The following is a 130,044-nucleotide window of genomic DNA, read 5'->3' on the forward strand; positions in this document are numbered from 1 at the left end:
GAATGCTACAGATTCCCTGACCTGATAAGAGCTCAGCCAACCCTTGTCCCAAGGAACAAGGTCAGAAACACTCAGCCTGGCCAATCAGCACATATCCAATTTGATTCCTCAAACATCTGAAAAGTACCTGGTCCCAGGCCAGACACTGCGAATACAAAGAACTCCTAGAGTGAAATCGAAGTGCTGACTCAGAAAAGAAATGTTCTCAAAACATGGCACCTGAGAGACGATCTGGGACTTTGGGGGCTGGGACAGAATAAAGCCAGAGTCAAGCGACAGCCCAGAGCATGGTTCAGCAGTGGGCAGTCTCAGGAAAGCAACAGTCCAGAAAGTACTTCAAGCCAGAGCTCTGATTTTTGGAAACTGCAACACATGTGCTACAGGTGTGTTGTGACACCTCACAGTGTGGAGAAAATTAATTTTAAATGGCTGAGAACGATACACTGTTTTACATTACTTCCAAGTGCTTTTAGCTCAACAAATGAAAATGAGAGACATTTTAAACAGCTCCGTACCATCCTCCTTCAGGGAACCACAAAATGATCCCGAAGGCTGAGTCCAGATATGATTCCCTTTTAAAAGTTAACCTTTGAGTCAGAGAGACAGTTTCAGATGCCAAGATCTCTGCAGCTTTTCTGTAACTCATGTAACATGTGGTAAAATGAAACCTGAAGTGTGTTTACCTAAGAATGTGCGCATGCCCCCAGAGGCCGTGCCAGGCCCTGCCCGGTGAGCCGCCTTCTCAGAAAGTGCCCCTGAAAGCCATGGCTACAGACAGCCAAGAATCTGTGCGGCCTGGGCTAGTTTCCCTAACAACGGTGTCCAGTAAGGAATATGGCAACAGGATGGGGTGGTAAGAATCTGTCTGTGTTTCTCCAGTGGCCCCCGAGAGAAAGTGTGCACTGTCTAAAACTGGCACCATGAGCCCTGTGCACGGGACAGCCTGTCCCTACAGAGCAGGTGGCTATTCGGGGCCACCCGGATTGCTGACACTCTCCTTAGGGAGTACAGGTATGGGAGGAAGGGTATGCCCCAAACTGAGGGCACTGATACCTATGGGGAGGGATGTGGGATGGGGTGAGCTCTATCAGGGGCGCTGGTACTTATTCGTATCACTTGGATTTTTTGTAACAAGAATATACTTAAATATTACTTGTGTAATTAAAACAAAATTTTTCAAAAGCATGAAAAAAATCGAAACAATTCCAAAGCTCCTTTTGCATTTATCCCATATTCATCAAATAAACCTGACTTCTGTTTCCCAAGACGACCTTCCAGCAGAAAGAGAACACACTGAGCATTCTAGTCCATTTGGATGTTTCTTGGCAAAAATTAATAAAGCACGTGGTGGGGCATCATCTCTAGTGAGTTTGGTCCCTCTGACCCCAATCTCTCTTCCTCTGTCTACTGACTCTCTATACCCTTGCCACCACAGGGGTCTTTCAGAAATGCACCCTGGACATCACCAATGCCCTCCCCAACCCACAGATAAAATCCACACATCTTAGCAGGACATGCCCAGCCCTGCTTGCTCCGGCTGTCCTCATCTCTTCCTGTTCCCCACGAAAGCCACCCTAAAGTATAGACTTGTCCTTCTCAGTGAGCTCCTGGTTTTCTGACTATCCTGCCATCCTCCTGAAATACCCGTTTCCTATTCTCTGCTCCTTGAAATCCTCCATGTTCCTAGGGACTCAGCATGGCATTATAACTACCCCTGGTCAGTGCTCCCCGATTCCAGCCCACCGCCAAGGGCTGGGGTCCCTGCTCTGGGCTTCCATGTTGTAGATAAAGGGCTTACTCCCTACTATAGCTGAGCAGACTGTTAACCTCCCCTTGAGTCTTTCATTCTGTATCCTTAGCACCTGGTCCAGAGCAGGCGCTCCATAAATATCCATTGACAAAACTGGAGGAAGTTACATCCCCAATGCTCTGATACCACAAACTCACAAAATTGAGTATCTAAACCTGCAGAACAAACCACAGGGGAAGTCAGTCTGTTTCCCTCTTTCTCCGACCTCCTACTCCCTGTCCCTGAAACCCCTGCGCACTGTGGTCAAGGCCTCAGATGCTCTCGACACATCCCTTGCTTAAGCTGCAATGGACCAGGTAGGGGCCAGGAGGCTGGGCCATTGTCCCTTGACCTTCTGAGTGATAGCAAAGAGGGAACCCAACACTGCCCACCTCATCAGAGATAATTCTAAACATGTTAATTCTAAACACGATTAACATTCTGTTAGTGTGGTTCATAACATTAAGACATTTTCTAATGTTGAACTAATTTTGCATTCCTGGGATAAACCCAACCTATTAATAAGAAGTATTCTTTTCATATACTGCTAGATTCAGGATCCTAATTTTTTATGGAGAATTTCCATATTCATACTCTTGAGTGACACTGGCCTATAATTTTCTTTTCTTCTATCATCCTTATGAGATTTAGTATCAGATTACACTAACCTATTTTTCAACACTGGAAGAATTTGTATAAAACTGAAATTACTTACTCCCTCAGTGATCGGTAGAACTCACCAATGAAACCAAGTAGGCCTGGAGTTTTCTCTGAAAGTCATTGAGTACTAATTCTGACTTTAATGACTATAATGATTACAGGCTTTCAATTTTGTATTTCTTACAGAATCAACTTTTAAGTTACATTTTTCTAGGTAATTCCATTTAGATTACAAAGTTAACTGATATCTGGAATGTTGACCCTGATGTGAACTCTGCAAGAAATTAAGTGCGTCCTGAATCATCAGAGAAATAACAGCTCACTTGTGTACTGTCCGTATGTTATAATTTATAGCAGTACTGCCCACATGTTACCTCATCTGAAGATAGAGGTCCAGCTGGCTTTGGGGATTTCTGGTGTCGAATTATTTGCAAAGGGATAGATAACTTCCTATTTAGCAGAATAAGTTGATTCTTATCAACATCCTCTTGTTGGCCACACTAGAAAACGTTGTGGAGGCCTGTGCAACTGTTGAATTTCTCACTTCACCCCTGGGAGTCACTTGTATTAACAAGAGGCAGCCATCAAGTCCCTTGGGAGGGTCAACATTAGGGTGCCGGGAGTGTTCTTAGCTCCTGGAAACCTTCCCCAAGGCCAGGCTGGGAATGTCAAGTCTAGGCGCTGGCACGTTCACTAACGCGAATTCCACAGGCAACATGGCCTGGGACAGAACGTGGCCGTGGACAGCGCCGGGGGACAGCACACTCACCAGGGCCTCAAAGTCCTTGCAGTCGTGGCGGGCATAGGACGCGGGGAAGGGCCGCAGCACGGAGTCGCGCTTGTAGCTCTGCAGGGCCGAGGCGAAGAAGCTGCAGCGGAGGTCGGCGGCCAGCACGTCACGGCCCGCCGCCTCCCTGACCGCCGCCCAGCTCGCGGGCTGCATCCCGGGTCGCGGCGCGTTGCCGCGGGAGACGCGTCGGACAGGGGATGGGGCTGAGCCTGCGGTCAGCGCGGGGCTGGGCCCGGGGACAATGGGCCAGAGGGGGCCGGGGTTCCCAGGCGTGGGGCGGGCTAGGCAGAGGGACGAGATGACAGGGGTGAGAACGTGCTGGGGGGTGTCTTCGGCGGGCGCCGGGCCGCTCCCTGCCCAGGGAGACGCGCCGGTTGAGGAGAGGGACCCGGCCCGGATCCCGGGTCAGCGCGGAGGGTTGGGCCTGGGGATAATAGGCCGGGCGGACCGGGGAATCCCAGGCCTGGGGGAGGGGCTGTGACACGGGATGAGACGACAACGTACTGACACGTGTCCTCTGTAGGTGCCTGGGTGGGGGCACCCCTCCAGCGAGGACGGCGGGCCAAGCTCCCTCCCCGCTCCGGGCGAGGCTGCGGCGCGGCGCCGGCCTTCCTGCCCCACCTCTGGCCCGCGCCGCCGAAGCCCCGGCGCTCGCGCGGCTGCCCTCGGCGCTGCCTGCGTCCTGCCAGCCGTGCGCGTCCGCTGGCCGTGCGCTCCCCGCCGGAGGAACTCCCGCGCCCCGCCGCGCGCCGGGGCCTACCAGCCCTCCCCGCCGCCGCGCGCCCGGCGCGGCCTCGCACTCCGCCCAGCGCGGCGAGGGCCCGCCCCTTCCCGCGCCCGCCCCCGCCCCCGCCCCCGCCCCCGCCCCATCCCGGGCGCAGGGTGTGTCCGCCCGTCCCCACCCAAGTGGTCCCCCGCTGCAAGGTGAGCGGCCCCCGCGGAATCTGCCACGCCGCGGCGGACCGTCCTCACGGAAGCGGCGAGTAGACGCTGACCCAGGCGCCCTTTCGACCCGCTCTTGGACTTGCCTTTGTCACAGCTCCGCGGGCTGAGCCTACTTGGCTCTCCTGGGGAATTGCTCCTACCTACTGCCTCCCTCTTGACTCGCTTCCCTCCAAAATAGGCTGTGCGGAAGAAGCTATTTAACACACAAGGAAACTAAGAGCTGCCATGATTGCCCAAAGTCCCACAGCCAGATGGTGTGAATCTGAGATTTTGAAAACCAAAAGACCTTTCCTCAGCCGTTCAGCCTCAGCATTCTCTGCATTGCTTAAGTCTCTGGCGTCTCAGATAATACGTGCCAAGATCCTCCTTTGGGGCCCTGGAGGGAGGCTGGAGATACAAGTAATGGGGGAGGGCAGAGGGGAGACTGACCTAACTTTGCTGGAGGGAAGGGACTAGAATCCCATCCCCTCTTCCAACTCACAACCTCATTAAAGAAAACCCCACATTTTGGCCTCATGGTCACATAGAAACCTAAGCATAGGCCATTGCTAATTCCCACACCAAGAAGCCCCTCAGTACCCTGCCCACACCTCCACACTCCAGCATCCTCGGAGAGTGGAACTTCCCTACCGTCTGCATCCAAGCTGAGCAGGACCCTAGCCTCAGAGGAGAAGTGGTCCCTGCTGTTGGATTGTACGTATGACTTTTGGAAGAAGCCCAGCGCCCACAAAGGTTCCCAGGCCAGACAATGAGGGCTGGCTGCTTCCGGGAGTCCCCATCATCCTCTCATTGCTGTGAGTCCTGGACTGGTCCAGAAGCATCAAAGAGTGTCTGAGAGCCTTTTGGCCTCAGACAAGGCCCCTAATGCCCCCAAAGTCCTGGGGGCCTCATGGGACCCAGGAACCCTAACACAGCTGCGAAGCTCAGGCCCAGAAAGGCAGAGCTCACAGCAGCAGGTGCAAATGACCTGGGAACCATCCCTCATTCCACCTCTTCTTCACTGTGGGCCCTTGGATCAGGCCAGCTCCTTGGCCTCGAAATTTGCTTCACTTAGTATGTTTTCTCACACATGAAATGAGAATCGTAGTGATAAAACCCATGTTCCAGGGGTACAACTCTCAGAGTCTGAGAACATTTGAAAGCAAACTGGGTTATCTAGAATCTTGTCACTGTGTTGTTTTTTTTTAAGCAACTTTATTGAGATATAATCCACAGCCCATACGATTCACATTTGAAATGTAAAACTTAGTAATTTTGAGTATATTCACATATACATGCAATCATCACTGCAGTCAACTTCAAACATTTTCATCACATCAAATAGAAACCCTATATACTTAGGCTATCACCACCCTATACTCTCATCTACCCTAGCCCTAAATAACCATTACACTGCTTTCGGTCTTTAGGTTTGCCTATTCTGGACATTTCATACAAATGCAATCATACAATATATGGTGTTTTGTGACTTGTTCTTTTCACTTAGTATAATGCTTTCAAGGTTCATCTATGTTGCAGCACGTATCAGCACTTTATTCTTTTTTATGGCTGAATAGTATGCCATGGGTATGCCACCTCATTCATCAGTGAATGGTCATTTGGGCTATTATGAGTAAGTGATGAGTTGTTATACTCTTGCTGCTTCCAAGATTCCCTCTTTGTCTTTGTCTTTTGTAATTTTAAGGATGATGTATTTGTGGCGCTCCTTGAATGTATTCTATTTGGAATTCATTGGACTTCCTGTATGTGTAAATGATTGTTTTTCTATAATTTGGGAAGTTTTCCAATGTTATTTCTTCAAATATTTTTTCTGTTACTTTTTCTCTTCTCTCCTTCTGGTACTCTCGTTACACATATGTTGATGTGTTTAATGGTGTCCCATATTTCTCTGACGCTCCGTTAATTCCTCATTGTTTTCCTCTTTGTTCATTGGATCACATAATCTCTATCAAGCTATCTTCAAGTTTGCTGGCTCTCTCTTCTGTCAGTTTACATTTACTGCTGAGCCCTCTAGTGAATTTTTCACTTCAATTATTGTACTTTTTAACTCCAGCATTTTGATTTTTCTTTTTTTTAATAATTTCTATCTCATTTCTATCAATAAAATATTCTCAATGTGATGTGACATTGTCCTCATTCCTTCCTTTACTTCTTTAATCATGGGTTCCTTTAGTTCCTTGAACATATTTATAGTGGCTACTTTGAAGGCTTTGCCTATTAAAACTAACATCTGGTTGCTTTCACAGGAAATTTTTTATTGACTGCTTTTTTCCCAGTGTATGGGTAATACTTTCCTGATTCTTTGCATGTCTCATAATTTTTTGTTGCAATCACAAGTCCAGTTGTCATGCATGCTTCTGACCAACTGGTTATAAAATGGAGGTTCCCATGTCCCCCACCTTGGATTTGATTAATTTGCTAGAGTGGCTCACAGAATTCAGAAAAACTTTACTTACTAGAGTATAAAAGGACATAACTCAGGAACGGCCAGATGAAAGAGATGATTAGAGCAAGTATGTGGGAAAAGGCACAGAGCTTCCATGCTCTTTCTGGACACATCATTCTCCCTCCATCCCCATGTGTTCACCAACCTCAAAGCTCTCTGAACCCCATCCTTTTGGGGTTTTTTCTTATGGAGGCTTCATTACTTAGGTATGGTTGATCAAATCATTGGTCATTGGTGACTGGTTCAAACTCTACCCTATCTGCCTTCTCTGGAGGTGATTAATGTCATCATTTCAACAGTGATAAATCATGTTGATTGTATGTATCTTTGAAATGAGATGATGAAAACGGCCTTCCTCTGAAAAACACACTACTCTAGTCTGATCATGAGAAAAACATCACACAAATCACAATAGAGAGAAATTCTATAAAATATCAGTATGCCTCAAAACTGTCAGAATTATCAAGACCAGGAAACTCTAAGAAACTTAGAGCGCAGAGGAACCTAAGGAGACAGGATAACTAAATATAGTGTACTATCATGGGTAGGATCCTTGAACAGAAAAAAGGACAGTAGATAAAAACTAAGGAAATCTGAATAAGCAATGATCTATTCATTCATTAACTATAACAAATATACCATATTAATAACACCACGCTAATGACTGGGGTAACTGGGTGTGGGGTACACACGAACTCTCTGCATTATCTTCACAATTCTTCTGTATGTTTAAAACTTTTCTAAAAAAGAAAGTCTATTTAAAAATACATAATGGGGGGATAAGGTATAGCTCAGTTGTAGAGGGCATGCTTAGCATGCATGAGGTCCTGGGTTCAATCCCCAGAACCCCCATTAAAAAAATAAGTAAATAAATCGAATTACCTGTCCCCTACAAAAAAATTAAAAATAAAATTTTAAAAATACATTATTGCTAAATTGAGTTTAGGATATAAATGCAGAGATAATTTATGATAGAGAACCGATGAGTTTAATTTTCCACATTAATATATTAAAAGGGAAAACATGATTATCTCAATGTCCACCTATACTGCAAGAAAAAAAATGCAGTATACTAGGAATAGAATGCAACTGGCTTAATCAAAACAGTGACCTAAGAGATAATTTTTGAAGCCCAGTACAAAATGAACACGCAGGATCTTTGTTCAAAAATTAAGAACTTCATGAAGGCAACAGCAGAGCCAGGGCCTTAAGGGCACAGGGCCCAATGTAGCTGCACAGATGCCTGACCACGAAGCCCTGCCCGTCTAGAATAAACTTTGCACTTACCAGTGGTCCAGAGAAAGCAATGGCTAGAACAAGAAAAAGATAGCCACTATGGTCTCAAGTTCAATGTCTCTATCGGAGTTCCCAGCCAGATAAGTAAAACAAGAGAAAGAAATAGTGAAAAGTACAAGACGTATAAGGAAAAAAACAAAGTTGTCATTTTCAGGTAATATGTTTGTGTACCTACAACATCCAGCAGAATCTATAAACTGTTAGAACTGGAGTTTAAGACTGCTGAATCCAAGAGCAATAAATAAAACTCAACTCCATCACTATATATCAGCAATACTCAATTATAAATTGTAATTTAAAAAATCTACAGGAGCCACAAAAAGTACAGAATATTTAAGAGATATCCTGGATTTTATATTAACAATTACTTTGGTATCCTCATGGCCTGCCCCCGGCCCCAACTATCAGAGAAATTCCTTTATTTAAAAGAAATCATAGTCAAAGTCCCAATATACGAATAGGTAAAATCAGAATGTCTTTAGTTGACCAGGACAGAGTTTAGATCCCTGGCAGCCAAGCTGCTCCTTCGCCACTGAAAGGTGGCCCCAGGGCACTGTTTGAATACTAACCAAGGTATTTCCGGAGTCCAAAGGCCGATTATTCGGGTCTCATTTGCATACCCACAATACACTGCAAGTAGCATAATTGTTTTCCAGTTTTTAAAAAAAAAAAATCTCTTTCTTATTTGACTTTTATAAGGATGATAATATTATTTTCAGAATTCCTTGAATAAATTTCTTCAGGCAGTAACTCTTGGGCTAAATAGCCACCATCAGTGCAGTAGGAGTTGTAGTTACTAGAATAAGGAGCTAAGGAACTAACGAAGTATACTCTGGTTTCTCTTCAGATCGCATAAATCTTTCGCCTTTTACTAAAGATTTCCGTGGAGAGGAACAATTCTGAGTTTTATACCAATTTTTTGAGGCCTTGTTTTGACAAGGCTACATATGTTGTGTTAAAGAAAGACATAAAGTTTAAGTAGTTATTACCGGTGTATTGTAATACGGTTAGCAGTTTGGCTTTGTTAATTTTTGAGCTCTTTTGTTAGCGTACTCTACCCAACGTTAAAAGCTGTTATGTTGAGATTTCATCTGCTTTTTAAACGGTTGGTTCTTCTTCTGTTTTTGAGCTTGAGAATAAGTATCGCAATATATGGTACAAAATTTTTGTTTTAGAAACGCCATTAAATAAGAACAGCTGACTTTGATTTCAATGCTATGGTCTATTTAACCCAACAGATTTTTCCAGAATGTTAGAATTTCTAGAAGTGAGAGTGTAATTATTGAGATGTTTTACATTATTTTCCCCATATACTTTATTTTAGGCTTTGCTTCAGGGAAAGTAATCTTACTTAAAATTGAGGATTTTATGCTCCCTTTTTTTGAGCCACTAATTTGTTGGAGTTGCTGATTGTTTAGCATTTGATCCTATTTATTTTGGGAAGAGTTTGTAAGAAGTTTGTAACTTTTCTGCACATAAAGGCTACTCTCCTTCCTCCCTCAGAGAATTTAACAGGAGGGCCACTGTCTTAGGGCTCTCCAGAGAAACAGAACCAATGGGCTGTATAGAAAGAGATTTACTATAAGGGATTGGCTCCTGCAGTTATGGAGGCGTAAGAGGTCCCATGATCTGCTGTCCTCAAATTAGAGGCCCAGAAACCAGTGGGGTCCAATTCAAACCTTAAGACCTGAGAACCTGGGGAGCCAGTGGTATAAGTCGGTCTGGGTCCAAGGCCCAAGGCTCACAACCAGGAGTGCCACAGTCCAAGGACGGGAGAAGATGGATGTCCCAGCTCCAGCGGAGTGAGTTAATTTGCCTTCCAGCACCATTTTTGTTCTGTTTGGGCCCTCCATGGATTGTATGATGCCCACAGCATTGGCACTCTAATCATTCAGTGCTAATCTCGTCCAGAAACACCCTCACAGACACACCCAGAAATAATGTTTTATCAGCTATCTGGGCATCCTTTAGCTGGTCAAGTTGATATATAAAATTAACCACTACATTCACCTTCACCACCGAGTTTCACCCTCATAATCACTCCATGTAGGAAGCCACAAAATGTGCTCTCCTGACCATTTACAGACCCAGAGCACTTTGGACTGCTTTTGTCCTGACCTGCAGGCTCAGTTGCCTTGTCTCTCCTTGGACGATAGCTCCTGCCCACTTTCTCCTTCTTGGGTTGTTTCCCTCCAAGGCTGACAGCCAGGACAAAACAATTCATATAACCCCAGAAGAAATGGATGCTCAGAGTGGTGCAGGGCACAAGGTCAGAGGAGTGGATCTGGGATCACCATCCATGTTGCCGTTCAGCCCCAATAATTCTTCACATTGCTTTAAGATTTTGCTTTCAAATGTCTCAAGATTTGCCTTTGGGGTCCTCCATACTGGAGTATGGAGCAGGGGGAGGTCATGCAGGTGGGGGCTATAGATTAGGGATGCTTTGACCTAACTGCAGATTCCTTGATTCCTGTCTCCTCGTCCCTGTGAGAGAAAAACCCAACAATCCAGTCCTTTGGTCAAGTGAAAAACCAAGCCCAGGACACTGCTGCATCCCTAGCTCTGCACTGTCCAATATACGGTAGTCTCTAGCCTTGTTGGCTATTTACATTTAATAAATTAAAACTAAATAATATAAAACATTCAGTTCTCAGAGGCACTAGCCACATTTCAAGCCCTCAACAGTCGCATGTGAGTCGTGGCTGCCATTTTGGACAGCACAGAACACAGTCATTCCCATCACTGCTCCCTTAGGCAAGAAGCCACACCCCAAGGCAGGAATCACCGAACCACCTCACTTCCGCAGGGAGACTGGGCTGAGCCCGGGGCATAAGGAGCAGTGGCCAGGGTGAATGTTTGATTTCGGGAGAGCCACAGAGGACTCCTTTCCTGCCTCCCTTTTACTGGCTGTCTTTCTACTTTGCAAAATAAAGGTTTTCCTGTCATCCATCCTAAAGCTTACCCAGGTGCACCCTAAAGAAATCCAGATTGGAGGATATAAAAACTTTCTGGGCTCCCCAAAAATGTCAGTTTTAAATATTTGCATCTATTGTGAAGAAGAGGATGAGTCTGGACAACAAATTCCTTTGTAAAGTTAAAGAATTCCAAATCTGTTCTTACAACAGAATTTAAAGAGGACTTAGACCACTAACATCTAATAGTTCATTATATGGTTGTATAACCCAGTAGGACCCTACGGGGCCTTCCCAGGACAGACACCGTCATGTCCTCTGCCTGCCTCTTGTTTGTAGAAAAACTTTAGCCTTCTAGGCCTTCCCTGAGTTCCAAAGAATAAACTTAATCAGAGAAGTGAGAGAATGCAGGAACAAAGGAAAACAGTCAAGCAAAACAAAAGAATAGTTTAGCCATTAAATAAAGTCAAGGACCTTTAGTTCCTCCCCAAGAGCTGCAAATAATATTCTGAGCCATAGTCTTTGAACTCTTTTGCAGATACTGACAGCCCCAGCACGTGGAAGAAGTTAACTGCATGCTGCCCACAAGCAAGTAGGAAAGTTGGAACCAGGTTCATGATGTTGACTCCCAATACCTCACCACCAGCCAGTCAGAAGAATGTCCATGAGCTGATCACATACTCGGCAACCCTCTCCCTCACCCTGTCTTTTAAAACCTTTCCCTGAAAGCCTTGGGGAGTTCAGGTCTTTTGAGCCTTAGCCTCCTGGACTCCTTGTTTGGCGCCCTGCAATAAGCACTGCACTCTTTCTTCACCACAACCACGTGTCAGTGGACTGGCTTTACTACGCATGGATGAGTGGACCCAAGTTCATTTTGGTAACAGTAGTGCAGTAGTGAGTGACGCTGTTGAAACCCTTTCCATCTATTGATTTATGGGAAAATGTTTCTTAGGTCACAGCTATAAAAATGGGAATAAAAAGCATTGAAACTAAACCTTGTCTTCTCTAGCAATAAGTAATATGCATCCATCTAATCAAGAGATGCAGTTCCAGTAAAATGACACTTGTAGGTTTAATAATTATCAATATTTGCAATATATTTATGTTGTATTGACCAAGCATGTGCTAATAATTGTAATGTCAATCCACAAGAAAAACATTAGTGCATAAAATTTAAGTTCAAAAGATGTGAAAAAAGTTTTAAAATTCAATTGATGTACTTATTTTGTCATAGAAAAATACGATTGGATGATCAATAAAATACTTTCAGGTATAAAAATACAATTCTATTAACTTCTTGGGGAAATGAAAGTGGAAAAACAAGGTCAAGAAGCAAAAGGAATTATGTAAAAACTTTTTAAAAATTATGATGGTTGGTATCAAATTCCTTGGGTATTTATCTTCCGCTGGTTACAATTTAAAGTGATGTAACAATTTAGACTATCAATATTTACAATGCACAATATTCATCCTTTACATCTATTTAAACGTATCGTATCGCTAGTTATCTTACGAAAGCTGTAATGATCTTTAAAATGTGCAAAAGGAATAGATTTTCAAAATTCTTTCGCTGAGGTCTGAGAGCAAGACGTTAGAATCCCTGACCTTAAAAGATGTGAGCCTTGTAGCAGGAGTTGAGCACTAAAGGGAAGCAGTCCCCCCCCCCCCCCCCCCCGCCTTGTGGCCAACATAGAGGCTGCAGGAAAAACGAGCAAGAAACAAGAGCCTCGAGCAGCTCCCTCCACTGCAGAATATGGAAGGGTCAGGTGTTCGTACGCTCAGACCTGCCACTCCTAGCTGTGGCCTCTGGGATCCGGCCACACGACAAATAGGAACCAGAGAGCAATCCGTAAGAACGGGTAAGACTGATTTAACATTAATCTCTTAACGTAGACCTCCACTGGAAGAGACTAGAGCAAAAAAGACCCAAAAAACAAAAACAAAAAACCCATTCGATAATAATCCCATGAATGCAGAAAAAAATTTAATAAACTCAAATATCCATTCATTAGATATAGATACAGATACATAGATATATATAAACTTTAACATCTGCCTAACAATGAAAAATACCAACCAAAACCCTGGAACAAGCACCACGTGCACCATAAAGTGTAGTAAACTTTCCCTTTAGTCAGGAAGAAGACAAGAATAAATCACAATTTCAATCAAAAAATTCCAATAAAGGTTTTTATGTCTTATATTTTTTAGGTATGTCTTATATTACATAATAGTATGAATTATTGCCAGAAGTGGAAGTAGCAGACACAGTAAACAATGAAATTATACCGGCCCCTCAAACCCCATATTTACAATCAGAAGTGAGTCCAGGCTTTGGATTGAGAAGACCTGGAAACTCCATGATGTTCTATGGAGTCTGGAATGGCTAAAAGCCAAAGTTAACCTTCCTTGTGGTTCTCCAATCAGTGAAAGCTGCCCAGGACCCTTCCAGAATGAAGCTGACCAAAGGTTCCCTACCCTAGGAGCACGGAAACACTCTTTAAGGTGTTCAGAGAGTTGCTCCTTTCACGTCCCCTCAGTGCCTTAGCCTCTGGCCAAGCCCTGTGAGGTCAAGCTATCATCATAGGGCAGGAACGCCACATCTCCGTGGGTCTCTTAACTGCCGATTACATGGTGAAATACAGCAAGAATTCAATAGTATTAAAACAAATGTATGTGTGAATGAATCCTGCAACCATTATGCTCATTGAAGGAAGCCGGACACAAAAACCCACAGGTTGTTTGCTTCCATTTATATGAAATGTCCAGAATAGGCGCTTTAGAGACAGAAAGTAGGTTAGAGTTTGGCAGAGGCTGGGGGATGGGGGATGGGTAAGAAATGCTATCGGGTACAGAGATTACTCTAGGGGTGATGAAAATATTCTAAAATTAGACTGTGGTGGTGATGACTGCTAAAACTATGACTACGCTAAAAACGATTGAATTGTACACTTTAAATAGGTGAGTTGTATGGTAAGTGGATTATATCCCCAAAAGCTGTTTTAAATATATATTAGGCAAGTTTAACTCAAGTATATGTCAAACATGATCGACTTGTTCGCAAAAGAACGAGCAAAATGAAAAACAAACGTGTCAGTTCAGAGACGGTGTCAAGGTTGGAAGTGGAATATTTACACAAGCCGCCAGAAAAAAAAAAAAAAAAAGCCGCAGTTTCCTTTCTTGGTTCTGTTCCCACAATCCTTAAGGAGGAGGCTGCGTAGGCTGGTCAGAGCCGGTATCTGAGCGTCTCAGAGACTACACAGCTCATTTTAAAAACATAGGATGAGACCCGAAGTCTGAAACTGGAATACAGGATTTCATCGCCAAAAGTAGCATCAGGTGAAGCAGGAAACCTGAGACCGAGCGCGCAAGCTCCAGTTTTAAACAGGACACTGCTACAAAATTTTCTCCAACGGCAGAATATCCTAGAGTGTACATTCTGGCCGTGCACCGTACAAAACAGACAGAACAGCCGCGCGCCCAACACGCAGCTTAAGAAAAAGGAAATTGTCAAACTTTTAAAAACCCCCTGAACGCCCTCACTCCACCGAAGAGAGGAACCAACGTCTTCAATTTTGTGTCAATCACTTACTTGCTTGTTTTTTTTTTTTCAATTTAATAACACAGTCTTTAACAGAAATCAAACTCAGACGTACAAATGCACAAAACAAAAAGCCTTAGTCGCTGCTCAGTCCGGCGTTTAGATCCCAGGCAGCCAATCCTCCGCTTCGCCCCTTAATGGTGACGCAGAGGCACTGCACGAATATCAAGTTCTTTACTTGAGGACGCGTACTCTCTGTATTTGCATACCCACAGTGCACTGCACACAGTACAAGTTTAAAATGGCAAAATTAAAATTTTTCTTCTAACTTAAGTTTTCTCAAGTTAGATCCTTTATTTACAGAGTAATCAAGAAATTTTTGTTCAGGCACCGGATGTTGGTGTTAACTAGCCACTATCAGTGTTCTAGGAGTTTCTGTTACCCGAGGTTTGTGTTACAAAGGCGTCTGCTATGCTCTGGTTTCTCTTCAGATCGTATAAATCTTTCGCCTTTTACTAAAGATTTCCGTGGAGAGGAACAACTCTGAGTCTTAAACCAATTTTTTGAGGCCTTGCTTCGGTAAGGCTACTTAAAAGCGTTCAAAATTAAGACATAATATGTTATAGCTAGTAGTGCAATTTTACAACTTAAAGCTTTGCTTTTTTTCAGAAAAGAAAGTTCCAAGTAATTTTGTTTTAACTTGTTAACATAAAGCTAACCAATTATTTTAGTGTTGTAGTACACCTACAGGTGAGCGTTTACAAATCTTGTTCTTTCATGAATATAGAAATTTTTTTTTTTTCTTCTGAGCTTAAGGCAAGTGTGGAATAAAATTGCAGATACCTAGGGTAGCCGGGTGTAATTTCCCCTAAAAAGGGTGTATCTATTTCCATTTCCACCAATGGCCTGTGTGCATGTTTCCATTGCTTCTCGCCCTTATTGGCCCTGGGTATGCTCAGACTTTAGTTTTCGCCCATCTAGTAATCATAAAATGATATCTTACAGTAGTTTTATTGTATATTCCTGATTGCTAATGAGGTTGAACATTTTTTTTTTTGAGTTTTTTTTTTTTTTTTTATCATTCATGGTTTCTCTTCTATGAAATGCCTGTACTTGTATTTTGCCCCGTTGCCATTTTCTACGTAATTATAATTTTTTTACACATGCCAGACTCTGAAGACTTTAGTAATTCTGTTAGTTATATGGTTGCACTCACCTCCCAGATTATGGCTTCCCTGTCCATTTTTACAGGGTCTCCTGGTGAACTGGTTGGTCTTACTTCCAAGGTTGTCAGATTGATCTCTATTCTGATTTGTACTTTTTGTGTGTTTTATTTAATAAATTCACTATCTCACGTTATTAAAGGAATTCTTTATTTTTTAAAGTTACGCCTTTCATATTTAAATCCTTGATTTATCCGGAACTGAATTTTTGTAAACAGGGTGAAGTATGGATCATTATGTAACTGCCGCCCCCTCCCCAATGATTGACAATCATCCAGCGCTATTTATTGACTGGTATTTAATGAGCGCAGCTTGATGAGTTTGGAGTTAAGTACAGACTTGTGAAACCATCACCACAATCAATGCCATAAACATTTTGTGCTTTCTGTTCTGTTCCATGGCTCTAATTTATCTATCCCTGAGCTAATATCACACATTCTAATAACTTTGGGTTTGTAATAAGACTTGAAATCTTGTAGGATTAGTCCCTCTCATTGGTTTTCTTTTCAGGAGTAAGTGGTATCCTTTGTTCTTCCGAAAATGTTTAGACTTGCCTTGTTGATTTCCATGAAAATCCCTATTGGATCTGAATTTAATCTGTATATAATTAGAATTGAATTTCATCTTACTCATGGACATGATTTGTCTCTCCATATGTTTAGGTCTTCTTTATTATTCAATAACATGTTAAAATATTCTACTAAAGATCTTGCACCTTTTGTTAATTTTTAAAATTTCATTTCCTAACTGTGCACTCCTGTTACATAGAAATGCAGTTGACTCTTGTATAGGATCTCATATCTGGCAACCTTACTTGACTCTCTCATTAACTCTAATAATTTGTATGTAGGTTATTTTGAACTTTCTGTCTACACAATTTTTTCACCTCTACATTTCTGACATTCATACATTTTTCTTTTATTTTTTTGAGCAGTTAGCAAATACAGTGTTGGTATTAAATACAATGCGAACTAGAACCTCTTTATCTTATGCCTGACTTTAGACTGCTTCTTGTTGGGGGAGATAGTTAGTGTTATTCATTAATTTTTTTTAATGGAGGTACTGGGGATTGAACCCAGGACCTCATGTGCACTGAGCACATGCTCTACCACTGAGCTATACCCTCCCCTGCTAAAGGGACTGCTTTTAAATGCTCCTCCATTGAGTATTTTTCTCGTGGTGTTTTTTTATCAGATGTTTGCTTATACTCTCAGTTTACTAAGTTTTTACTGCATCTATTAGGATGATTATATATACCTTTTCTCTTTTAAATAGTTAATGTGGTGAATGGCATTGATTGATTTACAAATGTTAAGCCAATCTTGCTTTCCTAGGATAAGCTCAGGCTGCTGTGACAAAATAGCATAAGCGGGGTGACTCAAAACAACAGAAATTTATTTCTCACAGTGCTGGAGGCTCTAAGTCTGAGATCAGGGTGCCAACGTGATTCTGGTTCTGGTAAGGGCCCTCCCTCCCAGGTTTCAAAGAGCTAGCTGACTTGTGTCCTTACAGCACCGTGGCCTCCTCTCGCAAGGGCACTAATCCGATCCATGAGGGCTTCACCCTCACAGTTTAATTACTCCCAGAGACCCCATCTCTTAAACCATCACATCGGAATTAGGGTTTCAATATAGGAAACTGGTGGGAGGAACACAAATATTCAGTCCACTGCAAAGCCGAACTCGGTCATATCATTTTCTTTAATTAAGATAGTTGATTTACAATATTATATTAGTTTCAGGTGTACTTAGTGACTCAACATTTTTGTAGATTATACTGCATTTAAAGTTATTAATAAAATGTTGGCTATATTCCCCATGCTGTCCAGTGTATCCTTGTTGCTTATTTATTCTATACATACTAGCTTGTATCTCTTAATTCCCTGCTCCTACATCGCCCCTCCCCGCTTCCCTCGCCCCACTGGTAACCACTAGTTTGTATGTGAGTCTGTTTCTGTTTTGTTATATTAATTGTTTGCTTTATTTTTTAGATTCCACATATAAGTGATAACACACAGTATTTGTCTCTCTCTGACTGACTTATTTCACTAAGCATAACCCCCTCCAAGTCTATCCATGTTGTTGCAAATGGTAAAATTTCACTCTAGGCCTGACCCTTTGCTAGGGATTTATGTCTTTATTAGTTATAGACATTCAGGTTTTCTATTTTTTTTTCTTGAGTCAGTCTTTCTAAGAGAAATACGGGTACATAGATAATATATTTTCTGCAGTTTTAAAATTTATTGGCACACAGTTGGGCATCATAGTCTGTTTTAAGTCTCTGGTATCTCTAATGCTATGTCCCTTTTTTCATTCCCAACATCATTTATCCCTTCTATTTTTCTGATCTTATAAATCTTGTGCTCCATTTTATTATTTTTCTTTTTCAGAGAACTACCTTTGGAGTTTTATCTTCCACTCCAGCGTATCTTTTCCTTCCTCACTAATTTCAGCTTCTATCTCCAATCTACTTTTCTGTTTACTTTCTCTCCAGTTTTTCTATTGCTTCAAGAGGAATTTTCATGGCACTCAACAAGCTGATTTTAATACTATTTTGGAAAAGGAAAAGATGCAGACTCTCCCTTTCCAGTCTCTTACCGTGGTGATTTTAAGTCACCACACCTGGTTTCAAATGGTCTGCTAGCTGTTACTCTTATCCCTGTGGCTTGGCTTTCCTCTCAGACTAGAAGCTTCCCTCCCCAGCCAAAGCCTTTGTCTTACCCGTCCTATAGCCCCTGGCCGGGACTGAGAAAACAGTAGGTCCCAGGAAATGGGGGGGGGGGGGGGTGCGGGGGAAGACAGTCTCCCATGGCAATCTTCTCTGTGAGAAAATGGAGGTAAATATCTGTCTGCCTGCCTCACAAGGTGTGATGGGAAGCAGATGAGAGGATGGATGCAAAAAGGAGATGTTTAAAGTGCTACGCAAAATAAAACATTGTTCTAATCTTCCAAAACTAACCAGTAGCTCAGGGGCTTCCTGTGGCGACCCTCCCCGTGTCTTCAGTAACAGGCATGACCTGCTTGAGAAAGACAGAGGCAAATAAAACCAGAACCCAGGTCAGAAACACACAGAGACATACTCACGGTCACACCTACCCCCACCCTGCCCCAGCCCCACATTTACTCCAAACTCTGGAGGCTTAAGAGCCAATGGTGGCTTCCACACTGAAGCATCGCTGAGCAGCCAGAACTGTGGGTGCTGCTCTGGCTGCACCATGTCACCGGCAAACAGCACCTCAAGGATGCTAAGGATGAAGTTGGGCTGCACCCCTCAGGCCTGCCAGCCCTGTGCTTACCCAGCCTCAAGGCTGAAGAAGGAGCCCAGAGTCAGCAACAGAGACATCAGTGGTTTAATGGATGAGGGAAGCAAGGTCCTGGAGCAACACCCCACGGTGTGCGGCAGACGGCAGGCAGGATGTGGCCACAGTCTTCGATCCCCGGGGGGAGAAGGAGGTTACCAGTTATAGAGGGAACTGACGTCAGCTTGGCTCATCGGTTACCAGGGAAACCTGCAGAGGAACATGCCCCTCACTGCCTCTTTGATAAGCTATCATGGTGGAGACAAGTCCTGATCTAAAGATTAAAACAGTCACTGGCTGGGGCTGGGGGCAATCTGCAGGCATTTACTGATTAAGCTCTATGGTTAAGGTCAGTCAGGTGAGTAGGGTGTAGGTGAAGCAGGGACTGGCGAGCAGGGGATGTGCCGAGAGCAAGAGGGCACCCATATTGGGTGGCCTGGTCCTGCAGACGGGGACCTCCGCTCAGTGATGGGGCCTTGCTTTGGGTGTCTTCAGGGCGTGAAGGGATCCCTCCTCTGGCCTCAGCCTGCCACATAACTGAGAGGGCAGCCCCGCTCCTCTCTCTGCTTCCTCAGGGCCCAAATCTGCACCATTTGAGGTGGGGACCCCTCAGAGCCCAGAACCCCCTGGGTTCTCACACCTGCAAGTGCCAGCTGCCTTTCCTTTCAGAGCCCACCCTCAAAACCCCTTCCCCATCCTGCCTTTCTACGCGCAGCCCCGGAATGGTCTCCAGAACACATAGGGATTCCAGGTACACCACTTTTCCAGAACAATTGAGTTGTTGTCTAGGGGAGCCCCTTCCCCACCATGAAGAAGCCTCTCCAACTCCTCAAGGGTAATTCACCTCCTGAAGTGACACAGGGGATTTTCTGACCCTTTCTTTTGATGAAGAGACCAAAACCCTCTCAAGCTGGGTCTCTCGCAGGGCTCCTGTCAGCCTCCATTCATTCATCCCATGAAAATTCCTGAGATTTGCATCAAAAGACCCAAAGTACTAGCTCTTCTCATGAACCCCACATATTGAAAAAGTTTTGCCTACTGCATTTATCAAGAATTTAGTCATTTCTCTATTTGTAATTAATCGAAAGCATATTGACCCACCCACTTGAATTGTGATCAGCATGAGGAGACCAGAGTCCCCTCCCAGAGCCCGGGGAGGAGGGGGTGGTGGAGAAGGCACAGCCGGGGACATGTCGGAGCAGCTCCGGACTCCCGACCACCTTCTCCAGCTGTCAGGTGGCCTCAGCCCCAGCCTGGGAACCTTGGGTCAGTAATTGCTGACTGCAGGGCAGACAACAGTTGGGGCAGCAGGGTAGTGATAAGAGCATGAAACTGGGCGGGGAGATGTGGGTTCTGGTCCCCACTCTGCCGCTAACTGGAGGAGGTCAGTTGTGAGAACTGTCAAAAGTCCAGAAATAGCAAAAGTAAAACCACCAAACCAATAAATAGTATTTAGTAAGAGTTTATTGTGCATATAAAAACAGTTCACGAATGGGGAGCTTCTGAATTCAAAGACTGATGTGAAGCTCAGTAGCGTGAAGTTACAGGACGGCTTATAAAGTGAAAATGAGAAAGTTATTAACCTTTACAGTCGCTGGTTATTACAATGGGGTTTCCAGATGGCAGGGGATTGGCTTCGAGGGATTATCTCAAACCATTTTTAAGAAGATGACTAAAGTGTCTTTTATGATTGTCAGAGGCATTAACAAGAAATAAGCAACAAAATGAAAGTAAAAAATTTAAAAATAAAAGAAGGGAGAGTATAGCTCAGTGGTAGAGTGCGTGCTTACCACGCACAAGGTCCTGGGTTCAATCCCCAGTACCTCCATTAAAAATAAACAAATAAAACTATCTCCCCTCAAAATAAAAAAAATTTTTAAATGAAAAAAAAAACAACACTTAAACTTAAAAAAAAAAAAGAGAAAGAACCTAAGTTAAGTTGCACTTACCTTCATGAAATAAACTGGATTTAGTTTTGCTCACAGGGCTTATACGGTTTTATCTGCTCTGGGAATTCTCAAGTCCGGTTTCCATTTTGTATTTAATTTTAATAGTATCCTCTGTGGGGCTTGGGCCCCCGCATTTGTCAGGGGAGGGCCTGAGTTTGATAATCTCTACATTTTCGTCCAGGCTCTGACATTTTATGATGCTAAGCTCCAGGCTCAGGGGAGTGGAGATAACAGTGTGACAGAAACAAACAGCACAGATCAGAACGGCCCCTGCCTTCAGTGACACAGCTGATCCACTACGCCCAGCCCAACTGAGGCGCCCCGCCCTGTGGGGATGAAAGATGCGGGGGAGGGGGGCTGCATGGTTACGCCCAGATGGCCAGGCTGGACACGCCGGTGCACGCCCACACACACACACACACACACGTGCGCGTGCAAACACAAACATGCCCAAATATGCCGATCCACATACACCTCCACACCGGCATGCACACACCACGCTCATCCCAAGTGCTGCGTGCTACACAGCACCGCCAAGTCTGGGGACCTACCCACTTCTCTGCCTTTGGTCACCAGCTACCATTTCTTGGGGTCTGTCTGTGAGGCTGGGTATGGGGCATCATGCTGGCTCCTAAGCTTCCTTTCCCTCGCAGAGTCATTGAGAGATTCAAGTGAAATATCAGAACAAGAATAGTGCTTTGGAAAACAAACATATGTGCCTAATGATGGGGAGTGGTGTTGGGGTTCACCCACATTAAAGCTGAAAGGCAGTGTGGTACAGTGATCGTCACCCAGGCACTGGAGCCACACCACCTGGGGTCTGAGCCTAGCTCTTCTACTTCCTAGCTGTGTGACCTCAAGCAAGTCACTTAACTTCTGTGTGTCTCAGATACTTCATCTATGAGCAGGCATGATGATAGTAATATCCACCTCATTAAGTTTAGTTTTACGTGTGTCATCATGGGTGCTTGGCCTCTAGTCTGTGCTCTGTGAGGAGGCTATCACCCATTGCTAAAATCAGGCACTGGTTTTTGGGGGAAAAAAAAATCAGGAACTGGCCCATTCCATTGATCTAAATCAAAACAAAAGGGAAAAAAAAAAAAAAGAGAATCTCATCTCAGTTCAGAGAGCAGGAGGAATATGAAAAGAGGTAATGTTTCATCTTTAATTAAAATTTTTTCCATGCTAAGTATTTTTATGCATGTGTTTTATTTTTATTACCTGACCATTTCATTATTGTGTGATTACTTATTGCTTTGTGATTTAGACTTTTTAAACATTTAATGTTCTTGAATAAATCACACATGCACTGGCCACAATATTTGCAACGCTCCCCACCCTGCCTGCATCGCATGCCCACTTTGGGCGGGAACAAAGGGTGGGGACTTGAGGGGGGATTTGGCCCGGGGGCTGCAGGTTCACTCCCAGCACTGGCTCCCGGGCCACTGTCCAGCCTGGGTGAGGAGGACTAAAAGGTCAGAAGGGCAAGTGCATGGGAAAGAGGGGTTAGGAAGATGAACAGGGACCAGGGGACAGGGAGAAGATAGGACACGGAGAAAGTGAAGAAGGAAGCTAGGTCAGAAAACAGATCGTTCCAACCTGAAAGAACAATATCTAAAGAGTAAATCCTTTTAAAATCAGCTAAGCTCAAGATGGGGCTTGCTGGGGTTGAATTAGGCGTTTACTGATGGGCACAATTCCCAGGATCCTCTGTCTGATCCTCAGAGCAGCCTTGGGAGAGAAGGAAGGTGCCCGTGCAAGACAGAAACAGCCCCAGTCCTCTCACGGTCTGACGGCGGGGAGTAAGGATGCATAGTCGCTCAGGCCCAGGGCCCCAGGGCCCCAGGCCCCAGCAAGTCCTCTCGTTCCTACTCTAGAGAACACACTGATGAATATGGGCAGGCGGCACAAGGATGTCCACTGCAGCATCAAAAATTGGAAACAGAAAATATAAATGGCATTATTTAGTACACCATGTATTTGACTTCTCTGCGTATGAAAGTCTACAATTACCTGAAAAAAGATCTAGGAAGATATCACGCCAAGCTGACAACGATTGCCCCAGGAGGGGGAACGGGCTTGGGGCAATGGAGAGAGGACCACCATCATATTTTATTTTTTAACAAGGAGGATGTTTTTGTGTGTTGCTTTGAGTTAAATTAATTTTTAAAAGTTAAAGGCATGATGCTGCTTGAAGAAGAACCAAATTGATCTAGAGGGAGGAGGGGTTTGAGCAAGAATAAGAGAAAATCCAGCAGAGATTGGAGTTGGGGAGAGAAAGAAGAGGGGTTTGCAGGTGATGGTGGAGCCCGGAGATGACAAGGAGAAAGGAGACGGGCAAAGAGAACATTTTGGGCTCTTTATATGAGGTGTGATCTAACTGAGTCTCTGATGCCTCCCAGACTGTTCAGTGAAGACTTAAACAATGTTTTGATTTGTTTTTGTTTTGGGGTTTATTTATTCATTTTAATGGAGGCACTGGGGGTTGAACCCAGGACCTCTTGCATGCCAGGCACAGGCCCTATCACTGAGCTATACCTTCACCTACAACTTGCTTTTGGATATTGGACTTTTCTTTCAAATGTAAAGCTGAGCTTGACCACAGGGCGGACTGGTTTTATTTGGGTTACACCTCACTTGGCAGACATTTATGGAGCACCTACTGTGGGCACTGGGCTGGCCCGGGATGTACGGGGGTCGGGAATCACTCCACAGTGGCGGCTACACTGAGACACGTCATGGAATGAAGCAGAAACACAGGCTGTGAAAGCAGAAAGAGAGAGGAGCCTTGGTTCTGTGCCAGAGTCATGCTGGCCTCATGGAGGCAGAGACCTGGGTGGTGGGCCTTGGTGCAAACGTAGAAACGTTCCAGACACGAAGAACTGGGGGAATGCCTCTCAGGCTGTGATGGGTGGGCTTCTTTCCAAGGTTCAAGGTTGCAACCTGTGGGGGTGGATGAGTCCCAGAGAGCGAGCATCTCCGTGCGGACAGCGCCCCCGCGCGGAACCTTTCACACTCCTTCCCTTCCAAGCCGGGCTGAGAACCAGCATTGTCCTTGGAGCTGGAAATCCTGGGTCCCTTGCCCAAAACAGCTGGCATCATAGGCCTCCAGACGTGACGCCGTACAAAGGACACTCTAAATGGTCAGCAGGAAACATAAGACAAATCCACACTGGGGGCCACTCTGCAAGACAACCAACCTTGTCCCTTCAGAAATGTCCGCGTCAGGGAAAACAGGAAAGGCTGGGGCTGTTCTGGGAGAGGGGAGAGCAGAGAGACATGATGACCAAGGGGGTGGGTGAGTCTTGGCTGGATCCTGGATGGAGGAAACACGGACGAGGCAGACGCTGTTGGCACAACTGGGGACATCTGATAATGGACTACATATTAGGTAACAGTTTTGGATCTTTTTTTCTTTAAATGATGGAAATGAAAAGAACATTTGCAATATTTCCCTGGGGGTGGGAGGACAGGGGTGGGTGGGAAGAATCTATTATTTTACAAGGAAAAGAAATGCCTGGGTTCCAGTCCTGGCCCTGTCACTTCCTGCCTGGGATATAAGTGGAACCAGTTTTTGCAACCACTTGGATACTGGTTTGCATACCACCCGGGAAATGGGCTATGGTAGTGTGGACGTGGTGTGGCTCTTGAGGGCACACAGAAGCTGTGGCCGGTGGGTTAATTCACTTCAGCCGCCCAGGAAGGCTTACTGGAGACCCAGCCGCGCAGGAAGCATCCGCTGAGTCAGGCCCTCTGGGGCTCCTTCCCCCTGTGTGGGAGAGGCAGGCTCGAGGGTCTGCACCCCTTTGCTTCCTTCCCCCACCCCACCTCACCCTTCTCCCCACCAGCCCCAACCCCAGGATAGGTGCAGCAAGATTTATCCACCACAGGGTGCTGCCTGGAAATTTAGCTTAGATCTCCTTTGTTGGTTTCCAGCAAATTAAAATTTGTCTTTCAGGGAGGAAATGAGGGGGTTGGGCTGTTTTGTTTTTTTTTTTTCCTTCCTCTTAATGGGCCCTGATGAAGGAAATGAATGCGGGGAAGGGATCAGAAATACGATCCACCACTCGCCGGCTCGGAAAGGTCTGGGGGCTCCCTGTGCCCCCAGAGGGGGCAGCTGGGCACAGTGTGTTTTATTATATAATTAACCTTGACCCTTCTGGGTTCAAAGAGAGAGGTTAGCTGGAAATAAATCAATAGTCTGGTCTGGTCACTTCAAAGGTTTCAGAACCCGCTGGAAAATTCCACGTTGGTTCAGTGTGTAAATTGGAGTAGGGTGTGCAATTCTTTTTGAAAGGTGGGGAGAGGGGTGGTTAGGTCTAAAATTGAAATGAATTGTGTATCCACTTCCTTTAATCAAGCAATCAGGAGTCTTTATTGTATGTCTCGCTGGGGTGGGGAGCCGATGGGTACGTCTGAAAGAAAACACTGTGTGACCTCTATGTGGCCACTGGGCCTGGCTTGAGGACAATAGACATCTCCCCAAGCTTAGCAAGCACCTCCCCTCCCCAGCAGGGCACAGCTTTATTCCGACATGTCTGGAGTTCTTAGACTCACCCAACCATCACCGTCATGATGCACAGCATTTACTGAGTGCTTGCTGTGGACCACGTGCCAGGAACTTACCAGTTATTTTCTCATTTGATCCTCATAACAACCCAATTAGATAAGGACCATTATTATCTCGATTACAGATGAGGAAATTGAGCTTCAGAGGGGCGAAAAAGCAAGTCCAGAGGTTTTCAAAGTCTGTTTCCACACCAGGGCTCAAGGAATGAAAAGACGGAAGGAAGAATGCAAATTACGCCGTCTCCAGTCTCCACCTGCGTTTCCCTGAAGCTGTTGGAAGGTGAATGGAGCTGGTTTCTCTTTAAGTCTCTCCCAGCTTCATCTCTAGTTCACCTTTCATCTCTCGCTCCTTCTCTTTCTCCCTCCTCCCTCTTTGCTTTCCTGCTTTCTTTCCACCAGCATTTACTGAATACTTAGTGCTGCTCCACGCCTGCACTGGTGGGTCATTAAAGGATACAAGCCACCGTGTCCGTCCATAGCAAGGTCACATCCTAAGTCCTCTGAGCGGGCATGACCCACACACATCATGTGCGTTTTGTGCTACGGAAGGAAATCACTCTGTATGAGAGGACGCAAAGGAAGGGCAAGGGCTGGAGAGGTGGTTCTGGTCGGAGAGGATCAGGGAGGATCTGGAGGAGGTGATGTTTGGAAGGATCTGGAAAGAAGGAATGGTCATACAGTATCATTCCAGGCTGAAGGAACCACTTGCAGAAAGGCCTGGAGACACCCCTGCCTGGTTGGTGTGTTTCAGAGAAGCCATGAGCCCCGCTTGGAGGACTGGCGTGGATGACAGGGGCAGAAAATGAAGCTCTGCTCCAATTAATCATAATGATAGCAAGCACGGTCCAGTGCTTTGCATAACTGACTTCTTTACTGCTCACGACAACTTATGAAGTGCGTGCTATGCTTGTTCATAGTTTATGGAGGAGAAAATGATGGCACCAGAGGATGGGGATGTCCACTGGGTCACACAGCCAGACAGCGGCTGAGCAGGAACTACCAACCTGAGCCCATGCTCTTAACCACTGGGTGCACAGTCTCTCGTGAGGGGGCTTTGCATGCCAGGCTAAAGGCATTGGACTGCTCTGGGGGCAGTGGGAGCTACGGCAGGTTCCTGACCCAACATGCATTTTAGGACATGCCCGAACTCCTTAATCCTCTTTTCCAGGGTCTGACATTCCTGGGTCACTCCTCAATATTCAAAAAGAAAATGTCCATTTCAACCAATTTAGACCACTCTTTCTCTTCAAAATCTTCCTTTTTTTTTTTCTTTAACTTAATTTTATTGTTATTTGGGGAGGGGAGGGAGATAATTAGGTTTATTTATTTAGTGGCGATACCGGGGATTGAACCGAGGGTCTTGTGCATGCTAAGCATGCGCTCTACCACTTGAGCTTTACCATCCCCCTCAATATCTTCCTTAATCCTGGCCTTCAGTGTTTTCTTCTGCTTCCTCAGCTTGCCGGTATTGGATAAACTGCAGTTATTTTAATTCAAGCCTATACTGTCGGCTCACTGAGGGCTGGGTCTATCTTTCCTACATGGGGCGGCAGCTCATTTTAACTGCTAACTTCAATCAGACTTGGGTAGAGATCAGGCTTTAAATCCCTGGAGCTGTAATCCTCGCCAACTCCACAGGGTGGCAGCAAAACCCTCCAGCCACAGCCCTTCTCCCGGGAGCAAGGAGACTGCAGGCTTGGCTCCTGCGTCCAGAGGCTCCCTCCGCTCCAGGGAGGCCAGGCCGGGTGCAGAGGTCCCGTCAAGCTCTCTTTCTTCTTTATCCCGCTCACTCCCTCCTCCGTTGTGGGTCGCTTTGCTCTGCCCACCCCAGGCTCTCTACCTGTAATAATGGTATCATTTGAACACTTAAACTGCACTCTTCACATCGAGTCTTCTCAGGAACTTTTAAAAAAATTATTATTTTTAGGAGGTGCTGGGATTTGAACCCAGGAGCTCGCTCATGTTAAGCATACGGTCTACCACTGAGCTACATTGTCCCCACCCCTCACCGGGAACTTTTTTCTTATGACAGCTTTTTCAAGCCGTAATTCACATACCACATAACGCACCCATTACAGTGTGCAATTCAATTGTTTTTGATATAACCAGAGTTGTGCAACCATCACCACAATCAATTTTATAACACCTCCAAGAGAAACTCTGTACCCATTAGCAGTTACTCCCCACCCTCCCCCGCCCCAGCTCCCAGCTCCCAGCTCCCAGCCCTCCTCCACACCCCCACCCCTGCCCCCAACTACTAATGTACTTTGTCTCTATAGATTTGCTTATTCTGGACATTTCATATAAATAGAATCATAGAATATATGGTCTTTTGTAACTGACTTCTTTCACTTAGCATAATGTTTTTGAAGTTTATCCATTTTACCGCTAAGTAAAACTGTTGTATGGTTATACACTATGTTTCTCCATTCATCAGCATTCAGGTTGTTTCCACACTTTATCTCCGACGGGTAACGCAGCTACGAACAGTGGTGTGTGTACAAGTTTTTGTAAAAACATATGTTTTCATTTTTCTTGAGTATACACCTAGAAATGGAACTTCTGGGTCACATAGTAACTGTTCAGCCTTTTGAGAAACTGACGGGTTGTTTTTCACAGCAGTTGCACTCATCTTCATTCCGACCAGCGGCATGTAAGCGTTTCAGTTTCTCCACATCCTCAACAACACTTGATATTATCTAACTTTCTGATTCCAGCCATCATCGTGGGAGTGAAATCCAGCCATCCTCGTGGGAGTGAAATGGTGTCTCATTGTGTTTTTACTTTTTTTTTCTTTTATGTGCTTATTGGCCATTGGTGTCTCTTCTCTGGAGAAATGTCAGTTCAGATCCTTTGCCCATTTTTATATTGGGATATTATCTTTTTATTATTGAGTTGTCCTTATGACTGAGTTATAAGGGTTCTTTAAACATTCTAGGTACAAGTCCCTTATCAGAGATAGGATTTGCAAATATTTTCTCCCATTCTGTGGTTGTCTTGGCATGTTCTTCATGGTGTCATTTTGTGCCAACTTTGCACACAAGTTTTTAATTTTGATGGTGTTCAGTATCTATTTTTTCTTTAGTTGCTTGTTTGTTTGGCATCGTATCAAAGAACCTGTTGCCTAATCCAGAGTCAGGCCGGGCCGTGGGCATTTTGGAGCGATGGCAGGGCGAGACCTGCATCATGACAGTTGGGTTCATGGCACAGGGTGACCAACAGGCAGTCGTGTCCTTGGGAGCACCAATTCCAGCTACATCTCTCTTGATCTCGAGGAGCAAGGCCCTACTCTTCCTGGTCATCCTGGCTCCTCCCTGGGCCCTCCTCTCAGCCTCTCCTCCCCCACCTCCCTGCCCCAAATGGCTCCGCACCAGTCCTGTAGTAACTCTCTGTGGGAGAGGCAGGGTCTAGATGGCCCACTCCCTGACTCTGGCCTGAGCTAAGAGTTCAGGACAGCAACCCCATCCTTGGTTGCTCCCCCAGTTCCTGCTGCGCCCAGACTCCCGCCCAGTCCTGAGCAGGGTGACTAACCTCCTTACTGCCCCACCAGGTCTACAGGTCCTGCCTTCGCATGCACACACGCCACTCCCCATTCTTCTCCCTCCTGCTCCCTCTGGGCTCTGGAGCTCAGTCTAGTGCAGAGTCTGCCTGTGGCCTGGCTGGGCTGAGGGGGCAGGGTTCCAGGTGGGGTGTGGCTGTTGTGGGTTCCAGCCCTGACTGTGCCTCTAACTTCCCTGTGAACTTGGGTGAATCCTGCACCTCGTGGCTCTTGGTTGCCATGTCTCCTATGAGAGGGTCAGTGATCCCTTCCAGCTCTTGTCATTCTGGGCTTTACCACCCCGGGCAGATGGGGCTCTCAGGCTGGCTCCCCTTGGCCCTTCACCTGTCACAGCCCCAGCAGAGGGAGCAGGCAGCGGAGAAGCCCCTTGCCAGGTGTTCCCAGGGGCCTGGTCCCCCCTCCCTGTGACCTCAGGATTGCCCCCATCCCGACCAATCTTCACTAATCACAGGGATAGGACCCACGAACAGGGCTTGGCGTAGGAGTTGGGAGCACTCCCTGTCTTCCTGCCGCCCCTCCCATCACACCCCAGGGCCTCTGGGGGAGCTTTCCCACCGCCCAGCCTCCCAGCTGACGGTGGTTCCATGCCCGGCGTCCCCCCAAAGTGGTCCTGTGGTTGAACATGTCCACAACTTTTTTGCCTCTACTCCCATCAAAAAGTGGAATCTAATTCATCTCCCTGGAATATGCCGGCCTTAGCAATTTGCTTCTCATGAATAGAACGTGGCAGTGACACTGTGGGACGTCCAGGGCCAGGTTCTAAATGATGACGCAGTTTCTGCCTGGCTCTCTTTCTCAGGATGCTGGTCCCTGGGCCCCAGCCACCAGGCTGCGGGGAAGCCCAGGCACGTGGAGAGGCCACATGCAGCTGTCGGGACCGACAGCCAGCATCGGCCACCAGACAGGAGACCAGTGAGCCTTCAGATGATTCCAGCCCCCAGGCTTCACGCCGCCTCAGCTGATGCCCAGTGGAGCAGAGACATCTGTCCCCGCCGAGCCCTGCCTGCCCCAACCACAGATTTGTGAGCAAAAGAAATGTCAGGTTAAACCACTACGTTGTGGGGTGGTTTGTTACCGAGCATCAGATAATTGGAGCAGGCTGCTGCTGGGTTCTGCCCAAAGATAGTGTGTGTGTAGGGGTGGGGTGAGGTGGGGGGTGTCTTCAGCCTGCAGCGGCCACTGGGTGATTTGAGATCTCAGGACCCATGTTCCAGCCGGGCCACTCAGCTTTGATACCAATTTCTGCTAAACTTCCTAACTGGAACCCCACTTCTCCTGGTACCTTAGCCCAGTTCATGGCCTTGCTAGAACAGGCCCTGCCTATATTTGCATGTGATTCGTGGGCAATTTCCATGTATCTACATGGGTCATGTTAGGTGGCTCTTAAATGTTTCTGGGCCCCTCCCTAGGGGAGGTACTACCATCTTGGACTCTTGGAGGGGACAGGGGCACTGGGGGTTAGCTGGCCCGCTCTCCCACCCCACCACTGCCTGCTCCAACAGATGACAAACCCATCACCCCGCCATGTGGATGAAGAATTCCTGTGTTTGTGAAGTTCTGTGTAAAGAGAGGTGAGGCATTAAGTCTATATGTGGGCTTAGTTCTTTCCTTTGGGGGGAAAAAAAGTCAAGACAAGTCAACCAGTTTCCCGCAGGACTCAGGACAGCTACCACTGCAGCCTCAGGCTTCCTTTCTCAGCTCAGCATCCACAGCATCATCACTGTTTCTGAGCTGCAGCCAGTTTTCAAATGAAATCTCGTGAAGAGTCCAGCATATAAGACAGAGTAGAGCTGCTCTGGGTGAGAGTGTGCACAGCTGGAGAACCAGGGCCCTAGCCACAGCTGGAGACCCATCTTGCAAACCGCCATCCTGGTTTGTTCCTCTCAAAAGATCCCTCGGTATAGAACACGGCTGTCCAGACTTGCAGTCTCCCAGGGGTGAGCCCCGGCTTTTCATTTCAGCAGTGGAGGAGACACTGACATTCTAAGCAGTTGCATTACACCATTGTATCTTACTAAGCTTGAGGCCCACTGAGACCTCCAGATCTTTGTCAGCACAACACCCCTAAGCCAAGTCGCTCTCCTATCCTCAGCCTTGGCAGCCCCAGATACCTGGCTTCGGGAGCTTGGACTGAAGAGAGGACAGGGAGGAATGGAGGCCCTAGGGAGCCTCCCCGCCCGCGGAGAAGACCCAGCACGCACGGTGCCTGTCAGTGGCGCACACAGGTCTGCTGTCATCACCCTGGCCTCGGGCCCTGTGAGGGTCTGCCTGGCTCACCACCCTGATCCCAGCACTCCCATCCCTTTTCCAGGACCTGACACAGCCACCAAAACACCCGAGATTCACTTTGGCAACAGGACTTTTATTCAGTCAAAATGAGTGTGACAAAACCCAAGATAGGCCAGGTGGCCCTCGTCCCTCCTCCCCCGGACCCACCCTTCCCATGGGAGAGGGGGGTTCCAGGATGAAAGGGGATGCAGAGAAGTCGCTGCGAGGACCGAGGACTGAGAACCGAGGGGCACTGCCTGGGAGGTCTGAGGTGCCCTCAGCTCAGGCCCCGCATTTGGGAGAAGGGACCGCCGCCCTTCCCCAAGTCCACCTGGACAAGACTCCCGTCTTCTAGAAAAACACCACCAAATCTACCTTCCTCAGCTAATTAACTAAAGTTTGGGGTTGGGGGGTCCCTAGAGGGTTGGGGGGTCAGGGACTTTATGGTCTAATCGTGTATTTAAGGAATACACATTTTTTTCTCCTTTAAAAAAAAGTTTCCTTTCTGCTATTTAAAAAAATGTTTCTGAGTGTAACCAAAAATAGGATTTTGTTTCCTTGTTTTCTTTTTTTTTTTGTCCTTTCTCTTTAACTAAGTCTTTCAAAGAACACCACAACAGAAAAGAGAAACAAAAAGTCACAAGAACATAAATCCTTAGACACAACTTGTAGAAAAATAGCTTCCGGCCACATCTGCTGACAGTGGTGGCTCCACTGCCCGGGGGGAGGTGGGTCAGGCTGGCGGTGTCCCATGGGACAGAGGGCTGGGGACCCCCCTGGCACACACACAGCCCCCTGCACACACAGTGCACCCTAGGGGCCAGCTCTGTGTCCGGGCAGGACAGGAGGCAGGCTGCGGGGTGACGTCCCACCCTCCGAGGTCCAGGCGCAGAGAGGGTCTGGGGGTCCCAGCCAGTCAAGGAGGAGTTGGCCGAGAGGGTCAACACACGAGTGGACACGCAGACGAGACGGGAGCACCAACAGCGTGCAGGGAGGTGGCTAGTCTGGAGCAACAATTGATACTCCCAGGAACCAATTTTCCTCTTATTTTTGGCTTTTTTTTTTTTTTCACATTTTCTTTGACCAATTCCATCTTTATTTCTACAAGCCCCAAGAGGCCCAACCTTGGTGAGGAGCCGGGAGGGAGGGTCCAGTGATACAACACAGGCCCGAGAGCCAGCGAGCCTCGAGGTAGACATTTTCTTTCACACCTGGAAATAGGGAAGTGCTTTTTTTTCCTTTTTTTTTTTTTTTTTTTTAAAACTCTGGACAACAATGTAGGGAGGGAGAGGGGGTGCCCCTAAAGGGGCTTGAGGTAGGAGTGCATTCGGGGCTCTGTGGGGCAGGGGGCTGAGGCCACGACCCCACTCCCCCGAGGACATTCATTCCGGCTGAGGTAGGTGCTGAGAGCCAAAACAGCAAAAATCCATCCTGAGAAAACAAGGTCGTGGAGGGTGACAGTGTCGGGGCCCAGCCACAGCAGGGGCATGTTTTTGGAGTCTAATTCACCTTCCTCTCTCTTCGCTCTCTTTTTTTTTTTTTTTTTTTTTGGATTTCAAGTTTGTTATTTTTTAAAAAAGAAAACCATTAGTTCAGTTCCAAGTCACATGGGTACCAGGCAGAGGTTGGGGGGTGCCCCTTGGCCCAAGGGAGGGGCTTCTGCAGGATTCCCTCCGGGTCCTTTGCGGGGTGGGGGGTTCCCTGCCACGGTGCTACTGTAGGTCCTGAGCATCTGAGGAGCAGTCAGGACAGAAATGCTGGGAAGCCCCCATCTGAAGCCCACATGACAGGAGAAATCTTGCCTTTGACCTGAGAACGGGGTTTGCTCCCTCCAGAGCCTGCTGGACACTGGCTACTGTCCCAAGTGGGCTGGCTGGGCGGCTGGTCCTTCACTCAGGAGGCCAGGGCTGATGTCCTGGGATGGCAGGGCAGCTGGGGGGCCTATGCCAGGGACCTTGGCCTCCGATGTCATGTCCTCCAGGAGGGTGAACCCCTGAAGTGGCAGCACGGAGAGCTGGGTCTCCTCACACGGGGCAGGGGCCTCGGGATCCTGCTGGGGAAACGGCCAATCACGCGGGCATCAGTATGAAGCCAGGCGCCTGCGAGCCCCAAGTCAGAGGGTCAGGCCTTGGACCCAGTCCCACTCAGGGGCTGTCTCCCGGCTTCCCTGCCTGACTCAGGGCACAAAGAAGAGGCACTGGCCACTAGCTTTGTGCCTGAAGAAGATCTGCAACTTGGCGAAGGCCGGTGACCACGGCCTGTGACCACGGCCTATGACCACGGTGCAGGATCGGGAGGTGGTCAGAGCTGAAGGAGGAGGGGGCACTCACCATGGGTCTGGGGTCTGGCGGCCCCCCAGCCCCAGCTCGGGGGAACAGCTGCTCCAGTTCCTTCATGTCCACACGCTTCTCATCTCGGCCCAGCTGGCCCCGCTCTCCCCGTCCCGCCCCATTCAGTGCCAGGATGCCAGGGTCCCTCTGGCTCCGGGGGCCCTGAGGAGGGGACAGCTGGTTTTCTACATCTTTACACAAGAGGACCCTGGGGGGTGAGCCGAGAGTTAGGGGGAGGGATGCGGGAGGATGGAGACAATGCACCCCAAACTCTCCTTTCCCTGGGGCTTTCCTGCTCCAGGCCTGCCCACCCCATGCCGGCCTAGCCCCCTCTCCCCGGCCCAGGACCCACCTGCCCCTTTGGCCAAACAGGAGGAAGAGGACACAGAAGATGATGCAGGTGACCCCGATGTGGATGCCGATGACGATGCCTGTGGTGGACGTCTGGTTGGTGGCCTCCTCCTTCCGGCAGTCACAGGGTGGGCTCAGGGCTGGGGGAGGGGCGGGGCGGGGCAGGGGCTGTGGCTCTCCCGGCCCGGCCCGAGGCACCCCCAGGCACCCAGCTCTTCCTTCTCCCTTGGCTGCTCCCGCTCACAAGTCTACATACCAACTGCCCTTGTCCATGGGACCCCAGCCCAACCTTTTCTTTTCTTTTTACCAGTTATTAAGCACTAACTTTGTGCCAGATACTGAGAATAACACTTTACATGGACCCTTTCGTCTTCCACACCATTCTATAAAGCAGATATTACGATCTCTATTTTATAAAGGAGAAAACCGGGGCTCAGAGGGGTTAAGTAACTTGCCCAAGGTCACACAGCCAAACAGTAAATTCAGGTCTAAGCCTATGTTCCCCAGGGCTGCATGTACTGTCCTACACCTCCTACCTTCCCTGGGTGCCTGCTCCCCTCCTCTCTGAGCTCCTGGCCTCCCTTCCTGAGTGCCAGTCTTTGGCCACACCCCATCCTCAACCCTCACCTGTCCTCTCAGATGCTCCTCTCAAAGATACGAAGCGGACTGTGGCATTGCCATCCCCGTGCTGGTTATAGGCAAGCAACTTCACCTCGTACACTGCAGTGGGGTCTGGGGGGGAAGGCCAGGCTGCTGACGGACCACTCCAGCCCCAACCCGGCAGCTGTGCCCCAGGCGGGAACTGGAGGGGACCTCCGCACACCACCTCCTGGCACCAGGCACCTCACCCCCGCCCGTTCCCCAGGCCCCAGCCGCATCCGCCTCGCCTCACCGAGCTGGCTGAGGTTGTAGGAGGAGACAGTTCCAGGCAGCAGGATGGGGCCGTTGAAGGAGGCCTTGCTTGCTGGGCGGTAAAACAGCTTGAAGCCACCCTGGTGCTGGGCTAGCCGGGGCCAGGCCTCCCACAGCAGCTGCAGGGTGGAGCTGCCCACAACCCGCACCGACAGCGGGGGTGGGGCGGGGGCTGCGGGCGAGCCGAGAAGAAAGTTGAGACATGAGGACTTGGTGGTCAAAGCTCTACCCTTCCACCTGCCACCCATGACCCAGACCCTGCCAGGACCTGACCACTTTCTGGCCTCTGACCTCGGGCCTCCACTTACTCAAATAGCACCTTTACGTGAATTAGAAAAGGACACCCCTTCCTCCAAGTAGACCCAGCCCCGGCTCAGCCTCAGGCAAGGCACCCTGTGCAGTGCACAACCTGAGCAACCGTGCACAGCAGTTCTGCCCTAATGTCCTGAGCATCTGTGGTTTTGTGCTCTGTGCCCAGACCTCACCTTCGCCTAGAGTGCTGGCCAGCGTTGAGACAGAGGCGGAGCTGGCACCCCGGGGCGTGTAGGCCTTGATGTAGAAGCTGTAGGCAGTGGAGGGCTCCAGGTCGCTCACCAGGTGCTGAAAGGTGCTCTTGCTGACTGCTTCCTGATACTCCAGCTCCGGGGGATCTGAGGAGGCCAAGGGTAGGGCAGGGGAGTGAAGGGGCATGAGGGAATCCGACCCGTGTTGGTGAGATGAGGGCAGCCAGGGTGCAGCCGGAAGAAAGAAGGGAAGGTGTCGTGTGTCAGGACATGCAGGATTGAGAGGGATGGGAAACAGCGAGTAAGATGAAGGGGGTGCAGGCCCCCCACCCACCGGCAGCCTTCCTGATGTGCAGGACATAGCCGATGATCTCCTTGGTGTTGACCAGGGGCTCGTTCCAGGACACGCGGACCTCAGTGGACGACACAGAGACGGCCCGCACGTTGAGGGGGGGCCCGGGCAGCCCCTCGGCCCACAGCACAGTCAGCCTGGCACTGGCCTGAGAGGAGCCGGCGCTGTTCTCGGCCACGCACTGGTAGATGGCCTCATCTTCAGGGCCGATTCCAGAGATGGTCAGGGTGCTGCAGGGGAGGGAGAACCTCAGATCCCCTCCTCCTTCCTGAGTAGCCTTGGAGGTTGGCTAAATCTCCCCACTTGAGAGATGGAGAAACTGAGTCCTTCCAGAAGACAACCGATTTGTCCAGGTGTCTCAGCAAGTTAGGGGCAGACCTGGGACTCACTCAGACCCAAGTCTGCAGATCCCCAATTTAGCGCTCTTCCCTGGCAGGAGGCCCACAGCCTGCCCAGGCCACTCATGCCAGGCCACCCCCCGGCCCCTTCCCCAGGCCTCGCCCCTGCACACGCCACACACACGTGCCTGTTGTTATTCTTGAGCCTGACGTGACCTCCGGGCCCCAGCACCTGCCCATTCTTCAACCACGTGACGTGAGGGGGTGGCTCACCCTGGGCTTGGCAGGTGAACATGGCTGTGGTCCCAGCTGGCCTGGAGATGGACTGGGGGTGCTGGACAAACTCTGCTGGGGCTGGGGGTGGGGGGTACAGAGAAGCATGAGGGTCGTGAGGAGTCAGGTGGAGAGGGAGGGGCAGTGGTGAGTGAAGGAAGTTGGAAAGGGAAGAGGGTGGGGCCCGAGGTCTGCGGGGGACAGGGTGGGCTGGGGACACACACAACCACCCCTTGGAGAATCCTCCAGGTGAAGCCCACCCTCCACCATGGCCCAGCCTCCAGGAGATGGTGGCAGGCCCAAGAGAGGACTCCATTTTAATGACTCTTTAGAAGACTGACATTTGTATCTGAAAGCAATCAGGCTGAGCTCCCTGTTCAGGAAATTGTTAAATAAATAAATGTGCTAATAGGTTTGGCTGCACCTCGAAGGCAGGAATGACGGGGAGATGCATGAGCCCTCAGTAGCGGCCCCCCTCACCCTGACATTCAATTCCACTCTCCTCCAATCCCAAGCTGCAAGCTTCCATTAACACCCGAGAAATGAAATGCTCCATCACTTTCATTTGGACAGATTAACGGCACATGGAATGCTAAACAAACAGGCATTTAAGTTCCTCATTCCCCTCTCTCCCACCTCTTCCCCAGCTCTGGGAGGGACCAACCACAGGGAACCCCTGAGAGTGGGAATCCAAGCTCAGTTCAGTTCATGGGGACAGTTGAGCTCCAGGGCAGGAGGATGGACAGGATGACCCAGTCAGCTGCAGAGGCCACCCTCACACCCCAAGGGAGTGGAGGTCAGCTGTCTGTGTGTGTGTGTGTGTGAGACGCAGGAGCTGGGGTGTGAGAGTGTGAAAATGACAAACACACTGAGAGAGTGCAGGCAGGTGTGAGCTTGGAAGGGCCACATGTGTGAATGAGAACAGCACGTGGGGGGAGGGACACATGTGAGTGACACAGGTCGGGGAGACCAGCTGAGATTTTATAAAGTGGAAATGACAGGGTTGGGAGTAGTGATGGCACCTGGAGGGGCCTGATGACTAAGAATGTCTTCCCTTCCCAACACACACATTCTTGGGGAGGGGAGGGGAGAGCTGCTGCCCAGGAAAGGGAGGGAGTGAGTGTAAGGCACTGGGCTTGGTCCAGGGATGTCCATGAGGCAAGGAACAGGGCAGGTGGAGGGGTGGCGTGGGGATGGGGTGTCCATACCTTGCACCACCAGCCGGCCCTGTGCTGTTCTCCTCACCCGGGTGCCGGGCCTGTTGGCCGCACAGACGTAGACGCCTGAGTGCTGGACAGTCACGTCTGAGATAATGAGGTTCCCTGTGCCCAGCACCTGGATGCCCTCCACCCCGATGGGACGGCCATCTGAAGAGGAAGGGGAGGGTCAGGGAGTGGGGTGTGGAAGAGGGGGCAGGGCAGGAACGTCCAGACTGGGAATCGGCCATTCCACCCGTCTTCCAGGGAGCCCCAGGCTTTGACTCTGACTTCTGAGCATCACGGCCTTGTAGGGGTGGCAGGTGCAGCGTGGAAAACTCACCCAGAAGCAGAGACCTGGGTCCTAATCCTAGCATCGTCACTGCCTCGCTGGTGACTTTCAAATCCCTTCCCCTCAGCTTCTCACTCAGGAAAGTAAGGGGTCTGGATTCCATGGACATTTCTCAGCCTGGTTTGTCTCTCTTGAAAAAAGTTCCATGAAATATACCCATTCCCCTCCTGGACTGTCACAACGAATGCCCATGAATACAAAGGCTCTGAGAAGCCTTGCAGCAAAGGGACCTGGTTAACTCTGTTTCCCAAACTTGTTACACCACCAAGCCATTCTTTCCCCCTGCAGATCACGCTTTGGGAAATGTCACACCAGATGGTCCTTGCAGGGCTTATGGGCTCCTCCTATCGGTGAGGCCACTTTCTCCAGCCTCTCCCAGGCCCCGGGGCCCTCCCCCCAATCCAGGATCAGATTAGCACAGTCAGAATGCGAGGAGACAGCTCCCCATTCAGCCCCTGAAGTGGTGAAATCTACTCCATTATCCTGCCTGCTGCCTGCTTCTTCCCGATCACTCAGCTGCTACAATGTGGCGCAGTTTCCTTGTGAATGCGACCCCACCCCATCCCCTCCAGACTTTCCTTCCCCCAGTGACCTTTCCACTCAGACAATGTGGGCCCATCTGCACCCTTTCATTTCTCTCCTTCAGCTGCCTAGGGATTTAGGCTGGGGATTTAGGGGGCCGGGCTCGAGACTGGGGGCGCCCAGAGAGAGGGTGTGACAACTGCCTGAGATTTTGAGGGGTTTGGGATTGCAGGCTGGGGAATCCTGATCAGGGGGTGGAGGGCAGAGATGAGCAGGACAGGAAAGCGACTTTGGGCGCTGAGAGCTGCAGAGGGGTTCTGGTGATGCTGAGGGTGAGGGGAGCACGGAGAAGGGGAGCGGGGTGCAGGATTACTAGGGCTGCTCGAGGTAACCCGGGGAGCTAAGCCATCTGCACAGGGGGAGGGAGAATGCAGTGGGCAGGCGGACCTCCCTGGTCCTGCCAAGGAGAGGGAAACACCCCCGCCTCCCCAGGCCTTGGAGAGCATGGACCCCCACGGAGAACAAACAGGATTCCAAGCTCCCCCCAGAGCTGGGCGAAGAGACTGGCCCTCCCAGGGGGCAGGAGAGGCTGGGGCTGCAGGATGAGGCTCACCCAGGCGGCTCCAGGACACAATGGGGCGCGGGTTGCCCGTGGCGACACACTCGAGCACAGCGGTCTGGTGCACGGTCAGGGTGAGGTTCTCAGGCCCCACGAGGATTGTAGGCTCCTTGTAGGCCCCGGAGCCCGAGCCTGGGAGTGGGGTGCCACATTTCTTCACTTTAGCTGGGACCCTTCCTCACCGCCTCCCTCCCCCAACACACAGCCCGGGACACAGCAGGTGGGAGATGAGCTGCAGCCCAGGAACCCAGTGCTGTGGGCCTAGAGGAGATGCCAGCACCCAGAAGCAGACGATGGGCTTCCTCGGGCAGAGCTGAGCCAGGGAGGGGCCTCGGATGCCTTCTGAACCCTCACCCCAAGGAGCACGGAGCTTTGCGTTTAGAAGGCACTCTGTACACGTTTGACTGACCAGGCTCCAGGACTCAGTTGAAGGGGGATCAATTTGAGGGTGGGGAGACGTCAGGAGGCTGGCTGGGGGAAGAACGAGGGAGGGCCAGGGACCCTCACCCGACACAGTGAGCCTGGCCCCGTGGCTGACCCGGACGCTGGCGATGTTTGAGGCCACACAGTGGAAGACGCCGCTGTCCTCAGCTCGAAGTCCTGTGATCTGCAGGACCCCCTTGGGCAGCAGTGTGTACCTGTGGGGGGTGGCGGGGCACGGTCAACCACGGCCACAGGGACACTCAGCATCGCGGACACAGCCCATTGCCTCGGCACGGTCCCAGTGTCACTGTCATCATCACAGACATCCTCGGGGACTCCCACCTGCAATTCCAGCCTTGACAACAGTCAGACACACGTCTTCGCATGGATTTGAGTATTGAATCTGGGCCCAAAGCCACAGAGATTACTCAGTCTCAGCAAAATTGCAGAAGCACCAGCTTGGAGGCTGCAGGCAGGCCTCCTTCAAGGCCGGGACCCTGGGCCTGCCTCTTGGTCTTCCCTCCATCTTCCCGCCCGAGGCTCACCTCTCATTGTCCGTGTCGATGGGGACTCTGTTCTTCTCCCAGGTGATCAGGGGTTTGGGAAGCCCGTGGATTTGGCACTGGAAGCGGGCCACTCCGCCCTCTTCACCCACAGTGGCCTGGGGATGCACGTGGAAGTCGGACATGGCTGGAGAAAGAAAGGGGAAGTGTCAGGGAGGGTGTAGCTCAACTGGTAGAATGCATGCTTTAGCATGCATGAGGTCCTAGGTTCAATCCCCAGTACCTCCTCTAAAAATAAGTAAATAAACCTAATGACCCCCCAACCCCGCTCCAAGCAGATAAATAAATAAATGTTTATTTTTAAAAAAAAGAAAGAAAGGGAAATGTGCTGGGAAAGGCCCACTGCTGAGGTGCAGAGGGGATGGTAGAGGGCGTGGGACGGGAGAGGGCATGGGGAGCCCCAGGCCCGTGTCCCGGAGTCCTGGAGCTCACCCGCAGGGGCAGAGGCAGGGTAGCTGCTTGGCAGGGACACGTCAGCTCTTACCCTGTCCTACCTGTGGGAACCCTCTCCCCCGGAGGGATGGTATAGGCTGGGCAGGGACACCTCAGAAAGGTCTGGACAAATTCTCTGATGAAAAGCCTCTAACAGGGAAATCTTGGGCCGCTGACCCACAAAGGCCTTGCCCCCAAAGCCTGCTCCCCACTATTTCAGCTGCTTTCAGATTTATTTGTATAAACTCCCCCTAAGGTAGGAAAGTGCTAAGTATTGTGCTGCACATTTTACAGAATAGGAAACAGGCCCAGAGAGGGGAAGAGATTAGCCCAGTGTCACCCAGCAAGGCCACTGGTTGTTTGGCCCTAGTTACCAGCTCCCAGGAGCTTTTCTGGCCCTTCATCATCACCCCTAGCCCCCATTTCTTCCAGTTTCTCAATTTACCCCAAGAGGGTGGTGTATCCATCCAAGGTGACAAGCCCCTCAGAAGACTGTCAGACCTACCAATCTACATTTCAATGTGTCATAAATATTCAGGCCCGCCCCCTCCCACCTTCTGGGAATCTGAAACTAACTGCTTGAACTCTGATCATAGGAGGGGCTGTGGTGCTCCCGCCACCCCATTTTAGGCTGGTTAAGTGTTCCTGCCCATCCTCGTTCCCACCCATCCCCACCCCCCATCTTGTAAAGCTTAGGGAAGGGGCCCCTCCCATGCGGGCTCCCAGCTTCAGCATCAGGGCTGTGATTTCATTAAAATCCACTTTGCTTCAAGTGCGGGAAGGCGGCTCACCATCTGTCCAGGCAGGCAGCCCCTCCCCTCCAACACTCCATCAACTGGGACAGTTGTCCCCTCCCAGAAGGAGCCCTCCCCTCACAGCAGCAGGGACACTGGAGCTGGTCCTGGCTTCTGCTTCTGGCTCCCTGGTGTGGGTGGGCACACCCTGTCTCAGTCCTCCTCAATTCCCGGCCTGTTCAGGACTCCAGGGCAGCTCAGGAAGGCCAAGCCTTTGTGCCCTCCTTCCCGGAGTCTCTGGGGGCCGACTCTTTTATGGCACGTTCTCCATCTCATTTGCATGTGGTTCATTAAATATAAACATGCATAAAAATCCCCAGCCCTGCCTCCTCCTCTCTCGGGGCCTCCTGGGAGTTCGCGGATGGGTGTGAGCTCCTCCTCGCGTGTGTGCAGGGCTGTGCTTGCCAGGAAGCTCTCTCTGTGTATGCGGTGTGAGTGTCCAAGGCTGGGTGAATGGGGGTTTGTATCCCTCAGCTCCTGTGGCTGGTGTGTGATTCTGGTCCTGTGTAGATAATCAATCACACATGTCCCCATGTAGGTATAGCCCTTACAAAGGGTACCTTGGGGCCCTAGGGGCGGGAGGCAGGGGCAAGTGCCCCAGCTGGTGTCCCCATCAGACTGGGTGGGACAATCCCCAGGGAGCAATGTGAGGTCAGCCTGCCATGTCTCAGGCTGAAGGCTGTGTTTGGCCAAGGGCCTGCAGGTCAGCCCTGGGGTTTGGAGGAGGGGGCTGATGGCTGCTGAGGCCCCTCTACTGCTTCCAGGCCTCAGTCTCCAGGAGGCAGGGCTGGAGGCAGGCCTAGGGAGTGGAGAGGGCACCCAGGTCCCTGGGGCAGCTGTCTGTGTGCCGCACCCCCCTCAACCCCAGTTGGCTCCATTCTGGAGCTAGGGAGCTGCCTGCCCCCTCCTCACTCCAGCTGGAGAGGGGCCTGCAGCCCCCCCAGGGACCCGGGGCGGGGACTAATGGCTCTGCTGACTACAGATGCCTCCTCATTAAGGAACCGAATCCTTTGTGTTTCCAGCCCCCTTCCTGGGCTCCCTGGAGGTGCCTAGAGCTAGGAGCTGGCCTGAGAAGATACAGGGGGAAAGAGCTGCTTCTCATCAGGGCACAGAGGATGGAGAAAGTCTGCCTCTACCTTCCTTCTCCCCCCAAAACTGCACAATGACAAAGCATGGGTTGAATGTGATGCTGGAGAGGAAGGGCTGGTAGGTAAGGAGCCAGTCTGAACATCTCACATTGCGTACGACAGAGTCTAAAGCATCCCCTGGGGCCCCTGGGATGCAGCTGGGGACCCTCCCTGCCCACAGCGCCACGTCTCCCTTCCATCAGAGCAGCACCTCGCCGAACTTCTCTATCTGCTTTACTTAACCGCAGTTCTGCCAAACATTTCATTTGAAGGGTAGCTTTGCTTTTAAACGTGCTTGAAAACCACTCATTCCAAAGCCCATACATTCATTCTATGAAAGGGAAACCGAGGCCCAGGCCCGGTTGGTGGTTCTCCCAGCCCCAAATCTGAAGGTTCACACCCCAAGCCCTCTGCTGTGTTGCAAGTGGCTGGGAGGATAATGAGCTCCAGAGGCAGTTCCTCAGTCCCATCCCCTTGGAGCCCAGCTGAGGGTACAGGTGTGGTCCAGGGGAGGAGGTGCAGGAGGAGGGTGTGGTCCTTTATCTGAGGCTCCTTCTTCCCTCCCCTTCATCCCGCCCCTACCCAGCCCTTCAGTCGGCTCTGTATATCCCTTAGGTGTCCTAGGAGATTGCCGTGAGACCCTGGGCAGGCAGTGTCAGAGTGTAATAGGGAAAAGCAAATCTGACTCCATACTGGATCTGTTGCTTTTCTTCTAAGCTTTGTGCTCTATTGCTTTTGCTACAAGTTAATCGCCAAAGGGATGTTGCCTATAGCTTAAAGTACACATAATGGCCCATCTCCGGGAACCCAGTCTCCCATGCCTGAGCTTTAAGCTAAAACATCTTTGTTTAGCTCACAGGAAACATTCTGACCAGGCTCACCTGTAAATGAGTGCAGGAAGGAAGGAATTAACACATCCCCTCCGGAGTCTGGCCAGACCCAGGAAATATTTGCAACAACTCACCACTTTTTTAACTCTACCTCCATACTTCTCCCTCTTTGTTCTATAAAAGAAACTACCATCCCAACTCGGGTAAGACGGTTCTTTGGGACTCTAGTCCACCATCTTCTTGGTCTTCTGAATAAAGTCACTATTCCTTGCCCCAACAACTTGTCTCTCAGTTTATTGGCCTGTTGTGTGGTGAGCAGTATGAGCTTGGACTCGGTAACAAGACTGCCAGTCCTTTCATTCACAAACGAAGGGGTGAGCAGGTACTCCTCAGGGCCTGCCAGCTTTGACTCCTGCTGCCTTCATAAACAGGCCTGTGCCCACACTCAGCTTAGCCGGGGTCTCTTGGAGTCTCGCATTCACTCCGAGTTCACAGGCAACAGCATTTTGTCTTTAGGAAGTCAGGGAGAAAGTTTCTTGGGGCCACTTAGATCTCTGATCTCTCAGCATGGGACAGGTTTGGCTTGTACTAGCAGGCCACAGAGCTGAGGAACTGTCCCTCATTGTGTCTCTCTGGGGAAGGTGGGGGGGGGTGTCTTTGGGCAACCATGGCCATGTGGGGCCAAGGGCTCGATCTCTGAAAACCCTGACGCCTGAACAAGTCATCCTGGAGGCCACTGTGTGGTGGGACACAGGTTACTATTGTGCTGGAGACACTGTCTGTGGCTGGTGTGGGTGGCAGCGTGGCTCACGGCTGGTGGACACGAAGTGGGTGCTGTGGTGCGTGGCTGCTAATGCTTTTTTCTCCCGCTGACACCTGTTGGTCAGGTAGGGGCCATTTTGGGGCTCCTCACTTTAAACTGGGATATGGGAGTGGGTAGTGTTGGGAGCCCCTTCCAGTATAAGGAGCAGAGAAAGTGACAGGAAGGACAAAGACCTGCTCGGGGGCCATTGTGGAGAAAGGAAGAAGAAATCACCTTTGTCCCTAAATAATCTGAGAAGGAATCTCCCTGCCACTCCCTGTCCCCGCCACGGGTACAGCCAGGCCATGAGGAGGGAGGGTCAGAGCCAGAGCGAGATCCCGGCAACCCGCTGGGCTGCAAGGGAGCAGAACCAGGCAGGAAATGGCTCCCGGACACTCCTATAAATCACCAGAGGGGAGGGGGTCTCCTGAGAGCCAGATCCACAGCGGCTCAGGGAGGGGAGGGGGACTTTCCTCCCGGTCCAGGACCTCTGGCGAGGTCAGGCCTGGATCTGATTAGGCAGGCTCCAGGGGGACGCTGAGGGCAGGAAGGGTCAAGGCAGAGTGCTGGGAAGGAAGCCGGCAGCATCCCCCAAGCCCAGCCTCCAACCCTTTGGTTATGGCCAGACCCCTCTCTGGTGTGTGATGACAAAAAGGTGAGTGGGCATGTTGGGATGGAGAGTCAGAACAAAGCCTTTGCAGAAACTGGTGGCACCAGGGGTCTGAGACACTGACTGCCCCCACTCATACAGGCATTCAAGAGGAACAACCACAATCTACTCTTCCAAAGGCCACCAAGGCCTGTCCCCCTCCTTGTATCCGTCCCTGCCAAGGACCAGGGACACCCCGAATGCTTGCTCCTCCTTGAGCAGCTCAGATGATTGCAGCATTTTCCCTTGTACTAGAGACATGCCTGAATCCCATGTGCTTCCACCCACCGTCTCCAGCTTCCCCCTTGAGAATCTCATTGTCTAATATTGTAGCCAGCTATTAAGCACTTGAAATGTGACCAGTCCAAATTGAGATGGGCTGTAAATGCAAAATAAATACTGGATTTCAAAGATTCAGTGTAAAACGAAAAGACACCAAGCAAATCAAAACCATAATGAGATGCTACCTCATACCCATTGGGAAGGCTACTATCAAAGCAAGAACAGAAAAACAGAAAATAGCAAGTGTTGGCAAGCATGCGGAGAAACTAGAAATCTTGTGCACTGTTGGTGGGGATGTAAATTGGTGTGGCCACCAAGGAAAACAGTTATGGGGGTTCCTTAGAAACTTAAAAATGGGACTACCATGTGATCCAGCCATTTCACTTCTGGGTATACACCCAAAAGAATTAAAGGCAGGGTCTCGAAGAGATATTTGTACATCCACCTTCATAGCAGCATGATTTAGCATAGCTAAAATGTGAAGGCAGCCCAAGTGTCCTTCAAGGGATGAATGGATATACAAAACATGTTTATGCACACAGTGGAGTATTGTTCAGCCTTAAAAAGGAAGGAAATTCTGACACACACTACAACATGGATGAACTTTGAGGACATCATGCTAAGTGAAGTAAGCCAATCACAAAGGGACAAATACTGTATGATTCCACCTACAGGAGGTACCAAGAGTAGCCAGATTCCTAGAGACAGAGAGTAGAATGGTGGTTGCCAGGGGCAGGGGGGAAAGCGGGATTGGGAGTCACTGTTTAACAAGAACAGAGTTTCACTTTTGGGAGATGAAAGTTCTGAAGGATGAAATTTTGGAGATGGATGGTGTTGGTGGCTTGCACAACAATGTGAAGGTACTTAACGCCACTGAACTGCACACTTAAAAGTGGTGAAGACAGTAAATTTTATGTTATGTGTATTTTACCACAATTTAAAAGTTGGAAAAAATCATTTTAATTGATAACAGTAGTTTTTAAAATATTGATTACAAGTTGAAATGATAATATTGTGGATTTTAAAGACTTGGTACTAAAAAAATATTAAAAACTTAATAATTTTAAAATAATGATTGTATGTTAGAATAATAGTATTTTGGATATGGTAAGTAAAATAAAGTTTGTTATTCATAAGATTTTTTTTTTGGTTGGGGTAATTAGGCTTTTTAAAAAATTTGTTTATTTTTTTAATGGCGGTACTAGGGGTTGAATACAGGACCTTGAGCATTCCAGCCATGCACTCTGCCACTGAGCTCTACCTTCTCTCTTGAGGTTTGTTACTGAAATTAACTTTGCCAGTTTCTTTTTGTAAATGTGACTACTAGAAAATTAAAAATCACCTGTGTGGCTCGTGTTATGCTTCCACTGGACAGTGCTGCTCGAGAAAACACAATTTTGTTCTTCACACAACAGACCTTCAAATACTTAAGGTGTGGGTTGTTCCCTGAGAAACATCTGAAGGAAAGCGCCCATATCACCTTCAGTCACTAGTGATGTGAAACGATGTCCAGCTGCCTTGAGCCTGAAGACCCCTGGGGACGGTCTGAGCCCGCAGAGCTCACACCCCCAGAGGACTCTGAGCAGATTTCAGCCGTCATCTGTATTGAGTAGCCCTGTGCTGTCCAATATGGTAGCCACTAGCCACCTGTGGCCATTTGAATCAAAATTAAATAAAATTAAAAATTGAGTTCCTCTGGTTAGCTAGCTACCTTTCAAGTGCTCGACAGCCACAAGTGGCTATGGGCTTCCTTAAGGGACAGCACCAATAGAATATTTCCAATGTCCCATTGGACAGCACTGGTCCAGACCCACAGCAAGACCTCAGACCCACAGCTGCTTTGGTCTTGCTCCCTCTCTCTTGCTGCCCTACCAGAGAGCCCCTCTTTCTTCCCCATCTTCATCACTAGCCTAGCCTTGCCCCCGCCAGATTCCCTCCCCTATTGGCCACATGGACGCAGAGACTGCTGTCAAGACCCACACATCTGATCACATCCTAAGGCAGAGAAGGCCTCATGCAACAAGATTTCTACTCCTAGTGGGGAAATACTTGCTAAGAGCACTTTGAGGGAGTCGGTAGAGTGAAGATGTTAATAATACCAGCTCTGGAATCATACAGAACTGGGTTCAAAACTCAAAACCACCACTCTTAGCCCTGTGACCTTGAGTAAGTTACTAAGTCTCTCGGAACCTCTATTTTTCTCACTGATAAAATAGGGATGATAATGGCTCATTTCACCACAACTGCTGCCCTAGGGACACTCAAGGAGATCTATTTGCAAAGTGCTTAGCACAGTTCTTGGAAAATAGCAAATACTTGCTAGTTATTGTTGAGGAAAAGTAGTAAAATCTTGAGTTAAAAGTGCTGAGAGTTTATGGAAGAGCATGGTGGGATGGGGAGGTGGGGGCAGGGGCTGTCTCCTCCAAGAGGGTAGCCATCGTCCCACGGAAAGGCAAAGGCTCTAAGAATGAGTGGTAGAGCCTTCTGGAGAAGTGGATAAAGACAGAATTTGCAAGGGCTGAATGGAGAGAGGGTCAGTGCAGGGGGAAGTGGGTAGCCAGGTATAAACCAGAGTTTGGCTTCTATTTCACTTCTGCCTGGGGGCTTCACGGGGTCCCCAACAGGCAAGCTGTCAGTTGGAAGAAGCCATTGGGTAATTGAGGCCTTGATTTCTCTAGTAAAATGTTTATGAAGCCCATAAACTCATGCCTTTATTGGCCAGGCTCATTCCAGGGGATGGATGTGGCTCTCCAAGGTGTAGTTAAAGCACCTGCTGAACTCAGACACCCGATGGCTACTCTGGCCTCCACCCAGACCCACCAGGCAGAGTGACCCCTGGAGGGCAAGAAGGCCAGCCAAGTCCCACCTCGTATGCTCTTTAAACTCGGCAAAGCACTTACAAATGTCCCATCTCTAAACGTGCATGGGAAGGAGGGAGACGATGGCAGAGGATCGAGTCCTGGGAGGCTGGCGACCTGCCACAGTCCCCAGTGGGATATTGGTCTTGTCATCAGGGTTTTCTGGCCCAGGCTCAGCCTCCCCAACACTCTGTCCAAGTCTCCCCAATATCTGGGTCTCCACCTTGCCCTTGACTTTGGCTCTGTTAGGGAAGAACCCCCACACTGATTGGCTGTTGACATTTGGGGTAGGGGAAAGTATGAACTCAGAAGACCTGTATTTACTTCTCTGGGCCTCCAATGGGAAGTCTGAAAGCTGAATTAAGGCTCTGAATCCAAAGAGTATGGTTTTGCTTTTTTTTTTTTTTTGGTGGGGCAGGGGGAAATCACTGTGTGGGGTTTGGGTGTTGGATGGGTGTGGGTGGATGGGGACTGTGATGGCTCAGAGGCCCTGCTCAGCTTCACTTGGGGGTGATTGATTCATCTGAGCATTTGCCTGGTGACCCTGCTCTGAGAAGCCTCTGGACCCTTTTGTCTGCCTCCACAAGCCCCTTACCCCGTGCCTTGGGCCCCTGAACCCCAGCCCCTCCCTCCCACCCTCCCACACCACCACCAGCTCACCACTCCCCCGGCCCCAATTCTAACACAAAAGGCAACTTTGTCTTTCAAGTCAGCAGCCATAAATCCACGTCTCTCCCCTCCCTCCTGGCGGCCACCTCTGACAAATGGGGGGGGGGGGGGAGGTGGGGGACAGTGGGGAGCCAAACTCAGCTTGGGAAAGTCCCTGCATCCAGCTGTTGGCCCACTGTAGGCTGGCCAGCAATCGAACTTTTACGGCTTAATCTTTGATTCCAATGGAAGGTAAGGCCCCCTGGAGGCACAGCTGCAGGGGAGGCAACCTGGAGGTCACTGCACTGGGCTTTTACAACCCAAGGAGAATAAAACCTCTCAAAGCCCTATTTTTAATTATTCAGCCCACAATTCGGAGGCTCCACTTCTTCCTCTAGATCAAGCCATGAGTGCCCCTTCCCTCCCCTGCCTCCAGCCTGCTGTGGAGGGTGTGAAGTGTGCCTGCGGGAGGATGTGCTGAGGGACACAGGTGATGAGCCTGCCTGCTGTGGCACACTGGATGTGCCACCGGGTGGGAATGCCCCACGGCTTTCCGTGTGGCCCCTGCACAATCAGGGGAGGGGAAAGAGGGAAAAAGTATCACCTACTCCATGTGAACACCCTACCTACCCCACTGCTAGGTTTTCAAAAGCAGTCCCAATTTCAAATATTTTGCCTTATTCTCATCCTACATATCAGGCTAAGTCAGAGGATGTGCCCTGGTTTGGGGTTTGAGAAAGTCATCTGTCTTATTTACACACACCCCCCCCCCCACTGTATCAACTCTAAGCATTCTTTCAACAGATACTGACTGACTGCTAATGTGTCCCAGAGGATGTTCTGGCATCCCAGGAGCAAAAGCCCTCCACCCCACAGGCCCTGTCCTTAGATTTTCCACCCAAGCTCCTAAGAAATATCAGAAGGGTGAAAGCACGAAGACCAAGACCTTAGGTACTAGCATAGTAATAACATCCCTGAACAACAGACACCTGCAGAAACCACTGATGGTCAAAGGTAACATATTATATCAGTATAACCCTGAAAGGAAGGGAAAGAAAGGAGCCTTCTGAGGCTCAGAGAGGTTAAGTAACTTGCTTAAGGTCACACAGCCATTTCAGGATGATCACACATTAACATTTAATGATGCTGAAGCCAGCACTTGAACTTAGAGTGGTCTAACTCTAAACCCAGTACTCTTCCTGCATCACAGCTGTGAGACACACACACATTCAAATGCTGCTCAAACATGACAGATCGTACCTGCAGACACTGGCACAGAAAAGTCACAGAGGCACACAACATCCTAGACCCTTAAGAGCACCATGCCGCCTCATATTCAGAGACACCCAGGACACAGCGGACTTCACTTGAACTGAATTCCCCCAGGGTTTGAGGTAGGTTTCATAGAGTGTAACTGATGGAGATAAGCACTGTGATAAGGTGGTGTTATTACCCCACTAATGGTCACTGAGCCCACACGTTTCCTAAATTCTGTTAACACAGGTAAATAAACAACCCAGACCCTAGTCCCCAGGTGAGCATTTCCAAATTGGCAAGCCAGGAAACCAAACTGCCAGGATGGGGCCTGGAGGGTTACCCTGTCACCTGTAGGGCCTTATAAAATAGAGAAGCAATTTATTTTCCTGCTCTCGCAGGGGGAGGACAAAGCATTGTGAGATGCTAGCAGCTTCCATGGGGTGACTGGGGGTGTGGAGGGGAGGTGGACGTGCTAAAGGGAAAGGTAGCAGTGAATGACTTAAGTCTTTTCATAACTGGACGTATGATCCAGATAAAGCCAAAGCCCCTCTCTGGGCCTCTGTTTCCTCCTCTGTAAAATGGGGGAGTTGAGTTGGACAAGTTATAAAGCCTCATCCGGCTGTAGCCTTTGAGGCACATCTGCTTCCAAGCACCAGCCCAGGGTGCAGGGTCAGGGGCTAGGAGGTGCCTTGGGACGCTCTCTCTGCCTTAGACTTGAAAATGTCCAGGCCCAGCAGAGCCCCTCTGCACAGACTGCACGTCTCCGCCCGTGTCAGGGTCACCAATCTTCCTTATGTAAACCTGCCTGGGCCCACAACATCCTTAACTTCCATCATTCTGGTCAGGATACCGGATCTCCCTCACCTCCCGGAAGGGTGTCTGGTTAGGGGGGCCCAGGCTGGAGCTATTAAGTAAATTGCTTTCACATGACCATGAGGACAACTCAACAAAAACAGACACTTCCCCCAAATTTCCAGAACCATATATTAGGATTTGTAGGGACTAATATAGTAGGGGTTAGGTAATGGAGAGCTGATCTGGGATCATGCCTGGCTCTGTCAAAGACTCCCTATGTGACCTTTCAATTCCAACCCTGGTTTTCTCATCTATAAAATGGGAGTAGAGGAGGACAGACAAGGCAATCCCTAAGGTCCATACCATTAAGATTCTAGGATAACACTGGGTAAACTGGGTCTCTCTCTATCCATGAAAGGACCCTGTCCTATAGCTAAACTTGATCTGATGCTGCACTTAACCTCTCATGGCTCTGCAGAATCTCTAGCAGCTCAACACTGAACCACAACAGTTTAAGGCCTGCAGGCCTTCCAACTCTTCCAGAAGAAGCCTTAGCTGTTTGGGGGTGGGGTGGGGTGGAAGAGGGAGGCCTACATTCCATGGGAGGGTCATGGAGTTTCTTGGTTGGATAGGGCTTACAACTCTTGGAAGTAGACTGATTTGGGGGAACCTCACTGCTGCCGTCTAGTGGTCGGAGGTCTCCTAAAGCCCAAGGAATCATCTGTAGAGCGTTTCAAAGGCTCTCTTTTAAATTCAGTGGAATCACCACACTCACACATAACCGCTTCCTTTTCCTGTGACTCTTATCAACAGCCTCATCATATACCAACTGCGAAAGCTGAAACAAACCAAGGGCTCTCTTTCCCAGCCTTCTCCCTCTCCCCACCGCAGCTAGCTGGTCACCGAATCCTGGTCTACCCTCCCTTTTCCATCCCATTGCCTTGGTTTAGGCTCTTACCACGCTCAGCTGTTTCTGCAATAGCTTTCCCCCCTATAGACTTCCCAGTTCCAGTCTTCTCTCCCTCCCCTTCTTCCCCCATCCTGAAGCCATAATTATCCTCCTGAATATCCAATGTGATCATCAGACCCCTTTGGTGCTTCTCCACTGCCTTGAATCAAGGTACTCTCCTTGGGATGGCATTTAAGGTCTCCATTATTAGGTCCTATTTCATCTTTCCAGCTTCAAATGCAGCTAATTCTCTCTTCATGTGATTTGTACTCTGACCATGTGAGACAATTTGCCTTCCCATCACGGATGTTCACGCTTATATTTCTTTACTTCTGCTGTCCCTTTTCTACTAGCATCCCATCTTTCACATCCCACAAAGGAGGCAGAATTAATTCCTGCCTTTTATGTGCCTCTCTCCTAGCCCCTGTCAGACTGTCTGAGAGTCAGCTGCTCACACTTCACTCACCTACTAGCCTATGAGTTTCTTTCGTTCTCTTCCACCCAAGTCCCCACTGGGCCACAATTCACTGTCTATTCTTGGGCAAGTTACTTCCTCTACTTGAGTCTCAACTTCTTCAATGAAATGAAGGACTTGGACTAAGCACCCCTTCCCCCCTTCTCAAACTTGGCTCTGTGTCAGAATAATCTAGGATGCTGGGCAACAATACAGATTTCCCCACTGCACTTGCCAGAGTTCAGATCCCTTGGCCCGGCGTGGTGCTTAGGAATCTGTATTTATGTGAAAGCGCACGAGACTGCCTCATACGCAGAGCCAGAACTGGGAACCCCTGGCCTGCCAAGTTCTTGAGAATCCTAATCTTCCCTCAGGCTCCAGCATCCGACAAGGGCAGGTTCTCAGCCCAGCCCCGGAGCAACGAGGCCGGCTGGTCCAGGCAGTCTGACTCCAGTGCCAGGAGGCGCAGAGCGGGCAGCAGGGCGGGTGGAGGCGCATGTGCGAGCCCGGCCCCCGCGGGGCCCCAGTTCAGGCATTCGGCTGCCGGGCGGGGTCAGGGCCCCGAGCCTGGGGCCCTGAGAGCCGCTCGCTCGGCGGCAGGAGTAAGTGGGACCATCTGCTCCACTCCGCCGAGGTCAGCGCTTTGTGTCAAGCTCCCACCCCCCTCGCTCCTCCCCCAACCTTCCCCTCTTTGCCCTTTGACTCCCGGGACTCAAAAGAAAAAAGCACTTGAGGTCCTGATGAAAGTGCGAGTGTGATGGGGGGCGACAACGGCCGCCGGCCGGAGTTCGGGCCCGGGCAGCGCCGGGCCTGCCCCGGCCGAGGGCGCGGCGGGGCGGCTGCCGGCCGGGGGAGGACCGGCTGCGTCCCTTCGCCCCGTCCGCAGGGCCCGGGGCCGAGCCGGCGGGGCGGCTCCCGAGGGAGGCGGCGCCGGTTCCCACAGCCGGCCGGGCCGCCGGGCCCCTTTGAAGTGGCCGCAGCTGCACACCCCGACCCGCGGCTAATCCCTGCCGACGCGGGCGTCCTCGCCCCCCCGCATAGCAATAGTGTCCGCGCTGAATGGCGCTGGCTAATTACCTCGCTCGCACCGCCGCGGGTGAATGAGAGAATCCGGCATTGTGCGCGGCGAATGGAGAAAATAAGACAGCCATTGTCCTCGCACGCCAAACGAGGGTTTGATGTCGCTGGGGCGAGCGAGGCACCATTTCCCGCCACCCCCTCCCCCCGGCGGGGCAAATTCCCCAGCTGGGCCGGGGCCCCGGCGGACCGGGGAAACTGAGGCAGGAGTTCCCATCTCCCCGGGGGGTGGACTGCCCCGGGGCTCCCCTCTCCACAAGCAGGTTCATTTTTTTTTTCTTTTTAATTTCTATTGAAATACAGTCAGCTTACAGTGTTGTGTCAATTTCTGGTGTAGAGCAAAATGTTTCAGTCACACATATACATACAAATACTCGTTTTCATATTCACCACCGGCAGATTCTTAGAGGCACCTACTGTGGTCGCCCGGTTCGATCCCTGACTCGGAAAAAAAACAGGCGCAGCCCGGCTTTCAACGGCCTAATGAGATTTCGTTGGGAACACATGAAACAATGAGAGGAGTCGGGAATTCATTTCCCTCAGTGCCCAACTGTGTGCCACCAGCTGAAAGGGCTGGAGAAGGTCAGGGTATGGCCCGGAGAGATGTGAGGAGAGGAGCAGGGCCCTGAAAAGAAGGGGACAGGAAATGGAGAGCTGGGGGGAGCCTGGACTGAAGAAGGGACTGGCATGTTCAGGGAGGAAGAGGGAAATGGTTGGAAAGGGGACGTCCAAATTATCTAAAGTCTGCAGAGTCAGGTGTCACCATTCAGATGTAATGGCAGAAGCACAGAGGCCACTGTTCTGAGGCAAGAAAGATCCCGAGGAGAGTGGTGGATGGATAGGAAAGATTGGAGTTCCAACTACGTGCAGGTGGAAACTGACTCATTATCAGAAACCAGACTAGCCTGGGGCATTTCCCTTTTTTCTTGTATGAGGATGTGATAGAGCTCAACTTAGAAATCAGCACTCAAGGATCACAGTGCAGATGGACAAGTTGATGATCACTATTTATGCATTCAACAGATTCCCAGATTCCCTGCTTTATCTGGCTGCTGTCTCTTCACCGCCACCACCCAGTAAGTTTGCTTTTTGGCCGGGTGGGAAGAAGAGATTATGTCCTTCAAGATCAAGAGGTAACTTATCTTTCTATCCCTCAGAGTACACAACTCAGAGGCAGGTATGTATAGGGCAGATGCTCTTTGAGATTTGTTGACTTGAGAACTGACCTGCTTTTATATCCTTGGGTTCCATGTATCCTTTTCCTGGAAGTACAGAATTCCTAATCCTTTCTGATGGGTTCTTAGGTTATTTCTGCCTGGAGGAAGATTGTCATACAGAAGACCCAATGTCCTATCAGGCTTACCAAGTGATAAAAAGGTCTCAGATCAACAGTAGGCTGTCGGGCTGACCCAGGATCCCTGAGCATATGATGCATATTACAAAGCTCTTTCTGAGGCATCAATCTTTTCTAATGTCCATGTCACCACAACTAGATAATAAGCCTTTTGTGGGCGGCCCATAACCAAACTCTTAAACAGGATCATCCATCTTACCCACCCATCCATCCGTTTATCTGAGAATAAAATTAAAGAATGGACAACACTTGTTGAGAGACAATGAATGGCAGCCAAAATTGTTCCTTGTTTTGACTGATCAACCACATTTGACGTTACCAAGCGCTAACTGTAACAGTGATACAGGAAAAGCGTGCTTTTTAAAGGAGAGAAAAATCTAAGTATAGCTCATTGTTTGTCTGAGCCGATCCTGAGTCAAGGTTTAATCTAACCCCGGTCATAACCTCCAATATGATCATAATGTTTTTCTTTATAATTCTCCTAAATCTTCGTCTTAGAGTCATATTTCTTCTGCCTAACGCTTTAGAGCCTTAAGCCCCCTTGGCATCACAGCACCTGCTGCTGCAGAGCGACTCCCCCGCATTCTACCTGGTTAGTTGATCTGCTCAGTTAGTTGGTTTAGAGAACTTCAAAACAAAACAAAAAGCTAGAGCTGCGGAGGGGATAGATGTAGGACGCCTGGAGCCCCACCGTCTGGCTTCCCTCTTTCCTCCACCTCCAGCCCCTCAGCCCCCTCTACAGAACCAAGGACTCTAAGGAATGATGCTTAAAGTCCCCTGATCTAGAGGAAAAAGGGAATTACCCAAGCAGACAACAGCTAGTTCGTAGTAGATCAAAGATCATTCCAATGCTGTACAGGCCACTAGTTTCATTTTACAAGACTAAAAGGACCATTCAACAGAAACTACAAATATAATTGTTACTGTGTATTACTATATGTGTGCCTTTATGGTTTGTCCAGATTTCAGCAAGCGTGCCTGAATGCTGAATCCCCAGAATATTATACTTGGGAACTGATCCACTACTCAACAACATGAGGTGCCTCCAGGCCCAAATTAGAGATTCAGTGCTTTTCACTGAAAAAGTGCTTCTTAAAGGAAGCTTATTTCTCTCCATATCTCTTCTTTCCCCAATCTCAAGACCATAAATAACTAAAACTAATGCTCCATGGGTGAATATTTTGAGAAGAAGATAATGAGTCGAATAATGAGTGGTTTTTCTTTTTCTCCCCTTATCCATTTCCACAGCATCATGCATTCACAGGATGCTTTGTTATCATGGTTATAACTTTTCAAGATAATAGGAAGGTAGGCATGCACATTCAGGGATAGTCTTTCCAAAGAGGGGTGCTTCCTAGCATGGAACTGGCCTTTTAGCTCTTCTTGAGGTGAGGCCAACGGTCTGGCATCCTGGGTCTCTCTCTAGCTTGCCTGGAAGGGTGTCCCACCCTGAGGTGACTAAGTACCTCCCCTGGGATGGCAGACTGGGGTCTAAACTCCCCAGGCCAAGTGCTTCCTACTCGGCACTCAGTCATGGCACCTGCCGCTCAGTCCCATCCTAATCGTCCCCCGAGCTGGCCAGCAGCAGAGGGACCTTGGAAAAAGGGTGTTCCAAGGAAGGGAACAGAACAGGGAGATAGGGGTGCCCTTTAAGACCGGAAGAAGGTAGATTAGGAGAGTCAGGATACAGTTAGACGCAGACATGACCACTCTCAGCTTCTGACAGTAGGGGCTCAGAAGCAGGCAGAGAATGGCTTAAGTAAAACTCCCCTGTAGACCCTTGGCAGGTAATATATGACTCAGCTTTATCTGCCCTCCCCCAGCCCCAGGCTGTTGAGCTCCAGAGGGTGAGTGTGCCTACCACAGCAGGCAGGACATAAGTGCTGTGTTCCTATCCCCCCTTTCATACACCCCGTTCTCTCACCTCCCCAGGCAAGCCCTGGGTTCAGCACTGAGGATGCACAGAAGAGCAAGCCCCTCCCCTCAAGAGACCAGTGGGAAGGACAAGCATATACTCACTGTCCCGAACAGACTGTGTCTTTTGATTCTCCCCACCCCACCCCCAAAAAAGCAAAGCTGGGCATACGTCCGATGAATCCTTCTTGAATTGATGTAATAAAAGCTAGATAGCTTTATTTCAGAAAAGCCTTGATCCCATCAACCTTACACTTACCAGCTTGCTTGTAATGATCTTGATTTTGTCACAGTTCGATGGGAAAATGACTGATTTGGGAAGCAAAATCAGAAACACAGGAGAGCAGGAATATCAAACAGGCTCAATCCTGAGGCTCATTCTATGTGATATCATAATTGGTCTTCTGAAATCAAGAATATTCTAAACCAGTCTTCAAGTGGGACTAATTTAGACAGGGTTTCTCTGAGGTACTTGAGGTTTGGCATACAATTTTAAGAGACCTCAAAAAATTAGGGTGAAGGGAATTACTGCAGAAAAAGGGTGACATTCCATATAATCTGGAATGTAAGAGGCAAAACAGAAATAACCTACAAGGGGTGGGGGTTAGGAAAAAAACAAGCCAGATGTGAAGATGGCAGAAAAAGATCCAAGAATTGTTTATTACAAGCCAAATACTGGGTTTCAGCTTTCTACCATCCTGGCTCCGAAGTCAGAGCCCAAATTCCATTTGGCCAAACAGCACATTGGAGGGAGCATCTGATCACTTTCTGTTCCAGTTCTGTACACCCAAGACTTGGGGTAAGGCCCTCTCTCTGGATCTCAGCTTCCACAGCAGTGATGTGAGAAACTTAGGGGTAAGAAGCTGGGGGAGAGGGGAGGGGAGGGTCAGAGTCAATCAGCAAAACCTAGAAAGCTCCCCTCTCCCCATTCCTGCCTGCCCCTGGGGTGAGCACACTCCCAAGCACTGTCAGAGCAACCAGCAACCATCTCTTGGTTCAATCTGTCATTCTATGATGGCTCTGGGACCCTTTCTGTTTCCTTTCCCTAGTAGAGCTGGCCTATTCAAAGGTTTGCCCACAAACTTTTCTTTAGCACCATCTCCTTGTCAGAAATTCTGTGCCCCAAGCCAATTGAAGGGAAGGGGACTGGGAACCCAAGATCTCCACTATCCTGTTCCATTTTGCTCCCCAAGACCATTTCGAGGCTCCCGGTTGGTGGCGGCGAGTTCCCGAGTGAGTTACCAAATGAAGGCCAGGGAAGCAGTGACCCCGAGGCACCATGCAGGAGCCCCCGTGAGGACACACGTGCATTCGCAGACAAGAGATACACTCAAACACTTGCACACGCACACACGTTCTCACCCCCACACAGACAAACCAGGGTGCGGTGACTTGACAGCCTCGCGACCGCGCGGCGCGGGGTTAATTGAACGCACATTGATTCTGCCGCGCATCAGCCAGACTGGCCCAGGCCGGCCGCGCCTCCCGCGAGAAGCGGCCGCGCTTTGTGCTGGAGGTGGAGGTGGGGGACGTCCGTTTTCCCCAAAGGAGGCAGATCTTTTGCGGAGCCCGGCTCCTGCAGTCCAGGTTTACTCTCATCCCACCGCGATCGGCCGCCCCGGGGCGGAGAGCAAGTCCCTGCGCGGGGACGGCGTGGCAGGCGACACGGCTCCCGGAGCGCGCGGGGACTGGCAAGCGCCTGGCTGCCACACCCACCGGGACCGCGCCCCTGAGCCCCAAGGACCCGGCCGGCTGCTTCCGACACGTGCTCCGCCGCTGTCGGGAGGCAGGCGGGAGGCCACCAGGCCCGAGGGGAACGTCAGAGGATGAGGATGACAAGAGAACTTTGCGGCAGAACTTCGATCCTGACATTTGAAAAAGGAGGAGGCCACGCCCAGCGCTCCAGGAGAGAGGACTGGGAGAGGGGGATGCAGGAGAACGCTAGAGCGAGCCTTAGGGGTAGACGGGAGAGTTGCGGAGGAGGGAACCGTGTTCAAGCCAAAACAAGTCAGTGTCTCAGAATTTTAGGGGACTTCAGGAGTCTCGTAATCTGGTCCTCTCCATGCTGCCTTCCACCTATGGGGAAACAGGTCCAGGAAGTGACTTTGTGGGTCCAAAGTCAAACAGGGATGGGTTGAATATTTACATAGTAAAAGCAGTTTCTTACTGAAGTGGGAGCGGGGGAGGGCACGGAAGTCATGGTGTCGAGTCCAAGCTCCTCCCATGACCCTCAAATAATGATGGGGTCAGAGGAGATGTTCCTTCCAAGCCAGTCCAAGCCAGGTACCTCCCCTGGAGTCCTGTCTCCAGGACTGAGCACAACCAACCCCCGCCCCCAGCTTCTATGCCCTGCTGACACCAACGCCCTCTGAAACCTGAATAAAGGGTGCCTCCACTGGTGGATGGGGGTCCGGGGGCAGAACCCTATACTCTCCAGATGCATGGACCCTACTCATCGTCTCCCCTTCCAAAGACAGGCAGGGCAGCACTCCCTCCCATTTCCCACAAAGACAAACTGAGGCCCGGCAGCTTGAAGGGAAGGAGGAAGCTTGAACCCAGATCCAGCCCTCAGTGCAAGTCTATCTGCATCTGTCATTGGCTCGGGCTTCCTCAGGGTGTCTATAGTCCCACCACCAGTCCCACAGCAGCAGTGAGTGGGGTTCTACTACTGATAGGGTTTGGGGATGAGGTCTAGCTTTGTCCCCGATTTCTCCCCGGCAAAGTGCAGGGTCTTTGCAGACACAATCCCAGGTGGGAAGGGGCCACGTTGGGAGGAGGACGTGGAGGCATGTCTCTGGCAGGCAGGGCCACAGACCAGGGCATATGCCACAGGAAATAGCCCCCTGAACCAAGCCTTCAGGTGGGGATGGAGGCACGAACCAGGACCTTCCCCAGAAGTCAGGTTGCTGAGAGTATGAAGAGACACTGAGCACCCAGGGCCGCTGCTGGATCCCAAGGGGGCCTGGGCTGGTGCTTTCCCACCCCACCTCCCACCATTCCTGGTTCTCACCCAGAGACCCAAAGTCTTCCCTGTTCTAGGGACTCCAGCCCTAAGTGTCCCACTCCTCTTGCCAGTAAGGTCCCTGCGCTGTGCCCTTCCAGCAGGCACAGCCTGCCCCCTACCCCCCGCAGTGCTGCTGGGTTTATCAGGAAGCCTGCCAACCAACACATTGCTCAGTGGGGCCAAGAAGGCAGACCCCTTACCCAGCTTGGTGTGGCAGAGTCTCCCGGCCACCACAGCAGGCAGGGACTGTGGTCTGGGGCGGGGGAGGGGGCAGGTAACTCTATGAGGCCTTAGGCCACCTTGCCCAGGCAAGGGGACAGCACAAGGACAATCAGCAGCCTGGCTCCTCCATCCTCCGGGCTGATTATGGCTCTTCCCTACTACCCCCCCCCCCGCCCCCTGAACCCCTGGGGAGAAGGATCCTTCTCAGTCACACCAGTTCCTCTCCTGTGATTTGTTCTGAATTTTCAAACAAAGAGTAATTATGACAGATGTGGAGCAATCAGCGTCATTATGCGGGAAACAAGAAAGGGAAAGGGAGCTGAGGGGGCCCCAGGGGGGAGGGGAACCTGTCTTTCCTCCTCAGAAGAAGCCACGCCCCCCACCTCCAGCAGTCCCAGTACCCTCCCAGCTTCCTCTCCTGTACCCAGCCGCTCTGCGCAGCCTCACAGGTAGGACTTCTCTCTGTAGAGCGTCCCAGCAGAGCATCCCAGCCTAACTGGCCCTCCGGATTCTTCCCGGGCCTCCAGCAGCAGCTGGGGGTGGGGAGCGTGGAGCCCTGCCCCACACACCGGGAGTGGCTCCCACTGTGGCCAGAGTTCTAAGCTGTTCTCTGCTTCCCAACACTCCCCCACACCCACCCTGCCTGTGCCCAGGTACCAGGCTCTATTTCTGAGGCAGAAATACTGATTATATTCTCAAGGGACTCTAGCCCCTTCTGAGGACACTCAAGCCATTGAATTTGGGGTGGGGCAGACCGGGTTTAAATCCCCACTTCTCTACTGTGTACCCTTGGGCAGGTTAATTAACCATTCTGGCCTTCTGTTTACTCATCTGTAAAACAGGAGTAGTAATACCTAGTAACGGAAATGTGGGAATTAAGTAAGTTAGCATATATAGGGCTTACCAGGACTACTTCCACTATTACTAGTTAGTTCAGCACTAGTGCCAGCACTTAGGTAGCCCTCAAACCACTCAGCTCAGCACCCGGTGTGATTTGCAAACTCAGAGGCCCTCAGAAATGTGCCATCGATCTTGGCGCCCACATCCAAGATTTGCTGGTTAACACTCACAACCAGAACTACAACTACAGACAAAGCCTGGGACAGGGCAGGATACAAGAAGAATGGAAATAAATGTGCTAGTCTGCCCGGGGCGGGGTCGGGGCGGGGTCGGGGTCGGGTTCGGGGTGGAGGTGGGGGCGAGGGTGGGGGGTGGGTATAAGATCTCCCGCTTCCCCAGCCAGAGAGCAGTGATGCCCTGGGGAAGGCAAGAGGCACGAGGAACTCTGGAGGCTCTCTTACCTGCCCAGGCTGGAGCACCAAATACATCCCTGGGAAGGTGACCCCCTTGGGGCCTCAGTTTTCAAGTCTATAAAATGAGAAGGTGGAACCAGATGAGTTCCAAAGTTTCCCCCATAGTCTGGATGCCTGTGACCCTACTTAGAGGCTGGGAAGACCTCCAAGGTCCTAGGTGGACTGGGAATTTCAGGATTCTTTTGCAGTAGCTGGCCACTCAGTGAAAGGGCCGGCAGGCCTGGGTTCGTCCTCTCTCTCTCTCTCTCTCTCTCTCTCTCTCTCTCTCTCTCTCGCTCGGTGGTCTGCCTCCCTCCTCCATTTCCCTCTGCATTTAGGTGGTCTGGTCACCATCTGCCCACCCAAGCCCCTGGGGCCTCTTTGCTAGTCCCCCCCTCACATTCCAATGGCCTTGGGGGCAGCAGCCAGACCAGAAAGTCCAGTTCCTGCCCATTATCACTGTTCGCATCTGCACTGCAACCCAACACCGGCATTCCAGAGAGCAGCCCGGGGCTGCCCCCACCACCCACCGTGGTCAGTGTCCGGGCGCTCAGAGACAGGCCCCTAGCAGGGGCCAGTGTTCTCAGATTCCTCTCAGGGAAGGTGAGCCCCCAGGGAGGCTCCAACTTGCTGGGGAGGCCACAGACCCCTTCCTTTGGGGTCTCTGAACCTCGTCCTCTCAGAGTCTCCTCTTCCTGTCTCTTTGTTCTGTGCAGAGGCCTGAGCTCACCTCCTTTTGCTCCTGAAACAGAGACACCACCCTCCAAGCACAGCAGAGGATGGTGGACACAGGACTCGCTACACCTGCAGAAAGAGGCGGGAGGAAGGACAGAACAGCAAAGAGTGCTGGAGAAAGGAAGACAGCAGGGCAGGGGAAACGAGAGCTGAGGGCCTCACAGGAAAGCAGGGAGGGGCAGAGCGTATGTGGGGGTGTCAAAGAGTGATGAGCCTCCAGACTAAGATCCTGAGAAAAGATAGAGAGGATGGGTGGGAGAAGCTGGGACGTGAGCCCTCAGCATCAACTCTACTTCCCTCTGCCTGAATCAGGTGGCCGGCTGGCCTGGATTAAGCCCACACTCCCCCCCTCCTCCATCTCCCTGTGGCCTGGGGTCTGGCCTGGAGCTCCTCCTGCTTGTCCCTTGCTGGGCCTCCTTGCTGGGCCCCTGCATTTCCACCTTCCCTGGGTCACAACATCACCTGCCCAGGCACCCCTCTTTAGGAAGCCCCTGAGACTGCTCCATCCACAGAGGTCACTCTCTCTTCTGCCCCTCCCTTGCATCTGAGGGCAGTTATAAAGTGTCAGCCTTTCTTGGAACAGGGTGAACAAGTTGGGGGCTAGAGAAGCGAGCTCAGAAATCAAAGAACGGTCCTTTGGTGGGGCTAGGGGCAGGGGGGTGGGGGAGCTGTGGAGGAAGGATGGAGCAGCCCTGCCAGCAGTCTCGGATTGCAGCCAGATTGCTGGCACCCGCCTAGTGAATAAGAAAACTATGACCTAGACTCTCAGAGGTACTAAGGCCAGACCCACATGCCCATCATGTAAGTCCCACCCTCTACCAGCGACCTCGCTCGCTTGCCTCCTCCCTCACTTCAGCTGGCTAAGTAATAGTCCCTTGCAGGACCTAATGAAATTATCTCCCACCCGCTCTTGCTCTGCACCAGTTCTGTCCACTCGAGATCCCTAGCCTGGCCACACTGCTCAAGGGAAGAGGGATTCCCCACGGGGAAGTCATTTGGAGGGAGCTGGCCCCTAATCCTGAGCCCCGAGCACATCCTTCAGCACACACCTGTATGCTCAGGTGCCCGCAGAAGAGGCCCACGTGGCAACATCCACACGCACTACTGATCTCCACGTTCCTTGTTGCAACAAGGCCACGGCCGGAGAATCTTAGGGAGCCATCGGAATCACTCGGTCCAGTTTAAACAAAGACAGCGGTGAGCTGTTTGGTTTCCCATACGGGGTGCCCTTCTGTTCCATTCTACGTTTATTGAAGGCTGTGTAGAAGAGCCTTCAAGCTGCTGTGAAAAGTCTTTCACACACACACACACACACACACACACACACACACACACACACGCCTGCAGGGACTCTGGAGAGGAGAGGGAAAGGCAGTACAGAAGGCCAGAAGTGAAAAAGTCCTTTCTCCCTGGGGGTGGGGAGGGACTAGGGGGCTGAGGGGGGCCGGGGGCCTGTTTCATTTGCAGGCTGCAAATGCCTCTCCTATTCACCGGCCCACATTCCCAGCCAAGGCGCCCGGCCACGGACAATGCCCGGGAACAGGAACAGAGAAGATTTGCACATTGTGTTCAAGGGGCCAGCTGGCTGCCTGCGACAGTGGAGCCAAGGTGTGGGAACCAGAAGCATTCGACTTCCACACTCAAGTCCTGCTGCTGGGGTGAGGGGCAGTCCTCCCCGCCCCCACTCCCCCAGGTTGGGACATGGGCTTCATCCAACCAGGGAATAAAGCCCAAGGCAAGAGACCCCAAGCCAGGCATGCGGACTACCAAGCAATTTGGTCTCTGATTCACACCCCATCTGGCGAGGAAGAGAGAGTCTCAGCTCCTCCAGAGATAAACACGCAGCAGCCACCCGTGGTCCTGCCTGTGTGTGTTATATTCCCCTGACGCTCCTCCCCGTTCACAAGCTTCTGTCCCTTTGCGCTATGCTGTCAATTACGAGGCAGGGAGGGAGAGAGAGAGAGAGAAAGCAAAAGAGATGCAGAGAGAGAAGGGAGAGACAGAGCCTTGCCCCGCGAAGGCCACATGCTCATTCAGTTTCATTCAGTTTTTTACCAAGCTCCAAGGGCAGGGGATGTGAGAAATCCAAAAGAAAGGAAAGCCCTTTAGGAGCTTAAAATCTAGTTGAGGAGACAGATGGAATATCCAGCCACAAAACAACTACTTAACAAGGCAAGCAGCCATCACTGAGAAGGTTGAGCCTGAATGCCACAGACCACAAGTCCTCCCCGCCTTAGCAGGGGGAAGAAGGAATTACTGTAAACTAAGTGGTCTTTGGGGAGGGATCGGGTAAGGGATGAGCAGGGGCAAGAATAGACTGGGGAAAGGCCCAGCGAAGGCAGGCGTGTCCCAGGGACTGACTGGATGGCAAGGAAGCCTTAATACCGCAGAGCAGAGGTGAATCTCGCTCCAGTATTACAATGAGAAAAACAAAGCCCAGAGAGGGTGAGTGACTTGCCCAGAGCCACACAGGACTCTTGGCATCCAGACAAGAGCCTTCCCATCATAACCTCACAACTTCTCAGGAGCGTCAGAAGGGGCTGGTCTGTGGAGTACTGACTGGCAGGTAGAAGGCCTTGACCCTCATGGGTTTGCACCTACCTCCGTGCCATGGCATACTCACTGGTGAGCTGCCTGGCAGGACGGCAGGCCCGGCCGTTCACCCACCACACCAGTGATACCTCAGCGGCAGCGCCTGCTTCCTGCCCTGACCGGTAGGCAGACGTGTGTGAGGGGCAGAGGGGAGACGCCCTCAGGGTGACTTCAGCTGAGCTGCCCATCAGGGAGAAGAGAAGAGCTTGGGTTCCACCCATCAGACCACCAGGTGACAAAGGCCTCCAGGAGTACCAGCCACTGCACAAACTACTGCTCTACGCTGAGGCCCTCCGGGCTCCCCTGGATATACTGAGCCCCCCACACAAGCTGTACTCCCCAGCAGCTCCAGTCCACCGTTCGCCCAAACCCCCACCCAGACCTGGTTCCACAGACCTGCCCCCAGACCCACACAAGCATGGATCTCGCTGCTGAAAGAGATTCCAGTGTAGCGGGTTAAACTGCCCTCCCTCAGGCAGGATGAGAGTGATTCCGACTTTAGGAGTGGGTGACTGAGGGCCTGAGAAGTAGGTGACTTAGTGAGGGGGAGACAGCTGGGGACCAGAACTGGACTTTCTCTTTCCAAGAGTCTGGGCTCACCAGGAGCCTTCCTGGAACCACTGTATCTAAAGGAGCTGAGAACTTCCCATTTCTCACCTCCATCACCTCCCCTCCTCAGAACAGTAATAGTATTTAAGGAACACTTTCTACGTGCCCTGCACTGTGCTAAATTCTTCCCCCATGTTATAGGTAATCCTCACAGCATTCCTACTTGAGAAGTATTATTTCCCCCAATTTAAAGACGAGGAAACAGAGACTGAGAGAGGCTCAAGTCCATCCAGCTGGAGGTTGTTTTGCCTCCACAGCCCACCTTCATGACCATCGTTGGGCCAGCCTAGTCAGGATGGCCCCAGGCTTGGAGGGAGGCAATCCTGGTTCTTTGAGAAGCCAGCCAGCATTAGGACAGGCTGGACCTCATCCTAAATTAGCGGTCAATACCTAGCACTAACAGTAATATGTAAACGAGCATTTTCTAGATGCCAAGTCCTGTGTCAGGTGCTTTATGTCCAACATTTAATCCTCCAACAACCCCAACAGGCTGGTGGGATTATGCTCATGGTTTTTTTCAGAGGAGAGCACAAAGGCTCAAGAGAGTTCAAAGTGATTCGTGCGGAGGACACATCACCAGTGAGTGGCAGAGCTGGGGTTCAAGCCCCCCCAGGTCCCCTCCACGGCCTTCACAATGCTGCCGCCAGACCCCTACACCAGGAATTATGACACGGGAGGGGCTCTACTCTCGCACCTGCGCACCAGTGCCACGGGCATCACCTGGGATCCTGTTAGACTTGCAGGACCCCAGGACTTAGCCTAGACCTACTGATTCAAAATCTGATTGTTATCAAGGTCCCCAGGGAATTCACGGGCACAGGGAAGTTTGAGATGTCCTGCTCTAGACCCTCTCGCTCTGTACTCCAGTTTCCCAAGGGGCCTAAGACCAAGAGCTAGGCCAGGAAGGGAGGGGCAGGAACTGAGGGCACCTGCCTGCTGGGATCTGGGGTGGCTCCCCCCTTAGTTATCTGCCCTCTTTGGAGTCATCCAGGCACACAGAGCTCAACAGGTGTGAGTCAATGCATGTTCCCACTGGATCCCACATGCCCTTCCTGGAGCCCCTCAGGAGGGACAGCAGAGGGTCTCAATAGGCCAGCCGAGCTTCAGCCAATGCCCAGAGGCTGGGGAGAATCCCCAGGCCCTCCCAGGAAGGGGTTAAAACAGAACAAGTCGCACTCTGGCTCGAATAATCCTACTCCCAGAGAGATTTCCCTGGGGTACATCCTAACTGAATCCCAGTGAGGCGAGAGCTGGGGGCTGGGAGTGCTTTCAGGCAGTCTGCTTGTCAGTGGACTCACCTTTAAAGGAAGAAAAAAGCATTGGCTACACTACTGAGCACCTCCTATGTGCCAGGCAAAGCACGGGCTCTGACAGTCCTTACAACCGTCCCACAAAGTAGGATTCTGTGCACATTTCACAGGTGAGGAAACTGGGCCACGGACAGGTTAACTTGTCCAGGATCTCATCCTTAACAAGTATCTGAATTTCCAGCCCCCAAACTATAAACACATGGAACGGCCAGGCAGAGAAACCAGATGTGCTGGAAGCATGAGTGCCCTTAGGACCCTGAGCCACTCCATCCTAAAAGGGAGGTACATAGAGCTGAAGCCCCCAAGGAATCAGCCTGGAGTTTAGCCCATTCTGGTCAGGTCATCTTTCAGTGACGGCACCCAAGCCCACCTGGGACGGAAGAGGGGGCATTCCCAGCCATTGGCCTCTGGCCCGGAGCTCAGAGGCCCCAGCAGACCTGCCCACACACACCTAGACCCCTATCTGCCTCACTGGGTTAGTCCACTGGGTGGACTGTGTGTCTGTGAGGGGTGCTTAGCATGCCCCAGCCCTCAGCCGATGCCCAGGGGCGTGGGAGCAGGCAGGAGGAGCAGGGGCTCTGGAGGGCTCCCCACACCTTTTCACAAGGCGCCCTCCCGCCCTCCCGTGTCACACAACATCTGCCCTGCCTGCGGGCACATGGGCAGGGACTTATTACTAAAGGAGAAAACCCAGGCCGCTAATCAGCTTTGGAGGTTTCTAGGGACATCAGCCTGTGAAGTGAGAGAAGGGGATCCAGCTACCCGCTTGCTTGGTATCCAAGCGTTCCCCCACGGGGCCCCAAGCCTGGTAGGGGAGAGAGGCTGTATCAGACTGCCAGTGTTTGCAGGCAACTCCCCCAGTTTTCCCCAGGACCCCAAAGGATTAACCAAGCTGACCTCACCCTCTGGCCCTTCCCCCAGCCAGAGCCCACAGCTCAATTTCTTATACTGTTAGGAGTTTAAGGAAACCAAACATCTTGAAGGTATTACCATTTATAGAAAAGCACATTTACAATTAGCTATATATAAACACCTGGGGATTTATCTCCCAGAATCCCAGGCTGGTGATGTGGGGGGAGCATCCATCCCTCGGTGCTGACACAGGCCAGGGAGGGTTTGGAGGCTCCCTGAGAAGTCTCATTTCTCCCTTCCGAAAATCTTCCTCAGGTCCCTACCCTCCGTCCACGCTTCTCTTTCTCACATCCAGCCATCTGCTCAGAGGCTGCACCAGCCTTCCCTACGCCGCCGGGAGGGCCGGGGGATGAGGGGTTGCTGAGCCAGAAGTGATTCGGTCTCAAGGTCCAGGGCTGCCTCCCGGAGAGCTCCATATGGGGGCCCGGATCAGCCTTCCTTAGAACAAAGGAGCATCTTAAACTCAACGAAAGCGCTCCTGCCTCAGAACGATTCATCACTCACCAGCCGTTCAGAGCAACTGTGCAAATGCCCTCAGAGCCAGGAAGAAACTTGTCAGCGATCAGACGGGGAGGAGGCAGTGTGCCATAGGAGTTAGGCATGAAGGTGCAGGGTTCTAGATACTTAGACTGCAGTCCTGGCTCCTCTGCTCCCCAGAATGTCATGAATCCCCCTTAGTCTCAGTTTTCTTATCTGTAAAAGGGGGTTGATAACTGCCCATGTCCCAGTGGCATCATGATGACTGAATGAGATAATTCATGTAAAGCACTTCGACAGGGTGCCCAGTATGCAGTAAGTGCTTAATAAATATTAGCTAGAATCATTACCAACCAAAGTTAAAGCAGCTTTTTTTAAAGGGACATCCCTCCACACACAGAGAAATATAGAGATATTAGACGGAGAAACATTGTCCGCTTGCCAAAACTTTGATCTTTTCTCAGGAGCAGTGGTTCTCAACCATGACCTCCCTCCCTTACAGCCTGCCACCTCCCCAAGATACATACAGAATTCTGGTTTATATAACAATTCCCACGAGTGTGCACAAATTAAGCAACAACAACATACTTTTTGCAGGACAGGGCAGCAAAGCACAGCCATCATTTCATCACCATAGTAACTGGTGGTCCAGCAGTACAAGCAAAGCAAAATTCTAAAGCTGAAACACCTCTTGTCTCTCATTCAAAAAAGCACACCAGGTATCATGTCACCACAATGTATACTTTAAAGATCTTGCAATTTTATTGTCAATTATACCTCAGTGAAGCTGAAATTAAAAAGTACACCAGCATGAAGGTGAGTGGGAGTAATGTCTTCATCGTGTTAACCCTGAAATTATTCTATCATATTTTTCGTAAAGCAAACTGTTGACAAGCTTCAGAATGTCATCACTTGCACAGTGAGGTTTTGTTCTACCCAAAAGTTTTGAAAGTCAGTACATAATTAAACATTGTGTGGAGCCAAAATTACTCTTTAAAATTCTCTTATATCACCCCCAAAGTATGACAGTTGTTTATCTTTAAATTCAAGAATCATTCTCAATAGACTGTGATGCTCACAATATACAGGCATATGGAAACTAAGACACACTGACCTAAGAGCTGGATAGAACTTGCTGTCTCTCTCTGGCTCCTGCTCCCCGCAACAGTGTTTGGCTACATTCTTGTCAGATTGCATTCCAATCAGTTAAATGGGTATATGTTATAATTCCACCACAAATTACTGCTATGCCCCTCTCAAATGACCCATGCTCCAGAAGCTACATAAGATGGAATGGCTCCCTCTATCTCTCATGGCCTGGGGAAAAAAAAAAAGTAAGGGCACCCACTTACTTGCAGCCTGGATTCGAGCCTTCCGGCTGACCACCAGCCCAAAGCGGTTCTGAGCCACACACTCATAGTCACCCTCATCCGAAGGGCTGCCTCCTCGATCCAGCAGGAAGTGGTGGATCATCAAGGACCCGTTGGCCAGTACAGTGGAGTGGGTACTCTCTGGCAGCTCCACCCCATTCTTCCTCCAGGTGATTCGCACTGGAGGAGTCCCCTCCACCTCGCAGCCTAGCACGACAGGCTGCCCAGGGACTGCAACATCATCACTTGGCTCCACAGCAAATGCCAGTTCAGTGGAGTGGCCAAGACCTGCATCAAGAGGAAAAGGAGAGGTTAATGTGGAATGAGCAGACACACGGGTTCCAAGTTCTCTGGATATGTGTATCCCATCTCCATCACTCTGGGATTTTGGGGGGGAGTAATTAGGTTTATTTACTTATTTTATTTTTAATGGAGGTACTGGGGATAGAACCCAGGACCTCGTGCATGCTAAGCATGCACTCTGCCACTGAGCTATACCCCCCACCCCATTCTGTGATGTTAATTGGAATCTCTATTACTATAGAGAACTTTATGCATTATGAAGTGTCATTTCATGCGGTATACTTACTTAATCAACAGACCATCTCAGAGAGATGGATATTATTTGTACCATCTTTTTTAAAAATTTGAGTCTTTTACAGGAAAGGAAACTGAAGCCCAGAGATGTTAAGCAACCTGTCCCAGGCCTCACAGTTAATAGTTGCAAACCTGGGATCCAAAAGCAAGACTATTGCAATATAGCTGCTGCCACTTCTGTGGTCATCCTGGTTAATCCCCGAAGCCTCACACTTTCATAGTGTGACCTCAGGTAAAGTGTTCATCCTGTCCTGGCTTCCCGTTCCTCATCTGCTTAAATCAGGAATAACAATATAGCTTGTGTTGTAAGGTTGCAAAATATGACTAACAGGCTCAAAGGGACTATGAAAAGTTAAAAGTTCTAAACAAATATAAAGTGAGATAGTAATAAATCATTACTTCTTTTTTTCTGGCAAAACCATCTGAGGTCTGGTCTGATGCCTGGCAGGGAGCAGGGTGTGTGGGCCCAGTACCAGGCACAGGCGAGGCTGTGGTCCAGCTGCATTGCCCCACCCCTGAGATGCTCTGGGTTTGGTTGTTTTGCTAGTTTTGCCTTTGTTATAAGGTGGGTGAGGGATACCAAACATCAACTCAGATTTCCCAAAATTCAGAAGGAGGGAGGTTTCTAGAACCTTTACTCTCAGCAACCTCTTCACTCCTGCAGGGGGAAAAAAAAAAGAACTGGAAGGGGAGGGGAAGAAGAGAAAGAAAAGGGTGATCTGGGAATCAGGAGAAGCCAGAGAGGAAGGACAAGCGCTCCAATCCCAGGCATGATGCCAAGTGCCCAACTTCTCCAACGAAGAACTTACCAGACCAGTTACAACTTCACTCCAGGAGGAACGAACCCACCTGGGCTGAAAAGGCAGCCTCAGACCTCTCCTCACATTTCCAGGGAACTAGCGATCCAGGAGCTGGCCCCTCCCCAACAGACCAGCTCCCTCCCTGGCTGTGGGGAGACCGGCCAGTGGGTGGGGAGAAAGGAGGAGGAGGGCTGGGGGTTAGGGGCGTTTCCCCTACCCTCCGGGATGTGTAATTCGTATTTTAAGCCATTTGCTGGTCACGCCTCTTCAAATCCCTACCCATCCTCCTCAGGACCTGGGTTTCAGCTGCCAACCCCGGTATAGCAACCAGAGGATAAAGTTTCTCCTAGATGTGGCCGCGATATTCTGCTTCTCCGGAGCTAAGAGAGGAGAGAATAATGCCCAGAGGAGTGTCCGCTGAGAACTCAGGGTGGGAGGGGGAAAGGACTAGGGTTGCACCCCTCTTCTGTGAGATGGGACCGTTACAGCAGCTGAGGGAACAGGGTGATGGTGACGGAGCTCCGGGCAGCAAAGCAGGCAGACCCTGAGCTCCGCATGTGCATCTTCCCCGGCAGGGCGGGCACGTGGGCATCCCCACCGCCCGCTCGCCCTTGGTCAGCTTCTCTTCCCTTTCCTCAGCTCGTGGGGTGCTCTTGGGTCTCCCCCTCCCCATGCGCCGCCCACCAGGAATCTTCTTCCTTCTTATTCCTCGGTCTCTCCCTCGCACTCTCCGTCCCAGCCCCGGCTCCAAATCCCGGATATGCCCTCTCCGGCCAGCGCAGCCCACTCCGTCCCGGCCTCCGCCCCCGGGGTCTGCGATCTCCTGCCTGGGCCGCCTCCGGTCACTCTGTGCCCATCGCCGGCTCCGCGCACCCCAGCTCGCCCCCTCGGACGGGGACTCAGCCCTGCGGTCTCTTATGGCTCGTTCCCCCTCTCCCCAACTCCAGCCCGCCCGCCGAGCTCCTGTTTGCCGCGCGCCTTGCCCCTCGGTCGGGGTTTGGGTCCTCCCCTGAGTCCTGGAGCCGCAGCAGACTGAGTGCCAGTCTCTCCTGGAGGAGCTCTGTCCTCAGCATCCCCCTGCCGCCCCCGGCAGCTTGGCCTCGGTGCCCTCTCCCCGGGCTCCGCCCCGTCCCGCTCGGCTCCCCTTCTCGGGCAAGTCCCTCTGGCCAGGGGTCCGCCCGCAGGTCCGCGCCGCTCTCCCCGGGTCCGCCCTCGCGCCCGCGTACTCCCTTCTCGCCCTTCCCGGGGCGCGGTCCGCAGCCGCCGGGTGGCGGGCGCCCTGGCTCACCGTCGCTCGGCGGGGGCGGCAGCAGCAGCAGCAGCAGCAGCGGCAGCAGCAGCGGTGGCAGGAGCCGGGGCCGGCGGCGCGGGGTCGCGGCGCGCGGAGCAGCCATGGGGCTCGCTGTCCGCTGGGCTCGGCGACGCGCGGCTCCGGGGCCTCTCGAGGCTCACAGCGTCCCGCGGGGCCGGCGCCGGGGCCGGGGCCGGGGCTCTGGCCGGGGCCGAGCCCGGGCGGCGGGAGGCTGGGGCCACATGCCTGCCTAGGAGCGCCGGGGGCGCAGGGGGAGCGCCGCTTGCGCCATCTTGCACCCACCCCGGCGATCTGTCAGCGGAGCCCGGGGTGCGCGCTCCGCAATCGCAACGCCCGCACCCGCCCCGCCCTCCTCTTGCCGCCCGCCGCCCCCCTTCCCTCCCCTCCCGGTCCCCTCCCCCAGCCCCCTCTCCCCGGAGGCCCGGTCTGGGGAACAAAAGAGCCGGCGAGCGCTTTAAGCGGCCGGACATTCCCGGCTGCGCGGCGGACGCGCCCCCTGCGCTTTGAACTGAGGCAGGAGCGGCCAGCGCCGTCCCGAGCTACAGCCCCGTATCTCCTCCCCGCGGGCCAGCCCCGGACTTGGGGCGCTGGGGCAGTGGAAACCCAGCGGACTGCGGAGTAGGTCCGGGCTGCGGAGAAACACGCAAAGCTGCGGGATTCGCTCTGACCCACTTTCTGCCGCGCCCTCCTCCACCGTGTCCAAGTCAATGTTGTCGAGATAATTCTCTAAAAGCTGCACAAAGTTGTCAAAAATTCCGTTTCCCATGGGTTTCTGGTCCTTCCACCCAAAGGCTAGGACGTTCAGTTGCAAGACTAGCCTCTCTAGACTGAAGAGTTCTGGCGCTTGGGTGGACAGGAGGCAGGAGGGATGGGAAGGCAGCTTCCTCCGGAGCCCTGGGAGAGCAGACCCAATGGGACAATGAGAATGCTTAAGTAACCCGGGTTCCGACCCCGGTTCTGACCACTGTTTAGCTCAGCAAACCCTGGCAGTCATCCTCTAGCTCATCTGAAAGATAAAGATAATCATATCTCTCCTACTCACTCATAGGAACATTTAAAGGACACAGGTCGTGACAAATAGCCTGGTAAAAGGAAAAACGCATTTAAAGTTAAAACTCCCAATAGCATTTCTATGCCACAAAGAAGACTCAGTGTTTCATGTCAGAGAGCACACACGGATCCAACATCAGTCTCACAGAAGAACTGTTGTAGAAGTAGGCATGCCTCTTAGGAGACACACACCCATGCTGGCCCTCAGGGGTCTTCAGTCTTGGCCATTCATGATCAAATGGTCTTCTCTTGAGTCCAGCATGATGTACTAGTCCATCAAAATTGCTGAGCATCTGCTAAGTTCTAGGAGCAGGAGCTCTAAAGAGGGTAGTCTCTGCCTCACTCAGCTATTTGCTCCTCTGGCGCTGGACTGGTATGGCAGAGGTGTAATTACATCTCTCTTTTGGTGCCAACTCTGGAATCTTGGGCCAGGAGCATCAACTATATATAAGACTAACTTTGGTGCAGATGAGTAAAGAAAAGTCCTCCAGAAATCAGGTAAGTTTACTAATGATGGAGTTTGTACAGCCCAAGAACTCCTTACTCTTAGTAGCAATTGGAAGATGAGCCTGAGAGTCAGGACTTGGGACGTACAAGCAAGCAGTGGGAAGCAATGGAGAAATCAGGGTTAGGGGGCACTCCAAGCCCCACACCAATTTCATTATGAGGAGGGAATGATGGGCCTCTATGGCCGTCGGAAAGGGAGGGGAGGGGGCCCCTCCCTGGGCCCAAAGTCCTGGAACTCCCTCCCGCAGGGCTTGAATTCTCCATAACCCCTTCTTGGCTTGTCCTAGACTCAGGAGAGGTCAAATAGGTGTCCTGAGTTGCTGTCATTTTAAATTCATTTTGACAAGTGTTTAATTCTTCTTTATCACAACCCTTGGTCTGAGAGTGATATGCAAATAATGGCTATTCTGCTGCATGCAAAGTGTGCAATATCTCTCCCTATGATCTGTCAATTAACTCGGGACTGGCTCACCAGCTATTTTGGGGGTGGTCCTGGGCAGGGCAGCCTCTGGCTCTTGGTTCCCTGCCGCAGAAAACCACGCAGGGTCCAGGCACTGTAAAGATCTTAGCAGAGCAGCTGCCCACAGTGATCCTGAGATCTGTGTGGGGTGTAAGTGTGTTTCGTGTGTGACTGTTGTGCCCAGGTTTGAGTTAATGGACTGGGGGTGTTTGTGAAGGTGAGTGCCCATGTGTGGGTTTCTGAGCTTGTAAGTACCACGCCCATATGTGTGAACATGCAGCCATGGGCAATTCTGAAGACCAGAGTTATACAAAGAAGAGTTGTTGAGCCCAGATCTGTGGAGTTGGTGGTTCGCTCATCCCTTGCACCCAAGAAACTTAAAAGATGTGTGGCCGGATGGAAAAAGATCTCCAAAGAGCCTAAAAGAGTGCTATCAAAGAACACATCTTTCCCAAGTTCAAGTCTTTTTCCTAAGTGCTTGTTGAGGGAGATGATTCAGTTATTTGGGGGGGGGGGGCGCTGGGGTGGTGTTTCCTATTCTAGGATTCTGAGTTACCTATTTTCTTTTTTTTTTAGTTTTATTGAAGTATAGTTGATGTACAAAGGTATATAAGTTAAGGTGTACAATATAGTGATCCATAATTTTTAAAGGTTATACTCCATTTATAGTTATTATAAAATATTGGCTATCTTCCCTGTGCTGTACAATATATCCTTATAGCTTTTTTTATACATAATAGTTTGTACCTCTTAATCCTCTTCCTCTATACTGCCCTCCAACCCCTCTCCCCACTGGTAACCACTAATTTGTTCTATCTGTGGGTCTGTTTCTTTTTGTTATATTAACTAGTTTGTCGTATTTTTTAGATTCCACATATAAGTGGTACCATACAGTATTTGTCCTTGTCTGACTTATTTCACTTAGAATAACACTCTCCCAAGTCCATCTCTGTTGTTGCAAATGGCAGGATTTCATTCTTGTTTATGGCTGAGTAGTATTCCATTGTGTGTGTGTGTGTGTGTGTGTGTGTGTGTGTGTGTGTGTGTGTGTGTGTACATACCACATCTTCTTCATCCAGTCATCTGTTGATGGACACTTAGGTTGCTTCCATATCTTAACTATTGTAAATACTGCTGCTATGAGCATTGGGTTGCATGTATCTTTTCAAATTAGTACTTTTGGTTTTTCTGGATCTATATCCAGGAGTGGAATTGCTGAGTCATATGGTAGTTCTATTTTCAGTTTTTTGAGAAAGTTCTATATCGTTTTCCACAGTGGCTGCACCAATTGACATTCCCATCAACAGTGTATAAAGTTTCCCTTTTCTCCAGATCTGGTTCAGTTCTTTCTTATAACCACCTGCTCTTTCCCTCTAAAACCAACATTTCCCACCCTGGTAGGAAATACATTTTCTATGGTAGAAAGGCTGAGGAGATTCTAGTCATTTGGTTCCAAAAGAGAACATTTTTGGAAAATAGTTTATTAATTGATTATCAGGACAGATACATGATCAACGCCTTGGCTTAACACTAAAGAATATCATACTTGTAAGGAGAAAATAAAAATGCTGGGAAAATAATTAAATAATACAGCAAAACTAAATATAGACAAATAAATGAGCAGGTACCGATTACACTTGTCATGCATCAAGAAAAAGGTTTTTAAATGAGACTCAAAAACTGTAAGGCATCAATGGTAGGTGACAAAGGGATTAATACCCTGTAAAAGGCCAATAGACTCTTTTCTAATAAAAATACTGCTACAAAGACACAAACCTAACACTTCCAAATTACCCAGAGCCCAAATCATATATAATGCTAGTGAGTAATGGCCACTTTCTTATCAACTGTGAGTTATAGGCAGATACCAGATTTATTACTTATTTGCTTTTGAGAAACAATTTTCCACCCAACCTAATGGGTTATAAATTGTCTCATTTGCAGCTATTTAATTTAAACCAGAACCTCAGTGCCTGTTAAACAAGAACATGAAAAATGACTATGTGGTGTAATGCTAAGAGCCTACTGTTAAAACAGCCATTTAATTCAGGGCAGTTTTTTTTTTTTTTCCTAAAGGAAAATAAACCAGCAAAATAAAATGAGGCTTTTGACCTTCAGAGCAATGATGAAACATACACAGTGATGTTAGCCACAGCAACGCTGAATGCTACAGAAATAGTACAAGTGACAATTCTGTCCTTAACGAGATACAAAACCAACATTAATAATCTTTAGTGTTATCATAGGCTGGCTGAAGGAGGGGGAGGGGGAGGAACTGTAGGTGCGGATGTCAAACGTGAGTGACACCCGAGTGTAATAAACACAGATGCTGAAAGGGTCTGAGGAAGCTGCAACTCCGCTGAGAGACATTTCACCATTAAAAAAAAAAAAGGGGGGGAAAGATAGACTGGTTATTTCTAATTTGGCCCAGAAGCCAGAGTTAACCCTTGATGTGCTGATCAGTAAAAAAAAAGGATGCATTCAAGGAGAAAAGACCGCGACCGCGTACTCTGTGCTCCTATGAGAGGCTGAGGCGCAAAATCAAATAAATGACACTGTTTCCTCTCCACAGGAAAGAGAAGTCAAGCTTGTCCCTGTGTGGCAGCCAAAAGATAATGACTTCAGGATTGCATTTAAAGACAAAACGAAATGAAATGAGCCCCTCACCCCTGTCCTGGGCAAAGACCTCTCTTCCAGCACCCCAGAGGAGGAGAGGACGCTCTCACCCCAACCCAATCAGCTCATGTTCAAGATGCACAGAGTGGGAAGCGGCGGGGTTTCAGAGCTCCTGATTTCCTCTCCCCTACCACCCTTCTAGCTTTAGCTGGGAAGGAAGGCCCCAAACCGCCTCCATCCAGCAAACTTGCCTTCCTGCCTAGAAGGGACGGAGTAATTTTATCCTGAGCCTCTGGGTTACGTTCCCCTTTCCTGGTCTAAGATACATCCTTGTGTGACTTACATTCATCCCCTCCAAGGAGAACCCTCCTGTCTCAGTCCCAGGGAGAAAGATGCAAGGGAAGCTGGAAGGTCTCCAAGCCTGCACTGGGCTGGGGGGAGGTGCAGTCTGCCTGGGGAGGGGGCCTTTGGAGGTACAGAGAGGAGGGGGCAGGAGGATGATGGCTGAAGTGGATGGTGGACACAAGAGTTGCACTATGGCCTCGAAGCAGACATGAGGTAGTCATGTTGTTAGGGAAGGATGCAGAGATTGAACCCCAGGCAGGAGAACCACATGACACAGTCTGAGAGAGGTGTGACAGACAGACAGGGAAACCACAGAGAGGAAAGCTGAGAGAATTAGGAAGAGATGGGTGGGAGGACGGGGAGGGCAGGTGGACTGGGAGATGGACACTAGAGGAGGGCAGGGGGAAGGGGGAAGGAGGGGAGAGCAAGAGAAAGCAGATTTTCCAAACCAGGCACTTCCCCGATTACAAAATTAGATGCAGAGTTGCTCTGAGGGGGGGCCAGCGTCACCCTCTCAATGCCGGCAGTGGGGACATGGGAGATGGGGGGTGATGCAATTAAGATGTGAGGCATTCAGAGCCTACTTGCACCCAGCCCCGTGAGACAGGGAAGTGGGCCGGGGCTGTCTCTGTCAGACAGGGCACTGGAGACACTCTCAGAGTGTGTAATAAAAAGGCTGGGTGACGGAGGTGGGAGCCCACAGGGCTGGGGATGGACCACGCTGGGGCACTGTCCTGACCTGGAAGATCAGTCAGGCTGTAGTGACCACTGCCTGGGCCAGGGTTTCCCAACTCACCAACCAGCACACACATGTTTCACACACGTGTACATCACGTATAGCTGTGCTTCACATGTGTCTCACATATCACATGTGTCACAGTGTATAGGGGGAGTGAATAACCCATTTCTTCCTCTCCCCTGAGCCAAAGCACCCTAGGGGGCTCCCAATGGCTTGATGATGTTCAGTACCTGAAGGTGCACATGTGTACGTGCGTGGCCACACATGTCATGTCCCACGATCTACACGAGCCTGTCCCAAACTGTGCCCTCTAGGGGAGCTCAGCAGAGGAGGAGACTGGGGCTCTGGGCAGGCCTGGGCTGTCTCCTGGAGGGCAGGGAGACTTTGGCTGGCAGCTGTTCCCAGGGGCCTCCTCCAGAGCCTCACTGGGCGGGAGGTCCGGGTAGGGGCAAGAAGCACTGGCTGCCTCTGGCAGGCAGGTAAGTCTGTCTGGCCCAGGGGTCACCTGTTCACACCCTCCCAGCTCCCTGTCCGGCCAGTCTGCCCCTTGCTCTAGATCCACAACATCCGAAGTGAGGTCAGGAGCCTCTGAAGGCAGGGCATCCTCAGGGTCCAGGTCTTGGAGGTGGAGGTCAGGGTTCCCTCTGGATGCACTAAAGTCAGAGTGGACAATGACTTCAGCCTCCACCTGGTTCCTACAGGCTGGGGGCGGCTTCTTCCTCCCGTTGCCCTGGTCAGAGCAGAGAACACAAAGACCATTGCTGAGAGTGACCATCAGAAGAATGACCATCATACTTGGTGAGGAGAAGTATGTTCAGAGTCCATTGTATGTTACATGGAAGTTGGTAAAGGTGAATGTCCCACAGAGATGATGATCAGGTCCATGGGGAGGCAGGGAAATGTGACACACTGGCCCTTGCCCAGGAGTTCCAGAAGCACAAGACACAGTCAGGGCCTCAGTGACCAGCAGGAAGGGCTGAGTGCACTCAGGCCAGGCCCACCGTCAGACCCATGGTAATTCTGCTGCAGCCCACTAGGCAGGGGAGGGACTGTCCCTAACCCAGAGAAACACAGATTCTCACAACCTGGCCTGCCCTCCACCCACTCACCTTCCGAAGTTCCAGGGGTCTCTAGGCTAGACTTCTATCCCCAGGGAGGCTACCACCACGGTCTCCAGAGGATTCACTACTGGCTCTTCATAAGCACGGGGACCCTTCTCTTCTTTCCTCCCCCCTCCTCCCAGGACACTGACCTTTATGGCATCGTACACCAGAGCCTGCAGCAACAGCGTCTGCCCGGTTCCAGCAGGGGGCAGCAGGGCCCGGGTCAGAGCCGGCATGGGGCCTGCCTGGGGGAGCTCACAGCCTGCCCAGGAACCTGCCCAGCTTGGCCCACCTGGCTGAGTCCAGGAGATCTGCACAGGGAAAGAAGCGGGAGCACTGAGGGTGGGCTGGGAAGCTTAAGACGGGGAAGTGGATGGATCCCCCTCCACAGACTCTTGCCCCCGCTTACTACCTCCCTCCCCAAGGCTGTGGGGACGAGCACAGAGTGGGCTGAGAGCTTAGGGGTGAGTTTGAGGATGGAGAAGTCCTGCAGAAAAGCCCAGAGGCTCCTGAGGCAGGCAGGGTCTCCTTCAGCACAGAGGCAGGGAAATGGGGAGGAAGGACTCAGGGGTTCGAGCTGGCTGGTCAGAGAGATTGGGATGAGCCACCACGGCCAACAGCGGGGGGACTTGCCTTGTGTGGGCCCACTTTATCAGGATCCTGGGCCCACATGGCCAAAGCCAAACTGACCAGCTTCGTTTCCCCATACTGGGGTGAGCTGGGTCTTAGGGGTCTCCCCAGCTTCCAGGATAAGGAGGGAGCTGGGTATTCTGGCCACCCTCAGTCACCCGCAAACAGCCCGTGGGGGGCCCTCCCCTCCTCCTGAGAGCCAGGCTGACCTATTCTGCCGGCGATGGAGGCCCATCTGCTCCCCTGCCCTGCCAACCCTTTCAAGGAGGAGGGAGTGAGTGTCTTTTCTTCTGCAGCTGGCCCAGGAAGGCGGAGGGGCGGGGTGGGGTGGGGGGGCCCGTCTCTCACAGGGTCACACATTGTGCTCTTGCGCCCCCTGGTGTCCCATTCAGGAATGAGCGGCGTGGGGCTCGGACCTACCCAGGCTCCAGGCTCACCTTTCTCTTGGAGTGACCCCGGCAGTCAGGACCACCGCCGCCCATAAGGCTGTGCACTTCAGCCCTGTCCTCGATATCTGAGGGAGGTGGGGACCAGTCCTGGGGACGGGGGTGCACAAGGGACTCCAGTTCATGGGCAGCCGGGGGGCTGGGGGGGCCGAGGCGGGCTCGGGAGTACAACGCGGGGTTCCCAGAAGTGGCCGTAGAGGACAGGCCCGGGAGGGCTTCCCTGGAAGGGAAGATGGGGAACAGGCACAGTGGTCAAAGAGTGGGGTCGGGGTGGGACTGGGATCTAGTCCAGCTTATGTCCCTGGGCAAGTTCCTGCCCTTCTCTGGGACTTGGTTTCCTAGTCTGTGCAATGAATAAGAAACTCAGATTGTTCAAAACATCTGGGACACTGCAGAGGGGATCCTTCCTTGCTTTCTTGGCTCCAGGCATCTGGAGATTTGCGGTCCCTCTTTCCAAGATGCCGGCAGCTACCAAGGAAGTGGGAGAGAAGCAGCTCTGTGTCTGCCCTTGCTGAGGGGATAGGCCGGGGGCTTCCCTAAACCCACCCCCCACTGTCATGAGGACATCGCCTTCCATCCCCCAGTCCCCTTCATCCCAGAGTCAACTTTAATGGGCTCCTGGCAGTGCCTAGCACAAGTCATGGCCACTTTCCTGCTCTCTCATCTCTGCAGCCCTTCTGGAAATCCCTCCTCTCTGCAGTCAGACTGGTTCCGTCACCCACCTGTGGGGGCTGCGGCGCAGGCCAGCACACATGCAGGCCAGGAGGCAGAGGAGGCCCAGGCAGACACCCACGATGATGCCCGTGACTGAGTGCACGTCCAGAGAGTCTGGTGGGAGAGAGGGAGGGAGCAGAACAGATCAGGAACAGGAGAAGACCCAGGGTTCATAGACCAGGACTTCCTGTGTCTTTCTCCGGAGACCACCAGCCTGAGTCTCACCCTCTGGACACATGAAATCTGATGCAAAGACAGGAGGGCCCCACAGACTCAGAGGGACCACCACAACCTCTCTCTCCAACTGAGCCTGCCATGGACATCCAGAATTTGTGTTTCCTCCCCAGCAACCTGGCCTTTCAGGGAAACACACCTCCTGCTTGCCCAGCAGGGCTGGTTTCACAGGTGTGCAACATGTCCAGTAACCCAGGGCCCACGCTTAGAAGGGCTCCGCGCTTGGGTTTATGCTCTGCCGTCACTATCTTGAAATTCTTCCTCATTAAATAAGGAGATGCCACATTTTCATTTCACACTAGGTCCTGCAAATTACAAAGCCAGTCCCACTGCCCAACACCTCCACCACATAAAGCTCATCACCAGTCCAAGCCAGTCTTCCAATCAAAGCAATCTCCCAAAGAAACCAAGCCAGTCTCCCACAAATCTGACCTCACTACTGAACCATTGCCGGACCACACTCATTGCCTCTTCACATTTGTCCTTTCCACACCTAAGTAGGAGGGCAGCTGTCCAAAACAGTGAAAGTGTAGTCGTGCCCTGAGGCAAGGCTTTGGAAGAAATGACTTTAGGGTTAGAAGTCAACTCCAGAAGCCTCTGGAGACCTTGAGCTGCCCCAGGATGGACCCTACTCCTTCCTCCCTTCCTGCCTCTTACCTGAGAGCTTTTCCTGGAGAGTGATCACATCCTGCAGGCCAGAGAAGGGCCCGGGTCCCACCTCTGTGCGTGCCCCCATCTTGAAGAAGTACCTAGTGTCGCTCTCGAGGCCGTGTACCTCAGCACTGAAGATGTTCCCTGGGGGCAGAGGGAGGCAGGGCGAGCAGAGTTGGTGAACTGGGTCGGGGGTGCGAGGCAGGGATGCGCTGGGAAGCAGCACTGAGGAAATCTGCTTCTCCCACTCAGGCAGTGGCTTCTGCCTGCTCCAAACAAACCCAGCCACTGGGGAGGCTGGTAAGTGGGGAGAGGGTGGGGAAGCTCTTGCTCAGATGCCCTGGGGTGGGAGCCCTCACCCTCTGTGGTGAGCAGGGTCCACTGGTGCTCGGGCTGGGTGTGGTTGCTGCTGTAGAGAATCAGATACTCCACGATCTCGCCGTTGGGCTCCGTTGGGGGGCACCAGTGCAGCCGAACGGTGGACGGTGTCAGGGGGCTCAGGCGCAGGTCGGATGGGGGCGTCGAGGGCCCTGGGGTACAGGGAAGGAGATGGGGAGAGGCAGGGTCACTGAGAGCTCGGGAGCAGCTGGGAGCCAGGGCGTGAGGGCATGGCCTCCCTCCTTCCTCCTGTACTGGAACAAACCACAAAGCAAAGTGAGGTCTGGCCTCTCATTGGGGAATTCCTGGAAAACAATTCACCACCCTTCTTCCCTCTCAGAAGCAGAGCTCCGCCAGCTTCCACACCCAAATATCTCCAAGGATTGAAGACACTGTCTGATACTCTAAGGGCCCTTGGGGTAGAGCTCAAAAGGTTTTGGAAAGCTTACATTTTACTTTAAACTCTCACACTAAGTTTGCCATCTATTCGATGGTAAAGTTTAATATAAAAAGTATTTGAAATTATTTGTCATTTAAGGTTCCTGACTCCCCTTGCCACCCCAAATCTTCAAATAAAGTTGGTTGATGCCCTGTGTAGCCTCTGTCTACGCCTGCCCCTGGCACAGGTCCTCCATGGTCCCGGGAACCCTAATGTGAGAAGTACCACCTTGGAAGACTTTGTGTTTTGTTTTTAGAGAAGTTGATCCCCGTGGGGCAGGGGTGAATGCGGAAGGATGAGAAGCAAGGACATAAGGTGACTGGGGAGTTAGGATGGGACAGAGATTTGGGGGTTCAGGTTTTTGAGGCCCAACCAAGGGCAGGATGGGGACCCAGGGCTCTAAGGCATCTCAGAGCCACATCATCATGGGCTGCCAGAACCCTCCTTTAGATCTTAAGTTATTAGGTCTAGGAGTAAATGGTTAGGACCAGCATAAGACTGGCCTACATAAATGCAAATCAAATGACAGACACTTATGGGGTTCTCGGGGGCGTTTCAGAAGAGGGCTGCTGGGGCAAGTAGGAGTTCGGTGAAAGATGGACTGGTGGCCAGAGGGCCGAGGGCCACTCACGGTCAGGCAGGGTGGAGCGCTCCACCACAGAGCCAAAAGGCCCATCCATGTCCACGCCGTGGGACTGAACTGCAAACTCGTATTTGGTGAATGGCTTCAGCCCGCCGATGAGAATGTCTTCTCCAGAACTGCCGAGGCAAGAAACATGACAAGTACTCTCAGGGACACCCTTCTAGCAGGGCAGGTCCCTCCAAATCTACTCTCCTACCCCAGACCCACCCCAGCCCCTACACTGGGCAGCAAATCTGCTCCCTGGCATTGGGGCCACTAACAGCATCCAGAGGACCTGCAGAGAGGCCTGGATGTACGCTGTTCCCAGGATATCAGGCGCCATGTCCAAGCTCCGAGCCAGGCCTGCTCTTCCGAGAAATATTCCTGGATTAATCCATGTCATTTCCCACCCAGGGAACTACCTCTGATGCATTTTTTCCCTGACTTAATTTTACTTTAGCTGCAACTGTATATATCCATTGCTTTTTTATGCTGTTTCCTCTGCCAACCTAACAGCTCCCCAGGTCAGGGTCTTTGTCTCCCCATCCAACTGGGGGCCTCTCAGGACAGCAGCTGGACTGCTTTTCTCCGTCTTCTGAGGTTGAGGAAATAGGTCTGTGCTGCCTCACATTTCCTAGGGTCGAGTATAAGGCTCTCCTGTGAGGGGATGGGATTGGACAGACTCCCCCTTTCCACCTGTCACCATCAGGTCATCAGACCCTCAACGTGCCCCTAGTTGAACACGTGAGTGTTCATGAAATGTCCCTAAACCCCCAGGACCCTCTCCTCATCACCCCCTGCCACCTTCTTCCCCATCGTCTGCTATTCCTCCCTCTTCACAGCATTAGTCCCTCCTCCCACCTGGTGTAATAGGTGACCAGGGAGGCATTCCTGAGCCCCCAGGGGCTGAAGCGCACAGTGTAGTTGACAATCTTGACCGTGGTGAAGTCTGGCTTTTTCCACCGAAGCCAAATGGACGTGGAGCTGTTTGATTCCGCATGGACGTGGGCCGGGGGCAAGGGTGGCCCCCTCTGGATGGGCAGGTCTGGAGGGTGAATATTAGAGCGTGGGGAAGGGAGGGAGGATGCTCATCCCTAAGCAGGTACAGTGGTTTGCGGTTCCCAAGTTTCTTTTACCCTTTCTCTTTTGATCCTGTGAATTGGGTGGCATCATTCCCATTTCACAGATGAGGAAACTGAGGGCGCTGAGAATTTAAGTGATTTTTGCCAAGGTCATACAGACAGCAGACTGTGGAACACTAGTCTGTAAGACTGTAACAGAGTGAGACAGCAAACCATGGTAATTATGAGCACGGATTTGGGAGCCAAGCTGCTCTGGGTTCAAATTCCAACTCTCCCACTTACTGTGTGACTGTGGAGAAGTTAATTAACCTTTCTGTGCCTCCATTCCCTATTCTGTCAGTGGGGCTGATAATAGTGCCTATACCTCATGCGGTTGTTATGAGGATTAAGTTAGTAAATATTTGTGAAGTGTGTAGAAAAGTGTTATGGCCTAAATGTTTGTGTCCCCCAAAGCTCATATATCGGATATCTGAACATATGGTGGGGCCTTCATGCATCAGATCAGTGCCTGTCTTAGCCTGTTCCAGCTACTACAACAAAGACCCATAGACTGGATGGCTTAGAAAGAACAGCAATTTATTTCTCACAGTTCTGGAGGCCGGACTCTGAGATCAAGGTGCCAGCATGGTCAAGTTCTGGTGAAGGCCCTCTTCTGGGTTACAGACTGCCAACTTCTCATTGCATCTTCAGAGCAGAAAGGTGAAGCAAGCTCTCTTGTGACTCTTACCAGGGAGCTAATCCCATTCATGAGGGCTCCACCCTCATGACATCATCCAATCCTGATTATCTCTTAATATATCACATTGGCAGGTAGGGTTTCAACACATGAATTCTGGGGGGACACAGATTTGCAGCCCATAACAGTGCCCCTTATAAAAGGAGACTGCTGAGAACTCTCCAGCCCTCTCGGCCATGTGAGGACCCAGTGAGAAGATGGCCTATGGCCCATGAACCAGGAAGCTGGTCCTCACCAGACACTGACTCTGCCAGCGCCTTGATCCCAGACTTCTCAGCCTCCAGAACTGTGAGAAATAAATGCTGGTTGTTTAAGTCACCCCATCTGTGGTGCTTTGTCAGAGCAGCCCAAACTAAGACCCTGAGCCTCAGTTTCCTGGTGGGCCACATTCCCCTCCCTGCCTAGAGCAGAGGGATAATCTGATGGACAGTGTGATGTGGGTGGATGCACTGTAAATAAAAACTGTTTAAAGATCAAACTTGGGATCAGAAGTCACTGATGAACCACGGGGTTTCTCTCTGTTCAAACTTTCCAAAGTAGCCCAGCTCATGGATAATGAAAACTCTAGCAGACCTAAAAGAGGCACAAACAGGAGCTTTTCTGCGACAGAGGCTGTCTGGACCTGGAAGAGCCTAGCAGAGTGGCTGGGGGCAGGGAGGAGGGAGAGGGAGGTGGGGGTTGCCTGGTGAGTACAGTTTGTAGCCAGAGGCCGAAGCTTCCAGATGGCCTGCCCACCAGGGCTGGCCCAGAGGAAAGGGGAAGGCGGCCACGCACAGACCCCTCGGCAGAGCCCTCCTCCCCGCTTCCCCAGCACCCTCACCTGGCGTGGGAGCCTTCTCTGTCTTGCCCTTCCACACTGCCGCATAGCCGTCCTCATGTTTGTTGAATGCCACCAGCTTCACCTCGTACAGCCGGCCAGGGACTGGAGAAGGTCATGCGGGTCACTCACTGGCTAGAGGAGCCTCTGAGGTCATTCTCTCATCCCCAGAGAGAGTCCATCTCCAACCACCGGCCCAGCTTGTCCAGTCCCCGACTAAAGCTATGTCCATCTCATTCCCTACCCCACCGGCCCTCCTCACCTAGCTGGGTCAGCTCATACTGTTTCACTTTCTTCTTGAGCCGGACAGGCCCCACATCCCAAGCCTGGTCTCCGCGGCCCCCTGGAGGGCTCTCACCATCGGCCTCCTCCTCCTCTGTCCCCACCTCCCGCCAGTATAGCTTGTAGCCAGAGATCTGGGCGGGGTGAGGGGGTGGCTGCCACGACACGACCAGGGACTCCATCCTTGCCCGTACCTTCAGCTCTGCAGGGGCAAAAGGGACTGGAGGCAGAGGAGCAGGAGGGGAGGAGGGGTATGAGAATGGGGAGAGAGGAGGAGAGGCCAGGGATGGGAGAGGGGGAAGAGGCAGGAGGAAGCAAAAAGCAGGAAGACAGCATAGAGTGAGAGCCTTGTCAGCCTTCTCCCAAAGCATCGCCACTCAGCCAGCAGCCTAAGTGCCAGGTTCAGTCTGGAGGAGAACTCACTATTCCACCAGCCCAGAGTGCTGGGAATGCAGGAATGTCTCCGGGGCATTTGCAAGGAGGTTAGCAAGGAGCACCTCTGGGGCAGGGCTGACACAGAGTAGGGCTCTAGAATTCTTCTGAAGGAACAACTAAATAGATACTGGTTTGGAAGGGGATCATAGGATTTGCTGAAGCTGGGAAGGAGGGATGGAGCCATTGAAGTGGGGAGCCCAACTTGGAGCCTAAGAGAGGGGTGGCTTACTACAGCTCCGATGCTATTCTAAGCACTTTGTACCATGTATTGTAACTTGACTCTCACAGCCCTGTAAAATAATGAAATACTATTACCCCTATTTAAGAAAACTGAGGCTCAGAGAAGTTAAGTAACTTGTTCAAGGTCACACAGATAGTACATGCTATGGGTCTGGCTGCATTTAATCCCTCTCAACCCAACCCACAACAATCGCAATCTTGGAAGCAGTTACTATTTAGCAAGTTCTGACTGTACTAAACACTCTGTCTACAATACATTCATTAATCCTCACGCCCACGCCTGACAGTAAATGAAGACTTAGAGTTGTGAATGGTTTGTCCAAGGTCTCACAGGAGACGGAAGGGACACATGAGCCCAGGGGTGTCTGCAAAGGCCAGCTCTTTGCCACTTTACCCCCATCCTCCCCTGCCCATCAAGCAGGGGGAGCCAGGGAAGGTCTCTGATGGAGGGAGCGATTGGGTTTGGGTGCCAAGCGCACACTGACACCCATACAGTCACGCACATCGCCCCCCCCCCGGCCCCCTGTCCCCTCTGACCCCGTACCGTGGCTCTGGTTATGCATACTGGGCGTCCTGTGCTGCATCCACTGGGAGGGGGCCCCATAGCCGGCCCCCGTGCCAGCCGAAATCCGCACTCGATACACCTTGTTGGGCTGAAGTGAGTTCAGTGTAAACTGTGTCTCGTTCCCCGGCACCTCGGTGGAGAAAATCTGATCTGCCGGGATAGAAAAGACTGGCTGCTGGGTGGCCACCTAAGGACCACGACTCCTAAACACCTCTCCACCGACCCTTCCACCTCGGATCCTGAGTCCTCAGGGCCCATCGGAATCCGAGGCTTTCTCAGCGCCGACCCCTCAGTGCCAGGATGGACTCCCCGGCTCCAGGGCTGGCTCAGGTGGGGAGAATCACAGCAGGCACTCCCCACGTCCCCGGAGCTGTCAATGACCCCCCACCACCACACACACACCAGGGCGCAGGCACAAGGGGTTGGCTGTGAAGACCATCAAGCACCGCCTACCTTCCAGAGCCCTGAGGACCACCCAAGGATGCTTTCTCACCCTTCCTTCCCTCCCCACCCTCCCCCTGGCCCCCAGCCTCTTGCCTTCTGATTCTGCATCCCTTTCACACCCCCACCCCTAGACTCCCGACACCTGCCCTAACACCCCCCCAACCAATGCCTCATTTCCCCCAGTCCCACAAGCACACCCTCCACCTCCCTATCCCTCATCTGCTTTTTCAGCTGGAAAGGACCCCAGGGATTACCTGGGCTACCTGCCTGACTTCACAGATAAGGAAACTGAGGCAGGGACTGACAGGATTACCCACTGCAGCTGTAGAGGAGATGGGGCTAGACCCCAGGCCTCCTCCTGTCTTGAGCTAGCCCTCTTAGCCTTCTCTTTCACTCCTGCCCTCCCTCCCCCTCGGCCACACTCCCCTTTTCCAGGTTCACCTTGCCCTCTTTCTGCTCTCCCTACTTTCCTCGGACTTTCCACTGCTCTGCTCAGGTGCCCAGCTGCTCTGACCAACCCTTCGCATCAGTGATTCCCAGCCAGGTGGAGCCCGCACCTCGTCCCCACTCACCTTCCTTTCCCAAACCGTACTCTATCTTGTACTTCACCACCTGCCCATTGCTCAGGCTGGGAGGCAGGGGCAGCCACGCCACCCTGATGTCCGAGGGGTTGGGGCTGGACAGGGAGAGCTGGGGCGCTGCACTGGGGACTGAGACAGAAGAACATCAGCATGAGCTCTGCTCCACCGACGTGGAAGGTGAGGCCCAGGAGCGGTCAGAGACTTGCCCAGGTCACACAGCAAGTCAGAAGGAGGCTCAGGACCAGGATCTGAGGGAGGAAAGGGAGCCTCTCAGGGGAGCCACAAGCTGGAGTTGAGGGGACATCCTTCCCACCCCAAAGCCAGAAAACGGTTGTGGGCACAAGCTTCTGCATCCACTGGGTTGTCACTGGCTCCTGCCTGACTGGATGATGGTACGTGGGTATAGGGAAGAAGGGCCATGTGATATAGGTAATCATGAGACCTGGGTTCAAGTCCCAGCTGTACTACTGACCTTGGGCAAGTCACTCAATTTCTGGGCCTCAGTTTCCCCAATTGTAAATCGGAGAAGAACCCTTGCCTACCCCCTTACAGGGCACAAAAGATGACACCAAGCAGATAAAAGTGCCTTGGCGTACGCCAGTAAAGAGAAGCTGAGCTACCACCCCCAGGGAATTCACTGGGCCCCAAGGTGCCCACTGCAGGTGCAGAGGCCCTACCATCATCCAGAGTGTGGACCAGCGCTGGGGTGGAGGTGCGGCTGGCCCCCAGCTGCGAGTAGGCCACTACATAGAACTCGTAGTCTGTGTTGGGTTCCAGGTCCCGAACCTGCAGCTCAGTGGTGTCATTGTTCACTGCAAACTGATATTCCACATTGTCCATGCCTGAGTGGGGACATAAGGGACAAAGAGACTGTCACTGGGCCATCCCATGGACCTGTCAGCTGGAGGCTGTCGAAGGATCCTTCATATTGTCCCAGTCTCCGGAATAGCCTTACTTATAGCTAAGTCATCCCAGATAATCTGAGTTGCGGAGTATATACTCTCCTGACTTCTAGTCTTGGTGTATTAACTCCTCCACTGGTTCTTTCTGGCTTCTAACTGAAGTGACTTTTCCTGCAGTTAATAAAATGGTTCCAGGAATGCGAAGGCACCTTCCCTGGGAGGAGAAGCATTCCCTCTCTCCTCTCGCATAACAAACTGTGGCCAAGGGGTAAATGCACTGACCCATATCTGCACAGATCTCTCCTGTGGGCTCCCACCCCACCCCATCCAATCCCCAGAGATACCCACCAGGCAGCCCCTCAGTCATCCAATCTGTGCTTCCCGCGCCTCCTCATCACGCGCCCCTGCGTAGGCCTTTGCTGGGGCGTGTTGGTCCCCCGGAAGACGTACCTCGTGCCTTCTGGTAGTGGAGGGAGAAGCCAATGATCTGCTCGCTGTGCAGCTCTGGCCGCTCCCAGGCCACCAGCACTGAGGAGCTGCTCAGCGGCGTGGCGGTGACCCGCGTGGGGGCGCTGGGCAGCCCCTCTCGCACCACGACTGCCAGTGGCGCGGTGGCGCACGCGGTGCCTGCGCTGTTCTCGGCCACGCATTGGTAGTAGCCGGCGTCCTGCAGGCCGATCTGTGTGATGACCAGGCTGCCGCCGCCGCCCTGCACCTTGACGCGCCCGTTGGGCCGCAGCGGCGCCCCGTTGTGCAGCCAGCGCAGCGCGGGCCTCGGCTCCCCGGACGCGCGGCACACGAAGCGCGCGGTGCTCGCCCGCGTCCGTGACAGCGCCTCGGGCGCCTGCGAGATGGCAGGGGCGGCTGCGGGCGGGGAGGGGGACGCTAACTGCGCGCTCGGCCACCAGGGGCCCGGGCCCTGCCCCCGCCCCCAAATACCTGACGACTCCCACATCCCCTCCACTCACTCTAACCTCTCCCTGATTCACCCGTCCCCGCCAAAACACTCTAAGCAGCGCAGCCATAGCTCTCTTCCTGCCCCAGCCCCACAATGACCATTCTCTTCTCCCCGAATTGTTCCCCAGGCCTCCTCAGCCTCCCCTAAATACCCTGGCTCTTCCAGGATCTCATCGCATTCCCGCACTTACGCTTCCTTCTCCCTTACCTCCGTGTATCCTACACCTATCGGATTTATCCCTCAGCCAGCCCTGAGCAACCCTGTCCCCCAGTTTTCTCCACCAAGACTACTCCATCTCCTCCAAAAACCTCAATCCCACCCCTCCCCCATTACCCCACCCAGAACACCCCTCCACACCCCCTCAATCACTCAAGCCGTTTCCTAATCACTCCTCTCCTCTCCCCGATTAAACTCTCCTCACTCCATCGCTCCGATCTCTTTCCACCACTTCCTCTCCTCTAATTACCTAGCCTTTCCCGCACCACAAAGTACTCCTCCTCATGAGCTCGACCCCGTAACCCTACTCCCTTTTCATCCTCCAGTATCGCCCTTCAGTCCCTCTAACACACCCACTTGCCCATTTCCCCCCTCCCCAGTCCTCCCTCCCTCGGCCCCAGCTAATCCTCCCCAATCCGATCTCCCCCACATCTGCTCTCCGTCCTCCCCCCCACCTCCCTCCCCTCACCCAGCACGCGGAGCTCGGCAGCGGCGGTGGCAAAGTCGCGCGTGCGGGGCTTGTTCGCTCGGCAGACGTAGACGCCAGAGTGCCGGGGCTGCGCGCTGGTGATTAGTAGGTTGGTGCGGCCCAGAACGATGACATCCGTGGAGATGGGCTTCCCATCTGCGGGAGGAGGGAGAGCGCTAGAGGGGGGAGCTAAGGGCTGCCTCTCCATCCACTCTCCGGACCTCGTGGAAGGGCGGCGGTCCTCTACGCCCAAGTTAAGAGAACGCAACGGTCTCTGGTTGGGATCTCATTTCCTCTACTTTCCGATGACATTCTCCGAGCCCTAGTGTCTCTGTCTGTAAAATGGGGAGGTAGTCTGTAGCTGGAAGGGCTGGCTGTTCTGAGGGTGGAATGAGTAAGGTCTGTGAGTTTGCCAAGCACCATGCAGGCACATAATAGGTGCTCGGGACACTCATCAGTTGTTACTATTACCATCATTATTAAATCCCTTTCTCTCAAGAAGGATACACTCCCCCATATGGGCTTAGGCCAGTTCTATGATAAGATATGGCTGGAAAGGTCTGACCAGAACCAAACATTTGAATACACGCAGACTTTTATCTTGATGTGAAATGAAAACCATTTAAAAACCCCTTGCCTCATGGACATAAACAGAAAATCCAGAGAAGAAATGCAAATGGGCAAGAAACAAAAAAGTCTGCAACTTCACATGATCAAAGAAATGCACATCAAAACACAGATGTTCATTTTCACCTATCAACCAGGGAAAGTTTTTAAAACCAGTATGCTGCAACACTGAAGAAAAAGTAAATGCTGATAGGGCTAGACAGGGGCTCCACCTTGACCTTGAAGCCAGGGATTCCAGCGTGGGCACCCATGCTGGGGAGCTGTGAATAGGGCAGATCCCTGCATTCTTAACCGTAGTAGTGGACAACTGGGAAGGACTGAAAAAGTCAATAGTAGGAACTAGCTAATTAAATTATGGCTAAATCCGAATGATGGAATATCACAGTTATTAGAATTATTTTTTGAAAAAGTTTTTAAGATGGGGAGATGCTTATGATACACTGTTGAATGAAAACAGGACTTGGAACTGTAAATACAGCCTGCTTTCAATTTGAGGCAAAAATGTACATATGCATAGGAAAGAAGTCTGGAAGAAAATACACTCATATGTTAACAATTTTAATCTCTGAGTGGTGGGATGTTTTCTGTTTCTGCTTTTCCCTAGTTTTCTACAGTGAATACGTACAACTTTTGCCATCAGAAGAAACCAAATCAAAACAAAACAAAAATGTCATGCCCCCTTCCCTGACTTAGTAGGGTAAGTTCCTAGGGAAGGAGTAGTGCCCAGGGTCAGGAATGAAGTCCTCTTCCAGACTCTCTCTTCCCAGTCTCTGTCCAGGGATGCTATTAGCAGAGTTTTTCTAAGTGAGATCCCTGAGCCAGAGGTGTCAGGACCCTCTTGGGATAGCATATATCCTTACCATGCACACAAATCACAGAATCACAGGAGACCTTGTTAATAAGATGCAGAAGCCTAGGGCACCTCAGATTCTACACTTCTAACTATGCCCAGGAGGTAGGTCCGAAGACCAAACTTTTGGTAGCAAGGACCTAGGGCATTTGTTAAGCATTAAGAATCCTGGGTCATAACTCCTGAGGCGTGAAGGGAGGGAGTCTGCAGTTTTAAGATGCTCCCTAGGTCACCCTGATGCCTGGTCAGGATTTCAGAAACATTGATAACAGAACTTCCAGGCAACCCCAGTAATGGTACGAGGGTCCTGCCGGCCCCAGGATCCCCTTAACTAGGCAAGTGTCACAGGTCCAATGAGGCTGGGCAGGTCACAGAGGCGCAGACACCAGCGCTGTTCTTTCTCATCAGCTCGGTGGGGGTACATAGCTGGTTTATTATTTTCCTTTAAACTCTCTGTATTCATCATTATATACACTTGAATGTGAGACACAAAATTACAAAAAGGAGGCAGTGTAGGGTAACAGACTGAGCCAGGGAAGAAGGGTAAAGAGAGCTGAGCTTAAGACTTACTTCTGCCGTCAACTCGGGACAAGTCACGTCTTATGGACAAATGGAAACAAAAATAATCCTAGCTTTTCCTCCCTGCAGGGCTGCAGGGAGTAGTGTCCCGGAAAGTGAGCAGGCTCAAAAGTTTGGGTTTTAGCTTTCCACCTGCCTCTCCGAGCCTCAGTTTCCTCGCCTGCCCCCTGGGAATAATAGCCCTGGCGCCTGCCCTCTTCCCAGGAGCTCCGGGAGGCTCCAGCAGGAGAGTGAGTTGCATGCAAGGCGATGTTTGGCCCGGCACTCTCGTTACCCCGATAGCATCTCCTGTAATGCAGTCCCACTTGGCACTCATCACTTGCTGCCTGATGCTGTCAAGCCTCTCTTCATGGGTGTGTGTTTATCTCGCTCACACAGACTGTGAGTTCACAGTGCGGCACCCCACCCCGCCGACTCTCATCCAGGTATTTTATTCACTGTGCCAGCATGAAGCCAGGCACACAAAGGTGGCAGCACACTGGGTGGACCAGGAGGTGCTGTGCAGTTAAACAGATCAGCAGTGGGTCCTAGTTCCACCCGACTCGCTGGCACCTTTCTGCTCCTCTCACACACTATTGTGAGGACTGGAAACACGTAAGGTGGAGAACCGAGCCCACTGCCCATCTTCAGTAAGGTCTCAAGCGTGATTTTGTGAGTGCCAGGCTTAGCGCGCTTCATTCATAAAGGAAACTTGCTACACGGATTGATGATTGAATTTGCCCAGGTTCCCCCACCCACACTCAGCCCTGGGAGAGGAGTTTCTGCCACATCAAAGGTCGGTGACTGTGGCAGAGTCACCCTTACAGCTCTTTGACTTGGGGATGCATGAGATGCCACACCCTCCCTCTCCCGTGCCCTCAGGTCCCCTCCCTCCACTTACCCTGTCGGACCCAGGACACGAAAGGGGTGGGGTCAGCCGAGGCCACACACTCCATCACCACACTCTGGCCAGACACCACGGTGGTGTTCTCCGGGGCTGCCACAATGACCACGTCCTGCCCTGCGGTGGATGCCAGGGACCCTGGAGAGAGGGCAGGCCAGCAGGCAGCCTTACCATCAGGCATCTTCACATGCAGTACCTCACCTGATGCTCACAGTCACCTGGTGAGGCAGGTGGGGCAGGGAGCAGTCAGGGTTCCATCTGACAGATGGGGAAAGCAGCTGCATAGCTCAGCAGAGCTGGGACAGGAGCTCAGAGCTCTTGCTCTTGGAGCCAGGAAAGGAATAACCTGGCCTCCGACACATCACCCCATTCTTCCTGTCAGATCAAACCCACCCTCCGGGCAGAGGACTGGCAGGGTCATGAGTAGACTTGGAGTCCGGACTTGCAGTCAACAGTCATAGTTTCTAGTTCCAGTGCTGCCATCAGTGCGCTGTGTGACTTTGGGCAAGTCCCTTCTCCAGAGGGCTTCGGTTCCCATGTGGGAAAGGCAGAGGTTGGGCTCGAGTTTCTGCCAGGTTGGCAGCCCCCCCCAAGACTAATCCCTGCCAAGTTCTCAGCGTGACCCTGGGTGCCTGGGTTGATATGCTGAATACCCGACTTGTCCAGTAGGTGGAGGCAGAGACCCCGGGAGCTGGAGAGAGAGCAAACCAGACTGAGAGAGAGCAGCTCACCAGCTAAGCCCGGGAAGCAGGGTGGGAGGGGAGGTGTCCAGGATGGGAAGAGATGTGTGGAGGGGTTGGGGGTGCAGGGAGATGCCATGGCAAGTGAGGGGCCCTTGGGGGGAGGCCTGAAGTGAGATCCAGTGAGTACCCACTAGGCACCAGGCACTTCCCAACCCTATCTCAGCTATCCTCACCACCTCCCTGAGCTGGACATTTGATAAGGAGCCCAGGGTCATGCAGATGGAGAGTAGAGAAGCCAGGATTCAAGCCAGGTCATTCTGACCCCAAAGCCCATGCCCTTCCTACTGCATCACACTGGGACAAGAGCTTTTCAGAGAAATGCAGAAAACAGGGGCCCCAGACCACAGGGAGCCAGTGCCCAGCAAGTGAATCCCCCAGTGCCCACAGCATTCGGGGCACACAGATGGGCGAGGACTAGGGCTTCAGGGCACCACACCCATCCTCAGACGCCTCACTTCTTAAGCCCTGCAAGTGTCATTCAACCCAAAGGGAACACACAGAGCCTCCGTAGGAAGGGAGCCCTGGACCAGGAGTCTTGGGTTCCTGCCCCAGTTCTATCTCTGACTTGCTGGGTGGCACTGCCTTCTCTGGGCTTCATCAACTCCCTGTCACCTATATGAAGGCAGGACTCCAGAAACCCCCAGGTTTCCCTGCCCATCCAGCCCCCCTACCTCTGCGGGCCACGTGGAGTAGGGCCTCCTGGCTGATGCTCTGGTGGGCTGAGTTGGTGGCCACGCAGCGGTAGGAGCCGGCGTCACTCTCCTGAACATCCAGGATCTGGAGGACCCCGTTGGGAAGCGTGATGAGCCTTGGGAAGGGGCAGAGGGCACCTGTGAGGTTGGCAGGAGCTCTGCAGGGAGGGTGGCTGTGCCCAAACTGTCCTGGGCCCACCTCCCCTCCAGCAGCTCACTTTCAAGCTTCCTTCCTAATAAAAGAAATACAAATTGAAACTACAATATACCATTTTCATCTATCAGATTAACAAAGGTCAAAAGGTTTCAAAACACCCTTCGTGGATGAGGGATTGGGGGAAGGAAGTCCTGTTTTGTTGGTGGCCATGCCAACTGATACACCCTCTTTCAGGGGCAAGCTCTTGATATCTTAAAATCAAACCTGCATGTGCCTTTTGACCCAGCAACATCGCTTCGAGGACTTCATGCCATGAATATTCTCATATACGTACACAAAAATGTATGAAAATGATACTCACTCCAGCACTGTCTGTAATAGCAAAAGACTGGAAACAATCCAAGAGTCCATCTGTAGGGTGGGAATTAGCTAAATCTGTTTGGATACATTCATACAATGGAATGCTAGGCAGCTGTTAAAAGGAGGCAGCTCCATGTGGGCTGATATAGGACCATCTCCAAAATGTGTACTGTACAGGACCATGTATAGGGGATGCGTTCACTTATATGTTTGCACCGAATGCCCTTGGTCATCGTGGTTGTCTCTAGGGAGGGGACCTGGGAGCCTGGGAGCTGTCGGTAGGAGACGTTTTATTATATAAACTTCTTTATAGTTTGAATTTGTTTACCCCTGCCTATATTACCTCCCTTCTCCCCTGATAAAATCCCTATCTCATCTGACCCCCGAAACAAGCCCAAGAGATAGAGAGGATCACAGACTTCATTTTATTGGTGACAAAACTTGGAGGTCTTAAGTCTTGGAGGGAGTAGGGTATTTTCCCAGGGTCTCACAGCTGGGGCAGAATTAAAACTGGAACCCAGGTCTTCTGGTGCCAAATCCCATGTTCCTTCCACCTGCCTGTCTCAGCAGCCATTAGATGGCCGAGAGTGCCAATGGAAGGGACGTGGTCCTCAGCAAGCCCCTGTCAACACGTACGTGACTATGGAGGGGCAGGACGGATGAGGGTGGTGCTCTCTGCCCTTTTGGTTAGAGAGCTGGAAAGTGGTTTGGGCTAGAAGGGCCCAGAGACACTGCTTGAGAGACAATGCAATCCAAGGTAGGGAAGTGTCCAGGGAAGCCGGGGTGGGGAGTGGGTCCTCCCGAATCCTCTAGCTGGGACCCCTGCAGGGTCAGCTCGAGGGTGAGAGTTCAGTTTCTCACCAGAACAAACGGTGCTGGCCTCTGGATAATAGGCTGGGCCGAGGTCAGGGAGGGAATGGGGCAGCTGTGCACTTGGTGAAGATCCCTTGGCTAGTGGGGAAAGCGGGCTATGAGAAAATCTAAACACAGGAGAGGAGAGCTAGCTCGAGGGTGTGAGGAGAGAGTTCTGGCCATGGGCCTGGAAATCTGCTGTGGCCCAAAGACTTGGGAGAAAAAAAATGAACCTGCATGACTCCTTCCTTCACCCCACAGGCACATTCACCTCTGCCCCCGCATCTTACCCTCAGCTCCAAGAGCTGCAGGGGCCAGCCGGGGAGAGGGGACAAGGAGGCACAGGGTGGCTGGAGGGAAAATCCTGGGCCAGGACCCAGCCTGCTGCCATGGAAAACTCAATGGGAAAGGATAAGCAGGACCCATCTGGGAAACCAGGCCCCCATCCCCATCCAGGTCTCCCCCATCTAATATTCTCTGCCTCTTAGACCCTTCCTCCTGCCTCAGTCAAACTAGCTGAGTGTACCGGCAGGGTTCCCACCAGGAGCTGCCCACACTCCCTAATCCTAAATTTTCCCAGTCTTTTCAGGGAAATTGTACCCATGAGCTAATATTTCCCTTGACAAGTAACACTGCCTTAATTATGTATGTTGGAGGAACAAACAAAGGAATGAATGAATGAAGGAGTGGGTACCTTTTCTCATGAGTGGTGCAGTTGCTACAGCCAACAGAAGTGAGACGGAACCACTTTCAATATTTATCTAAAATCTTTTCTAAAAAAAAAATCTTTTCTGTTCTGTTAAAATGTGTTTTTAAAAGCTCTGTCCTTGGAAGGATGGCCAAGATATATTGGTTAGTGGGGGTGCGGGGGGAGGAATCACAAAACAATGTTTATGAAGCAATTCTATTTTTGGAAAATAGATAAATGATACGCTAGGATGTGTGCAGAAAAAGTCAAGGATGGCAAAGCTCACATCATTCATGGAGGTTTTCTCTGGGAGCAGGATTACTGTGGACTCCTGTTTGTTGTGTTTTAAAAATGTTTTGTTATAGTGAATATTTATCAGTGTGGAAATATAAAACTTAAAAAATATTTAAATGGAAAAAAAGCATGTGCGCTTGTACATTTGTTTTGTAACTCCTGGCTCGAATAGAGAAGCGGCTGTGGCACTGTGAAGAGAACTGGTTTCAACATATGTGATTTTAGCAGATGACATCACGTGTCTGGGCCTCAGGTTTCTCATCTGCGAAATGGGTTTCATTATTCCTGTCCTGCCTACTTCACACCCCCAACCCTGTTAATGTGATATGAACTCACATTAGATATTCGTGTTCAGCCGGTAGGTGACTTTTCTCTGCTTTAAATTGGTATATTTTATCATTTAAAAATGAATTTGAATTTCACATAAAACAAAATAGCTCCTTAGAGAATGAAAAGCAACCTTTATCTAAAAGGAAGGGATCATTCTGTTTCTAAGCCTGAGCTCAAGTCTGCTGCCCCTACCCCTCAAATGGCCACTTGGACCCAGGGATTCAAAAACGCAGAAGAAATGACAGCTGCCCTGAATTTCTGGAGGCCCAAGGAGCCTCCACCCTAAGCCGTTCGGAGATCCACCCAGGGAAAAAAGCGACACTAGCTGAGGGTCACATGAGGTTGACAGACACGATGGGCCCTGGGAGATGAGTAGGGCAGAAGACTGGACTAGGGAGCCTAGAGTAATTAAATCCATTAGTGCTGTGGTTTTAAAGCGTGAGTGAATGGTGACAACAAAATGATTTCAAGTGGATCCAGACACACATTTTTATTCCTGCAGCTATACATTTCTTTGTTATGGCGAGCTTCTATTTATGGTCAGTGTTGCTGGTTTTTCATTTTATTGCAGTGAGATAATATTCCTCTTCAGTATGTGTTAAAGTTCCAAAAGAGAGAGCTGATTTAAAGAAATGTATTAAGTAAGTGATGGTATAAATGGCTCAGGGGTGGCCAAAATTACGAAAGGGGTTTGTGAATGCCTGGGATTTGGGAAACACTGCCCTCACTGATTACCGGTTCCTGCGGAAGAAAAATTATCCCCTATCATTAGAAATTAGTGTAAGTATCAGGGAATTGCCTCAGGGTCTAGCCTTTACCATAAATTCTCAAAATATGCCCCTAGACCCTGACAGAATGTGTTTATTAACTGCACATGTGCACAGCCTCCACCGAGGCAAATGGTCTCCTTCAAACCACTGGGCTGAGTTTATGAATAGCATATTTGTACGTGAACTATATCTGGGCATGTGTAAAAATACATACCTTGGGCATAATCAAGCTGCTGTTTTAGATATTTCTTTATTTCCCCCACACAATGTGCCGGGACATGTGAGCCCAGCTTATTTATAGATGAGGATCACTTTTCAGAGGACTTGGGGGCAAACACTCCCAGAGCCCAGGAACTGGCAGCTCCAGCCTCCTGGAAGAGGCCTGTGGAGTCTTGGGATGATGCCTGAATTAGATGTTGGGAGGTGAAGGAACTCTGCTGTTTGCTGAGAAGCTCTGGGGAAGTTCTCTGCTCTGAGCCACGGCTGGACCACCTGATCTCTAAGCCCACCTGCAGCAGGAAATTCTTCAGACCCTGCAGCTCCCCCACCCCAACCAAATCACGAGGCTCCTGTGTCATCCACACCGGGGCTCCAGCGTCCGACACTCTTGCACTAGCTGTGTGACCTGGGGCAAGTGACTTCTGTCTCTGATCCTCAATTCCCTCATTAACAATCCAGATCACCACAGTCATAAGTAGAGACCTGGAAGGATGTTCCTTATGTGTGAAGTGAAAAAAAAGTAAAAGCTGCAACATAACTCCATTTCTGTCTTTTTTAAAAAAGTGATTGAAAAAAAAACCCCCAGTATTTACAATATAATCCCGATTTTTAAAGAGAATATTTATAAACACACGGGAAAAGTCCAAGGGACAGACATCAGAACTAACAGAGGCTTTCTATGGGTGATAGGACGACGAGGCATTTTTGTTTCTTTTATTGTGTGTTTATATGAATTTGAAAACTGCTTCTACTAGGAATATAAACTAAAAGCAATTAGAGAAAATATGGAAAATGAGGAATGCTTATCTTGAAGGATGATGGGAAGGATTAAGTGAGAAAACACTGCTCTCATTAAGTGGAGCCTCTTGTGGCTTTTAACACAGGGAGAGTTTCCTGCTCTCTCCCACCCTCTCCGGGGGCTGCAGAGTAGGTGTCACCTAGCAACCGCCAGAAAGCACCCACAGAACAGCGCTGAGAGGCCGCACGTTTGGAAAGCACAGAACTTAAAATGTCAGCATTAGGAAGGCTGGGTTAGCATTCCCACGGTCCCCTGCCTAGAATGCTCATTCCTGGGATGTTAACAGGGTTCCTGCAAGAGAGGCTCTGGGCAAACGAATCTAGGAAGTGCTTGGTTAAACAAGTTAAACAGGTTTTTGTTCAGTACAGGGCTTCTCAGGGCCTTGTTAATTCCAAAGGGCAGATGTATAGTACACCAGAAATTGACACATTGTAACTGACTATACTTCAATTTAAAAAAAGCGTGCGGGGATTTATAGGCAGTTTCCTGATCTTATTTGACCATGGAATACTTTTTTTTCAAGAGTTACCTTTTGGGATGAACGTTCTACAAAGAACACACTTTGGAAACCATGATCTAGTCCAACCCTTTCATTTTTTTTCCCCCTTTAATTTTCTAGATGGGGAGAATGAAGCTGAGTAAGCAGTGACTTGCAGAGGGCCAGTGGGGCTGCCTGATCACCAAAGTCAACAGGGTTACATGTCTTGACCTCTTACTTCTTCCTCCTTCAAAACTGTGGCAGAGCTATGTCCTGGGGCTTTTCTATCTACAAGTTTCTCTTACACTTTCACCCCTACCCAGACATGGGCAAAAGTCAGAGGAGCTGGGACAACTCAGTACGCTGAAGACAGGTCAGTTCCAGGGCAGGGAGATCTGGAAACCAGCATTTCTGAGCCTAAGGAAACCCACCTCCACCAGGAGAGGAGAGAGCAAGCTGGTAATACAGCTGGAGAGATGCAGGGGGACGACTGACAGCAGGGTGGCTGGGAGAGGCCTTTGGAGCCACATTTCCAAAGATGTATGAATTCCTGGGGTGGCAACCGAGTCATGAGACCAATTCTGAGACCACAGATGCAAAGGAGCCTTATGCTTTCTGGACAAGCTGCATGTACATCTGGGCCTGCCCAGGGGGCGGCACTAGGGATCAGGTCCTGGGTCTAGCCTCTGCTTCTCTTTAGCCCTAGAAGTGCTTCTCAGGGATGGCCCCATTACCTTTCTGGGGAGAGGGGAGCGTGAAACAGGAAGGACCTCCACAACCCATTTATCAGATGCTGCACTTTATTGGATAGAACCAAGAAAGGAAGAGAAGTTATCCACCTAGGGTAGAAACTCCAGAGAAACCTGCAAAGAGAAACCCTCCCAGCAGCCTCTGGGGACCTGAATGAACAACGAATATTCTGCCAATTGCTCACCATGTGGCCTTGGATAAAGCACAGCCCCTCTCTGGCCTTCGGTCTCTTTCTCAATAAACCAAGTGGTTGGACTACAATGGTCGGGTGCTGAAGGATTCAATCACTACTCTCCACCCAAGCCCTGTAGCTTGGTGGGTGGCGTTCCTCCCAGGGAGCAAAAACTTCTTGTCTAACTTCTCTTTGGGACCAGAAATGAGCTGAGCATCAGTGGGTGGTTGGCTCCTAAGTCAGGTGGTCTTAAAAGGCAAAGAGCTTTTGAGCAGCAGCCCTCCATGTGATTCTAATAAAGTCTTTGCAGGAATTAAAAAAAATAAAAAAGGCAATGGAGCAAATAGAGCCACCCTGACTCTAAGAACCCCAGCCCTCTCTGCCTGCACCCTGGGACCTATACCTGACTCCCCAACAGGACACTCACCGAGGCTCCTCAGGCACTGTCACCTGGTCCTTCTCCCAAGTAATGACGGGTGCTGGCAGCCCTTCAATGTGGCACTGAAACCGAGCGGTCCCGTTCTCCTCCACCGTCTGAGACTCCGGGTGCAGAGTGAAGCCCGCGAGTGCTGGGGATGGGGACAGTGAGAAAGGGTGGGGACAGGAGAAAAACACGAGAAAGGGAGGCCATAGCGAGCACAGACGGTGAAACACGCACCCAAACACAGACACACAGACAGAGAAACACAGGGTAATAGAAACACAAGCAGAGCAAATTCAGATCGACGGAGACACAGTTGGAAAGAGGCGGTCGGAGGAGAAGTGGTGATGACTGGTCAGGTGCTGCAGGCAGAATGAATTTCAAAGTCCCCCTGCCTTACGCCACGATATGGTCAGACTCCAGTAAGGTACACATTTCTTCCAGCCTCCAAATGATTTCATGGTGATCTGTGCCTTCCCAGAGCCCCTCAAGGGGTGGGCTGGACAAGGCAGCTCGGCTCCACATACTCCACCTGCTATGGGAGTGGGGAGAACCTTTGTGCCCCTGACACTCTTACCAGCCTCTCTGACAGGCTTCCTGGAGGAGAGCACAAGTCTGGACTCTCGAACTCACAGGGAGAGAAAAGGAGGAGGAAGAGAGGAGCAGGGAAGAATTGGGACTACTGAACAGTGAGGCAGACCATACCAGGAAGGGACCCACTGAGTAGGCTGGGAGGCAGGGAAAGGGGGAGTGGCTCAGAGACAAGCCTTTGCGCAAGTAACTAGCAGCAGACCCCACCTCCCACACCCCAGATCTCGTGGGTCTCAGCTCATCCCAGATACGGCACTTACTGGCAAGTTTGACCACCGCCGCCTGGCTGGCCACCACTCCTAGGGGCCCTCGGGCCAGGCAGGAATAGCTGCCCTCAATGACCTCCGGGGCTCCAGGGGCTGGCTCGTCACTACCTTCGGGGGCTGGCAGCTGGGACAACCACAGGGAGCCATTGGGTAGCAAGCGGAGGTGGTTGTGCTCAGGCAGGGCGCCCCCATCCTTGCTCCACGTGACGCTGGTGGGGAGTCCGGCTGCAGCCACCCCCAGACTGCACTCCAGCACCGCAGCTTGCTCTGGGCCCAGGATCACTTGCAGCGGCCCTGCTCCACAGCTCAGCAACACGACTGTCTCCCGGGGCAACGGCTGCTCCCCTGTGTAGAGGAGGGGGCACCAGGGCCATCAGTGTGTGTCCTCCCACCTCCCACAGCCTCCAGCTTCCGAGTCACCCACCCCAGGGAGTTGGGGCAAACTGTACAGAAAGATGTCTCATGGAAAGACCTGTGTCAGGATCCTGGCTCTACCCCTTACAAATTGATCTCGGGCCAATGGCTGCACTGCGCGCCCATCCTCCCCCACTGCTCAACTTCCTCATCCACAAAATATCACAGTTCTTAGCAAAAAGTAGACACAACCCAAATGCCCAGTCACCTGAAGAATGGGTAAACATATTACTCTGCCATCAAAAGAAATGAAGTACTGATACTTGCTACAACGTGAAAAGACCTTGAAACTTTAATGCAAAATGAAAGAAGCCAGTTACGAAATGCCACATATTGCATGATCTCATTTCTGTGAAATGTCCAGAATAGGCAAATCCATAGAGACAGAAAGTAGATTAATGGTTGCCAGGAACAGGGGAGAGGGAAGAATGAGGAGCGATGATGGCTAAGGGAACCGAGGTTTCTTTTTTGGGTGATGAAAATATTCTAGAATTAGAGAGTGGGGATGGTTGCACAACCTTGTGAATGTACTGAAAACCACTGATTTGTACACTTTAAACGGTGACTTTTGCAGTATGTGAATTGTATCTCAGTTTAAAAAGACACAGTCGTTCCTTCATCAGGGTGAGCATTAAATGAGCTGCTGTGCGGGAAAGGAGTGCAGCAGAGGGGTGGCCGGCTCGGTACTGTCACCCCCTCTCCTGGAATCTTACAGATCTCTCTCGCCCGCTGTTACCCGCCCACTTCTGCCCCAGGGACTGGAGGAGGTAAGCACTCCTTTCTGCAGCTGATTCCCCCAGAGCCACGCAGCAAGCCAGTGCCAGAACCCAGTCCCCTGACCCTCTCCAGATGCCCCAGAAAAGCCTGCAGCTCCAACACCGCCCTGGCCACGAAGGGAAGAGCAGGGGAACAACGGAGGAAGGGAACGCCATCCCAGCGTTAAGGCAAAAACACACAGATGTCAATGTTTATTATTTTAACCAACATTTCAGCAAGGCCTGGTGACTGCTATTCAGAGAGAAATGGTTGGTTCCCCAAGTTGTATCTCCCAGAAGGTTGACCTGCTGCCTCCCTGTCCCACCAAAGCTCAGTGGCCCAAGGTCTCCTCTTATCCTTTGACCTGACACCATGCTTAAAGGCAATTGTGTGTCTGAGAGTGAGCCAGGGACAGAGGTAAAGACAATGGCCCACACTCATTTTAAGGCAGGCATGAGTGACAGAGCTCCCCAAGGGTTAGGGAATCTGGCGACGCTCAGGTCTAGACCTGACTGTCACAATCTAGCTGTGTGGCCTTGGGCCAGTCACTTCCCCTTCTGGGCTCTAGTTTATTCAAATGTAGCAGGTGAGGTCTGAGAGTCTATGATGTTAGGGTTATTCCGTGAACCGGACACACTCATTCCTGAACAAATACAGATCATCCAGACACAAAACTACAGGACAACCTTCCACACCTGAGCATGTGCACCCCAATCTCTACCACACTCGTCAACACCTGGACACAACGTATATGGCAACACTTAGAACTTGTGTCTGTCCCCAGGCCCTCTTCCCACCACCCCTTAAGGGGTACAAGACAGAGAGGCAAAGAGAAATCCTGACTGGATAAGATAAGGAGGCTGGGCTCTGACACTGCAGTGTGAAGGACAGACAGACAGATGTCTCTCTCTCTTTTGGGGGGAGGTTGGTAGTTTGGATTGTTTGTTTATTTATTCAAATGGCGGTACTGGGGATTGAATCCAGGACCTCAGGTATGCTGAGCATGCGCTCTATCATGAGCTATACCCTCCCCCACTGCCTTTCTTAATATGTCAGAAAGGCTCTGCTTACACCTCCAACTACACAACTGGGCTCAGCCTCACTGGTGGGTGCAGTGAGGAGAAGGCAGCCCTTCCCTCACCTGGTTTCCATTCTAATTTGGGAAACCAAACCGGCATTTGCATCACTGAGGGCCACTTGCTGCGGTGGAGAGAGCATTTGACCTTGGGGCAGAAGATCTAGGTTCCAGTCTTGCAAGATGCTCCACCTGCCAGCTATGTGACAAGCCACTCAACCTCTCTGGGCCTCAGTTTCCACATCTGTAAAGTGGAGGTGATAGTATGGAGCCTGTGAGGATTAAACAAGATGATGTATGCTAGGGCTCCAGCCCAGAGCCTAACGGGCATCAGTCAAGAGATGGGAGCTCCTGCTTTAAAGGCACTTCATAAACTGGAAGGGGATGCATAAATGCTAATCGTTATTCTTAACATCCAGTCCCTCCTATCTTTGAGGCCCTCGATTCTGATGCAAACACGGTAGGGGGAAGGCCAGCCCGGGCTCTCAGCCCAGAGGCTTCCAATTGCCCCGTTCCAGCCAGTGAGCAGTCGGTTTGAGTTTCAGGGGTAGAAAAGCCCCACATGACACGAATCCCTGAGCCCTCCAGCAGCCTCCCTGCCCCCTAAAGCACGTCCGGGGCTTGGAAAATCCCCCGCCGTGCAGAACAAACAATGTGAACAGTTGGGGCCCAAGCAGCTGCCGGGTCTGTCAGCAGCCTGGGCTCGGGCTCGGGCAGGACGGCGGCCAGAGGGGCCGCGGCTGGCTGGGGAGCCCAAAGGAGGCTCCGATTCCCTTCCTGAATATTCATGGATCAGCAGATGTCTGGCTGCCCCACCTCGGAGGAGCTCAGCACCCAACAAGGCAAGGAGGGATGGGAAACCAACAGGGATGGAGAAGTGGGGAGAAACCGGGGTCCCCCTCTGAGAGTACAAGGCTGTGCCGAGAGTACAAGGCACCCACGTCGACAGAAATGGACACGGAGCCTAAGATTCCTCATTTTATAGATGGGGACACTGAGGCCCAGAACGGGGCGGTGGCAGGGGGGTCTTTCTTTGACATCCTGGGGATGAACCCAGCATTGAGGAGACAGTTGCTCCCCAGTAAGAGGGTTCTCTCTGCCTCAGTGCCCAATGCACCTTCTGTGCCCGGGACGTGTATTTCCAGGGGCTTAGCTCAGGTGCCACGTCCTTCCATGAAGCTGCCCCCACCTCCCCTGGGGGAAAGTTTTTCCCTGAGTCTCACATCACGGAGCCACGTGGAAGTCCCTCACCATCCTTCCTTTCGCCTCCACAGACAGCAGGATTGGGTGGGACAGACAAGCCCTGGCCTGGAGTCAGAGTCCTGGGCGCATCACGTGTTGTATGACCTCAGGTCCGATTTCCTCCTTTCAGCCTCGGTTTCCCCAGCCTTAAAATTAAGAGTTGCCACATTCCTCATTTTAACCAAAATTCTCCCAGCAGCAGAGGAGAGCATGCTCAGGAGGCTTGCTGACTACCTGAAATGTTTTTATTTTTTAAACCTTTGGCACATTTTGCATTCTGCTCCATTACACACCCACGTTTGTTTTCATCAAAACGTGGTCCCTTCACCGCCAAATCTTCTCGTAAAGGTGATGCTCTGGGGAGTGGGCCATGTTTGCCCCGTGGTTTCGTGGCCACCCCTCTCCTGCCACCCCCAGCTCTCTGCCGTGGCTGACCCCCAAGCACCCCCATGAGTACCTCGCAGTTCTCCCTGTCCGGGCTGGGGCGGACACACCGCACACCTGCTGCTGGCCAGCTTTCGGCCTTGAGGGGCCCTCCCTCTCCCACAATCCCTTCTCCTCAGTCTCCTCTGTGGGACTCTGCCAGAGACACAGAGCTTCTCTGCTTGGGAGCCCCACAGCCATCTCTCAAATCTGCTTTCTCTGACAGATTATTTTACCCACTTACAGGATAAATTAGATTTTACGAGGCCAACTGGAACCCAGACAGAAATGAGATTCACTGCTGAGCCCTGGGGCCAGCTCAATGCTGCTTCTTCGGATTAGTAGGAGCCTGGCATTAGCCAGGATTCCATTCTTCAGTGAACTCTCTGGAAAGAGGCTAGGGGGTAGGGGTGGGGGACGAAGCAAAGAGGCCTCCTTCATTAAGCCGAGAACTTGCTGCAAACATCAGTGCCTTGTCACTTTTGAATTTCAGGGCCCAACAGATTTATAACTTGTCTTCGGTCAGCAAGGGCAAATCCTCCATGACACCATCACCTCTCTCTTCTCCCAGGAGACACGTCAGCTTCTTCCAGAAACCTCCCTCCCTGCCCCCGACCTTGGCCACCTCCCTTACCACACACTAAGCCCCGCCCACAACAGCTGGAAGGAGAGCTTGGGACGGTTGCCTGGGACACAGGGAAGGGAGAATTGCCTTCATCTGTGATCCTGAGGAGACAGGCTCAGCCTCAGCGGACTTGACAGGAAAGTCACACTCAGCCTGCCTCCCTCCTGTTCTCCGTGACCCTGTGTCCCCACCAGGCCACACCACTTCCCGTTCTCTGAAAGTACACTGTTGTTCCATGTGCCCTGCTCGTGCTGCCCTCTCGCCCCTCAATGGCTCTGCCATCCCGGGGTCTGATTAAGATGCCTCTCCCTTTTCTGCCCCATGGGACCTGGGCACCTGGGTCACTGCAGTTAGCGCTCTAGATTTTTGGTTTGCCTTTCTCCCCAGCGGGGCAACAAGCTGGAGGTTATTGTTCTAGTCAGCATTACCTAAAACAGTGCCTGGTACACAGCAGGTGCTCAATAAGCATTCCTTGAACAGATGAGTGGACATGTGAAGACGCACTCAAAAAGAGAAGACACATAGCTCCTTATGCTTTTCCGAGTGTCAATTTCCTTATCCGTAAAAATTATAGGACTCCCTTCAAGGCTAGGTATGACATGAATAATACACATGGAAACCTAGCATACGATGTGGCACCTATTAGACACCTAACAAAATCCTTAAAAAGCATCGAGACAGAACAGCAAACTCACAATGAAAGAAATTCTGTACTCAAACATTCCCGGGACTGGGGAGCACTCTACATCACCTCTTCTCCTGCCGTGTGGGTAGTATGATTAAAAATACCTGCCTCCTGTGACCACCTTTTTCTCCTTTATGCTCCACTCACTTGCCAGAGTTCCATCCTCCAAACTATGTGACAAGGTAATTGAGCCCTTTATGGAACCATCTGGAAGTCTTGGCTCTGCACCAGCTTGTGTGCTCAGGCCTGCACTTGAGAGAGGGCTTACTGAGCCTCTGCTTCCCGGACCCCAGCAACCCCACATCCCCTCAAATCCAGAGGATGCCTTGGCCTCAGCGGTGAGGCAGTAGTTGGTGGCAGCCAGCCAGCCCCAGGGACAAGGATTCCACTTCTCTGCATGTCAGGCCCAGAACATTCTCTCTCTGGTTTTCTTCTCTCCCTCCAACTGTCATCACCGCCACCCCCAACCTCGGCCAGTGGGACTGGGGTCCTACCCCATCAGAGCCATTCTTCCTCCTTTCCACCAACCCACAGAGCTAGGAGCCCCCAGGCCTGCTTGGCAATGACATCTGTTCTGCATCTGGAATTCTGTGTCAAGTCTGGTTGCTGCACCTCAGAAACAGTGGAGGCAGAACAGGAGGCAGCGGGTGGAGATGGGTGGAGGAGAGTGGATTCCAGAGCCCAGGCCCAGACAAACCAACTGAGGCGGGCCAAGCCCAAAGTTGTTGATAATTTCTCATGTGAGGGGGATGGGTGCAGAGACTGAGCTTGGGCTTATGTGTACCAAATCCTGGGAAAGTGTGGCTGCTCCAAGAGCCAGGAGACTGGTTCCAGCCCCAGTTGAATCCCCACCCATGTAACTTTGGGAAGTCACTCGGTTTTCTCATCTGTAAAATGGGTACATTAAATTATTTCTAAGTTCCCTTCAGTGCTGACATTCAGTGAAGCTAATTGTGAGACTGCTCAACTGGAAACAATATATCTTTAGGAAAAAAGAAAGAAAATGCTAATTTACACATAATATATATAATTGGACAATGAAAATACATCCAGGATCTATGAAGGTTTAGATAACTTCCAGAGAAGATTCACTATTAAGAAAAATCTTATCCAGATGTTTGACCTGGTTCCTAACCTCTAAGATGAGGTCAGAGAGGGCCATCCCAACACGTGATTGACTGAGGTTGGCCTCTGATCCTGATTGATGGGCTGGGGGCGGGGAGTTTCCTGGTGACGAGAAAGTGGCTCTTCTGTTCTTAGAGCCCCCGTGTTACTGACCTCTGGCATCACCACCCCCCGAAATTCTGACTGGGTGGAAGGGAGAGCCCCACTTCTTGCCTGTGGTAAAAACAAAGCACTTGGCATCCCACACAACCCCAGGTCGAGCTCCATTTCCATACAACATCTCCCCAATTCCCAAGCCCTGATCTACGAACAGTGTTCAGGAGAGACAGGCAGTCACTGTCTTGACTCTGACACCAGTCCTTCATTTTGCCATGTTGAGGCTGCTGCAGTGCCTATTGTTTTTGACTTCTCTCTCCCTCAATCCCTATAAACTCAGTCTATTCTCAAGTCCTACTGATTCTACTTCCTAAATATCTCTAGAATCCAGCTACTCTGGTCATCCCAACTGCCACTACTTCAGGTGCCACCATCCCCTCTTCTTCATTACTATCACAGCCTCCCAAGAAGCTGCAGCTTCCGCCTCCAGCCTGCTCGATCATTTTCCAGACTGGCTGGAGTGAGCAGATACAAAGCTGATCTTAACATTCTCTAAGGGCTCGTGGGCGCTCTCAGGCCAGAAGTCTTGGTGCGGCTTACAAGGCCCTTCTTGAGTTGGGTCCAGCCCCCATCTGAAGCCTTCTCTCTTGACATCCCGTGGCCCCTGTCCCATTCCTCCCCAACCTGCCCCACCCATATGCCTCGTGCCTTAAACTCCAGCCAGAGTTAGCTTCATTCAGCGGTCTGCACCAAGTCACCTCTGAGTGTCTGCACATGCTGTTCTCTGCAGAAAACTCTCCCCATCATCACTCTCCTGCAGGGCTAACTGACCCTCTGCATTGAGCTCTATTATTCATCACTTCCTGGAGGAACACTTTCCTGACCTTTCTGGACTACATGTCAGTCTTCTCCTTGTTTACTGTATTCCAGGCACCAGTCACATGCTAGCCAAAAGGGGTACTCAGTAAATATTTGTTGAATGAATGAATAAATGACCTCCATCCAGATCAGGGTGGCTTAGTCAAAACTCTATAGTTTCCCCCAGGACTGATGACCTTTGCACACTCAAAGGGTTTGGGGCTGAGGGCCATCATACTTGCTTCAGCCATGCACACTGCTGCCACGGGAGCCCCAGCTCGAGCCCTGCCCCTGCCTTGTACACTGGGGAGCTGGGAGAGGCCAGATCGCCGAGGCAAACTGAGCCCCTTGCAGGAGGCCCCACCACCGGTATTCCATAATGCTCCAGCGAGTTTAGTTCCCAGCCACGATTCCGCTTTGCTGGATGACCCGAACGTGATCCCGGAGCTCTTAGAAGAGCAGAGGAGGGTGGGCACAACTACTCCTTAATCCCCTGGCCTCCGGGAGGACAGACGCCCCTCTGGCACTTCCCCGCCCCCTCCACCTGACAACCCCAGGCCCCCTACTTCCCTAGCCTAGCTGCCAGGACCCTGCCCCCAGGCGGCCTCCAGCCGGGTCCGCAGTTAGGTCTGGAAAGGGGCGTGTCTTTGTAGGGAGAGAAGAGGTCCGAGTGCTTCCTGACACTTTCCCACCCGCTGCTTGGGTTTCCTAGTGATGGGCCTGGGGCCGGCCTGGCGGAGGCTCCTTTCCCCCTCCGCCGTCCTCGCCTCCCTCCCACGTGGCCTGGCTGAGTCTCTGGAAAGCCGCAGCAGCTGGAGAGAAATCCCCCTCCCCACCCCCACCTCCAAGTCCCTCCCCGACTAGCCCCGGACACATCCTCAGCTCCCCCTCTCCGCAGGGAAGGCAAGAACTAGGCGAACAAAGCGGGCAGCCCATCCCCCTCCCCAGCCATACCACCCACCTTCCCCATGGGCCGCCCCCAAACGCACTCAGTACAGAAAGCGAGAGAGCTGGGGTGGAAGGAGCCCTAGGCATAGGCACTCGGTTCGCCGTCACCCCAACCCCACCCCTTTCTCCAGCGAGGACAACTCTGACTCTTACCCACCCCCCTCTCCACCCCGCAGAGAGTTAGGGGGCTGGAGGAGGCCTTGCAGACCTGGTCAACACTTCCCTGATATGCCCCAGTAGGGGTGAGGCAGGAGTGAGTGACACGCGTCCCATCCTGAGAGCGAGTGTTGGACACGTTCACGAAAGCAACTGGTTTTCTGCCTCCTCCCCGAGCCCACTCCAGGCCTCGGGTATGGGGGAGCCACACTCCCCTGGCCACCCCCACCCCCCACCCCAGGGCCCAATCAGCCTCAGGGACCACACCCACTGGACAAAGTTGACTATTTTATCACGACTACCCCTAGTCAATCCGGAATCTGCTCAGTACCCCTACCATGTGCAAGGACACCCCCCAAAAGCCAAGGCCAAATATTAGTTCAGCTCTATAGACACAATTACACACTCTCCCGACACACAAATGGTGGTGCAGACGCACCCCCCCCAACCCCTCCTTTTTCACACACACTCCTAACCCGGAGGCACGCGCGGGCAAGACAGAGACCGCCCGGCGCGAGCCACCAGCACCGCAGCCACGGCCCGCGATGCCACGCCGGGACCGGGCACGCACTGCGGACACGTACGACCCCTCCCCACCCTCTGAACACGCGCGCGCACACACACTCATTTCAGACTCTGAAAACCAAGGACACACACCCCCTGAGGACAAGTACGCGCCGCAATCGCCCCCCTGGCCGCGTCTCGCAAACGCCTGAGCGTAGGCATCGCAGGCGCTAGACCGCTCAGCCCGCGCCCCATGGCCCTGGCACTTGCTCGGGGACCCGAGACGCGCTGGCCTCGCAGCCCGGCGCAGCCCGGGGCGCGGACGCACTGACACCCCGCAGCCGCTCCCGCCGCTGCCGCGGCGCCCGCCCTTACCGCGCGCGGCCAGCAGGCAGAAGGTCAGTGCGATGAGCTCGCCGCCGCGGCCAGCGTCCCCCAGCGCCATGGGGCCGGGCCCGGGCCGCCGCCGCCGCCTCCGCCTCCTCCCCGCGCCTCGCCCGCCGCCGCCGCCGCCGCCGCCGCCGCCGCCGCCGCCGCCGGGGGAGGGCGCGCCGGGCGTCAGTAGCCCGGGGAGGCGCGGCGCCGCGGGCGGGGGCGCGGCCTCGGGGGCCCGGGCCCGAGCGGGGGCCGGCGCGGGGGCCAGGGCCGCCGCCGCCGCCGCCTCGCCCGCCCCTCCATCGCCATCTTGGGCGAGCAGCCCGGGCGGGGGCGCCTGGCGAGTGCGGCCGGTCAGGCCCCGCCGTGGACCCCGGCCCGCTCCCCCTGACCTGCGCGCGTGGAGGCTCAGCTCTGCCTGGGTCTGCGCCTCTGCGCCTCGCTCTCACCGGGTCGCTTTGGGCCCCCCATTTGGACAACTTGTTTTTGGGTCTGTCTCTTCGTCTGCCTGACTCTGGGTCTCCGGGTCTCTTTCTGCCTCAGTGTCTCTGTTTCTTTTCTGTGCTGCTGCCTCAGGGTCTCCTCCATCTCGGTTCCAGGCTGCTGGGAGGCAGATTCAAAGTCTCAGTCTCTGTCTTGATAACCTCGTCTTGCTATTTGAGCCAGTCCATTCCAGACCAGGTCCTGGCCTGAATCCTCCTTAGCTCGTCCACATGCTGCACCAACAGACCCTGGACAGACTGAGGGCATGACAGTTCCCTCCTCATCCCCATTTCCATTGCCACTGCAAGCTGATGGCTTCTCTTGACCTTTTTTTGCACTTGGATAACCAGCCCAGGCAGGGCATGTACTCTACCACTGCCACACTCAGACCTCTCTGCACCCTTGGGAGAGACAAGGAAGGTTTGATCGCTCCAATTTTATATGCAGGGAAACTGAGGCTGCAGGAGGTGAAGTGACTTGCTTAAGGACATGAGGCTATGGAGCAGCAGGTGGAGAACTCTGGTTTTCTGACTCCAGAAGGTCATTTCCCACTCATTCTTCAACTGTGTTTTCTCTGTCCTAGCCAGACTGTCAAAGTATCCCACACTCATTTCTTTTTCTAAAGCCAGAGAGTCAATAGTCAGGCTAAGGCAGGGAGAGGAGTACAGATCCAATGACCAGGATGCCATGGTTCTTCATTCTGTGTCTCTAGTGTTCCCAAGACTTACAGCTATTTTGTCTCTGTACCTAATAGGTACCTTACCCATCTGTTGCTAGCTAACCCTTAATAATGACGTGCACTCTGCAGGTCTAATGGGATATGGGATTTATTCATTCCTTGCCAGTTCCATCAGCAGCATTTGACTTGAGCCCATCACTCGTTTTTTCTCTTAGTGATCTCATCTGGTCATTGGGGCTTTAAATTATATCTTTATACTGAAGATGCCCACAATTTATATCTCCAGCCTGGAATATCTCTCCTGAACTCCTGACTTGTGTATCCACCAACCTGCTCAACATTTCCATTGGCTAACAGGCATCTCAAATTTAACATGTCCAATACCGAGCTCTGATCTTCTCTATTAAACCTGCTTCTCCCACAGTCTCCCGTCTCAGTTGCTAGCAGCTCCATCCTTCCTGTTGCTCAGGTCACAAACACTGGTGTCATCCTTGACCCTTCACTTTCACATCCTTCGCTCTCCACTTTCCTGCTACTACCTTGATCCAAGCACCGTCACCTCTCACTGAGGTTGTTGCATTAGCCCCCTCACTTGTTTCTGTCCTTGTCTCCCTTCAGTCTTTTCTCAATGTAGCATCAAGAGTGAACCTTTTAAAATGGGAACGAGATTATGTCACTTCTCTGCTCCAAACTCACCAGTGCCTCCTATCTCAGAGCAAAAGCCAAAGTCCTTATTATGACAAGAAAGCCTGTCTGCTCTGGGGGCCTGTTTTACCTCTCTGACCTCAGCTCCTACACCATCCCTTTTGCTCACTGCTTCTCCAGCCACACCAGCCTCCTTGCTGTAACCTGATCACAGCCAGTCCCCTCCCTCCGGCTTCTAGAACTTTGCCCACCTAGTGCAGTTCCAGAACTCTGTCCCCCACCCTTCATGTCCTCACAACTCCCCCCCCCCGCCCCCGAGCACACACTCTCCCTATCCCTCGTCTTTCTAACACACTCAACATTTTACTTATTTTATTTATAGACTGTCCTGCCAGCCAGAATGTGGGCTTCATGAGGACAGGGATTTTTTGTGTGTGCTAGGTTCACTGCTGAATTCTAAGCACCTAGACCAGTATCTGCCAGGGAGCCAGGAAAAAAAATACAAGTTACTGCCCACAGGGACAACTGTGTCCTAGGTGGTATGGCAGGGACAATGGGAGCAAGAGAAGGAAGGACTGTCTGTGGTGGAGGGTTTTGAGGAAAAAGATTTCACAGAATTACTGATTGTGGTAGATGTTTGACCTGAGTTTTGACAATTTAAGGAGGGCCACACACAAAAATCCAATTAATTCCTCTGTATTCATATCTCAGGACACAGACTCTGGGTAGGGAGCACGGGCTTGCTCTGTGACTTTGGGCAGCTTCCTTCCCCTCCCTGAACCTCAGCTGCATTAATGAGAAAAATAAGAGGGCTGGGATACAATGCACATTTCTAACCAGGAGTTCCAAAGAGTTCACACCATTAAAAGTGGATGTGGCACGGGTCTTAATTTCTTTCTTTTTAAATCAGTCAATAAAGTATTCTATTATGCTCCCCTTTCAAATGGAACCATGGGACATCTCCAGGTGTGTGTGAGGTGTCTATGGATGGTCGGCTTGGGGGACACGCTCAGGTAAACATCGTTAGCCACTGTCATGGTTTTTAACATTGAACAGCTTAAATTGTTTTCAATCTTATTTATAGATTGTTTAATTTATAGGCACATTGGATCATGAGCTATATGACAGGAAGTATGAGGAGCATTGATGGCTAAATTACAAAAACCTGATGCTGAGTCATGATTAAAATGATAATTTTGCAAATTTGCTTCAAGTTGATCATCATCAGAAAAGAATGGTAAAGTCTTCTAGTCAAAGTCATCAGTGACTAATAGGTCAAAAGCCAATGTTTAAAAAAATAAAATCTAATGATAATCCAATCTAAATTGGCTTTTTGTTTACCAGAAAGGCAGACCAGCTTGGCCTACAGTATGTTATTTGTGGAGATGTACTTCCCAATGGATTCTAACATTTTTTATTTCGTATTTTAGAAATACAACTCAACATTTTTAGGTTTTTCTTTTTTCACTTTAGCACAAAAGGCAATCATAAAGTGAAAGGAATTTTTGATCCTAAACACATGGTTAAATTTCAATGTACATTTGGTCTCCAAATGTGGTATATAGTCTCATTTGTTGACGAATCATGCTTTTTTTTGCAATCAATTTAAAATCAGCACCTGTCGCTTCTTAAAAAGGGAAGAGTGCTTTTTAAATCATCAGTTTAATTAAATGTTAAAATTGTCTTCAATTAACAATATAATATTATAATTTTTTTTTTCTTAAAATAACTTCCTAGAGACAGTCTGAGATAGAGCTAACATACTGGGGAGAAGTCAACAAAGGGGTCTAGAGACTGGGAAGTGGCTAGAAGACTGCAGTTTCTATTAGTTGACCAGGTGGATAGGATGCTATCAAACAAAGAGAACAGAGGAAAGACTTGGACAGAGGGGAGATAATCTGCTTTTTTAACGTGTTGAATGTATGGTGCCTGCGTGGCCTGGCATCCAAGTGAAACCCTGGAAATGCTGTTTTGATCTGGGCAGAGAGATCAGAACCAGAGGAATTACTCTGTGAGCTGGTACTTCTATCACAGTATCTAACACACTTTATTATAATATACTTCATTAAATTGTCTGGCTCTGCTGCCAGTCGTAAGCTCCTTGTGGCAGGAACCATGTGTATCTTGCTGACTCTTGTTTTCCTGGTATCTAGCACAGTGTACAGCATATAATAAGATCCCAATGAATGTTTTTTTAAAAGTTACTCCTTTAACATACACCATGCAAAACTAGTGAGTTTTAAATCACTAAGGGAGTTCTCAGGATAGCAGGTTGCTATGAAAGGGGTTTGAGCATCACCAAGTGTTGGGAAGCACTTGCCTGAGTAATCCCTAAGTCTCCTTAGGCCCGCTGACACTAAATCAGGAATTTATGACCACTTGCTCTGTAGGACCAGCGGTGGGCGTCTGTGGTGTGCACACGATTCTAGGATAGCAAAATCCCCCACTGTAATGATTTTAAAATACAGTCGCCCGTTATCCCTTGGTATCTATGGGGGATTGGTTCCAGGACCCTTCATGGATACCAAAGTCCCCGGATGTTCAAATCTCTAATATAAAATGGCGTAATATTTGCATATAACCTACATACAACCTCCCATATACTTTAAATCATTTCTAGATTACGTAGAATACCTAATGCAATGTAAATGCTATGTAAACAGTTGTCAGTGGGTGCAAATTCAAGTTTTGCCTTTTCACACCCTCTGGAATTTTTTATTTTGAAATTTTCATCTGTGGTTGGTTGAATCTGCATATGTGGAAGCCACATATCCGTAGGCTGTACAAGGTCTTTGACACTCCTCCCTTCAGGTAGGGTCTACTTCCCCTCCCTCTGAATATAGACTGATCTTAGTGACTGATTTCTAAAAGATAGAACGTGGTGGAGGTGATACCGCATGGCTTCTGAAGTGTGTCATAAAAGAAGACTTGGCTTTCTCTTTGGAGCCCTGAGCCACCATGAAAGAAATCTGGCCACTTGAAGCTGCCATGCTGGAGAGACCACGTGGGGAGACCACACGGAGACAGAGATGCTGGAGGAGCCCCAGCTGTTCCAGCCCAGAAGCCAGATGTGTGAGGGAGCCCCTCCTATGTCCAGCCCCAGCCCCTGTCTGACCACAACCACCGATGAGACCCTGAGACCAGTTAACCCCCAGCACTGTGAGAAATCGTAATGATAACAAATGGTGGTGGTGGTTGTCCACCGCTGAGTTTGAGGTGGTTTGTAATCTAGTGCTAGACAACCAGAACAGCTGCTGGTGTTTTTACTGGGTTAGGTTCACTATTAGAAAGAGGAATCTCTTTTCTTCTCCCCACACTCAGCTCTGCCCCGAACATGCCCATCACCCCAGGAACAGCATGGCCTTCCTCCAACAAATAGAATTTCCTCCAGCAAACATGTTCAGTCTCCAGACCAGGAGGCAGCAGCCCTTGGGCAGTAAGCAAAGTGTCAAGTCACAGGAGGGTCTGTTCCAGAGCGAACACTTAGAAACTGCTTTGGGCTGCAGGGGGTAGGGGGAGCTTTCTGAGCTTCGTGGGAACCTGTGCAAAGTCACAGCCTCTCCCACCCTATGGAACAGGCCAGCGTGAGTTCAGGCCTCCTCCTCAGGGTCTAGCCTCTCCAAGGCTGAGGGGTCAGCTGACTGTGGAGCTGGCAGCCCCGCTGAGGGATGACAGAATGGACACCTTACAGTGTTCTGTCCCAGCGCAGAATAAGCAGAGCCTGGCACACAGTATGTCTCAGTCATTCCTGGGAAGCAAAACCTAACATCCACCTGTGCTGAGTGGCATTCCTGCTCGGCCCCCAGAATCCCATCAGACCCCCCAGAATCCTAATCAGACCCCCGGACTCCCAGCAGAACCTTGGGATCCTGGTGCTGTGATTTATGTCAAAGAGTGTTCTGCCTGTATTTTCCTCTAGTTTTATAATATCCAGTCTTACATTTAGATCTTTAATCCATTTCAAGTTTATTTTTGTGTATGGTGTTAGAGAATGTTCTAATTGTTCTAATGTTCTAATTTCATTCTTTTACTTGTAGCTGTCTAATTTTCCCAACACCACTTAATTGAAGAGACTATCCTTTCTCCATTGTGTATTCTTGCCTCCTTTGTCGTAGATTAATTGACCATAAGTGTGTGGGTTTATTTCTGGACTTCCTATCCTGCTCCATTGATCCATATGTTTGTTTTTGTGCCAGTTTCATGCTGTTTAGATTACTGTAGCTTTGTAGTATAGTCTGAAGGAATGATTTGACTCTTATAGAACTGGATGGTGGGCAACAATCTTTATGTTACAATCCCCTCCCTTTTGGTCTTAATTTTTACCAAGGTTTGGGAGGCATTTCGTGACCAGTTTGTCCCAAGGTGCCAGTAATGCTCATTCCCAAGTCAGGTGAGGATTTTGTTGCGAGGCCACTCGATGTGCTGTTACGAAACTAGACCTGCTTAGCAGTAGCCAAAAGGCTCTGAGCAGTTTGTCTTACTAGTATGTTATGATCCAGGAAATGGTTCCCTCATGTTGCTTCTTCCCACATCTCGAGTTAAAATCACTGATCTTACAGAACTGTATCTTTTCACCTAGTCATCATGACTTTTAGGGAGGGCCCAGTCACACATCTGGTAATGCAAAATATGCAGAATACAAGTAATATGGCTAGTAACACTAACACTGTCATAAACAAGTCTTCAAGCTAAGAACTTCCATTAGGTGTGGCCCAGGGTCTCCCCAGTTCATCTGACTTAGTCAGTTCTGCGTCCATCAATGTCTTTAAGGGGAATGATATACTGGCATTGTACATAAAGTTGACCAAAGGTATCTGCACATGTAAGGTGAGTGGTGGGTCATCGTGACCCCTTACAGGACTGAGAAAGGAGTGTTATCTTCTAAGGAGTTACAAGGCTGGCACCAGAAGGAGAAAAAACTGATCTTTATGGTTGAGCAGTTGTTTCTGCCATTGGGGAGGTCTGGCTAACACGTAATGCCGACGCACAGTGCACGCTAGTGGGGAGGGAGGAGGCCAGAGGACAGAGGAAAAGTTTATGTTTAAATTTTTCTTGTCTTGTTTTAAAAAATGAATTTTTATTTCATCAATACCCTCATCCCCAGAACTTCCCTCCCACCCTGCCCCAGCCAGACAAACTCGGATCTGCTTTCTGTCACTACAAATTACTTTACATTTTCTGGAAATGTACATGCAAGTGTGTTAGGGGGCGTTTGGGGGCACTAAGCATGTATTAAAGTTTGGCTTTCAGCTTTAGAATAAGTAACTAAGAAGACATTAAAAATTAAAAATGCTCTCAATGACTGTCATAGTCAAACGTCAATGCAATATAAAGGTATTTACTGAGAGTGGGGCATGGCAGATCAGATCAGCAGGTAGAGTACACTGTATTAATAGAAAAATATACAGACAGATACTATAATAAGAGGAAGTTACAAACATTTTCTAAGGCTCGATGAGGACCAGGCACAGCTGGAGTAAGCAAAGGCAGCTCTGGCCACTCCGGGAAAGCACGTCCAACGGGCGGAAATCACAGAGCATCTGCTCTGGGGCACAACCCCAGTCCCGGAAAGTGTGCTGGTTGACAACCCATCCTGTTCTGATTTTCCCAGGATCTTTCGTGTTGAGAAAAGCTGAAAAGAACTGCTAATGTTAAAAACGTGAGACAGTTTTGTGATCACCGCCCTCACCAGCACTATGGATGCCTTGCCCTCACGGGCTCCCCACACATGGACGGTGATTCTCGTGTCCTTGAAGGATGGACGAGGCGTCATCCTGGCTCCAGCCATCAGGTGAGGCCACCTGCTCCATGTCGAGTCCTCACCCTTAACACAAATGTCTCTGGGCTGGGAAAAGCCAGCAGCCTTGTGTTACGGGCACACGCCTGCTGCGGGCTGAACTGTGTCCCCAGAATTCACACGTTGAGTCCTGACCCCCAGGACCTCAGAATGTGAATGTGTTTAGGAGCTGGGGTCTTTCAAGAGGTGATTAAGGTAAAATGAAGTCACTAAGGCGGGCTATAATCCGACATGACTGTTGTCCTAATAGGAAGAGGAGATTAGGACACAGAAGCACGCAGAGAGACCACCAGCCCAGGTCACAGGGGGAAGAGGGCTGTCTGCACACGAAAGAGAGAGGCCTCAGGAGGAACCAGCCCTGCTGATACCTTGAAGTGGAACTTCTAGCCTCCAGGACTGTGAGAAATAAATGTCTGCTGTTAAAGCAGCCCAGTGTGTTGCATTTGTTGTGGTAGCCAAGCTAAGAAGCATTATGTTTATAGGGCCTTAAGGATTTAATGTCCTAGGAAGAGGGGCTACACCGGGGTCCCTTTGCATATGAGTGTCTCTGCACACAAGGGCTCCAGGCAGGCCGGTTACAGGACCACCTGCAAAATGACTCCTTCCAAACCATGCACTCTCCTGCTCCCTGGATGGAAGGTGGCGCACGTCCCAGTTTGGGAACCTCTGGTCGCAGCTGGGTTCTCCCGTGAGCATGTGGAGTTGTGCGTTTGTGGTCCACACAAAGGTTAGGGTTCTCGGGCACATGGTGGGGGTACCCTGAGCCGCCAGGCGTCCTGCAGGAAGGGCTGCTCTGTGCCTGCCCACCCTTCGTGGGAAGGACCTACCTGTGATCTTCTGAACTGGGACCTGACTCTGTTCTACCTCACACACAAGTTATTTCTGTATGGCTTTAAGGTACACTTAATTTTGCAGGAATATAGTGACGATGCGATTCTATCGAAACTTGTTTTTAGTGTCATTCAGACCATTGCCAAGAATTCTCCCACATGTTGGAAAATCAAGCTCCTGGTAAAGTGGCTCCGAGTTTCTGGATTGTCAGTAAATTCACTGGGATTGCTGTCACCACGGTAATTCAAATTATAAGCAAAGAAGCCTATTTGCTCTCATTTGATAATACTAAATATGAAGATTGAATCAAGTTGAACGTCATCTGTCTTTTCTTAAATCTAAATGGAAGAAAAATCTAAGCAAGCATCTGATGACCTAGTGTAGTTGAAGCCATGCACTCACCCATTAAATTGTGTATTATTAAAAAGTATTCATCTTTAACTCTCCTCACTATCGGAACTATAGCTGCATAGGTACACACACATATATATTTAAATTATATGTGTAGAGAGGTTATGTTATTTCTGCATTTGACTTCAGAAAGTGAGAGGAGTGTTACAAAATACTTGACGTAGGAGGGGTCAGGGTGTCATATATAACTGAAGCGTTGTGCTGTACACAGAAATTGACACAACATTGTAAACTGACTCTACTTCAATAAGAAAAATCACAAACTGTATGATTGCATTTATAGGAAACACTCAGGACCGGCAAATCCACAGAGACAGGAGGGAGCTTAGTGGTGCCAGGGGCTGGGGAGGGAGAAGGGTGTCTCCTTTTAGGGGATGGGAATGTGTTGGAACCAGACAAAGGTAGTGCTTGGGTAACTTTGTGAATGTGATAAATGCCACTGAGTTGTCCATTTCAATGGTAACTAGGGAATTTTATGTTACATATATTTTACCACAATTAAAAAAAATCATTGTTCGTCATATCAATAACTCAACACCACAAGGAATTCCCATTTCTGCCAAGAGACACCCTCTGCTTGCCCACATGATTCTTGAGACCCCAGGTGACAATGTGGGGGCTGTGGAGTGTAAATGGGATGGTCCAGAGGCAGACACAGCGCTCGGCCCGCACGTAGATGCGTCCGCAACACCGTGGGACAGAGTGTGCCTGGAGGGGTGACCGGCTTTATCATCGCACTGCCAACAGTCCTGTGTGGCTGGTGGCTGTGCACTGACTGACTAACCACAGCCCTGCTCGCCGGGGCCCAGGTCCCATTCCTCTTGTCCTGGGGCCAGGACCTGCCAGGTGAAGTGGCCGGCGCTGCAGTCAGTCCACAGGCGCTGCTGGAGCACAGACCCGGCCACAGAGTGAGGCTGGAGCACTTCCCGCCGCTTGAAAACCCTCACGTTAAAAAAGTGACTTTTGGGGGGTAGGTATAGCTCAAGTGGAACAGCGCATGCTTAGCATGCATAAGGTCCTGGGTTCAATCCCCAGTACCTCCATTAGAATTTTTTTTAAATAAATAAACCTAATTACCTCCCCCTGCCAAAAAAGAAAAGAAAAAAGTATTTTTTTTTACATAACGCACAGGAGCCCTGAAAGGTTATTTTCTCAGGTGAGCTGATAACACCACCCTGCCCCTGCCCACCCTGCTCACCCTCCCCATGGTGGTTGGAGTTGAGTCCTTGCCCCTGCCCTGCAGAATCTGCCACTGAGGCCTCCTGGGGGGCCCTCACTGAACCCTGAGGTCAAATCCTGCCTGAGGCTCCCCACACCATGTGCTCCGGCTCAGGCTGGCCAGCAGAGGTCACGCAGAGCTCTGGGTAGTCGGCCCCTGAAGCAGCATGTCCACTGTGCACAGAGGGGTCCCTACGAGCCGGTGTGAGCTAATTTCTTAGGGCCATTGCCCCCCTCTAGCTCAAGGAGCGAGGCCTGCCCCACTGCCCGGCCCACGTCCCTTTCCTGTGGCACCTGTGGGACTCAAACCTGCACCTTCTCCAGCCTGGCCTCCCCTCCTGTAAGGCTGTCAGCATAGCTGGTGCCGTCCTGGTTCCCTACAGCATCTCCTGTCCTTCCTCTGACCCTACCCAGGGCTGTACTGTGCGGTCAATCACTTCTCTGTCCTCAAGGCCTTTCTAGTTAATAGATACTGTTTAATAATCATTAGGACCGGGTGGCCTCTGTGCTCTGTTAATCCCCAAAGAATGAAAACCTTCGCTGACTTATGGCTGGTGCCCATGAGACCAGTTACCCATTCATGAATCTTGACTTAGGAATGCATGTCATGTTTCCAAGCACCACTCACCCCACCACCCCCAGGTTAACCATAAATTGTCCCATTGGCCCCTCGGCTGTGTGGAATGCAGCTGCAAATTCTTCTGATCTTTGTCCACTGGATCCCCGATCCCACCCGGGGAGTAAGTTACGGATAATAAACCAATCCATTGATGACATGGAGCTGCCTGCCTCCTTTTTCAGTCTCAAGATGCCATCTCAGTTCTGTGGGCACTTCTCTTTCCCTCTGTCCTCCAACACCTCACCTGCAGCTGCGGGTTCAATAGTGTCCCCCCAATTTTATGTCCCTTCTAACCCCAGAATGAAGCCTTATTTTGAAAACGGTCTTTGCAGATGTGGTTAAGATGAGGACCTACTGGACTAGGGACAGCCTGAAACCCAACAGCTGATGTCCCTATAAGAGGAGGGAAATCTGGACACAGACACAGAAAAGAAGCCGTGTGATAACGGAGGCCGAGGTGGGGTCACCCCGTCCCTTGGCAGGACATGACCCCCAGAGGACTAGACTATCCACAGATGGGGACTGAGTGTCCATCTGTTTTGCCCAGAGAGAATGATGTCTTCAGGTCCACCAGACATGCTTGTGTCCCCACCAACGTCCAGCCTCGGCAAACCAACCAGATGGAACCCCCTCTTCCAGGGTCCCCTGTGTTTATAGACTCAGCTTTGTAGGGGGGGGTGGCCCAAGGGAGAAGAGATGTGTTCCACTACTGGACTCGCTGACCATCCCCCTGTCCAACCCTGTCCCCCTGCCCCATGTCCACCTCCCTGTCCATGTCTGTCCGCTTGTGTGCATCCCTGTCTGACCCCATGCCTGTCCCCCGCCCCTTTCCATCCCCCCGCCCCATGCTCACCCTCTGTTCATGTCTATCCCTGTCCACGCCCGTCCTCTATCCCTCTCTGGCTCCCCGGGGTCTCTTCGCCATAGGAAACTCTCCTTTCTAGGTCTAAGCATCACACTTTCCCACTTAACCCTATTACTCTCCCCAATTAAATGTTTGGGTCCCTAGCCTGGTAAAGACCATGGTGAACACCCCACACTGGCATTTTTGGTGGTGGAAACAGGGCTTCCTTTTTCTTCTGGCCAGACATGGGGTGCTTTCCGGGGGTGCTGGACAGAGCCAAGCTTGGGTGTGTGCTGGGCAGCCTGCCTATCCGCAACTACCACACGGCCAGCTGGTCCCTCCCCTGCTGCCTTGGCTGGTCTGTCTCCTGTCGCGTGGTCACCTCCTTATCCCCACCACCATCGCCCCAGCTCTACGACCCTCCTCCAGCCTCAGAGCTGACCCAGGACCCTCCCTGGCTCCCCTGGGCTCCCCCGCCTGCCCACCCTCTGTCAGTGTCCTCAGTCCACCTGTGCTGACAGGTGAGGGCTCCCTACAGATGCCTCCAAATGCTTTACCCCAAATCCTCCTGGGGTTGGCCGCGTGTCCCGCTGGGGTGTTCCATTGTCACTAAGCTCCCGAATGCACAGCTTGAGTTGGTGCGTCCTGCTGTATACACGTGTGACCCTGCCTCAGGACGTGGGAAGGGGCAGCCCCAGGATGTGGGGCAGCGTGACTGACCACAGGGTGGATGTCAGGTCCCAGCTCACCAGGCAAGGGCAGCCACCTTCTCCCTTCCCAGAGACTTTCTCACCCTGCCTGACCCTGACCCGGCCTCACTGACACCCCCTCGTTGTCCCTCCATTGGCCTCAGAGCAGGACAGTGGGGTCAGTGGCTGCAGGCTGCGACACACGGGCACTGGCTGACCGGAGTGTGCCCGTGCTGACCACACGGAATGGGGACTGACAGTGTGACCCATGGTGGGGTTTCCTGAGCCCTGCGCAGGGCCTGGAGTCAAAGGTCGGCTGTGCACTGTTCCCAATGTTGATATGATGAACCCCAATGAAACCCTGCACCCCAGGACTCAGGTGGGCTTCCCTAGGCAGCCACACCTGATGGACCCCCCAACCCTACTCCTGACCTCTGCCCTCAGCTGATTGTCTCTGTGTCCTTTCACCATGACAAATCCTGCCCCTGAGTATAAAGCTTCAGGGAGTCCTGGGAGCCTCCATGAGAAAAGAACCCAGGGTGGTCTCAGGAACTCCAACCCCCTAGTCAGGGTCAGAAGTTGGGGTGGTCTCAGGGCTCTGAAATCTGCAGGGCCCCTCTACCAGGGGAGGTATAGGAGACCCCAGGTTGTAGTGAAGCTGAGTCTGGGGTCCTCCTGCACATGGGGCATCCTAGCTCCGTGGGGCAGGAAGGGGCCGGCTTCCTCCCCTCTTCAGCCTGGTGTCTGGCTTGTGTCAAATGCCCTGTGACTCCCAGTGTTGGAGATGCCTGATGCTGTGGCCCCTGAGCTTCCAGAGATACCCGGGGCTCTCAAGGTGCCACACTGACATCTCATAGAAGGTTAAACCCCTCCCCCAGGGCAGGCCCGTCAGGTGAGAAACACCATCCAAGGAGGTGGGGGGCTGAGGGGGCCGGGGAGCTGGGAAATCACCCAAGGACGGGCTCTCCCTGCAGCCATCCCCCAGGTAAGCCTAGCTGCCGGCAGAAGTGGACCCCTTGAGTTGGAGCCCTCATGGCTCAGACACCCCTAAAGAATCATCACTACAAATGATGGCTACGTTCTCAGACCAGCCAATCAAAACCTGTTAAATTCATTAACTATCTGAACGATTGTATATTGGCAATGAAAATATATTTAATAAAAACATTGAAAATACCGGCAATTAAATAAAACAGAAAAATCAGTAGAAAGGTTGACAAGTTTGGGATTGAGTTAATAATAAATACATACACTTAAAAAAGATAATTAACTAGGTCAAACAAAGTTCTGCATGATAGAAAATATTCAGTTTATTTCAAGACTTACCTCTGAATACATTGATATAGTTTATAATGATGTAAACACTGAATATTAGTCTAAGTAAAATTATGATAGAGCTACTATATTGAAAAGATGAGGGGATGGGGAATGTGGGTGGAGATGGGAGGGAAAACAGCTAAATTCTCATTTTTCATAGTAGGGACACAACTAATAATGAATAAAAAACAAAAAAATCAGAGAAACATTACAAATTTAACTTATTTAAGATCTATTTAGAGATTTGTTTTAGAACTTGACTCCTTAAGCTATGTTCCTGTGTAACCATAATAAAATGAAAACTTAAAAAAAGGTGATGTAGGTCTCTGTATTGTTCGGGTAGACACCCCCCTGCCCTGAACCATCCTCCTCCTCAGCTCTCTACACTGCCTTGCGGCACCTGCTGGAATCACTGCTCTTTGACACGCACTGCTGCTCAAGGCCACCCTACCCTAGCAAGCTGGGATTCTGAAGGCTCTTTCTGGTCCCCTTTTATGAGGGCCCCTGCCCACCTGGCTCAGTGGGCTGAGACCTGCTCTCTCCCGCGGTCTCTGGATGCTCTGCCTGCAGCCGGACACACTGACCATGGCAGCGTGGGAGCACTTCAGCAGGACTGAAGGGAGGTGACGCTGGTCACACTGCCCACCCCTCTTTGGAAGCTGCACCCTCTCTGCTGGAGACTCTGTATCCTCTCCAGCCTCCCCAGGGTCCTCGGCCTGGGCCTGTTTCACCCAACAGCCTTTCTCCCCTCACTTTCCCCATCAAACATGAAAGCACGTCTGCCCTATGACCCGCCCTCCCCTCTGGTCTTTCAGACAAACTAAGCCTTTGAGGTGAAGCCAGTGGAAGAGCCGGAAAAGCCGGGGCAGGTGCACTGCCCCCTCATCTCCCGCTGTTCAAGCCGCTCACACTGCATCCCAGCACTCCCACCTTTTCCTACCATATCCCCGCCGCCCCCCACACGCTCGGATTCCCACCTCCCGGTGTGCCAGCTCCCTGCCTTTATCCCTCCGTGTCTGTATGTAAAGTAGTCCTTGTGTGGAATGACTTCCTCCCACCTGGAGAAACTCATTCCTTAATACCTAATCCAAATGCCACCCCCTTAGTCCTCGCTGACCATCCTCTTTTCCACTGCCCAGAGGAAACAGTTGCTCACATTTGTCAAGTGCTGCGTGCCAGATACGAGGAGCTTTGTGTGAGTTTTTTCATATTGAAGCTTACAGCAACTCCTTGAAGGAGTACCATTATTAACCCTATGTTATAGAAGGCTGAAGCACACAGAGGTTCAGTACCTTGCCTGGGGTCACACAGGAGGAAGTGGTTCAGTGGGAGACAGTGTGGCAGACACTCTGGGTCAAAGCCTGCACTCCGAACTGCTGTCCTGCCCTGCCTGCTGGGGGCTCACACAACACATCTCTTTTTGTGCTCTTTTGTTTACACGTCCATCTCCACTTCTGCACTGAAAATGCTTTGAGAGCAGAGAATGTGTCTGATTCTTCCGAGCGTCCCCAGATCCCTGAATCCCTTCGCACGAGCCAGGCCGTGGCAGCTGCTCAACTCGTGTTGCTCAAGGAGGAATGAAGCCAGGATTAGACTTCCACTTCCGCACTGTGACCTTGGGCAAGGCACACAACCTCTCTGAGCTCTAATTTCTATCTCTGGGGTGGGGAGGAACCATGAGGGGAATAATAACACTACCTAACTGATGTCTTCTAGCTTATTGTGAAGATCAAATAAGTAAGGTGCAAAATCAGCATCTAATCTGTGACTAACAGCATCTGCTACACATGCTTTCACTTAATAGAGTAAGTTAAGAGCAAAGTAAGACATTTTATAGCAGTTGCTGATGTTAGTGCCCTTTGAAATTATAGGCAAGAATGATTTCTGAGCACGCTACTGTCATGGAGAAATACAGTGTTAAGTGGTAGGGCACACACCATATAAATGCCAGCAGTTGGTATTCAGAGGGAAATGTGCCACCTGCTCACAGGTAACGTTATCCCTAACAAGGGTCTTACAGCTAATGATACCTTCATCCAAAGTAATATGCCATTCTGGAGGATCAGCCTTGGGTCAGGCAGGTGGGAAATATTTGAGGTCAAGGTAGGGTCCAGTTACCCCCATGGGAGGCTTCTGTACCCACACTCCTTACTCATGTCCAGGAACCTGCTGTTCTCCCAAGATCCCTGGGGCTGAGTCATGTTCCTCTCCCCACCCAGCATCTATCTTCTCCCCAGGGCTTGGGCCTGACAGCTGACGTCCTAGAGAGCAGACTGCTCCCACTGGCAGCCTGCACTCCTCGGAGGGGATGAGGTCAGGTCAATGGCAGGAGTGCCAACTTGAACTTCATAAATCATTTCCAACTTATTGGCCTCACTGCAACTCTGCGAAGAAGATATTAGAACCCCCTTTAGAGTCTAAAGTTAGAGAAGCAGAGGGCTTGCTCCTGGGCACAACTGTTGGACTTAAACCCAAGTCTATCAGATTCCAAATTCTCTAGTTTTTCCCATGCTCCCCCTTCCTTCTCTGGGCAAGTTCAGGGAGATTGCTCTCCAAGACCCACCCAGTACATGCTTCCTGAGCTCAGCATGAGCTCAATCCCTGAAGGAACTCAGATTTCAGGCAAATACCGTATTTCCTTGATTCTAAGATAAAATCTTATTCACAGTTTTATATTTCCAATATGAAGATCTTAAAAATGGTAACATCTTGGATTTTAGGAAATTTAGTCGGAGTCCTAGAGACTGCATTCGGGTGCCTCTGTTCAGCTACCAACTGGTGCTGTACATTTGGGAAGTCACTAGACCTGCCTGTGCCTCAGGGCATTGGCCTGATTTTTGGTACCAGCTCTGCCACTTGATAGCTTTGTGGCTTTGCCATCCCCTCTGGGATTCAGTTTCATCTATAAAATGATGGGAAGTCACTGATTTTTTGACCTCTTCTTTGAAGCTACAGAACATGGTTCCCCAATCATATGTAAGTAAAAAGCTCAGCTGCTCTGGTTGAAGTAAGGGTGGGAGGGCCTGGAACCCTATGGTTTCCTCAACTCCCTCCGCCCTGCCAGGGCCATCATCAACTTCCTCACTTTGGCAAATTTCTCTGTTAAGCTCTGGTTTGGGAGAACATTGCTCTGGGAGGTGAAGACAGAGCTAGAGGACCTGGGCTTAAACGCAGAGTCTAAGCAGCTGGGATGGCTATGGTATAATCATTTCCTGGCTCTGGACCTCAGCTTCTCATCTGTAAAGTAAGGCAGTAGATGAGATGATTTCGAAGAATCTATTCTGGCTCTGATATTCCACAAATGCAATCTTTCATTGCTCTACTCCAAAGGTTGTATATTCTGGTTGTACATTGGGATCACCTCAGGAGCTTATAAAAAATTATTGAAAGATGGCAGACTTCCACCCCCACCCCATGCTGATGTAATTGATCGTAGGAAGGATTCAGACATCAGAGTTTTTAAGAGCTCCCCGGCAATTGCAATAGCAACTAGGGCTGAGAAGCATCGCCCTTCCAAACCTAAAGCCTCAGTGGGGGACAAAGAATAAAAATTCCAGCGACCTTTCAGAGGAGTCCTAAAAGCTTAAACTAGGGGAGAATTTGGTTTCTTTGTCACTATTACAAGTGGATCGGTCGGTGAATGCTTAGGAACCTATAATCTATCAATCAGATAATCCTAAATGAGGGAAGTCAAAATTTTTTTATTAAAAAAATTAAAAAGTTTTGGTATTCAAGTATCTAATAAGTGATTCCTACGTACCTGCCTCTAGCAGGTATGGTGGGGAGAACTAGCCCAGTGCAGTATGGCGCTTTCTCTCACAGCCTGCAACCTAACTGTGGAAACAAAACCAGAATGGTATAAAACTAAGTGCTAAATCTAAGATAACCTTTATTGAGCGCTTTTACTGCATGCCAGGCACCAAGAGCTTTCTAGTATATGAAAGGAATTTAATCCTCACAGTAGCCCACTGGGGAGGGTCCTGCTGTTATTCCTATTTCACACCTAAGGAAGCCCAGGACCAGCACGTTATGTAAACACGCGCAAGCCCAGAAAGCTAGCAAGTAGCAGAGGCCAGGGTGGAAGCAGGCTCCCGAGCAGATGCTGGTGTCACTTTGCAACACCACCTATGGAGATGGCCGGATAAGCTCTGTAGGGTGCCGAGAGGAACCTGGGTCTGGCTTTAAAGCATGTGTGCTACTGGAAGAGGAAGGCCTCAGGATGCTTGTGGCTGAGCAAAGAGCCCAGGTGAGGGAAAGGGAGGCTAGGTCAGGTGACACAGGGCCTTGAATACTGGGGCGCAAGAGGGATTTGATTCGGGACTGGATCGGGAAAGTGTGAATTCATCATGCCAGGAAGAAAGTGGCAGTGTCCTGCTGGGTATGCTAGTGAGGTGGGAGGTGAAGGTGGTCCTGAGAACCTAGGGAGGGCAAGGGTTGTGTCCTTTTCATCTTTGCTTCTTCCTGGCCTAACACAGGCCTGGCACAGGATTGTTACTAAATATTTGCAGAATGAAAGTTGAGAACTGCTTCTCTGAAGTCACTTGGAATTCTTAATCTTCGCCTTCAACTCCAAACCAGCATGACATTATAGGTCCTAGGCTGAGGCAGGAGCAGAAACAGGAATGAGGAGGAATGGACAGCTGAGACAACGCAAAGCGATTAACTGGCGAGGCAACACATCACTAAGTGCTCAACACAACTACAGACAGTGGCGTTCACATGCACGCTTAGGGTTACAACTATGACCATACATACGCCCAGAAACCAAGCCAACAGAGTCCGTTTCACAGAAGAGCAGTACGTTTCCAGAGCCCACCTGGTCAGAGGACTTCCCGCAAAGAACTGTCACCTGTGAATAGAATGTGAACTATGCCGCTTCTGCGGGGTGCTTTTCCAGTGAGGATGAGTGGACGGGGGCGGGGGGTGGGCTCCTGGCACCGGCTAAGGACAACTACCCTGGCTAATTGTTCCCAGACTTCTATTTCAAGAACTCAAGTTTAGGAGCCAATTTAGAAAGAGTATCTTTTAGTAAGGGGCACACAAACTCCACAATCTCATTGCCCGTGTCAGAGCTGAACCCAGTCTAGTCAGTTTCACCAGGAGCTCAACCTCTTTCAGAGCGGCAGGGCCAGGGCACCAGATCTGTGGACAGAACTAGGCTGATTAACTTACCTAAATCCTGGTTGTTTCTCAGACCACTCCACACCCAAAATAAAATTATGGTTTTGAGAGTCTCATACTGTAGCTGTCTCAACTCTGCTCCCCTCCCCCACCAAAGCACCAAGGGATCAATCCCTGTTTCTCATAACCACTTCGTGGGTGAGGTCTGGCCAGAGGGAAGGCCAGGAGCCTTGAGGCCACGGCCCTTGCTCTGACAGGACCCTGAGGCCTGAGAGCCACTGAGAAGTCTGCACCTCTGTGAAGAAGTCTTCGCAGTATGCTTATGGCCAGGTTGAAAGCTGATTTTTGATTAGCAATAAATCCTGGCTGAATGAAAGAGACCGAGGTAGCCTATAAAAGTTTCCTATCCGGAGTACCATAGATGAATTATATGTATGCTGAGGTATTCATTCTTTAGAGTTTGGGGAAGGGGGATCTGGCTGGTCACTTCTGG

General features: G+C 51.0%; 3 protein-coding genes and 3 non-coding genes across 11 annotated transcripts in view; 3 read left to right on the plus strand and 3 right to left on the minus strand.

Annotated features, from left to right (window-relative positions):
- PARP16 (poly(ADP-ribose) polymerase family member 16) overlaps nt 1–3,855 on the minus strand; it is a 21,222-nt gene extending 17,367 nt beyond the window's left edge. For all 4 annotated transcript variants that reach the window (XM_031452856.2, XM_031452855.2, XM_010993557.3 and 1 more), the window contains exon 1: nt 3,219–3,855. In XM_031452856.2, the coding sequence (XP_031308716.1) occupies nt 3,219–3,392 (174 nt within the window). In that variant the 5' untranslated portion in view covers nt 3,393–3,855. The remainder of the gene's footprint in view (nt 1–3,218) is intronic.
- A 4,898-nt stretch (nt 3,856–8,753) lies between these two features.
- Nucleotides 8,754–8,869, plus strand: LOC116153768 (U5 spliceosomal RNA). Its single transcript, XR_004137646.2, has one exon. It is a non-coding gene; the product is annotated as a U5 spliceosomal RNA (small nuclear RNA).
- Nucleotides 8,870–14,850: 5,981 nt separating this feature from the next.
- Nucleotides 14,851–14,966, plus strand: LOC116153769 (U5 spliceosomal RNA). Its single transcript, XR_004137647.1, has one exon. It is a non-coding gene; the product is annotated as a U5 spliceosomal RNA (small nuclear RNA).
- A 5,689-nt stretch (nt 14,967–20,655) lies between these two features.
- On the plus strand, nt 20,656–20,728 carry TRNAG-ACC (transfer RNA glycine (anticodon ACC)). Its single transcript has one exon. It is a non-coding gene; the product is annotated as a tRNA-Gly (tRNA).
- Nucleotides 20,729–31,326: 10,598 nt separating this feature from the next.
- On the minus strand, nt 31,327–69,119 carry IGDCC3 (immunoglobulin superfamily DCC subclass member 3). Its single transcript, XM_031452860.2, has 13 exons — nt 68,707–69,119; nt 39,962–40,106; nt 39,501–39,631; nt 38,988–39,125; nt 37,513–37,671; nt 36,220–36,385; nt 35,676–35,923; nt 35,324–35,488; nt 34,819–35,010; nt 34,554–34,658; nt 33,928–34,066; nt 33,576–33,783; nt 31,327–33,298 (listed from the first exon to the last, which is right to left on the minus strand). Exons 1-13 carry the CDS (start codon nt 68,825–68,827, stop codon nt 33,098–33,100), a joined length of 2,118 nt encoding a protein of 705 aa, XP_031308720.2. The 5' UTR covers nt 68,828–69,119; the 3' UTR covers nt 31,327–33,097.
- Nucleotides 69,120–74,921: 5,802 nt separating this feature from the next.
- IGDCC4 (immunoglobulin superfamily DCC subclass member 4) lies at nt 74,922–110,978 on the minus strand. 3 transcript variants are annotated; one of them, XM_064485473.1, is made up of 20 exons: nt 110,898–110,978; nt 101,610–101,960; nt 100,765–100,906; nt 94,448–94,584; nt 93,031–93,171; nt 90,095–90,250; nt 88,902–89,315; nt 88,227–88,391; nt 87,541–87,678; nt 86,504–86,674; nt 85,265–85,486; nt 85,006–85,107; nt 83,229–83,412; nt 82,377–82,504; nt 81,288–81,458; nt 80,935–81,072; nt 80,052–80,157; nt 79,321–79,549; nt 78,403–78,564; nt 74,922–77,880 (listed from the first exon to the last, which is right to left on the minus strand). In XM_064485473.1, exons 1-20 carry the CDS (start codon nt 110,965–110,967, stop codon nt 77,461–77,463), a joined length of 3,747 nt encoding a protein of 1,248 aa, XP_064341543.1. In that variant the 5' UTR covers nt 110,968–110,978; the 3' UTR covers nt 74,922–77,460. The 3 variants fall into 3 exon arrangements, with proteins under 3 accessions (XP_064341543.1, XP_064341542.1, XP_064341544.1); XM_064485472.1 differs by having other exon boundaries at nt 85,265–85,504; XM_064485474.1 differs by lacking the exons at nt 85,006–85,107; nt 85,265–85,486.
- Nucleotides 110,979–130,044: the final 19,066 nt, after the last annotated feature.

The sequence above is a fragment of the Camelus dromedarius genome, chromosome 5 (assembly GCF_036321535.1).
Source record: "Camelus dromedarius isolate mCamDro1 chromosome 5, mCamDro1.pat, whole genome shotgun sequence".
NCBI classification, from domain to species: Eukaryota; Metazoa; Chordata; class Mammalia; order Artiodactyla; family Camelidae; genus Camelus; species Camelus dromedarius.

What these genes read in the sequence shown, in the direction of transcription:
- IGDCC3 (XM_031452860.2), bottom strand. Translation starts at nt 68,827, where the DNA reads ATGATCCACCACTTCCTGCTGGATCGAGGAGGCAGCCCTTCGGATGAG. An exon ending in GGCTCGAATCCAGGCTGCAA is followed by an intron (nt 40,107 to 68,706) that starts GTAAGTGGGTGC and finishes TTCTTTCTCCAG; the next exon opens with CCATGTCCGACTTCCACGTG. An exon ending in ATCGACACGGACAATGAGAG is followed by an intron (nt 39,632 to 39,961) that starts GTGAGCCTCGGG and finishes CACCCCCCACAG; the next exon opens with GTACACACTGCTGCCCAAGG.
- IGDCC4 (XM_064485472.1), bottom strand. Translation starts at nt 110,967, where the DNA reads ATGGCGCTGGGGGACGCTGGCCGCGGCGGCGAGCTCATCGCACTGACC. An exon ending in GGGGTCACTCCAAGAGAAAG is followed by an intron (nt 78,565 to 79,320) that starts GTGAGCCTGGAG and finishes TTCCCTGTGCAG; the next exon opens with ATCTCCTGGACTCAGCCAGG. An exon ending in TGGTGTACGATGCCATAAAG is followed by an intron (nt 77,881 to 78,402) that starts GTCAGTGTCCTG and finishes TGCTCTGACCAG; the next exon opens with GGCAACGGGAGGAAGAAGCC.